Source organism: Cervus elaphus, chromosome 22, assembly GCF_910594005.1.
Source record: "Cervus elaphus chromosome 22, mCerEla1.1, whole genome shotgun sequence".
Taxonomy (NCBI): Eukaryota; Metazoa; Chordata; class Mammalia; order Artiodactyla; family Cervidae; genus Cervus; species Cervus elaphus.
Genome location: NC_057836.1, coordinates 9,191,637 through 9,331,846, shown reverse-complemented (window position 1 = coordinate 9,331,846; position 140,210 = coordinate 9,191,637). Strand labels below are relative to the sequence as shown.

The following is a 140,210-nucleotide window of genomic DNA, read 5'->3' as shown; positions in this document are numbered from 1 at the left end:
GCATTTTGGGATTGCAGGCAGACAGAGAGGAGGGGGGCTTGGAGTGGGCACCTGCCTCCCTAAAAATGCTGCTGTCGACCCAGTGACCTGCATCCTCCTATGCTTGACGCGCATCACCTCTTGCTAGCTGTGTGACCTCAGGCTGCTTCTTCACCCTCTCTGGGCCCCAGTTTTCAACTCTGTAAAATGAGGTCAATAATATCTACCTCCCTGGTGGAACTAAGGAACAAATGAGGTTTTAAAGAACTATACGGAGAAGAGAGCGTGTGTTGGGGGAGGGGATAACGATGACTCATCGCCTGGATAGAGGGTATTTAAGGATGGCTACACACTTTTAGCTCCACGCCTTCCCAAGGAGCCTGCCCTCCAGCTGGGACTGGCTGCGTCCCTGGTTCTCTGTCCCCGGCTCCCACCTTTGAGGGGCCATCACCATCACCCTTAGTCTTACCTAGGCTCCTTCTCCCACGGGATAAGCTCTCGAACTCGCCTCCAGAATGGGACCGGGTCAAATTCAGGTCCAATTCAGCCCCGTCTTCATCTGTAAGAGGAGGTCAGCCACACTGAAAACTGCCGGCCGGACCAAGGCCGGGATCTGATGGGGATTCCAGGACAGGTGGGAGGATTGCTCCCCTCCCCCACGCCCACTGGACCACCACCACTCCAGAGAACAGTGTCCCCTTCTGGCTCCCCGTACACTCCAGGGTCCTAGCTCTGAGGAGGGGGCCCCCCCAGGCAAACAAACTCCAGGGAAGACGCAGGGCTCAGAGGGTGGCGGGGGGCCCTTGACTGCATCGCCAAGGGATCGTCAGCCCCACTCCCGGCCCTTCCACCACATATTTGGACAGAACCCATGTCAATGGAGTTAAAAATAACCCATCCCCTTTGCTACTGTAAGAGAACCCTCTTGGTCTCCAGGGCAGGGTGAGGACCCAGAGCTCTGAAGGCCAGTTTCCAGTGCCCCTCCACCCAGAGTTCCCACAGGAAGTGCTGAATGGAGAAATTCCCAGCATCCCCAGGGGGGACCAGCGTGCCCTGGACGCAGCCCCTCCGGAGCCCCGGACAATGGCGCAGTTGGGCGGGAGAGAGAGAGGGAAGGCGAGGGGTGGGGGGTGGGGGCCGGAGACGGAGAGAAGGGTGGAGAGCTAGGTCTGCTGGGGTAGGGGCACCCTTGCCCTGCCCCCTTTCGGGCAGGAGTCTCTCTCCAGCCCCCAGTCTCTCCCTCTAACCTTGTGCCCCATGTCTGCCCTCAGCTGTCCATTTTCTCCTAAAGTCACAAACCACAGCTCCCTTCTCGAGCCTGGGCGGCCCTCACCTCGGCGTCATCGGCACGCCTTGAAGGCATCTCTCTCTGTAGCAATGGCAGCCGGAAGCCGCTGCAGGAAGTGAGCTGCAGGGGACTCAGAGGTCCATGCAGAATCGTGGGCAGCCCCTTCTATCTCTCTGATGGCTCAAGGGTCAGCACATAAACCACGGGGATGCGGAGGACGAGCTCCTCCCGCTTCACACAGCACCTCACCTCTTTTCCTCTGTCTCCCCAGCCCGCTGGCCCTGCCCAAGACAAAGCTCCCTGCTCATCCGTGCAGGCTCCCGGGGGGTCCTGTTCGGAGGAGACCATGCCCTAACTGGTGCCTTTCCGTCTAATCTGCTGCTCCTGCGTCAGCGCGTCTGTCTGTCCTTCTCACTCCCTTCCTTTCTCTCTACCGTCTCTGGAATGTCCCTGGTCAGGAGGAGATGGGGAAAAGATGTGCTTTGTGGAAAGGTTAAGTTGATTAGGAAAAAAATAGCCACATGGTTGCCTTGAAACAGGCCCACTATTGAAAGGTTCATCTCGGAGATCCTGACCCCCACCCGGGGTAAGTAGGGGCTGCCCGAGGGTGGGGGCCAAGGGCCTTGGAAAGAAACAGCAGAAAGGCTAAATTTGGCAGTTGCCCCATTGTGTTGACCAGGGCTGGCCAGTCGGGCATGGGGTGAGGGGTGTGGGAGACGTGGGGTGGGGGGCCTGGTGAACAATAGGTGGGCCCAGCTGGGTCCCCCTCCCGCCTGCCTCGCCAGCCCCCGGCACAGGCGGGTTTGAAAGGGCCCGAGAATGCTTTTGAGAGGGAGCCAGGGGCCCAACGGGGAGAGGAAACAAAGGCAGGAAATGCTGTCCCCCGTAGATAGCAGTCTGGGCAAGGATTACAAAGTGACAAAGAGACAAAACCCCAGAGGGAAGGGGAGCTGGGGGTGCAGGGGGGGGTGCCGACCAGGGCTCCAGGGAACAGGCCAGAGGTTAGAATAGAAAGGAATTTGCTCTGAAGACAGCGTTTATAAATACATTCCCGACCCAGCCCGTCAGCCGCGCCACGTGTGTGCCACCAAGCACGTGCCCATGCGCTGGGCGCGCTCTTGGGCATGGGTAGGGCTGCCCACTGGTCCAGGCCAGGTGTCCCTGGGAGACCTTGGAGACTGGGCTCTCGGCCAGAAGGGCAGGGAGATGGCTTCTCCTGCCCCACCCTCCCTGGCTGAGTCCACACCTGGATAGACATTCAGCAGATGCCCTGGGCACCTTCTCCCCGCCCCCTCCTCTCGGGACCCCGCCCTCTGCACCCCGCCTGAGCCACATGTGGGAGCTTCGCTCGCCACGCCCCACGTCCCAGGTAGCAACCCGCCAGCCTACTCAGCCCTGCCTTGGACAGGTGTGGCCAAGCCCTCCCAGGCAGCCACAGGCCTCTGGTCCTCTGGATGTTAAGGAAGAAGGTCTGTCCTTGCCCGGCCCCTCGTGGCTCCCTAGGACTCAGTGAAGGGCCAGAGCTCTGGGTGAGGATTCAATTTACCTACGGAGTCTCCGTGCAGCAGGCGCTGGAGGTCATCAAAGGAACGGATGGAGTGGTCACTCAGCATCTCGTAGAGCTCCTCGGGAATGGGGTCTCCCTGCCAAGCAAAGATGGGGGGCCAAGTGAGCTGAGAGCAAGGGCTTTCCAGCCATGGCCCTCTTCTCCCCAGCACACACACACACTCCCTCCCATGGGAAGTTCCCACAGGGCCCCTTGGCCAAGGGCAAGTGGACAGCCAGGATGAAGGCGTGTGGGGGTGGGGTGAGGGCAGGCTGGACAACCAGGAGCACAGGAACCTGGGACCAAGTCTCTAAGACCCAGCTCAGATCTGTGTCTCTCACCCAAACAGAACCCCAGCTTGCTTTAAAGTGAGATTTGACCGTATGTATCTGTCTCCCCTGGAAACCCATATTCTTGCTTGGAAAATTCCATAGACAGAGAAGCCAGGCAGACTAGAGTCCATGGGGTCGCAAAGAGTCAGACATGATTGAGTGACTAACACACACACACACACACACACACTTGTCTCCCCATCACACTACAGGTTCCGGAAGCTCCAACAATTTGATTTCTCTCTGCTTCCCCTCCATACCTGACAGCTAAAGGCAGACAGCATTTGTCATGGGAGATTGAATTATCCCCATTTGACAGATGGAAAAACCATCACAGTATATAAAGTACTTATCCTCTAATTAATTTTAAAACAAAACTAAAAAAAAAAAAGAAAGACGCTCAAAAAGGCGACATCCTTTGTCAGAGTCCTACAGCCGATTATCAGCAGCAGCTGTGTTCAAATCCATGTCTTTCTGATGGCAGAGCCCATACTCCCGGCCTCCTGGGTACACAAGGTGTTTAATAAGCGCTTGAAGAGTTGGATGGTCTCAGGAGGCCGCATGTACTTGCCTTATCTGTTTAGCCTCTCACTCAGAAGAGGAGAGAAGGGAATCCTCAGATATGGCCAGGAAACCTGAAAGTTCACCCGTGCCCCATGCCCAACCAAACCCTATTTTTAGAGCCCCTCTGGCCTGCCACCAAAAACACTTGAAACTTAATAAGCACTTTAACAGGCCCTGTTCGAAGCTGGGCTTCCTCCAGGGAAATCTCAGGTCCCACGATAACATGACAGCAGCCCTCATCGGAAAGTCATGGCCACGTCCCCCACGGTCCAGGGAGACCAGAGGGGCTGATGGCAAAGGTCTTAAGAAAGAGGTGAGGGCAGAACAGAGGTTGAAAAGCAGGTTCTGACCATCAGTGTCTCTGGGCAAAGAAAATGTGCAAGATCGGCTGCAGGTCCGAACTCACATCCCTACAGACACACGCACGTGCACACGCAAACACGCAGAAGGGTCCTGTCTTGTGGGAGGAGCCCCGGGGGGGTGGGTATCTGCAGACAGGATTTACCACTGCCTGACCTTAGGTAACACAATTCCCGCCTCAGTTTCCCCAGATTTAGATGAGAGGCGCTCTTGCTCCAGCTAGTTCTCTCTACATTCTGAGGACTGGAGTGCTAAGAGGCTCTGCACAGGCTGCCTTGAGAAACTGCTGCCTTCTCCCTGCCTGACAGGTGAAGGAGATCATCCTGCCTTGTGGCCAGTCCCAGGGATGCTCCCAGAAAGGTTGGTGAGGAGCCTGGTGATTGATGAGGTTTTAGCCTCCCCCAAAGCTCCATTTCCTCATCTAAGGGTCCAGGCTGCGCTTGCAGCCCTGGCCACTGGAGTCAGCCCTGGAACCAGAAGACCCAGGGTGGAGCGCGACCATGCTTTTAAAGCAAATTCCTTAAGAGCCTTGAGTCCTTCATTTGAACTTGGAGCTTATAATCCTGCCTGGTGCCTAGGGCTGTCGGGAGAGAAGGATGAGGGTCTAGCAGTTAGGCCTGGCTGGAAGCTGGGGTCCACGACTGCACAGCCGGGAAACCAGATGATGCGTGTGTGAGATGGGAAGGATGTCAAGTTGGTTGGCCTGCACTTGCCTTTCCCATCTCCAGCCTGCCCTGCCTCCTCCCACCCAGAGAGACCATGCCTTTGTTGGTCTCCAGATGTGAACACAGGACCCAGTTCGTGCAAGGGAAAGCAGGGCTGGTCTCCAGTGAAGCCCAAAGCAGGCCATGCCCCCTGAGGGTTCTATCTGTCTCAGAGCGGGTAGTCCAAAGAGCTGGATTCCCCCTCCACTGCTACTGACCGTCCCGTGAACTCAGGTTGGCCACCGCCCCTCTCTGGTCCTGGCTCTCAGCTATGAATAGAAGGGGTTGAAGACACTTGATTCAATTCTCATCCTGCCTGGGGGTGGCTAGAGAAGCAGGAGAGGAAAGCCAAGGGTGGGGTACCCAGCCAGGTCTCCCTGGCTTCTTGTGGAGTAATGATTCAATTAATTTCCCAGGAGAGGGGCCCAATGGCCCAGGACCGAATGGCACATAGCACTCATGCCAAGACCTCCTTGCCCCCTAGAGCACTGGCTGCAGCTGCCAGCAATGGCAGAACAGGCAGGTCCCTAAACCAGCCTAGCAGATGCTCCTGACTTGGCCAATGAGGCCAAGAAGATGCCATCTCATGGAAGCAAACCCAGAATCTCCCAGCCTGAGAAGGGAAGAGTCTGGGAGAGAGACTGGGAAAGTGGGAGAAGCACACAGTAGGTGCTCAATAAATGCTAGTAAAATGCATGAAGGACTCTACCCTTCTCTCTGGGGTTCCCTTCTGTATGATTCTCCCACCCCCTCCACCAGGAGGACCACTCCCCAAGCACCCTGCCTCCTAAAGAGTCCACTGTTTTTCTAAGCAGAGAGGTGATTCGTGCATGTGCTTTCTGTAATTTGGCCACTTGATGCCCAGAATGCCCTGAGAGCTCCTGCATTTGATACTAACACCACAGCTAATGACTATGAAGTGCTAACTACAAGGCAGGCACTGAGCTAAATGCTGTACCAATGACCAATCCCAAGAGGCTGGTGCTGCTTTTCTTTCCATCTTCCAGATGAGGAAACTGAGGCTCAGAAAAATTAAGTAAACAGCTACAAGTCTGCAGAGCTCCTAAGAGGCAGAGCAGACCCCCTTCTCCCAGCGCCATGGAGGTGCTCCTCAGTTGTCGGCTCCCCATCCTGTGTGTGTCATGAGCAGCGGTTCTCAACCAGGGGCTAGTGGGCCTCCAGGGGACACTGGCCATGTCTGGAAGCATTTTTGGTGGTTACAAATAGAGGAATGCTGGTGGTATCAAGTAGGTGGAGGCCAGTGAGGCTGCTAAATGTCCTTCTATGCACAGAACAGCCTCCACAATATAGGATTCTCCGGCCCCAAACATGCACAGTGCAGAGATGGAGAAGCTCTGTACTAGACAAAAAAAAGCAAAGGCTTCAGCTGTCATGGAAACCTGGGTTCTTGGAGTAAGTATTTTATTTATTTATTTGTTGTCCTTGCGGCATGCTGGATCTTAGTTCCCCCACCAGGGTTCAAACCCATGCCCCTTGCAGTGGAAGAACAGAGTCTTAACCACTGGATCACCAGGGAAGCCCGGGAGTTAAGTCTTTTAACAACCTAAAACCTCAGCTTCTTTATCTTTTAAATGGGGCTCACAATACCTCGCCGGGGTTATTGGGAGGTGGAATCAGACCTAGCCGAGCAGCCAACAGATTGATGGGTAGTTAACGAGCCCCCGCTGTGGTCTGCATCCACTCCTTCTGTGTGGCTCCTTGAGGGCAGCAGTGAGCAGCACGCATGCGTGGGGCCAGCAGTGTAGGACATTTTTGAGGCTAACAGTGAGTGGGTGGAAAGCTGCCCACCCAGGGGAGATATGTGGCTGTGTGGACCACAGGAAATGACACCTGAACCTCACACTGGCACTTGCCGGGGGCCCTGTAGGCTGGTGGGTGGGTCCCTTCCGGGGCTGGGGGTGGTTGAGAGGTGGGGACATTTCGCCTTGTGGTCAGCTCCAGGATGCGATGCCCTGGGGGGGACTCAAGGCACCTGCCGGGGTCAGAGTCTCCTCGTGGCATGGGAGGGTGAGCAGCCCAGAGCCCGGGTTTCCTGGGCACAGGTCCTAGAAGCCTCCTTAAGGTGGGCAGCTCCCCCTCAGAAATGGGAAAGGAGGCCTGGCACCCTGATAAAGCTGTCCCAGATCTCAGGCCTGGGGTTCCTGGCAGGGCGAGGGCGTGGCGAGAGAAGGCAGCTGGGGCACAGCCAGCCTCAGGAGCCAAAGCAAACAGCCTCCTCCCCACCCCACCCCACCCCACCCCCAACGCCAGCTGCAGAGGTAGGAAGGGCACAAGCTGGCTGAGGCCAGGTGAATTACCTGCTCCCAGCCAGGCTGGCAGACTAAAGGGGCTTGGACCCCACCCTCTGCCTGGGCCCCAGCGCGCACACAGATACACACTCCCCAAGCTGCCTGCAGTTCCTCTGTGGGAGACGACAAGGGCTTGGCCCAAGCAACCAGGGGCGTTGTCCATGGCTGGCAGAGAAAGAAGGCCTCGGAGCACTCGCCTGCCTGAGAGTCTCAGGCCTGATTTAGATTTGATGCCAAAGCCAAGCCCTTTGAAGAAGCCTTTTCTGGGCAGACCATAGAAGCCTTTTAGAATCAGCCTTTCCCACCTAGCATTTCCCTGCCCTATTGCTCCTGGGACCCTCCCACTCCCCCATCCCTATTATTTAGCCCAGCTCCCCCATCCCTATTATTTAGCCCAGCTCCCCCAGTGGGCTCCCTCCTCTCCTTCCAGCAGAAAAACTGTTAGACTGGGAAGAGAGAGGCCAGAGCAGCAATTACAATCCTGGCAGTCCACCGCAATCACTGTCCCCAGCCACCACCACCACCACCCTGGTACCAACTCCCAGCAACCAGTGGGGCCCAGGAATCTGCATTTTCAAGAAGCCAAGTAATTCTGCTGCTCTTGGGGAACTCTGAGCTAATCTAGTCTTCCCTCCCTCTCTCACTTTTAGATGGTGGAAACTGAGGCCCAGCTCAAAACACCCAGAACTGTTTGTGATCTCATTTTCCTTCTGTTTCTTCCCCTCTGTCTGGTCCAATCTTGGCAGTCCAAGTCCCGAGACACGAAAAAGAAAGACATGCTTGTCCTTCAATACTGGGGGATGGTGCAGGGGGGACTCAAATGTAAGATGTCTGCTGGAGAGCAAGAGAGCTGTACTGGGCTGCCCTGGGTGAGGACGGAATGAGGCCGTGTTTATAAAGCACTCAGCAAGCCCGAGACACATGTCCGGTCCTTCCCTCCCCCTTTCAAGGATTCACTGTCCTCTCCACAAATATTTACAGATTATCCATCATGGCCAGGCACCATTCTAAGCAGGGGAGACAGTGGTGACCAAGACAAAAGCTCTCTAGTGGAGTTTACACTCCAGTGAGGAAAAACGGGTAAGAAACAACTAAATAAATCAGAAAATGAAGATAATTGCACTAGAAGGGGTATTTCAATGGAGAAGGGGGGGTGAGGGAAGATTCTGAGAGGGTCTTAGGAGGCCCATGGCAAGTATTTCTTTACTACTTCTGCTGAATCAATCTCTCTCTCTCTCTATCTCTCTCTCTCTCTCTCACACACACTGTTCGTAGGTCTTGCACCAGAGCCTTCAAATTCTGTTTGATCCTAATCTTGCAGACACTTCTAGGGTTGGGAGATTCCAGCAAGTCAGTCTCCCACTAAGTAAGGCCATTAGCAAATAAGAAAGAAGCTGGGTGATGAAGGTCTGTGGGCCCTTTACTTCTTCTTGGCAGAAGGGTGCCGAGGCCAGAAGCATCACATGACAGTGAGTGTCACCCTCCCGGAAGCCAGCTCAGCTAATGGAGACGAGACCTTATGGACTTCAGCCGACCCTCAACCAGGCCCCACCTCAGAGCTCCCTACCCTTCCTTCCCAACTGCTGGCATGCAGGGGACATGACCAACCCCAAGGCCACCTCCACCAGGAAGCCCTCCTGGGTTGGCTTCCGTGTCGCTGGGTTTTCCCTTTTCCCTTTGGGTCTCCTCCCTCAGAGCCTCCTGAGGCTTACTCAGGCTCTGCAGGAAAGTGCTTCATAAACTGCAAAGCACGACACAACCGTGAGTTCCTGAAGACCACGTTCAAGGATGCTGTGATTCAAGTGAGGGGAGAGGCACCAGCTTCCTGGCCACAGCCTCCCACCAGGCACACCCCCCCCCCCATGGAGTCGTGGAACAGAAGGAGGAGGTGCTGGATGAAGCTAGAAATGGAAAGGGCAGGCCGGGAGAGGCCTTCTCCAGCTGTCACCCAGCCTCCCCAGAGCCGGCTGTGGAGGGGAAAGACGACTGAGCTGTCAGGGGTGGGAAACCCCCTCAGCGGTTCAGGGCCCTCAGTCTTGGCTGGACGTTCAAAGCCGGGCTTATCTGCAGAGAGAAGTGCTCTGGACATCACAGCGCCCCCAGTCACACCAACATCTTTTTCAGCCACCTGAGGATGGTTTGAAAAAGCAACCACAGAGGGGTCATGCTTGAGGGGCGTCGGGCTGACCTGACCAGGCAAAAACCAGCGCGTGCTGTGGAGCCGGGACCTGACGGGAGGGTTCCTGTTTCCATTCCCTCATCGGACCCAGGAAGGAAATGGGGTGGCTGCAGAGGTGACCAGGTTCCAGGGCCACCTGTTGCGCGGGGGTGGGCACCTGGTACACGGCGGATATACGGGCCCTGCGTGCCTGTGTGCGTGCGTGGGTGTGCGCGCACGTGTGCTGAAGCTGCGTGTTCAGAGGCCGTGCGTACGTGTGTATGCGGTGCGCGCGCGTGTGCCCCGCGTGTGCACGGGCGTGGTGGCGGCGGCGGGCGCGCGACCCGGCCGCGGTAGTGCGTGCCCGTCGCTCTGCGCACCCGCCCGCCCGCCGGAGCGCAGCATCGCCTCCGGCCAAGAGTGTGCATGCGTGGGGTGAGTGAGCGCGAGTCGGGGGGCCGGGCGGGGTGGGCTGCGGAGAGCAGAGGCGGGGGCGCTGCCGCCGTTCCCAGGACGCCCTGGCACCGGGCCCAGCCCCCCAGGCCCGGCGGCGAGGCAAGGCGGCAGCTGGGGCCGGCCGGCGCCCCCCTCCCCAACAGCTGGCCGCGGCCCGGGGGGCTGCGGGAGCGGAGAGGAGGGGACGTCGGGAGGGGCTTGCAGGCGGTCGGGCCGAGCCCCGCGTCCTCCCTCTCGGGTGCTGGCCGCCGGGGGTGGCGGGGGGGCGGGTGGCCGCGGAAGGGCGGGGCCCCAGGGCGGGCGGCCGGCGGCCCTCGAGGAGCCCCGAGAACAAAAGGAGACGGCGACGGCTCCTCCGTGGTCAAAACAACCTGCGCTGGCGGCGGCCCAAGGCCCGGCCGCGGCCTCGGAGCTCTTCACCTTAACCCCTTCGCCGCCGCCGCCTCCTTCCTGCGCCTCGTCGGAGGCAGAGAGCGGCCGGTCCTCCCCCCGGGAGCGGGCGAGGTGCGGGCTCCAGGCCGCGGCCGAGCGTTGGCGGGACGGGACCCAGGCGCGGCGCGCGGCCCGCCGCCCTCTCCTCCCCGGCACCTCGCGCCTCCTACCTGCCCCGCCCCCTTTCCCACCTGGATTCCGGGTAGACTTGCCAACTCACTGCTACGTGAGGCTGGGAGGGGTGCGGGGGACCCGTACGATCTGATAGCTCCCGCAGACGTCTCCCTATCCCAGCTTCCTTGCTGCGGGGCTTTTCGAGGCGGCGCGCTCCGCACCCTGCGAGCGGGGGAAGAGAGGTGCGTCCTCTCGCAGGGTGCGGGCGCAGGTGTGGCGCGGCCTCAGGCACACACCACCACCGGGGCAGGATTCCCTACGAGCCCCTACCCCGCCCCTCAGCCCAGGTGCCCCAAACCTCTCTCTGCACCCACCGCGCCCAAGACTGCAAGCGGCTCTGGCACTGCACTCTGGGGCCGGGCAAGACCTGCACGGCCCGATGGGCACAAGCCCCGACCGGGAGCAGGAGCCGGGGTAGTTCGCAGACCCCCGCGGAAGCTTGGTGTGGCTGCCGCCGGTGCGCGAGCTTGCACCTCCGGGGCAAGCCGGGTCCTGGGTAGGACCTAAGCTTAACCGAAGTGGGCTCGCGAGGACGCGCTGCCTGCTGCCTAGGCAGCACCCCACCCCTCTCGCTTGTGCTAGGAAGGGGCTTATTCTCGGGTTCCTGGAGGGGTGGGGGACAGGACCACACACACCTCCTCCCCTGACGCTTTAAAAGATCGGAGATCTGAGATCCCCCCTGGGAAAAGAAAGCCACGTCTGCCCCCTCCCCTTAGAGCCTAGCACCCCCTGGACCTCGCTTCGCAGCCCTCGGAGGTCACCTCACGCCCGCCGCCAAGCCCCACGGGTCCAAAGTTCACTGCAGCGAAAGGAGGGGGCGATCGGGAGGCAGGGATGGGGGTAATGAATGAAGCGAAGCAGCCCCAGCCGCCGTCGCAACTCACCTCGGCGCTGACCAGACGCAGGTAGCAGCAGAGAGACAGGAAGAGCGCCCAGCAGCGATTCATGCCGACTCCGGGCCCGGCCCCGCGGGGCCCCGGACGCGTGGACCGAGCGCGCCGCCCCCGCGGCCAGGGTGGGGGGCGGGGGTTGGGGAGGGAGGTGGGCTCTGCTCGGGTCTGCGGCGATCAGGCGCTCAGGCCGCTGCAGCCGCCGCCACGGCTTACCCGCATGGCCCCCGGGCGCCGCCGCCCCCAGCCCGGGCTCCGTCGTTGGGGGGTTGGGGAGGGCCTGGGCGCGGGACCAGGGTCCGAGGCCGCTACCTGGGCGGATCCCGAGCCCGAGCGAGCATCCACGGCCGGGGGGCTGCGTCGCGAACCAGCCGAGGCGTCTAGCCGTGTGGGGGCGCCCAGGGGACTCCAACCTCCAAGAGGAAAAAGAACACGGCAGTCGATGGTTCGTCTTCACTCGCCGGCTAAAGGCGTTTTCCTCTGCCCGCCGGCTTAGCTTTTTTGCAACATTTTCTGGAAAGGTCCCTGAAGTCGGAAAGCGCAGAGCTGGGCACCTCAAAGCCAAAGTCTCCCCCAAAAAACTTTTTCCAAAGTTGGTTCTGCAGCGGCGGCTCGAGTACCCGGGCAGGGAGAGGTGCAAACTCCCGCCCGGGCCGGGTGGGGGGGGCCGGAGCGTGTGCGCCCTGGCGCGGGGCCCGGGCGGCGGGCACGGCTGCTCCGCGCGCGCGGCGTGTCCGCTGCGCCCTGGGCCGCGCCCGGCAGACAGGTGGACGCGGCGCGAGTCTGTCGGTTCGTCTGCCCGCCCTCTCGCCGCTCTGGACGTCCTCTGCGGGCTGCGAGCTGCGGCTGCTCCGGCTTTCTCTTTGCAACGAGGCTGGAGGGTGGGTTGTCTTTTTTTTTTTTTTTCCCCCTTTTGCGCGTGTGTGTCTGTGTGTGCGCGCAAAATAGCTCTATCTGGGGAATGAAAGATGGGCGCTGGCGGCCAGAGGGGAGCCCTCGGGGAGGCAGCGGGGGAGGCTGCGGGCGCACGGGGAGGCAGGAGGAGAAGTTGCCACCCTTTCAGCTGTTCCGGCCTTTATAAAGGAGACGGGAGAGTGCGAGAGGTGGGTGGAGACAGCTTTTCCTCTTCTGGCCGAGAGTCAGTACCGGGAGGGTGGGGAGAGCTCCAGGAGGGCCTGAGGCGAGGAGGGGGCGCTTAGGGGTCTCCGAAAGCCCCGCCGCCCCTCTGCCCAGGAATCTGGTCCCTGGCAAGGGAGAACTAGGGACCATCAAACGCTGGGCCCCTCAGCAGTGTCTGTGGCCTGGTTTCTAGCCCACGTGGTTGGGGGCCAGGGTGTCTCCCAAGCCGCTGGCTTGCAGGATTCTAAGGCAGCACCTCCAAGACCGGAGGTTTGCAGCCCTAGACCAGGCGTGGTCCTGAAGGACTCAGGCTCTGCAATCCTGCCTGGTGCTGAGTAGCTGGGTCACCTTGGGCAAGTCACTTCCTCTCTGTGCTCCTCCATCTCGCCTCAAAGTGGGGTGGGCGGACTGTGAGGACTTAATGCCTGGAAAGGGCAAAAAGCACCCAGCCCCAAACCAGCCACAACGTGATCACACAAACCCTGCATCCCCGTACCATGCAGCCAAAAGCCTGATGCGCTCGTCTCCTCCTAGCCGGTTGCCTGGCACACAACAGGCGCTGCCGGCATTGGCTGAATTTGAATTTGTTGAACTGCAAAGTCACACAAATCCCACAACCCTGCAGCATCCTTGTAGGGCCGCCATCATGCTCCTCCAATCACCCTGATGTTTACTACCTCCCTCAGCCCCCAGGTTGGAGGCCCCGGCCCCCCCCCAACCCACCCACACCAGCATTCATACAGTTAACACCTTCTGCCCCCCAGCTCCAGGAGCTGCTATGTCCCTGCCTTCAGCAGTCACACGGTCACAGTCACAGAGTCACACGCTCACATGCGGAGCCCAGCACCCACCATGAGGCCCACAGGCTCACCGCATTGCCCCGCTCCTGGTTTGAGGACACCTTTATCTGGTCTCCTTGTGCTGTCTTTGTCGTCTGCCCTTTGTACCCAAACATCCCTACGGGGTGGCAGCCTGTTCCTCACATGTGCACACACCCTTCTGAGAGACGCACCCACCGTCTCTTCCTAGATTGTCTTCTTGGACCTGAGCAGGGGCGGTGAGGAGGGACAACCTCCCAGGGGGGCGTCTCTACAGACCGCCACACGCTCCCACCCTCTTCCCATTACCGCCAAGGCAGCTTGGCCGGGGACGGGTCATCTTGGTTCAAATACTGGCGTGGTCACTTGCTGACCAAGTGTCTCTGGGAAGTCTAACTTCTGTCCCTCGATTTCCTTCCCTATCTCGAAACTGGAGAGAAATCTACAATTGGAGGGAGGGAGGGATTTCCAAGAAGCATGGGACATTTTTGGGGGGGGGGGGAAGGGTGGAAACATTTGTTGTCTTGGCTGGGGGTGATGAATTCACAAGTATTCACATATATCCAGACTGATAAGTGCTTTATTGGAGCTCAAGACAGTTGTAGAAGAATTGTTATCTACTTCATAGAGTGGTCTGGAAGCACAGATAAGATAATCCATGTGGAAGCACAGAGCAGGGTGCCTGGTACTTGGAATGCATAATTCCTTCAACACAGTCCCCCAGTGGCCAGGCACCGTCCAGGCACTGGGGAGACAGCTTGCTGCTGGTACTGCTCTGAAAGAGCCCCCATGTGGAAGGACAGACAGGGGCACAAACAGATAAGTTAGAAGACAGGGTGACAAGGGAGACGGGGTGGGGAAGATGGGAAGATAATCCCCAAACCCAAGATTTGAAGTCTGGAGACTTAGAGATAAAACCCTGCTCCACTGGACAGCTAGGTGACCTTGACCTTGACCTTTTGTATCCTTCTTTATAATTGACAATAGCTACCGTTAGGACCGAGGTGTCCTTATGGCTGGTAATGTTCTTCTTACTCTGCATATGATCTTCAATGCTCCAGTGAGATAGGTTCGCTCCTGTCTTGTAAATGGAGTCAGTGAAGCAAGGTCACATAGCCACAGAGTTCGAGGTCACATAGCGGTGGAGTCAGGACTTGAATTCAGGTCATCCAGCTGCTGCGCTCACACACTTGCTTAAACCACCAGGCTGTGCTGCGTCCTGGCAGGTGATGGCGATGACCGCGATGACACTCCTTACCCAGGGCTTTGATGAGCTTCAAACACACAAACACCGAACAAAACACGCCAAATCAAACACACAAACCCCTGCAAAAGCACCTTGCCAGCTGAGAGTGCTGCACCAAGATGAGTTCTGACTAAAGTCCAAAGTCCTGTAGGAGCACAAAGGGAGAGCACACAGCTCAGCCTCAGAAGCGGGATGCGATGGGGGAAGGCTCCTGGGAGCAGCATCATTGAGCACCTACTGCATGCAGGCCCTGTGTGAAACACTGGGAAACGGAATGAGGAAGGAGAGCCAGTCCTGGCAATCTGGGACCGCCAGGCTCTTGAGTTAGGGAGGCTTAAATCATTCCAATCTAAGATGGCTTTGCACACTGGTTAGAAGTGGCAAGACAGGGACGACAGCAGAGGCAGCAAGGACCACATGGCACATGGGCCTGAATGCCATGCTGAGCAGAGCCCTTTTCCTGCAGCAAGCACCATATCAATGTGGGCGTGGCAGGGAGGGGGAAGAACACCTACTTTTTCTCTTGACAGGCTGGTTTAACCGACACCTCCTCCACGAAGCCCCTAGGCTTGGTGCCTACTCTGGGTTCCCAAAGCATGTCCCCCATAGTATTGAAAGTGGACGTGTTAGTCACTCAGTTGTGTCTGACTCTTTGCGATCCCACGGACTGTAGCCCACCAGTCTCCTCTGTCCATGGGATTCTCCAGGCAAGAATGCTGGAGTGGGTAGCCATTTCCTTCTCTAGGGGATCTTCCCATCCCAGGGATTGAACCCGGGTTTCCTGCGTTGCAGACAGACTCTTTACCATCTGAGCCGCCAGGGAACCCCCCCATGGTATTGTCATTGCCCTTTTATCAGTCTAGCACTAGACTGACACCCATTTCAGCTCCTGCTGTACAGTAGCTGCTCAATAAATATCTGTTGAAGAAACAAATAAATGAGTCAACATCTTACCTGTTTCTTCCTGACCTGTTGGTTCCATCTGAAGGGTGGAAAAAGTTGGGGAGGGAGCTTGGAACATAAGCTTCTAAACTGAGATGCACAAGATATCTGAGGGGCACCCCCTTGCAGAACCCAGCTCATCATTGGCACTGGGACGTCTGAGGAATCAGGCTTTCAAGGAGGGCTGGGAGTGGATTATGATGGGTGGAGGTCACACTCCCATAATTCTCATCCTCCCTCACCCCAAATAGGTCTCACCCACGTGGAAAACTGAGTGGCTGAAGTCCTCAAATAGGTGCTAGAGGGGGCCTGCCCAAAGCTGGGGGCTTTGGGGACTGTGTTTAGAGCAAGCTAAACTCTCATCCATTGAAAGCATCTCATACCATGGGAGTGGGGACCAGGGGCTGAGGAAGGAGTTGGATTCAAGCCCACCCTCAGGTACCCTCAAGTCCAGAAGGGTGGGAACGATGTGTTCTGGGCATTCCTGCTCTGCAGAGGGAGCCCTGGAAGTCCCCCTGCCAGGCAAGTTAGCTTTTCCCAGCTTGATGGAAGAGGAACTGGAGCGTCAAGCTGGGGATGGTCCTGGACCAGGCCACAAATGGCCTGAGACCCCAGCCCGGGCTGAGTGATGGCCAAGTGCGTCCTCTGCCCCTGCACCCAGCAGCTGCCATCGGCTCCCCCAGACCCCCTCACTGGCCAGTCCCCTGCCTCCCTGATGGCAAGGCCTTTGCCTTTGCCTTGCCCTCACGGTCACCTTGGGAGGGAAGTGTTACATCATATGTGCTCATCTTACAGGTCAGGAAACTGAGACTTAGCAAGGGCAGCGGACAAGGCTTCCCAGCAAAGACTGCCTGGGTTTAAAGCCCCGCTTTACCATGTATTAGCTCGTGACCTTCAACAAGTCATCCCACCTTTCTGAGCCTTGGTTTCCTCATCTGTAAAAAGTGAATGACAGTCGTAATCACCTCACAGAGTCAAATGAGTTAATACATCTTAAGTGTTGAGAGCAGGAGCAGGCAGTCCAGCAGTGTCATCGGTTGTCCCTGTGTGCATTATTATCACTCAGCTGCACACGTGTGCACGCACACACCCACCTGTGAACTCCAGAGGCGGGGCTAGGAGCCCACAGCTGCCAAAGCCACAGCATGTGACCTGGGTGGGGGGGACTTGTCCTCATATAGTGCCCTCATCAGTCCTGTTAGACACCTCCCACCCTGGTTGAGACTCAGGCCATTGAGGCCGTGAGGGAGACAGGAGGGACCCCAAGAAGGCAGAGACAGACACCCGCCCCCGCTCCTGCCCCCGCAGGCCGAGGGAAGCCTGGAGCAGCCCACCACACTGCCTTTGCGGCCTTGGGGCTTGTGTCCTGGAGACAAAGGCAAGGGAAGCGTCGTGTTTGTTTTCCCAGGGCCAAGGCAATGCATTTTTAGCTCCTCCAGTCTCCAGACAAGGAAGAGGATGTTTGGACGGGCAGCTCTGATGTACCTGTCCTGGAAGCTGGCTGGAAATGGAGTAAAGCCCCCCAGGGTGAGGGGAGCCAGGCCAGACAGCCTGGAGACAACCCCCGCCTGGCACCTGGCCCGTTCTCACCACGCATGTTGCCGCTCACCTGCTGGTCCTGGAGCGCCCTGATCACTGAGACAGCCTCACTTCCGGAGCGTTTGCCCTGAGCCAGAGCTTCACCTAAACTGACAGCGCTGAAAGAAGTACAGCGAAGATCACCCTTCCAGCAGCAAATGAACACGACTGGCAGAGTCCTTACCCACTTCCCAGAGGGCTAGTGCTCTTATCATAGTGTTCATACCTGGAGGAGAGGGCAGTGAAGGTCAGAGAGAGATGCTAGCTTGTCCGGTGTCACCCAGCAAGGAAGTCACCGTGCCAGAATTTGAATCTGGAGCTGTCATGCCAAAGCCCATACTTTTGCCATCGCCCTGATACATGATGCCTCCCTGTGTGGCCCGGATCACAGCTGCCCAGCTTTTCATGTCATTTTACACATAGAAAAGTAAACAAATTACACAAGCCAGTTGAAGGAGGCTGGGCAGGGCCGGGGGACAGTGGGCCCCCAGGACCCGCCCACCACCCCAGGGTGGGAAGCCGCCTTCTATCTCTGGGTTAGCCAGCCCTTTCCAAACCAGGGTGTCCTGGCCACTGGATGCCGAAGATTTGACTAGGAATTCTGGAAAGGATGGGACAGGCAGGTAGCAGACAGTCCTCTGGGTGGGGGTACAACTCCAACAGCTCACAAGCCCTCCCCAGCTTTCCAGGGGAATGTATTTGTCACTGCAGGAAACATAATGGACCTGTCAAGGGGAAGCCAGCTGCAGTGTAAAAGTCAGAGATTTTTCATCAACATTCATGAGAACAAATGTATACGTGGCACTCACTTCCTTGGCAGCTTGCTCCAAGCCCTTCAGGTGTATTGACTCAGTTAAGCCCCAAGAGAGGAGCCATGATCACCTCATTTTACAGATGGGAACACCAATATCTGGTGCATTTCCACCAGGGCAGGGATGAGGAAGGGCGGGGCTGGGATTTGAACCTGGGCAGCCGGGGCCAGCGTCACTCTCTGGATGTCTACACCCATCTGCCAGGTCAGGCAAAGAGGAAGACATGTAAGTGCCCAGTCCACCTGGGCCCCGCCCTCACTCACCCACAGATTTTGGCCCGGCTCCACGGCTCTCTAGGGAGGGCCGTCTGGTGGGCATTGGTCTGGACCCCTGGCTAAAGAAACCTCACACTGTCATGAACTGGGCAGTGGACCCTAGAGGCTTCGAGAAAGGAAATGCACATGGGAGGTATACATGTTCCAGTCCTGGTCTTCCTCTCTCTCTGCCTCAGCTTACCCACCCACACCCCCGTCTCCCCCCACCGCTATTAGGAAGTGCCCCTTTGGGAGAAGATCTGACGTGGCTTCAATATCCAAGATTGATGGAGAAGGACCCTGCTGGGTAAGCCCTGCAGGTCTGCCTTTGAGACCCTGCAGGTGTCAGTTACTAACTGTGTGTCCTTGGGCAGGGCATTGGCCTTTCTGAGCCTCACTTTCCTCATCTGGACACGGATAGCCACACTTGCCTTGCAGGGCTGCTCTGAGGATTGGACGGGAGAAACAGTGTGAAAGAGCCTGGCACCACATACTTGCTCAGTTTGCATCGAGGTCTAGGTCTCCACCATTACTTCCCGAAGTGTGGCCCACCCCACCGACCAGCAGCCATATCCTCAGAAGCTTGTTAGAAATGCACAGTGCCAGGCCAACCCTGGACCTACTGAGTGAGAATCTGCATTTTGGAAAGACTCTGGTGAGCCATGTGCATAGTCTGAGGAGCCCTGCTCTAAAGCGTGGTCCTGAAGGGTCCGACATTGTGATTTCATGGCTCAACCCCTGAACCACCCGACAATCCAGGGAGAGCAAGGTGTATTATCCCCATTCTACAGACAAGAAAACTGAGTCCTGGAGAGATCACGTGACTTCCCTAATTCACATGATTGGGAGGCACCCAAGTCGGATGTCATCCAGTGCATTGGGCTTCAGGGCTGGACCTGCTGGGGTGGCCGTCCTGGGCCAGTCTGGCGCTGGGCTTGGAGGAGAGCATTGCAAGATCTCAGCGTGTTCATTTGTTGAGTGGGGTCCCAATACAACCTGATGGTGGGGAGTGTGTGCAGACGTGGCCTGTGTGGTGCCCCGAAGTTGTCCTCATAGAGAATGGGGTGTTGCATTGTCAGCTCACCTCTGGAGCCCCCTGCCCTTGAGGGGCTTACAGGCTGAGGCAGGCAGGTGGAAGACAGAAAGACCGAGACAACTGTGCAAACACCCTCAGGTGGTGCTTATATAAGTCAATAAGCAAACAAGGCAGCCCGGCGGGAGTGACTAATCGTCTTAATAGTAACCACCACGCAGCGGGCATAAGGCTGCCTGTCACCGGGCACATCCCTGCTGTAGCCACAGGGTTGTCATTGATGGACCCAGTGGGAACGTGAGACCCAAGGAAGCTGGGCCACCTTGCTCTTCTTACTCTCCCCCTTCCCCCTCCTCCCCACCCCCTCCTCCTTCTCCCCCTTCCCCTTCTCCCCCTCCCCCTTCTCCCCTCTCCCCACTCCTCCCCCCTTCCCGTCCTCTTTGGGGTGCTCCTTCATTTTCCCTGGATATGAACCATGCTGAGGAACCCAGAGTTCACAACCAACCTCCACCATATCCCAGCCGAGTGACCCTCAGGTGGTCCCTGCCTTCTCGGCCATAGATGAGGGTGATTCTGGAACATACCTTGTTTGGTCTGGGGGGTTAATCTAGTGACTGGATGTAGGTGCTTAGCACAGAAAGCTCGCTGGGTAAACGGGGGCTGTGGTTATCAGTCCCCTGACTTGGAAAACTCAGTCCCAGCAATTTGCCCCAGAGGGAAGCACCACGGAGAAGACCATACCCTCATTACAGATGAGAAAACTGAGGCTCAGAGAGGGAAATTGACTTCCCTTAGATCTCCCTGCCCCTTGGAGTTGGAGCGAAGCCAGATCCGGCTGAAGTCACAGGACTTCCAGGGCAGCTCTCAAGGGGAGGGAAAAATAAAGTTCAGAAAGGCAGACCCCTCCCCAAGTCCCATCGACCCAGAGGAAGACCTTTTCTCCCGTGGGATTTGGAGCGGATTTCGGGGATGGGCATGTGACTCAGGTGTGAGAGGGGACCAGGGGGACATGAGTCTTGTGCATATCAGCAGCTGTGTACTAGGCCCATGAAGGCACATGGGCCTAGGGGTCAGAGAGGACAATGCCTAGGGCAGCCAGGGATGCCCACACGGGGGACACGCGGTGCCAGTCCTAGTGCCCCGGGGCCCTCCCCTCCCAGAAGACCACCACAGGCTGGAGGGTGCATCTCGGCCTCCACCCTTCATCTCTCCGTCCATCCCCCACCTCTCCCAGCTCCTTCCTGTTTTGATGGAAGGAAAAAATTTCAGCTTTTTCCTTCTTTATTTTTCCAGACGGGTGACTCGCTCGGGAAAGGAATTCCCCCCTCCCCAAACCATCATAATACCTATAAATCGATGCCATAGATCCAGGCCCATCCTGTTGTGCTGGGACAGGCACAGCTATTTTTGGGCGCTCTATGGGGGTGGTACCCTAAGGGAGGGGATATGGTGGGGGGAGGGGGACCTCAGCTGCCTTTTCCCAGTCCACATCCCCCTCCCAGGTTCCTCCCCACCCCCACTCGTCCTCCCAGCCTGGGTTCTGGGAGGAGGGAAGGAAGCCTGCTTAGCCAGGGTATAAATAACTCAGGTGGTTACTCAGCTCCTGAGAACATGATAACATGAGTCATGATGTGAAATCAAGAGAAGCGGTGAACAGCCTTGGGCCGCCGCTCCGGGCAGGGCAGTGTGCCTGCCGGCAGAGAGCTGGGGCCTGGAGACCCGCAGTGGGCAGAGCTTAGGAGGATGGGGGAAGCTGCTCTCCCCTGCATGGTCTCAGACAAGCCTCCTCCTAGCTCAGACACTCAGCTCACCCATTTGGAACGTGGGGCAGGGTGGGCTGGGTGGACTTCATTCCCGGGGTCCTCCCTGAGCTGGGAAGAGGATGGAGGGCAGGGGCCATTCTGAGCATTGAAGCCCGGGGTCCTCTCCCTTCGCCTGTCCCAGTCATCCGGAAGAGCAGGTCTGCTGGAACTTCTGGTACCCCTCCCCCCATCTCCAAGGCAGGTGGCCCAAGGAGTTCCCTGGGGCCTCCAGGGGACGTGCAGCGTGGGCGATGGGGGCTTAGACGGGAGCCCAAAGCTCCTGGACACTTGGCCTACTGAACCTTCCCCCACCAGGGTGGCCCAGAACCAAGGACAGTCCCTGTCCTCCTCCTCTGGCTGCCTGACCTCGGGGTGGACATGAGGCGTGGGTGCAGAAACAGGACACCCTCCAGGATCCCGGCTTAGCCAGGGTGATCAGCCCGGGGCAGCCTGGCCCGAGTTCTGGCAGATGGGGGTCAGAAGGCAGCCCTAGCTGTGGCCACCCCCCACCCCCAACACACACCTGCTCACCCAAGGAAGTCCTCAGCTTCAGGCTCCTCTCCAGAGCAGGGCAGGCCTGGACCCCATGTTGCCATGGCAACAGGTTCTGGAGCCTGCGCAGGCGGAGCCCTGTGACTGCCTGGCCCCCTGGGGAGAGGGCCACGCTGGAACGAAGGCACACAGTACTTGTCCTGGTGGGAGGGTGCGGGCTGAGGCACAGCTGATCGCGGTGGGTCCAGGATGGGAGTCAGGACCCCGGCCCTCTGCTTGGCGGTCAGCAACTCACGCCTTAGATCTGAGCCCCACCCCTGACTAGAAAATGGCAGAGCTGCGGGGAGGACTGACGGTGTCTTGGCTGGGAAGAGCAGCGCACAGCTGAACGGCTGTGATCAGGGCCGCCCAGAGCCCCGTCTTCTCATCTGGGAGGCCTCCCCCTTCTCACCTTTGGCCTTAATCCCAAGGGTAGCACCCCCAGTGTCTGCACCCCCATCACCGCCACCCCCCACCCCGGCTCTGCCCTGCTGACCCTTGGCCCGGCTTCTCCTCCAGCAGGCCGGGGGCCACCCCATCACCGCCCCCAACCCCTGCAGGCCCAGACAGCTTGGCATGGCTCAGACCCAGCCATTCAGTGGACCGCCTGCCCTCTGGCCCGTCACAAACAATGGGGACTCCAGGAATATTGTCCTGCTCGGGCTGAATCAAACACTCTAAATTTAGCCCATCTGATGCGTCCTCTGCTTCCTGCCCCTGCTGCCCTCCTTTCAAGGGGATGAGGTCACCCCGGAACCACTTGCCCCAGCAGCCAGACCCGGGGGTTTCCAGGCTTGGGGCTGTGCTCTCGCTGTTGGGGAATGAGATGCCTTGAGACCAGGGGTCATAAGTCCTTCCTCCCTCCTTCTCTTCCTCCCTCCCTCCTTCCCTCTCTCCCTCCCCTCTTCCCCCTCAGGCTGCTTTGCCCAGAGCTGAGTCTCCAGGAACTTTACCACCAGCCTGAGTTGGGGAAGTCCACCATGGAGGGAGAGAGCAGGGTGCAGTGAGCACCCAGGGAAGAGGCTCCCATTGACGACCCAGAGGCCTGGACATATTGGAAGAAACAGAGTTTCATCGTCATCCATTCAAAAAAGATGTATTGGTGGGGCTTCCCTGGTGGTCCAGTGGTTAAGACTCTGAGATTGCAAGGCAGGGGGCACGTGTTCAATCCCTGGTCCAGGAACTAAGATCCACCATGCTGTGGGTCATGGCCAAAAAAATAAAAAATAAAAGAGTATATTGAGTGCATGCTCTGTGCTGGGCACAGTGTGGGAGAGAAGGTAACCCTGCCCTCCTGGAGTAGACAGATAAGAGGAAGAAAGAGAATCAACGGAATAAATAATCAACGGAATAAATCAACGGAATAAAATAAATAAATGACCAAGATCCTTTCTGTCATGACATATGTTATGAAGGAAAAGAAATCAAAGAGATGGGCTCATGAAATGTGAGCGGAGGGCCCTGGTTCAGAGAAAGGGGTCAGGGAAGGCCTCTGGAGAGGTGACGTTTGAGCTGAGTCTTGGATGACCAGAAAGAACTATTCGAAGATCTGAGTGGGGCCGAGCCCCCCAGGCCAGAGGAGAGGCAAGGGTGGCAGATGGCCTGGAGAGAAGAAACTGGTCAGGTTGTCAGGTTGAGGCTGTCAGGAGGCCAGGAGACCATCCCAGGAGGAATGGGGTGGGGAGGGGGTGGGATCAGGAGGCAGCAGGGGCTATGTGAGGAAGAAGTGGGGTGACACTCCACGTGCGAGAGGCGGTCCCCTGCCCCTGGGTGATGAGCAAGGGAGTCACGTGCCTGACTCGAAGATTTAAGAGAATCTGTTGGTTGCTGTGTAGAGGTGGGACAGCAGAGAGACCAGAGAGGATGCTGAAGCCGTAGCATCTTGGCATAATAAAAACCATTTGCTAGAGGGCATCTTCAAGATTCACCTGCTTCAGTCATCGTGAGTCTCTGAGGCCCAGAAAGGGGATGTGTCTTGCCCAAGTTCACACAGCAAGTTGGCGCTCTGCCCGGAAAACCTTTGATAGGAGTTAGTAAGAGGGACTTTGACCCCTGGAAAGAGCATCATGTCTGAGACGCTGCCCTCAGCCTGGCCCTCCCAGTCTGTAGGCTGAGCCGTGGGCCCTACCCAGGATCCAGTTGGGGTAGAGGTGAGCCAACTGGAGATGTACGGTCCCTGGGGGATGGCCAGGCCCCTCCCACCACAACCCTCTCCCCTCCCAAAAGCCCCCGCTCTCCTGCTCTGCCAAGAATCTGGGGTTGGCAGGGAGTTGTGGGGGGGCCTCTGGAATGTCGCTTTCTGGTGCCAGCAACAGCGTGCCAACCTCGGCGGGGGCCTCGGGGGCGGATGGGGGATCACCGGATCTTGTCTGGAATGGGGAGCTGTCCAACGGGAGCCAGGGGAGGGCTGGGCCCTGCCTGCTGCTTCCCAGGTGGGGTCATCCCATGTTGGAGCTGCCCCCCACCCCCCAGCTTCCATGAGCTGCTGACCCGCTGATTCTCTACTCACCATCCCTCCAGGAGCAAGGAAGCCGGTTCCCTAGGAATAGTGCCCCCATCCCACTCTTCCCTCCAAGCCCACATCCTCTAGCTTTACCCTGGATCCTAGCTGGGGGTGAGGGGAGACCGTGCTCTGTGAGAGTCCTATTGTACCAGGATCGAGGAACAGCACTTTGGACAGAAGCTGATTTGGGTTCAAATCTTATCTTGACAGTGGTGGACTTTCTGGGCCTCGGTTTCCTCATCTGCAAAATAGACATGATCCCCCTGCACAAGGACTTGGTGTGAGAATGTAGTAAGGAACCCCCCCCCCCACTCCTGGACTTCCCTTGTGGCTCAGCTGGTAAAGAATTTGCCTGCAAAGCGGGAGACCTGGGTTCGATCCCTGGGTGGGGAAGATCCCCTGGAGAAGGGAAAGGCTACCCACTTCAGTGTCCTGGCCTGCAGAATTCCGTGGACTATACAGTCCATGGGGTTGCAAAGAGTCAGACGCGACTGAGTGACTTTTATTTCACCCCACTCCCAGGGTCTGGCACCCTCCAGCGCTCCTTGTCTGTTGGTTTCCCCCTCCTCTCCCCACTCCTGATCAGTTTCCCTATCCCCACACCCCCTGGCCACCGTGCGGAACTCAGAAGCTTCTCTGCTGTGACGGGACCAGAGACCAGAAGAGGTGGAGCTCAGGAGCGGCAAGGGGCAGTGCGGTATCTGGTTGGAGTCCTGGCTCAGGAGTCAGACAGAACTCAGTTGAGCCCTTGCTCCTCCACTGACCAACTGTGTGGCCTTTTCCAAGTTACTAAACCTCTCTGAGCCTTGATTGCCTTACTTATCCAATGGTAATAAATAATAATAGTGCCTTCCCCCACCAGGTTAGCAAGATATGGTTGTCACTGTTATCAGCTGGTAGGGGAAAGAGAGTGTTGGGGAATCTCGTGTACCCCAGGGGCCTGAGGTTGTTGGAAGCCTCTGGCGAAGGTCAGAGACAGACTTGAGTGGCTGGAGTGAGAGGGCAGCCAGCACCCAGACCCCCACCCACACTCCTGTGCCTCTCGTGGCACGAGAAGCCGAGGGGCCAGAGACTCTCTGGGGACCCCCACGTGCCCAGCTTTGCTGGTGGTGGAACTGGGTGAGGCTCCTTTTCCAGCCAGATGCCCTTCAGGCCTGGGCCAGGGCTGCCCCCTCCTCCCCTCTGCCAGCAGGGCCCAGGCCAAGATGCCTTTATTTTTATACCCACAAACAATGCCTGGCTGGGCACGGCCTCCTGCAGAGGACAGAGAGCAAGGATGGGCTGGAAGCCACACTTCCTGGGCCAGCACTCCTCACCCCCAGACAGGTGCCAAGAGGACACAGCCCTCCCACCCGGGGGCAGAGGACCTGCTCGGATTCCTCTCGCCCCTGGCCTTGACCCTGCTCTCCCTTGGGGGTCCAGATTCCAGAGTCCTTCATAGTCCCTGTTCCCCACCCCGGCTGGGATGAGCCACCCCCACCAGACAGGCCTGGATGAGGCACACCTGCTGTGCTTGGGTTTCCCCCAGGGTCCAGTCCCTGGAGTCCCTGTGGAACCCAGGACATCTGGCTCCTCATGAGGGGACTGGCTCAGATCCCCGCCCCACCCCAGAGCCCTCTCTGCGTCCTCAGAAAGGCTCCCCTTCCTGCCCCATGCCCTTGACCCACTACTGCCCCCTCACCCTACCCTCTGCTCCCAGCTCTCCAGAAAATTCCCAAGTCCCAAAATTCAGCAGGAGGACGGTGAACTGGGCAGTGACTGGCAGCAACACTCCCAGAGGGCAGGGCAAGATCAATGGATCAGAAGTCAGGGACGTGGGGTCTGGTCACTCCATTAACCCCCAGGTGACCTTGAGAGAGACCCAGAACCACCAGAGAAACCAATGGTTTCTCCCTCGGTTTCCTCTTCTGCAAAACGAGGATAATTAACCGACCCTCCTCCCTTCTCAGTCTGGGAGACATTTGTGAGCTGCTGCAGACACGTGGGTCTCAGGGCCTCTGGATGGGCAGGAGACACTGGAAACAGTTGTCCCCAGTGCTCACTGGTCTGGGGGAAGAGCCACAGACGCCAAACCCCAGAGCCAAACAGCCTGGCTTCAGGTCCCTGCTCTCCGTGATCAGGTTCAGACTTTAGGTGGGGCAACTACCCACTTAGTCCCCATCTGTAAAATGGAATCAAGACAGTACATGTCTCAGAGTTCTTGGGAAGATTGAGATAAAAATATAGAGAGGACGTGCTTGATTCACATCAGCTCTAACCGCATGTGTGGCAGAGTTGAGAGGTACACATGTGTCCATGTGTCCAGGTATGTCCACACGTCTCCTCCCTCTGGCATCTCCTCCTACTGGAACCCCACTCCCACAGTCTAGCCCCCCCCCGGTCACTGGGGAGCAGCCTCAAAGGGCGATGTCTGGGAAAGGGTGCTGGAGAGGGGGACAGGTCACTGAAGTCCTCGACATGGGCTGTCTGTCTTATCCCCCAGGCTGCTTTGACGTTCCCCGTAGCAGCTCTGCCTGGTATAGCCCCCGTAGTTGCTTTATCTGCCTTCTGCCTGGACCCGTGTGTGTGTGTGTGCTCAGTCGTGTCTGACTCTTTGCGACCCCATGGACTGTAGCTCCCCAGGCTCCTCTGTCCATGGGAATTTTCAGGCAAGAATACTGGAGTGGGTTGCCATCTCCTCCTCCAGGGGATCTTCCCCACCCAGGGATTGAACTTGCACCTCCTTCATTGCAAGCGGATTCTTGACCTACTGAGCTGCCAGGGAAGACCGAGATTTTGTCTGTTTTGTCTGCTGCCTCAGTGCCTAGACCAGTGCCAGACACACAGTAGGTGCTCAACAAGCACGTGGATGGATGGTTTTGTTGTCAGCTCTACTGAGGTGTCATGCACAGACAATGGAAGTCGCCAGCTGTCAAACTCAAGCGTATACAGTGGTGTACGCACCACCTCCATCAGGACCGAGATTACTTCCTCATCCTAAAGGTTCCTTCAGCCCCTCCTTAGTGACTTTCACCCCTGGCCCCAGGCAAGCACTGGCCTGCCTTCTAGTATGATAATGTTGAACTTTCCAGAATGCTGCATAAGGTGTGTGTCATGATCACGCCTGCCTTGGAGGAGATGACACCAGCTGTTGTGTGGGTCCTGGCAAGGAGGGCCGAGGAGGGTGGAGGGACCCGGCAGGATGGAGGTGAAGGATGGAGGGAAGGTGGAGGGCTCGAGAGGAACCCTCAGGGCCAGGTGAGCATCCGGCTGTAGCAGCAGAGGCACGGCTTCCTGCTGGAGCAGCTGACCGGAGGGCGAGGGGGCCATCATGAAGCAGGAGTTCAGGGGGTGTTGCTGGCTTGCCTGGAGAGAGAAAGATGCTCACAGGCACCTGAGTCCGTGGGTGTGCACGTAAGCACACCTGTGCACACACAAGGAGGAGGGCAGCCCAAACAGATGGCACTGAGTTACAGCCGCAGAGAGGCACAGTCACTCCAAGCCTCGCTGTTTGCATCTTCTCTGCAGAGAGGTTCTTCTCTCCAGGCTGCACAGAGTGGAGCCAACATGTTTGGTGAGAAGGAGGAAGGGAAGGTCTTAGTCCCTGGGCCCAGCGCTGTGAGAGGCGTGGTGCATGTGGAAGGAATCCCAACCCTAGGATGTAGCCGGTATCCGATGCTCCCTCTAACATATGAGGATGTGGAGGTGTGAAGAGGCTGAGCGATTTGGTCTTGTTACAGTGACAGCACGCAAATACAGTTTCTTCAATTTGTGACATGCTTTCCTTACAGCACAACCTCGACCTTCCCCCCATGGAGACACATCCTCCTGTGTTCCCCCTCCTCCAATCTAGAGAGCCTTGGAATTTGCAGACACAAAGCTCTGTGGTTTCTGAGTGAGGTCAGAAAATGCGATGTAGCTTCCACTTGGTTCTTCTAGAACACTCACCTCTGGAGCGCTGAGCCACCGCCATGCTGGGAGGAAGCCCAACCAGCCCACGTAGACCAAGTAGAAGGGCCCAGAGAGAACAGGAGGAGGAGAGAGATGCCCAGCCAGCCGACTGCAGCCACTGGGTGCAGCTGCATGAGGGACCCCAAGCCAGACCACCTGGCCAAGCCCATTCCAAATTCATGACCCATAGAAACTATGAAAAACAGTAAGATGATTCTTGTTGTTTTAAGCCGTGTAAAGTGTGGGGTTGGTTGGTTATGTGGCTAATTAAAACACAACCCTCATGTTGATGGATGGCAGAAATGGAACCAATTTTGCAAAGCAATTATCCTTCAATTAAAAAAAAATAAACACAACCCATTGCAAATCTTGTGGGACTCATGATTCAAAATAATATAGAATCCAGCTGCTTCTCACCTCTCCACCCACACCACTCTAATCTGCCCCCCCCCTCCCCGCTGTTGCCTCTTGCCCGGACCACTCAGCAGCCTCCTGACCGGTCTCCCTGCTTCTGCCCTCGACCCTGCAGTCTGTGGTCTGCCCAGCAGCCAGAGTGAACCTATGGAGCCAAGACACCTGCTCAGAGCCCTCCCATGGCTCCCATCTCCCTCAAGTCTTCACAGCGACCCACAGGCTCTACGTGACCTGCCTCCACGACCTCTCTGACCTCAACCCTCCCAACTCTCCCCTCCTTTACTCCAGTCCAGCTGTTTCCCCAAACTCATCAAGCTCAGCCCTTCCCCAGAGCCACTGCCCGTGTGATTCCTTCCGCCTAGGATTACTTTTCCTCCTGAGGTCTGCCTAGCTCACTCCCCACCCCTTCAGCTCTCACCCGCAATGCCACCTACTCAGTGAGGCCCCCTGACTGCCATGTGCCCCCCAAACTCCCACTCCTCTCCCTGCCTCACTTTTCTCCGTTGACTTTCTTCCTCCTAATGATGATGATAACTTATGTCTCCATTTTTTGCCGTGTGCCTTCATTGTCACACCCGCTCCCTGCCAAGAGCAACTTTGTTTTTTGTTGTTGTTTTCTTCTATTTTTTTTTTTTAATGTTTGGCTGCACCGGGTCTTCATTGCTGGGCTCAGGCTTTCTCTAGTTGTGGCAGGTGGAGACTACTCTTCCTTGCAGTGTGCAAGCCTCTCATTACGGTGGCTTCTCTCTTGTGGTGGATGGGTTCTAGGGCATTCCGGCTCAGTAGTTGTGGCTCATGGGCTTAGTGGCTCCATAGCATGTGAAATCTTCCCAGACCAGGGATCGAACCTACATCCGCTGCATTGGTATTGGATTCTTAACCTCTGAACCACCAGGGAAGCCCAAGATCAACTTTTTTTTCACTGCTTTGTCCTCACTGACTAGTTCAGGGCCTGACATGGAGAGTTTTGATGTCTAATGAATGAACCAAAGAATGGATGAGTGAATGAATGACTCCAGAATCCTTCCACTCACTAAAATCCCTGATAGTTAAGAGGATAAGAGAAGAGGCATTGAGCTGCCCTCCTGCCCATCCGGGGTACATCCTCATAGTCCAGATGAGGAGACTGAGGCCTGAGAAGGTAAATCATTTGTTGAAAGTTAGCCAGTCATCTATGTGATCAACAAATGTAAAACCTTTAAAGCATCGAAACCTTCTGGAGTCTTCAAATCCAAACTTCCTGAGTTCAAATCCCAGGGCTTCCCCTTGCAAGCCTAGGGGCGAGTTACTTCATCTCCATGCCTCAGTGTCCTCGAATCTAATATAGGAATAATCTTCTACCCCAGAGGCAGCACATTTGCCCTGTGACAAATGAGCTTTAAGCCCCAGCACCCCTCAGCTGCACAGCCCTATCCAAGGTAACATTTCTATTTCCTGTTCTGTTTTAAAAAAAAACTTTTTTTTACTTTATATTGGAGTAGAGTTGATTAACTATGTTGTGTTAGTTTCAGGTGTATAGCAAAGTAATTCAGTTGTACATGCATGTGTATCTATTCTTTTTCAAAGTCTTTTCCCGTTTAGGTTGTTACATAGTATTGAGCAGAGTTCCCTGTACTAAGCAGTAGGTCCTTGTTGGTTATCCATTTTAGTTTTTTAATAAATTAACTTACTTTTACTGGCAGATAATTGCTTTACAAAGTTGTGTTAGCTTCTGCTGTAGGATGGAGTGAATTGGCTTTATGTACACATATGTCCCCTCCCTCTTGGACCTCCCTCCTACCCCCACATCCATTTTAAATACAGCAGTGTGTACATGGCAATCCCAAACTCCCTAACTCTCCCTCCCCCGATCCACCCTTCCCCCGCTGGTAACCATAAATTCAATCCCTAAGTCTGTGAGTCTTGTTTTGCAAATAAGTTCATTTGTACCATTTTTTTTTTTTAAGATTCTGCACGTAAGGGATATCACCTATTTCATGTTCTTAATCACATTTTCCTTAAAGATCTCAAGAACAATTCAGCTTCAGGCCCCACCAATCCAGGATTGGCCCACCGCCCATGGCATGTTCAGAATTAAATGAGTTACTGCCCATGGGATGGTGCCTGGCATATAGTGAATGCCCAGTGCTATGTTGTTGAGGGCCCACTGTGTGCCAGGCACTGTGCTTGGAGCTGGAAATTCAGTGATGAGCAGAAAAGACCAAGATCCTGTCCTTACAGAGATTATGTCCTGAGAGGAAGAACAAACAATGAACAAGTGGGCACAAGGTGGTTAAATGGCAGGCAATAACGTACAATCAAGTGGTGCTGCAAGGGGGAAGGAGGTTGGGGAGGGGGCAGGGCAGTGCAGAGAGGTCAAGCAGGTGATATTTAAGAGGTGAATGAATGAGAGAACAGAGTCATTTCAGGCAGAAAGAACAGCGGGTGCAAAAGCCCTGAGGTAGGAAGGAGTGGGATGCGTTGGAGAAACAGCAACAAGGCCAGTGGGACGTGAGTGGGGAAGCGGCGGCAGGAGATGCCGTCAGAGGAGCCCCGGTGCTGGGTCCACTTCCCTCTCCCCTTCCGGCCTCTGACGGAGTAGCGCTTGCAGAACTGCCCACCCGAGCTAGGGTGCTGCTCCACCACCGCCCCTCCTGCCTTGTGACCTCAGCTGCAGCCCAGCCCCAGCCCAGCCCCCACTTCCCCTTCCAGCGATGACCCGGGAAGGCAGGAACCGCATCCTTTCCTAAACTTCGTCTTCCCTGCCTCACCCCCTCTCAGACTTCCAGAGAGGACGGCAGAGGTCGGAGCAGCTGACCCACCCCAGGTCATCGGCTGACTGCCTTCTCACCCCTCCCCCACCCACTGACCACCCCTCCAGTGGGGTCAGACCCTGGCAGCCTGCTCTCCTTCCCTTTCAGCAACCCTCCCAGACACCATGGGGGTTCCCCAAAAGCATCAGCCATTCCTTGGGCTCAGAACACCCTTTCTTCCCTCCTCACATCTCAGCTGTTACCACCTCCTGGAAGTCCCTGGGTTGTGAGCAGAAGAGGGGTCTTGCTCATCTCTATACCTTAGGGCCAGGCGTAGGCCCTGGCATCAAAAAGGATCTTAGTGGACAGACAGATAAATGAATGAACAAACAGGGAAGTTATCCGGGTCCACTTGGCACATTAGCCACTGGCCTGTGTGCTGAGCATCGTGCTGGCCACGGAAGTCAAAGATGACTATGACAGACAGATCCTCTCGAGTTCAAGAGTGAAGACCCCACCCCCCAAAGCCAGAGGTCTGGAGCAGGTCTGGGCTTTGCACATGTGTACTGTGTGACCTTGGAAGCCACTGACCTGTGCTGAGCTTCTCATTTGCCAAAGCCGCAGCTGGAAGAGGCTAAGTGGTCTCGAAGCATCATGATCACGAGTGTGGACTCAAGCCAGGTGGCCTGGGGTCAAATCCTGGCCCTGTGCCCGTGCCAACTGTGTGACCATGGGCAAGTTTCTTAACCCCTCTGATTCTCCAGTCCCCCATCTATAGGTACTAAAGAGCTTCAGGGCCTGTCTCATGGAACGGGTCTGAAGATTCACAACGATGGTTCCTGTGGAAAGCATGGGACATGCATTAACCATCAGGTTAGTTAGACCATAATCAGGGCCAAGGTCCTTGATCTGCCCCTACTAGGGAGTGACAGGTTTGTTGGACATCTCAGCTGTGTGTCAGAGCAAGAGGCTGGGAGTGTCCAGGACTGAGGTTCTGGGGTCCCTCGTGGCACCAGGAATGGGGTGACTATCACCCCCGACTGAGAACTGGTGCACACCACTTGTATGTTCTGGCTGTGCATACAGAGATGTTCTTTCCCATGTACCCACCGCTGGCCCTAAAGCAGCCTCTGCCCTTCTGCCCCTGCTGGACCCTCTGAGGGGTCAAATGTGACAGTAGGCACTGAGGGAAACTGAGGGTAATCCCACCCCACGGACTGAGCTTCAAGACACTCTCTGGGATATGTCCCCCCAAACCACCCACCCACCCCCACACTCTCCCGGGGAATGGTGGGCCAGAAATGAGGTCACAGGCCACACACGGGAGGTTCCGGGGATCCCAACCACTAAGGGGCTGCCTCTCAGAGTCCTGCGTCCCTGCCCCTAAGGGCTGAGGTGAGAGGGCCTCAGGTGAACAGAGTTTAGGGGTCTTAGTGACCCCTGTGTCCAGAGCCTGTGGCAAGGGGGAGCTGAGGCCAGGAAGGCTGAGTGACTCGCCCAAGGTCACACAGCAGTGGAGGAAGAACTGGGAAAAGAACCCAGGACTCTAAGCCCCTGGCCCTGTTCCTCCTCCACACAGTGATGCATTTCTGGAAATTACCCTGGTCGACTTTCCAAAATGAGTCAGGAACATCTGTACCTTGGGGGGGCCAAAAATACTCCCAAGGACTCCAAACAAAGATGCTGACATCTTCCCAAGGTGACTGAAAGCAGAACTGGCCTTCCCAGCAACTGCTAATAAGGGTTCCATTGGGTTCATTCAGTCGGAGTTTTGGAAGGCATGAGAAAGCCATGCTCTTGTCCTGTTCTTGCTACTGTAAACTGAGGGACCCATTTGACAGGGGACATCGCTGAAACCCAAAGGGATGGAACGATTTGCCCAGGGTCACACACACACACACACACACACACATCCCTGGTTCTGAACTTGGGTTGCCAATCCCAAGCCCAGAACATTCTCTGATTCCCTAGAGGAGACTGTGACCTTCCCTCTCAGAGACCTGGGTAGACTTTAGACTGCATCGACTCCCACTTCCCAATTCACATTCTTTTTCATTTTTAATGAAGCAACAATACATGTTCATTTATGAAAACCTGAAAAATGCACAAAAGTCAAAATAAGGAAGAAAAATCACCACCCACAGCCCCACCACCCAGGACAATCATTGTTAAGGTTTGATGGATTTCCTTCTATAGTTTTTTGTTTGGAACCTTTTTTTAAACCTGGCTGAGGTCATACTGTATATTAAAAGAAAAAAAACAAAACGGTGGTATCCTGCTTTTTTGATTTGCCATTATATCACGGGCACGTTTTTGGTTATTTCACTCCCTGTAACCCCGTTTCTTTTTCCTCTTCTCTGAACCTCATTTTTATTGGCTGCCTAATAGTTTGTCCAGTGGAAGTTCCATAGTTTATCTAGCCATTCCCTTATTGTCGGACATCTCCGTTATTTCCAGTTTTTCGATGTTATAAATAATGTATTTTGGTAGATCTTTGTACATAAAGCTTTCCTTTTTCCATATTTAGGGATATCTCCTTGGCTGGAATGGAATTACTGGGTCAGTGAGTCATATAGATTTCTGGCACACACTGGGTCGAATTGCTTTCCAAAGGCCTTAAGCACCATCCATTCTACAGAAGAGCAAAGAGAGGCCCCAGGAGGTGATGTGAACTGTCCACAGTCACTCAGCCAATCAGCTATGCCCACCAGATTTCCTCGGTACCTCACCTCATTCCACCATCAGGCGTTCCTCTAATCATTTAGCAGAAGAGGTGCACCTCCTATATGCCAGGAACAGGCCTAGGTCCTCGCAATACTGCAGTGAGCAAAACAGACAAAACCCTGGCCCTCAAGACATTTCCATCCCAAAGGCATGGAGGGAAAGAGCTAACAGGAAGACTGCCCTGGCATTTAGCTCTGTGCCAACGACAAAAGGTGCTCATTGGCCTGTCAGAATCGGAGCAGCGCTGAGGAGGCAGAGGGTGACATGGGGCAGCCCCGAGGGCAGAATCCAGCCCAGTTTTTCTCGACCCCAAACTGTTTTCTAAAATTTGGCCTTCCCTTTAAAATTGGGAGAGTTCTTGGACTGCTGGCATCTCCTGAATACTCTGCAGACCTGGCCAGGGAGGGCTGGGTTCCCAGATGGTCCCTGGGGACCGCTGCGGCCCAGACCCCGCCCCCAGCCACCTGGCCCCACACTGCACATGTGCAGTCCACGGGCCTTTGGTGATGTGAGCTGGGCTGGAGGGACTAAGAACAATAACAATCGTAAATAACGCTGAGACAGGTGACGGAGCTACAAGCGAGAGGCAGGGTCTAAATGGGGTGGTCGGGCTCCTGAGTTCAGGCTCCACCACACCTGGCTGACAGAAGCTATCAGGTACCAGAAGGACCCCCAGGTGGACAAATAGCCATGCCCCGGCCAGGGGGAGCTCACAGGGGTCCCCAGGCCAAGAAGCAGTGCTGAGAAAATGGGCCAGGGGTGGAGGGGAGGGGAGTTGACAAGGCAGGTTGGAGATTTCCTGTTTCTCTGAACCTGGGCTTCTCCCTTCCTTTGGCTGCTTAATGCTTACTCTTGCTCAGCTGAGATGCCACCTTCTCCAGGAAGCCCTCCTTGATCCCGGGGGAAGTTTGCAGCTGGCTCCTGAACCCTGGTCCATCCCAGAGAAAGCACAGGGCCTGGCAGGGTAGGAGTTACTGGAGCACCAGCAGCATCTGGGTTCTTAAGTTCCCACAGGCCAGACCCTCTGACGCTTACTCTTCAACCCCCAAATCCTGATCCAGCTCCCACCCTCAGTGCAGGTTAGACAGAAAGGAAGTGGTGACCACAGGACAGAGGGTATGGCTGGTGGCCTCTGATGGCCCAAGAAGTCTGAGTCCTGGGTGCATATCCCGGCTTTAAGCTCCCCAAATGGATGACCTTGGGCACTCCTTAACCTCTCTGCACTTCAATTTCCTCACTTCTTCTTTTTTTTGCCATGCCGCATAGGATATGGGGCTTCCCTGGTATCTCAGATGGTAAAGAGTCTGCCTGCAATGCAGGAGACCTGGGTTTGATCCCTGGGTCAGGAAGATTCCCCTGGAGAAGGAAATGGCAACCCACTCCAGGTTCTTGCCTGGAAAATTCCATGAATGGAGGAGCCTGGCAGGCTTGGCAGGCTACAGCCCGTGGGGTTGCAAAGAATCAGACCCAACTAAGCAACTAACACTTTGACTTTCACAGCATATGGGATCTTAGTTGCCAGCCAGGGATGGAACCCCCCACGGCCCAAGGCAGTGAGAGCACTGAGTCCTAAACCCTAGACTGCCAGGGAATTCCCTCCTCACGTCTAAAACAAACGGTAAGGCTTCCCTGGTGGCTCAGTGGTAAAGAATCCGCCTGCCGGTGCAGGAGACGCAGGTTCGATCCCTGATCCGGGAAGATCCCACATGCCACTGAGCAACTAAGCCTGTGCCCCACAGCTACTGAGCCTGTGCTCTAGAGCCCTGGAGCCGCAGGGACTGCAGCCCACACTCCCTGGGCCTGTGATCCTCAGCAAGAGAGGCCACCACAGTGAGAAGACGCACACCTCAACTAGAGAGTAGCCAACACTCGGCACAACTTGAGAAAAACCCATGCAGCAGTGAAGACCCAGCACAGCCAAAAAATAAACATAAATATTAATAAACAAAAATTATTTAAAAAGTAAAAAACTGTAATGGTATGCTTCGCTCCCAGCCGCTGTGAGATTTAACTGGAAAAGACATGGTGTGAGTGCCCCAATAGGCGCTCACTCTGCTTTGTGAATGAACAGGAAGCAGGCACCCATGGGGTCACGGGCTCTGAGGATGCCAGGGGCTTACAGAGCCCCAGCCCCTCTCTCCCATTTTACAGCTGAGAAAACTGAGTTCAGAGAAGGAGGAGGCCCTGCCTTAAACAATAGCCTCTTCTCCCCTCCCCCAGTTGCTGTCAGCAGCTGCCCTTGGTCCTAGGTCCACCCAGCTAGAAAAGGTTAAGAGACTCAGTGACCCCCGGCCTGGCCCTTAAAGGACCAGCGTAGGCCTTCTGTCCTGGGCCCAGCCAGGGCCTGCTCCTGGAGCATTCACCTCTCTGGGAAGGAACTCTTCCCCCCAGAGACTGCCTCCCCTGGCCATCAAGGAGGGGGTGGCTTCCTGACCTGAACAATAGGGCCGGGATGTCCCTCTCTGGCATGCAGGGGTGTGGGGACATTTAACGAGGATGCCATTCCCATTCAGGGAGCACAGGGAATGTGGAGAAGGGGGCAGGAAGGGGCTCTAAGGCCCCAGTTGGAAGCGGCAGCGTCTTTGGGAAACGCTGCCCAGCCTTGTCCTTGTGACTCGGGCAAGGGGCTCCATCTCAGTGGGCCTGTGTCCTCACCTGTAAAACAGAGTGACGAAAACATCTACTCCATAGGATGGTTGTGAAATTAGTCAAATTCTTTCAAAGGTCTCAACATGGACCAGAATTCACACACAGAGTGAAGCCAGGCAGTGAGGGCAGTAGCTACATGCATACACTCAGCTGCCATCTGCCCGGGGTAGAAGCCCACTCTGTTGTCCCAGCTGTGTGACCTTGGACAAGTTACTTAACTTCTTTGTGCCTTAGCTGCCTCATCTGTATAGTGGGGATACCATAACAGTCCCTCTACTGAGGAGTGTTTGACAACTAACTCAGTTTACACATGTAAAGTGCTTCAAGAACCGTGCTGGGCCCTTCCTAAGTGTTCATTATTGTGGTGTCATTATTATCTATCCTTACCCTCGGTATCAGCTTCCTATGGCTGCTGTAACAAATGACCACTAATGTGATGACTTAAAACAACATAAATTTTCAATCTTACAGTTTTGGAAGAAAAGCTGTTACAAACCTAGACAGTGCATTAAAAAGCAGAGAAATCACTTTGCTGACAAAGATTCGTATAGTCAAAGCTTTGGTTTTTCCAGTAGTCATGTATGGATATGAGAGTTGGACCATAAAGAATTGGGGCTTTTGAATTGTGGTGCTAGAGAAGACTCTTGAGAGTCCCTTGGACCACAAGGAAATCAAAACCAGTCAATCCGAAAGAAACTCAACCCTGAATATGCATTGGAAAGATTGATGCTCTGATGCTGAAGCTGAAGCTCCAATACTTTGGCCACCTGGTGTAAAGAGCTGACTCACTGGAAAAGACCCTGATGCTGGAAAAGCTTGAGGGCAGGAGGAGAATAGGGCGACAGAGGATGAGATGGTTAATGTATTTACAGCCCTGTAAACTGCAGACTTTATTCAGATGTCACCAGCTTCACCACCAATGCACTTTCCCTGTTCCAGAATCTGTCCAGGATCCCATGTAATATTCTGTCACCTCCATCCCTCCTGTCTGTGATGTTCCTCAGTCTTTCCTGATCTCGACATTTTTAAGGAGTGCTGCTTCAGTATTTTGTCCCTCCATTTGGTTTTTTAAAAACAGCTTTATTGAGATGTAATTCACATACCATATGATTCACCCATTTAAAGTAGACAGTTCCAAGGGAATTCCCCGGCGGTCCAGTGGTTAGGACTCTGCACTTCCACGGCAGGGGCCACAGGTTCACTCCCTGGTTGGGGAAGTAAGATGCCGCCAGCCCCGCCGCCGCCCCATGTGGTCAAATTAAGTAAATAAATAAAGTATACAATTCCGTGACTTGGGGTTTACTACATTATTACTTTTCTAGAATTGCAGTAAAATAGATCTAACGTAACAATTGTCATTTTAACCACTTTTAAGTGCGCAGTTCAGCTTGTCTCTTTCTGACAAAGACCCTGGTGATTCCACTGGGCCCTGCTGGATGATCCAGGCTAATCTCCCATCTCGTGATCACATCTGGAGAATTCCTTTAGCTCCAAAGGCAAAATTCCAAGGATTAGGATTTGGCTATCCTGGGCAGTGGGGCGGGGGTGGGAGTGGGGGGTGTGGGGGCAGTTACTCTGTCTGCCACGCCTCCCTTGGAGCCATCAGCCACCTTTTACCTGCAATTACCTGTCTGCCCACTGGCCTTAGGCTCTTGAATACAGGGTCTGGCCGTCCTGGCTCATCTCTGTGCCTCCAGTACCTGGAACAAGGCCTGAGAAACCTGAATTCCTACATTCACCAGCACTCACAACCGCCTGAGCACAGGAAATGGCTGTTTTTGTCAAAAATGGTCAAATAGAAATTTCCAGTCGGCTGCCCTAGTTTGCGCCAGCACCACTTGCAGCCACCGGCTCAGGGGACCTTGCTTCCGCCTCAGTTGTGCAGAATGAGCCATTCTCAGGTCACTTTACAGATGAGCAGACATCATCCCCTTGTGTCTCTGCCCTGGGCTCCTCACCTCGACACCGTATAGGCTGGGGAGTCACTGGGATCTTCCAGGTTGCTAAAATCCTAAAATACACCCAAATCCACCGGTAACCAGCCTCGGATCCAGGTCTCCAAATGCCCCCCGGCACTGCCCAGACCCCCGCCTCCAGCCCTCAGGCTTCCTCATGAGCTAGTAACTAGCGCTAGTAACTAACTCACCTGTCCTAGAAGGGGGTCCTCAGACCTGCTGCCTCAGACCACACCCCTGGGTGTGAGCGCTTATCAGTCTCGCCCCTGCCCTGCACATAGTAGGTGCTCAGTGAGCATGAAACCCCTCGCGGCCCCTTGCTCCCCGCCCGGTGCTCAGTCCACTTGGCCTCACTTCTGGCCCCCCACCACAGCCTCAGTGCTGCCGGGGAGCCCCCCACCACCCCACCCTCACTTCCCGCGAGACTGCTGAGTGTGAAGGGGGCATAACAAGAGGGCTTTGAGGCAGCCCTATCTCCGGAGGGAAGTGGAGGAGATAAACACAGCTTCTCACTTTCCCAGCCTGTCCCAGACCAGAGATAACCCAGGGGAGTCGGGGTGCCCGGAGCCCTATTCGCAGCGGGGCCACCCACCTGCCCTCTGGGTCTCGCACATCCCCACTATCACAGACTTGGGGCTGAAACCCGAGGAGCCGCTCGGAAGAGCCGCCCGAGACAGGCAGGCGATAAGCCAGCCAGAGCTCCTGGGCAGGAGGGGGCGGCCAGTCTCCAGTGTCCCCTGGAAAATGACCTGAGGGCCGCAGCCACCCTTCTCAAAGCCTGGCTCCACCCATACCTTCCCCCCGGGAGCCCGCTCTGACCCGCCCCACATACTCTCCAAAGCTGCCCTGAGACACAGCCCTGCCAACGGGCCTGCAGAAGCCCCCGATCCAGCCCTCTGGCTGACCAGTGAAGAAGCGGAAACCAGAGAGGTTGGGAGGCTTGCCCAAGTCACACAGCATCTTGCCAGTGGAGGAAGGGCTTAAACCCAGATACCTCTTTTCTCTTCAGCACACAAGCCTTGGAGGCCAGGGCTCAGGGCTGGCTGAATGTCTGACGAATGAATAAATGAATGAATGATGGGACTTCCCTGGTGGACCAGTGGTTAAGACACTGCCTTCGAAGGCCAGGGGCATGGGTGCGATCCTGGGTTGGAGAGCTAAGATCCCATATGCTTTGAGGTGCAGCCAAAATAAAATAAAGTTTAAAAAAATAATAAATAAATAAATAAATAAATGGACGAGTGAATGAGTCACTCTTGGGTTTCTTACCAGAGGAGGGCCTCTCGGCCTCGTTTGCTCACCAACCTGACCCCAGCCCTGCCCCCTTTCGAGTTTCCTGCCTCACCCCCACACCCAGGTGGAAAGAGCAGGTGGACAGCAAGGAGGAGGTGGCGCTCACCCAGGGACAAACGTGCTGCTTCCCACAGACCAGCAGCCCAGGCTGCCTGCCTGCCCTCCACCCACCACCAGCCCGAGCAAGGCTTTCCCTGTAGCCCAGAATCTCCCAGCATTTGGGCCCCAGGAATGCAGGCTGGCCCAAGACCCAGAATAGAGACCCCAGACCTCTTGGCCCCAGCAGGCCAGTGACTCAAGGGTGAGCCAACTGGGGGTCTGGAAGCTCCCCACCATCTTGCTTTCAAGGAGTTCACTTGTAGCAGCAAATCTGATGCTCGTGGCAGAATAGATGGTAGATGGGGAAACTGAGGCTGAGGCAGATGTTGTCCAAGGCCCCAGAATGAGACAGAGGAAGACAGAAGGAGGACTACAGGCTCGTTTGATTTTTTTTTTTTTTTTGACCGCACCCACAGCATGTAGCATCTTGGTTCCCAGAGCAGGGGTTGAACGTGTGCCCCCTGTAGTGCAAACGCGGAGTCCTAACCCCTGGACCACCAGGGACATCCCAGGGCTCATTTCCTTGAGCCTGCAGCCCCAGGGGGGCTCCTCAGGCCTCGTTATTGCCCTCATCGTCTGTACCCTCCATTCCCATGACTCTGAGCTGCACAAGTCTCTCCTCCCCAGACGTGGTGTCCCAGCATAGGGGCCCAGGGCACCTGCCAGCCCTGTCCCTGCCATCTCTCATGAGTTCCTCTGAACCCCAATTTTCCTCTGACGTCAAGGAGATGACGATAATAGTACAGATCTCATGACATTTTTGTGAGGGTTAAATGAGATGCTGTCATTTGAATAGACATTTCTCCCCAAAACATATCTGAATAAGCACATGAAAAGATGACCATGATTAGTGGTTAAGGAAATAAAAATTAAAATGTCACTCCCATAAGGATGGCTATAATCGAAGGCAGATGGGGAAAAAGTGTTGGTGAAGATGTAGAGAAATGAAGCCCTCATACACTGCTGGTGGGAGTGTAAAATGATTCAGCCACTTTGGAAACAGTTGAACAGCCCTTTGAAATGTTGAACTAAGAGTTACCATTTGAGGCCGCAACTCCCCACTTCAGCATATACCCAAGAGAAATGAAAACATGTCTTTCTCATAGCCAAAAAGTGGGAACACCCTAAATGTCCATCCACGAATGAATGGATAAACCAAAAGTAACACATCCATACCATGGAATACTACTCAGCTATAGAAAAGAATGAAGTTCTGATACATGCTAACAACATGATGCTAAGTGAGAGAACTCAGTCACAAAAGACCGCATGTTGTATGATTTCATGTGTATGAAGCGTGCAGAGTAGGCAAATCCATAGAGACCAGAGTGGTGGTTCTGGGGCTGGAGCAAAGGGTATGGGGAGTGACTGCTGATGGGTATCAGTTTGCTCTGCGGGGCAATCCTAAAATTAGATGATGGTGATGTTTGTACAACTATGTAAATATACTAGAAACCGCTGAACCACACACTTTAAATGGGTGAACTTTATGGTATGTACATTGTATCTCAATAAAGCTATTTAACAAATGAGAGATACTCAAGCTTGCCTGTCCAGCATCTGGTTAGACTCACAGGTGGTAGCAGCTGGGATTGGCAGCCTTTTACTTGCACTCTCATCTCTTTTGCTCTTTACAACCCCATGAGGCAGGCACTTGGTGGACATTTGTGTGTATGTGTGTGTGTGTGTATGCTGGGAAGACATTGTCAGGGCAGCCTTTCCAGGGAAGGTGGGTTAGGGCATCATTAGCTACATTTTCATGTGCCTGGCTCTGTAGTGGACTTTGGGGAAAAGGGGGAGAGCAAGGGCTCCCCGGGCTCTGGCCCTCCCACCTTTCCCCACTCCAGGCCTCTGTTTTCTCGTCTGTCTATAGGGCTCTACCAGTGGCTCTCAAACGGTGTTCCAAGGTACCCTGCGGCCAAGAAGAGATCTCAACCGCCCCCGGGGAAAGGATGCCCCCAAGGTCCCCCTGAGACTCCACCCTCGTCCTTGCCTCCCCTTCAGGCCTAGCCCACCCCTACAGGATGTGACTGCCAAATGTAGGTGGGGAAGAGGAAGGCGTGGGAGATTGTACGCAGGAACCCACATCCTGGGGACCAGGAGATGGGAACTCCAGGTGCCCGTAGCCTAGCTTCCGGCTCCAGCCTAAGGAAGAAGCCTCAGCTGCCGCCTCCCAGGACATAGCCGCCTGGCTCGGAGCCTGGAGCCCATCCCAGACAGACGTGGTGCCGGCGCTTCCGCTTCCCTTCTGGTAGGGAAGACGCCCTGGAGCCTCCCGCCCAAGGCCTGGGTCCTCAGGCCTGGATTGCTCACGGCTCTGGCTACCAAGTCCCAGACAGCCCGAGAAGCTGGCAAGAGGTAAAGCTGGAGCCCATGCTGGGCACTGAGGGCCATGCCCTCGGGGAGCTCACAAAGCCCCTACTATGTTTGTGGGACTCTAACCCCAATATCACAAACCTGCTTGTGGAGCAGGCAGAAATGTCAGTGAGCCATGCGGGCTAGGGGACTGCTGCTACTTGACTATAGGCAGCCTTTGCCAGACGTTTTGTTTTTCAAGAGAAGCCAGATATCTGTGTTTTAATGTGAAATCTCTAGATCTGGGCAAAACTGGGGGGGGGGGGGGGGCAGAAGAGTCCATAAACAGATACAGCCTGTGGGCCTCTAGTTAGCGATGCTGTCTCACCAGTGGAAGCAACCACCCCTTGATAGGGGAGAAAACTGAGGCTGAAGGAGGGGAAGTGAGATGGATGAGACCCCCTGAGGGATGCGAATCGGAGTCCACGCTCAAACCCACGTCTCCCGGCCCTGATTCCCAAAGGAAAACACTTCCATTCCACTGTCCCCTTGCTGAGAGAGAGAGAGAGAGAGAAGGGAGGGAGGGAAAAAAGACAGGAAGAAAGAGAGAAAGGAAGGAGGAAAGAAAGAAAGAGAGGAGGAAAGAGAGAAAGGGAAAGCAGACCAGCTTCTGTCTGTGGTCTGGTTGAACAAGTGCTAGAACACCCGTAGGCAGGGCCGCAAGCAAAGAACGAGGAAGCTCCGCAAGGGGCCGATGGGGCCACTCTCCAAGGTGCAGGAGAGGAAGAGCCATGCTGCTGACAGGCATGTGTTTAAGGCGGAGGAAAGCATGTGAACATTTCTTGATGTGTGTCTGCCTAGGTCATCCTGGAGGACTCCAGAAACTGGACTGGGGAATGGAGTGGGAGCTGTTCACTCCACTCCTGTGATGTTTTTTAATTGTTGGACACGTGAGCATCAACCTTCAGCAAATGAATCATTTTTTATTTGTTTCCATTGTCCCCTCTTCTTCCCCTCCTGTCACTCTCTGAACCTAGGACATGGAGGGGGATTTGCAGCTGTCCTGGGGTCGGGGGCAAGCTCCCTGGGAGCTAGAGAGGATGGAAAAGGAGAGCTACCCCCGTCAGTCTTGCTATATGTGTCCAGGCCCTGAGCATGCAAGCCGTTCGTCCTCACAAAAACTCTGGGAGGTCAGGCTATTATGACCCCATTTTACAGGTGAGGAAACTGAGCCGCAGGACCAGAAGTTATGGAAGGTGGCTCAGAGTTCAGGGCCCAGGTTCCCACGGTGTCCCTGCTCCTCCCTTTCCCTTTGTCCACTGAAGATCCACCGTCTGAGGTCTGTCTTGACCCAACCCAGGCCTCAGACCCCTGGCGCCTTCTTCAGACTCCTTCCTGAAAGTTACGAGGGCAGTTCCGGGCCCCCAGCCACACCCTCATGCTCCTGCCCATCAAGTTGGGCTCAGAGTGGCTGGTTTCCTTCCGGGAATGGCTCAACCCCAGGTCTGGAAACCATCTGGATTCCAACCAGTAGCATTTCCACCCCTGAACCTCCGGTCTAGCTGGGGGCTACACGGACCCCAGTGGAGCCTGTGTCTGGGACCCCCCAGTGCAGCCTGTCCAGGGTGGGATTTGCAGGCAGGATACCTCAAGAATTCATAGTGTCCCCTTAGACAACACAGCATCATCAAGAGGCTAGAGTCCCACTGATTCTCTGATAAGGAGACCAGAAGGGTTGTGCCATCAGCCTAAAGTCACACAGCAAATGGGGACTTTGGACTGGTCACATCCTTGCCAGGGCTCAGCTTCCTCCCCTGTGGAGGAGGATAGGATGACACGTCCTAGGCTATGAAGGGAAGAAGTGGGGGCCCCTGTAGGAACACAGATGGAAAAGAGGCTTCCTGGGCCTTCGAAGCTCAGGCTCCAGAGACGAATAAACAGGCTTGACTCTGAGAGTGAGGAACTCAGAGAGAAGGAGCTGGGAGCCCAGGGGATGCCCGAGGCCAGCCTGGGGGTCAATAAGGACTTCCAGAGAAAGGGGCATATGGAAGGCCCTGGGACAGAGCAGTTAAACTGGGAAGCGTCCTTCTGCAGGGTGAGTGTAAGCCCTCAGGAGATCCAGGGTATGACCAGACGAGAGCAGGAAGCCCCTGAGTGGGGCTTTCTGGGCGGAAGTGGAGGTGGGGTTCCTCAAGGTGGAGAATGAGGTCAGGGCTTGGCCAACACCAGCAGGTGACTCCTTCTAGCCAGTTCCTGCCTTGTCCAGGGAGGCGAGCCCACCCCAGGGGGCCTTCCCTGTCGCCAGCCAGTGGTCAGGCCTGGGCTTCCCAGTGCCCCCTGTGCTGACTCATATCCGCCCGGCTGGCCTTGGCTGAGGGAGGGCGGACCCCACGCCACGCTTGACCTTATCAGGCCTTGCCTGCGTCCAGCGCCTGGATGTGGGCAGGGCCTCTGCACCTCCCCACCCCCTCACTGGCCTGGCCGCGCAGGGCATGCCTGAGCTCATGGGAGTCCGAGGCGGGGACCGGCAGGCGGGGCAGTGGCCCAAGAAGCGGGGAGGGCAGTAGCCTGGCTAGGGTGCCGGGTGGGGCTGCCCGTCGCCCCCAGCCCGCTGGGACAGGGCTTGGCCCGGGCTATTTTTAGTTCCCAAATGAGGAATGGTGAGACCCGGATGTAGCAGCTGCTACAGAGAGGGTTTTCACTGCCGCAGCCTGCCCCCGGGGAGCACGCACCCGCACACACACACGGACACACCCGTGTACTTGGCACTCATGCCCCTCCATGGGCACATGTACACAAACATGCTTGTACACAGAGGCGTGCACACAGGACACAAGCACTGAGACATACCCACACCACGTCTACCTACAGACACGTGTACACGAATCCTCGCGAGCACAGCCCGGCCGAAACACTCAGAGGCCTTGCACGCAAGACTCACCCAAGGGCACACTCAGGGTGCACAGGCTGGCTGAGGGTCACACAGCCACAGCAAGCAGCCCCAGGGCCCCACCTGTGTGCACACATACCCTGTCCTCCCGTGGGACTCTTCAGCCCCTTACCAGCCCTTCTGTTGATGCCCTTGAGGAGCTCCCAGCCTGGCAGCTGTAAACAGGCCATGACCACACCGTGGGACCCACGTCACGGCAGGGAGAAAACAGGAGGCTGTAGGTGCACAAAGGTGTTAGCAGCTCAGCCTGAGATGGTCAGAGAAGGCTTCCTGGAGGAGGCCCCTGAAGGAATGATCAGTGAAGGATCTGACTATTTTAATGAAGCCTGGAGTGGGTCATTTTCTACTGCCTACGAAAATAACAGTAATGGGCAACAGCATAGAAGCTGCCATGCACCGTGGCTCACACTCTGCCAGCCCCTCCACCCCTCATCTCATTCCACCCTCTCCGCGCCTCTCAAGTCAAGTGCTATTACAACCACTATTTGCAGAGGCAGAAACAGAGGCCGAGAGAGGTCTTGGGGTAAGACTGGTGGGACTGACCCCAAAGCCTGTGTTCAGGCACTGGTGGTGATTTTCTTGGCTGTGGGGGTGTCTCAGGCAGCTGTCACTGTGTAACAAATGACCTCCAAATTTGATGGCTTGAAACAAGAGCAAGCAGATCTGCAAGTTCAGCAGAGCTCATCAGGGAAGGCACAGTTTTGCACCAGGAGGCTTCAGCTGGGCCAGCTCGACGGGGGACTGGAGGATCCGTTAGCTCTGCGGGGATGGGGGCCTCTGTTCCCTTCACGTGGCTCTTCCATGGAGCTGGTGGGCTTTGTCACAGCGTGGTGGTTGAGTTCCAAGCATGAGCAACCTGGGTTATGGGTGGTGTGAGCTGCCATTTCTTACAGCCTGGGTCTGACAGCATCACCTCCACCATTTTGCCCAAGCATCCCCAGAACTCAGATTTAAGGGAAAGGAACACAGACACCTCCCCCCACCTCTCTGTAAGAAGACTGTCAGATACCAAGGGGCAGGGCATCTTCTAAAACCACCAAATTGAAGACAGAGGTGACCCCAAGGCGGGCAACTACTGTCTATCCCAGACCCCCCGAACCCTGCCCCTGTGCCCTCCAGCCACAGCTAGAGCAGATGGTCCCGTTTGCCCTGTCCCCACCCTGCCCTCCTTTCACGTCTCCTTCAGTGCCACACACGGAGGGACCAGTGTGCGTGGCCACTGAGACCCAGCTGGCCCAGCACCCCGGCTGGAAGGGGGCAGCCTCAGTGGGGCAGAGGAGCCGGGTGCCCAGGTTGGGGAGGTGCTTCGCTCCTGCCAGTGCTCCTCCAGGGCCCATCCCACCCCCGGTCCTATCTCCTCTGCTTTCTCCTTGCTCACCCCATGGCGACTCAGAGTGGTCACTCCTGAGTCTCCCCAAGTGAGACTCCAGCATAGGTGTCCTTTCCAAGGATCCTTCTCCCTCTCTCCCTCATGATTCTGGGGTTGGAAGTATCCAATACAATAAACCCCAAAAGTCTATCTCCATTGCTTCTTTTCTTCTCAGGTATCTAAGTTTCTAACAGATTTTTTTTTTTTAATAAAAAGTTTTATTGGAGAAAAATAGAACCACCACGTACACAGGGAAAAGAGCACAAAAATTCAACTGATACAGAACTGAAAGTCACAACTACCCAATGTTGCTTGCGATTACCTTTCAATTTCTTAAATGGCTTCCCTCAATTTTTTAAATAGCCTTGCCAATTTTCAGCTGAAATAGAATCAAGTTTTCAAAAAATTAAGAGCCTCAGCGAAGGGACCAGCTTTTAAGATAACAAAGATGACACCAAGAGTCTCCTAATAGGACCAATTCTACTGAAAAATTTCTGAAACACATAACTACTGAGTCTGGTAGAACAGTAGCTCAGAGACCATCAGGGATTAGTTAGAACACTGACTCAGACAGTCCAGTATGCAGAGAGGGCAAACAAAAAAGCTTCATTTCCCTGTCAGATGAGTTCACGTAAGACAACCAAGGAGGTGCTAAGAAAATACAGGCAATGGCTGCTCAAAATAATTAAGAAGGCATTTTAAATACCACATATTATTAGACAACAGTGTGTAAAGTGATGCAATTAGAAAACAGGCAACTTAAAAAAAATATGGTCACAGGTCTTTGAGAACTCAAGAAAACAATAGCAAACACAAGAGCTGAAAGTCTTCTCAGCTGAGGGGTGAAAGTGAAAGTGAAAGTGAAGTCGCTCAGTCACAGCCAACTCTTTGCGACCCCGACCCCATGGACTGTAGCCCACCAGGCTCCTCCGTCCTTGGGATTCTCCAGGCAAGAATACTGGACTGGGTTGCCATTTCCTTCTCCAGTTTCTAACAGACTTTAACTCCGTTTGACAAAACCAATAGAATTGTACATAGGTTTACCCTTTGATTCAGGAATGTTCCTTCTGAAGGATCTTCTGTGCCCCGGAAATCATCAGACACACACAAAAGAGATAGTGCAAAGATGCCCATGGTGGCACTGTATGCACTGAGAAAAGATGGACGCTACCTGCACATCCACCCCCAAGGGCTCGTTAAAGGAGGGGTGTAGAACCACAGGGCAGACAGACTATCTGCAGACACTAGAAGGGATGACGTCAGCTGTAGGAGTAAGAAGCCGGAGCCCTCCCCAGACACCGTGGACAGAGGTGACCGCCATTTACAGGACATGATGTGGGGTGTGTGTCTATCTGAAAAGCACAGTCTCTTGTGTACAAGTTAGTTCTGCGTGGGGAGCAGAGAGAAGCTGTGGAGGGACAGATAGGGAACTGGGAAGGGCTCTGGGATGAATCTGTATTGGTTTCCTGGAACTGCTGTAACAAACAACCACAAACCGAGTGGCTAAAAGCAAGAGACATTTATGCTCGTAGTTCCAGAGGCGAGAAGTCCGAAAGCAAGGTGTCACGAGAGCCAGGCTCCCTCCGAAGTCTTAGGGCGGAATCCTTCTTGCCCTCCCGCAGCTGCTGGTGGCTCCCGCCACCCTGGACTTGTGACCACGTCCCTCCCCTCTCTGCTCCGTCTCCCTCTGTCCCTGTTTCCTCTCTCTATGTTTCCGTTTTCAAATCCCTCTCCTCTCTCTTATAAGGACATTGTCCTTGGATTTAGGACCTGCCCAATTCCACGATGATCTTATTTTGAGATCCTTATTCTAATAGCGTCTAAAAAAAAAAGAAAAGAAAAACCACCTTATTCCAAATAAGGTCACAATTTGAGGTTCTGGGTAGACATGAATCTGGGGGACACTATTCAACCCCTGCAGGGGGGCAGGCGAATGTCCCTTCCTACACGGAAGGTGTCTTTGTGGACTTTGATTTTACTTGTATTATTGCATTTTAATTTTTTTTCATTTTTTGGCCCTGCCATGCAGCTTGTGGGGTCTTAGTTTCCCGATTAATGATCGAACCTGTGCCACCTGCAGTCAAAGTGTGGCGTTGTAACCACCGGACTGCCAGGGAAGTCCCATATTTCATTTTCATTTTAAAAAACTCTAAAATCCCAGAAGACCGTATGTATTCCAAGATCTCTTGCCTCCCAGGGTCAGCATCTCAGGTTTCCTGGGAGGCCCAGTCTCCCCGGTGATGAGGTAAAAATTGTCACCGTGGGCAGGATTGAGCTCTACCACATGGGCCCTGGCTGACTAAGCTGAGAGTCGCCAGGGTCCTCAGATGACCGGATCAGGAGCCTCCCGTGTTACTGGAGAGATGGTTGCTGGTGTTCACAGCCCAGCACCTTCCCGGGAGGTTGAGCTGAGTACCCAGTACATGGCGGGGGCAGGGAGGGGAGTAGTGGGCTTGGGGCTCCACATAGCACCAACAACCCATTCATTCACCCATTAAAAGTCCCTCCAAGGTCCTGGGCATTCACTGATGCGACCCCTCATTTTATACATGGGGAAACCGAGGCTGGAAAAGGAGAAAGGATTAGACCAAGGTCAGCCCTTGAATTAGCAGTCATGTGTCCCATCCCATCTCGGCAAGGACCTGCCCCCCACTCTCTACACCCACCAACTGTAGCCCCCAACGTTTCCACTGGGCAGTCATTCTTCCCAGGTGACCCTATGAGGCAAGCTGGGAAGTGAGGTAGGTGAGGGAAACTGAGGCTCAGCCCAGCGAAGGGCCAGAGGGGGTCAGAACCCAGCTGGGCCTGTCCCATCCAGTTGGCAGACCCTGACTGGGCTCAGAGGGCCCTCAGAGCTGGCGCAGAGGTGGGCACCTATGACATCCAGGTCCTACGGCATGCCGGGCGGTCAACAGGCCCATGAAACAGGAGCCAGGACGGGGCCCAGCAGCCCTCCTCACCCTGCCTGGCCTCTTGGTTCTGTCCTCCCTCCGACAGCCCCTGCCCTGCCCCCCTGCCGACCGCTGGCTGTGCGGGATCCACGGCCCAGGACCGAGCAGGGCTCCCGACAGCAGTGAGAGTGACGCCCCCAACTGTCTCTGGGACTCCAGCGGGCCTTGCCTGCATGTGCCCCTGCTCACCCTTGGGGGCTGGGGGTACAGGGGCTGAGAGAGGGCTCCCAGGTCACAGGCACCCAGTGCACTAGAACGAGCCCCTCTGAGTCTCGGTAATTAATTAACCATCAGGCTGTTTAAAGGTTAACGACAGCAGAACAGACGAGGAGGAGGAGCTCAGCCCTTCCCAAGTGACCCCTGGACCCGGTGACGGGGGTGGGGGTGCAAAAAGGAGGCTGGCTCTGAACCCCCTCCCGGCCTCTGCCCCTCCCGGCCTTACCTGGGGCAAGAGGGTTCCTCCAAGGACAAGACCCCTGGGCTTAGGGACTTCTTGGTTGGGGAACTAAGAGCCTGTCCACACCCCTTGCATGCCCTGCAGTACAACCATCACCCCCCAAAAAACCCTGGAATCTTGCACTTAGGTCAGACCTCCTCCACCCATAGTCACTTAGCTGGGCAATGTGACCTTAGGTGAGTCACTCCCCCCAACCCCAGAGCCTCACTTTCTTCACCTGCCAAAATGAGGACATGGCCAGCAGGCTGGTTTGCCGATTCTCTGAAATAATGTCTGCCAAACAGATGCCACAAGCCAGGCGCTTAGTAGGTGCCGGTGACATTCTCCTAGTGGTCTGACACCCTAAGTCCTGGCTCTGAGTCCTCCCCCCATCCCGCATGGCAGAGTCACTGTCTTTATAAAACAGTCAAGTTCAAGTTCAATTCCAACCCCCAGGGAAGAGAAAGTGGCCCTTTCTCCAGGGCCAGATGGGGAAGGTGAATCAGCTTCCTCACCTGGGCTGATTCACACCTGTGCAGAGTACAGGCCAGGAGGCAAGCAGGCAGACAGACAGACAGGGACATATTCCTTCCTTTGCACTGGGGCAACTGCATCCACAGTCCTTAAGTGGCCGATTCCGGCCAGCCTGCGCTGGAAGGTGGGATTCTAGATGAACCCCCTGAGGGGATGGTGTGATGCACGAGAGGCAACACCCCTGGTCCAGAGGCGGGCCCCCACCTCCTTTCCCCCATCTCGCCCTGCACCGTTAGGTAATAGAGCCCCACCCTGTCCGCCAGCCGCCTCCTTTCCTCCAAAGGTGCCCAGGGGCCAGTGAGTTAGGTGTGGGTGACTCAGGGGTGGGAAAGGCCCATGAAGTCATCCAACAGCCTCAGCCACCTCCGGAGTGCAGGAGCCTGTCTGGTCCTTGGACTCACCAGCCGGGGAGTTCCCCTGGGAGGGGACTGTCTGCACCCCTTGCCCGTCCCGCCCGGGCTACAGGTTGGACATGGCCCTGCTGGAGGAAGCGCCCAGCCCTGGACTCTGCTGGCCCTGACTGCAAGCCTCCTGGCCCACAGCTCCTTTCCTCACCCCTGCCAGGGAGAAGAGAGAAGAGTGAATGGGCAGTGAGCCAGGGACTGCAGGCTGGGCTGGGTTAAGAGTCAGGGAACTTGACTGTTTCTTTTGTTACTTGCTGGCCAGTCCAGCTGAGTATTCCGAGCTTTTACTACCATGATCATCTAAAAAGCTGACAATAACGTGTTGCCTAGGACCAAAGTCCTCAGACGCTGGAGTAACAAAGACCGGGGTTCAAATCCTGGCATTCTCTGGCCACAAGGCTCGGGGTCATTCAGAAACCCTCTCTGGGCCTCAGTTTTCTCGTCTTAAAATGGGGATCATGAAGCTACCTGGCCTGGTGGCTGGGAGGATAAAGCAAGTGAACGTGTCAAGCTCCTGGCAGAAAACAGAGATAGGGGCTTTGGGAGAGGAAATCTTGGGGAAGGGACCCCTCTGAGCTATGGGCAGATGAGATGTGAAGCCCCTGGAAAAGTGTCCGAGGAGCTGTAAGCTTCGCCAAAGCTGAGGAGGGACAGGAGGCCTGAGGGTCTGCAAGCCGGTGAGAGGGGAGGCAGGGTGCAGGCCACACACAGAGGGGCTACAGCTGTGGCGGGCCCAGCTGCGACCAAGGAGGGGAGCAGGGGACAAATATCCCTCCTCCATCCTCCCACCCGCCCAGCCACCAGTACCTCCCACTGGCTGAAACCCACTGGAATCTGTTGAGCCAGAAACCCACTGCCCCAAGAACCCACGGGATGGGGCAGCTGAAAGGCAGGACGAGCAGAGAAAGGGCCTGGGGGCAACAAGCTGAGAATAATCCAAATGATATGAACGTGGCTTCATTCAGCAAACATTTCCTGAGCACAGCCACAGCCAGGCTTTGTTCTGGGCCTGGGGACAGTGGTGACCCAGACAGACCAAGTCCCCACTCCACGGAGCAGAGTGAGGCAGAGTGATTCTCATGGTTGGGCCACGAGAAATGTTTTAACCCAAGGAAATCCCTACAGGGCCATCAGAGACCATCTACACCAACAGGTAAACGAGGCTGGAGGGAGGCAAGGGCTTGTCCAAGGTCACCCAGCAAGTCAGTGGCACAGGGAAGCTCCCCCCCTTCCCCTCGCCATCACTCTTCCAATGCCCAGGAGGTTGGCTTGCAGGAGATGCGGACCCAGGAATTCCTAGCCTGCCTCCCTTGGCCTTCTGCTCCCTTGGCCATTCTGGGCTACACACCAAGTGTCGCAGGGTGGGAGCCCCCATCGGGGAGCAGGCCATGCGGGGAGCAACATGCTTGCATTCCCAGACAGGCTGGCACATTCCTGCTGGGGAGCCACTGTGCCACCAGCCCGGCCCCGCCCACTCCCCTGCACACAGAGCCATTGTCTGCCCCAGACACTTTGAGCAGCCGCTGCCCCCAGCCGCCAACACCACCCCACGTCCGCCCATTGCCAGGTGGGCCTCCACGAGCGGAACACCCCTGTCCCAGTCCCCAGCCCCAGAGGGCAGCCACGCCACCTATCTTGGAGCCAAGCAGGGATCAGAGAGGGGAGATGACTTGCCCCGAGTCACACAGGCCAAAATCCAAACCACTGAACTCCCTAGTTAATTACTGTTTCTTAAGAATGCCCCCTTTCCTTTACGCCTGCACTCCTGGGCTGCTGGACACCCCTCCAGTGGGCCAGCCTGGACTGGCCCTTGACGACCCCTGCCCGGGTGGGAATATCCCCATTTTACAGGCCAGGAAGCCAACTGGAGAGGCAGGAGTTTGCCAAGGCCACCCAGGGAGGAGCAACAGTGATGAGATCTAGCCCGGGTCTTGAGTCCCAGCCCACACCCTCCTCTTCCTGAGAGAACAGCTCTGAGCTGCACCCAGCGGGGGAAATGTCCAAACAAATCCTCACAGCGAGGATGTGAGCCTGATACACAAAGGCCAGGCAGCCTGTCAGAGACTGTTCACTCACCTGGCGCACGTGTCCCCAGCCCACGCCCAATGGAGGCAAAGCTGGAAGCTTCGATGTAGGTTGAGGACTCAGGGCAACCCTGGCCCAGGAGAGATGGGAACCTCTTTTCCCACCTTAACCCAGGTGCAGATGGGGTCAGATAAGAGGTGCTCTTCGGGACTTCCCTGGTGGTTCAGTGGCTAAGACTCCGTGCTCCCAATGCAGGGGGCCCCGGTTCCATCCCTGGTGGAACCGGGTCTCACGTGCCACTACTAAGAGTTCACATGCAAAATCTGAAGATGCTGCATGCGAAAGAAAGATTGAAGATTCTAAGTGCTGGAACTAAGACGCAGCATAGCCAAAAAAATTTAAAAAATTTTTTAAAAACCAAGTAGGAACTTCCCTGGGGGTCCACTGGTTAAGACTCCATGCTTCCATTGCAGGGAGCTCAGATTCCATCCCTGATCGGGGCACTAAGATCCCGTATGCTATGTGGCACGATCAAAATACATAGAGAGAAATCTCCCTGATGGTCCAGGGCTTACAAGTCTGCCTTGCAATGCAGGGGACGTGGGTTCAACCCCTGGTTGAGGAACTAAGATCCCAGTGAAGCAATCAAGCCCATGCGCTGCAACTAGAGAGCTCGTGTCCCACAGAAAAAAGATCCCACATGACGCAACTGGGACCCGAGGCAGTCAAATAAATAAATAAACATTTAATTTAAATGTTTAAATGTTGTTGTGCGTGCATGCTCAGTCATGTCCAGCTCTTTGCAACCCCACGGACTGTAGCCTGCCCGGCTCCTGTCCACAAAATTTTTCAGGCAAGAATACTAGGGTAGGTTGTCGTTTCCTACTGCAGGGGATCTTCCTGACCCAGGGATCAAACCCGCGTCTCTTGCATCTCTTGCACTGGCAGACAGATCCTTTACCACTGCACCACCTGAGAAGATATATATATATATATGTATATATCAGTCCCTAAAATGACAGCCTCCAAGGCCCCTCTCCTCACAGCAACCCCTTCCTACCCCTGCAGCGACCTCTTCTAACCCCTGGATCAGGACCCTGTCCTTATCTCTCTCCTGAGGACCTTTGCTCGCGCTGCCCTTCCAGGCCCCTTTCCTAACTTCCTAGGGTCTCATCTCCCTGATCCTTCATCTGTGCCATCCTAACTCTTCCAGCGCTGATTTGTCATACGTTTCTTGTTTTTCTGGGTTAATGGCTGCCTGCCCCTGCCCCTGCTAGATGGGAAGGTATATGAGAGGTGGGATCTTACCTCCTGCTGCACGAAGTAGGTGGCACTAGTGGTAAAGAACGCAGCTGCCAACTCAGAAGATGTAAGAGATGAGGTTTGATCCCTGGGTCAGGAAGATCCCTTGGAAATGGGAATGGCAAACCACCCACTCCAGTATTCTTGCCTGGAGAATCCCATGGACAGAGGGGCCTGGAGGGCTACAGTCCATGGGGTCGCAAAGAGTTGGACACGACTGAAGTGACTTAGCATGCATGCGTTCATTCATGAAGTAAAATCAAAACTGATAATTAGATTTTTTTTTTTAACTCAACCTACCCACAAAACCGGCTTCAAGATCAAGACAAGATCTCTGCCGGCCTCCAGAAGCATCCTCGTTCTGTCTCCGGTCGGCACCCCGTCCCTGCCCGAAGGGAAACATCTGCCTGCTCTTGATTTTCACACACGTGAAGCCACAGCCCATGCTCCTTCCATGCCCCGGCTTATTGCCCGCCGAGTGAGATTCGCATGTGTAACAGTCTGTGGGCAGTAAGGGGGACCAGTGGGTTTTAGCTTAAGCAACTGGGTGGGCATGGTGCATTTACTGAGCTGAAGACCGCCAGGGAGGAGCAGACTGGGGGGCTAGAGCTCTGTTTCGGGCTTTGGGAGGGGAGCAGACAGCCCAGCACGGGACTGGGTTAGACTTCGGCTTGGCTCGGCGATGCCGTTAAAGCCTAAGAGTAGGGAATGTTCGAGATGCCCCTGCTACCAAGGGAACCATCCCTTTCTGCCACTCATTCAGGGCCACCTGCTCTGGGTCAGGCTTCTCACCTGCTCCTCACTGGAAGGGCCTTGAAGGACCCAGTTTGGAAACTGACTCCTGTTTCAGGAGAGGAGTGGAGGCCCAGCAAGGAACAGTGACTGGCCCAAGAGCACACAGCCCCTTAGAGTTGCACAGACTCCTCACTCCGCTCCAGAGACCCCTGCCCAGCCCTCTAGGCATGCCAGAAGGACTTAAGAGCGGCTTGACTGATACCCAGATGGGGGTCTAGCCCACAGTGAGGGTCTGGATTAGCTGAGAAGTGTTTAAAATAGCAGAGTAACCCACGAAGGCCCCCTGTAGGAAGCAGGCCTGGTGCTGGGCCAGAGGAGCCTGAGGCAGGGTAACCCCCACCTGAGGTCACCATCTCCCCAGCAGTGACATCACTGCTCTGGGCCTCACAGCTGGAGGACCAGGCAAGCTGAAGCGGGGCCAGGCAGGCAGTTGGAAATACATCACCAGCCCTGAGGCCAACCTCCCCAGCAGCCGAAGGCCCCTGGAAGATGACTGGCTCCCATGTGCCTTAGATACCTAAGTGAGAAGCCATCGGGGTGGAGGAGGTAGGCCCATCACGGATGGTCCCAGTGTCTCATTTTACAGATAGGTAAACTGAGGCCTGGAGAGGGCCACACCTCTCCCAAGGTTCCATAGGAGTGAGGGGCAGATGTTTTCTGGGCCAGCATGCTCAGCCAAGGGCCACAGTCCCCGGCACCCTGTTGGGTTAGGGTGGTAGGGGAGGCATGAGTGCTGGAAGAGGGCTGAGCTCAGAACGATCCAGAGGCTTCAAGGTGGGATGGTCCTGACCCCTAGGAATTCACAGTCTGGGGAGCAGGTGTTGAGGCAGTACAACTCAGATGTGTCTGCCTTCATCGTCTGTCTGCTCCCAGAGTATAAGTCCCCTGTGGGCAGGTTTTTACTCACAGGTGTAGCCCAGCACCTAGTGCAACGCCTGGCACACAGTAGGTGCTCATTAAAGACTTGAATCAGTGAATCCATAGAAGTGTATGTTGTTGCTGTTACTGCTCAGCTGCTCAGTCGTGTCCAACTCTTTGCGACCCCGTGGACTGCAGCACACCAGGCCTCCCTGTCCTTCACTATCTCCTGGAGTTCACTCAAACTCATGTCCATCGAGTCGGTGACGCCATCCAACCATCTCATCCTCTGTCGCCCCCTTCTCCTCCTGCCCTCAGTCTTTCCCAGCACCAGAGAAGGGCATAGCAGGACTCTAAAGCCATCCTCATCTGTACATGATGGCACTGGAGACAAGGGCTGTGGGACGTGGTCAGAACCCACTTCCCCTTCTTCTTCTTCCTCTCGTAGGCCTGTCCTGCCTTGGGTGTCTCCAGACCATGGCTCCCTCCCAACCAACCCCCACTCAGTCCTGACTTCTAGCCTGTTCCCTGCCCCTTCCCACCACTCCTCCTTCCCTGGGGGCTTGTTGGGAGCAAGCTGGAGGAATTCCTGGCCCGAGTCAGGGGAGGTGCCCCAGCAGGCGGGAGGCAGCACGCACACGCCAGGGACCGCTCCAAATTCCAGCTCCCACGAGCCTGCTGGGAGGCAGCCAAGTGGGGCCGTGGAGCAGGGTGGGGAGGCCCTCCCCACGGAAGCCAGGAGGGCACAGGGGAGTCTGGGGAAGGGCCAGGGGTGCCGAAGAAGCAGACAGTCGGAGCAGATGTGGGGGCCCCAGGGGTACACAGCGCACCTCCTCCAGGACCCAGGTGGGAAGATTGAGGGCCCCTGGGTATCAAACTCTAAGCTCCGGACCCGGGATGTTGTGGGGGTGACCGTCTATGACCAGACACCAAATGTCTCAGGAAGAAGAGGGGTGTTTGAGGGGATGGATAATGTAAGACCACATGGAAAGAGCCCTGAATTGGCAGGGGGAAGCTGGGGACAGGTCTTGGACTGTCCCTGTCCTCAGTGGGAGCAGGCTGCGCCCAGAGTCCCCCACTTGTTCATGGGGGGCGGGGGGTTTCCCCCAGTGGGCCAGCACTCTCGGCCACTGTGAGTTCAGCGGGCAACAGGAGTAGGGTCCCAGGGAAGGAAGGAGGTGGCGGAGTGTTTGGAAGGCTCTCAGCCTGGCCTCTTCTGGGTCCCCCCCGCCAGTCCTGGGTCAGGGCCAGGTGCCATGAGCTCAGACAGCAGCCCCTGGCCAGCTGTCGGCAGGAGCTGCCGCCAACACCCACACCAGCGCACCTGGCCTGCCACCGTGCCACCCCACCGCCGCCCCCTCCCCAGGGCTCCTCCTGCCCCACCACCAGCTCCTGGGGCATCCTCAACACAAGGTGTGGCCAGGGAAATACAGGCAACTGGATCCAGATGTCCAGAACCACAGCGTCTGGGAATTAGAACTTTCTAGAACCGTGGGTTCTCACAACCAAAAAATTCCAGGACTATCAGATATTGGAATATTTTTATTCCAGGCCCCCAAGACTCTTCGAACCAAATAATTTCAGAAATGCAATCTCTTGCAACCAAAGCTCAGGACCACAGGAACTTGGATTTCCATGGTTTGGAGTTCTGGGATCAAGAGCTCTTTGTTTTCGTTGTTGTTTAATTGTGTCCATCTCTTTTGCGATGCCCTGGACTGTTGCTCGCCAGGCTCCTCTGTCCGTGGGATTTCCCAGGCAAGAATACTGGAGTGGGTTGCCACTCTTTTCTCCAGGAGATCTTCCCAATGCAGAGATCAATCTGGAGTCTCCTGCATTGGCAGGCGGATTAAGCAGAAAATCCCCAAACAACAAATGCGTTATCCCAGAGGACACGAGTCGGGGAATCTTCCCACCACCCAGGCTAACAGACAGCCAGGAGCAGGCCGAGCCAGTCCTTCGCGGGTCATTCCACTGGCCCCTGCTTTGGGCAGGTTTCTCTGCTCCTGGAACTGCAAAGGCAGGAAGGGACAGGGGGCGCTTCTGAGCAAATCGAAGGAGCCGAGGGCCTCGCCTCCACGCCCTGGGCGGCTTCCTTTTGCCAACAGGGAGGAGAAGAGAAAGAAGGCCCTTGATGCCACAGGTTCGGGCGGTGGGTGTGTGGTCACAGGGGTGGCAGGGTCTACCCCCTCCCTGGCTGGAGGAGCTTGGAATTTTCTCCTGGCAGGAAGGGCCCACCCTCCTAGGAATGGAAAACAATCCCTGGCATCTGGCCCCCGAGGCGTACAAGGTTTTGACAATCAAGCATTATTATTCTCCCTGCCTCGCCCTAGCCCGATGCAGAGGGGAAACCGAGGCAGGCGGTCTCTCTGTCTAAACCAAGAATCTGCCCCTGGCAGATTCCAGTCATCCCCTTCCCAGACCGCGGAATGTCAGAGCCGAGACAGCCACAGAGGAGGGGCCTCGGTCGAGCCTGGCAGGGCACCTGGAATCTGAGACCAGAGAGGGCAGCCGTTCACCCAAAGTCACCCAGCTCACTGCAGCAGTCTCTCATGGCTTCCAGTAAGGCTCACTTCCAGGGTGTCTTCCTCCAGGAAGCCTTCCCAGATCATGTTCCCCTGGACTTCTCTGCCCACTTAAGACTTCACTCCTCCACTAAGCTGCATGCTGTAATTACTCAGCCATTGCTGTCTCAGTACTGTGTACAAAAAATGTCTCATCTTCTCAGCCTATGCTGGGATGGCACCTCCTCATCAGCCTGGAAGAAAGAAGCCTTGGGCTTCCCTGGTGGCTCAGACAGTAAAGAATCTGCCTGCAATGCAGGAGACCCAGGGTTCGATCTCTGGGTCGGGAAGATCTCCTGGAGGAGGGCATGGCAACCCACTCCAGTATTCTTGCCTGGGAAATCCCATGGACAGAGGAGCCTGGTGGGCAACAGTCCATGGGGTCGCAAAGAGTCGGGCACGACTGATTGACTAACACTTGCAGTTTCTTCAGAAACCTCGGGCAGAGGCCTCCACACCCCTGTTCAAACCCCTCCAGGGTTCACACTGCCCAGGGACAAGGTCTAGTCAGCTTAGGGCTTTGTGGCTGCACTCCAGCCTCATCCCTTGATCCCACAGGCGTGGGTCTCACGGAGTTCCTGGTGGCCTATGCCAGGCCATTTCTTTCCCTGCAGCCTCCTTGACTCCCCCATCCTTCTCCGGCCAGAGCATCCTCATCTCCGAGGCCTCAGTGAGACCTCCTGCCTGGGGCCAGTGTCTCCTCTGGACCACCTTGGGCTTCCCCTCTGCAGCCCCACTGCCCTGCCAGTGGCGGCCTCTGCCTGCACACCCACTCCCCGAGGCTGGGCTGGGTCTTAGACTAATATGGACTATGGGTCTTTACAGAGGCCGCACCCCTGGTCCTGGCCCCTCACAGGCCTTCGCTCATCAGATCCCAGCAGCAAACCTAGGAACGGATTCTGGCGTGATCACGTCCATTTTATAGATGATGAGACCAAGCCCAGTGTGGCTGAATGGCTTCCTCAAAGTCACACAGTCAGCAGCAGAGCTGAGATGGGGGCCCCGAGAACCCGGCTCCAGAGCCCACGTGTTGTCCCTGTTAGGTCACATCGCCCTGGGCAGGCGAAGAACAGAAGCACTGAGCCCGCAGCACTGGGGAGTCTTGAGACCACTTAGCTCAACCCCTACAGCCCACAGAGGGCAGAGCGTTTGTTTCAGGATCCCCTCTGCCCACCACCCACGTACCTGTGTGCAGAGAAACACACACACAGAGCAACAGTCACACACATGCACACTCGGACTTGGACACTAGCCCCCAGCCCCTGGGACCGCCTGCAGGAAACCCTCAGCTGCCCAAGCCTTTTTCACTTCAGCTTTTTCCTAAATTTGCTTTGGGGAAGTTGCTGGCCTCTTGGAGTTCTCCTCTCTCTCACGCGCTCCAGACCACATCCCTTTCCACGCACTCCCAACTTCTCTGGAAACCTGGAGAACAGAAGATGGGACCACAAACAGTAAATATGATGAATAAGTCCATTCTACAGATGGTAGTGGAACCATGGAACTTAGTTTGGGACCTGAACCCGCAATCTTTTCACCGAAACCACACTCTTGGAGTCAGAACTTCATGAAGCTCAGGTTCTTGATGTCTTGTCACAGAAAGAATTCAATAAGAGGCAAAGTGATAGGTAAGAAGCAGATTTATCTGACCACCACCAGGGCATGGGGGTTGTCAGGTTTTATATGGGCTAATAAGTGGGAGGAGTGTTCCAGCTATTTGGGGAAAGGGGTGGGGAATTTCCAGGAATTGGGTCGCCCTCACTTTTTGACCTTTATGGTCGGCCTTGGGACTGTCATGGTGCCTGTGGGTGTGTATTTAACTTGCTGATGTGTTACAATGAGCAAGTTCTGAGGCTCAAGGTCTAGCGGAAGTCGGCTCATCTGCCATCTCGAACATATTTGGTTCTAATCCGTTTATGTTGTGTCCTCGGGCTATGTCATTCTTTTAAAGGTTGTGCCCTGCCCCTTTCCCTCTGGTTTCAGTATCAGGGGACAGGCTGCAGAAGAGAGAAAAGTGTGGAGGGGAGGCCAGCTCAAGAGTGCTGGGGAAGCAGGTTCTAGCAGCAGTAGATAGGGTGATGTCTGCAGTGAGAAAGCAGTATCTCTCCCTGGGTCAGAAAGATCCCCTGGAGAAGCGAATGGCAACCCACTCCAATATTCTTGCCTGGAGAATTCCAAGGACAGACCATGGGATCACAAAGAGTCGCATACGACTGAACAACTAACACACTGCAGACTTCTAGGGAGAGGCCTTCTAGGAAGAGGAAAGAGCCAGTGCAAAGGTCCTGAGGCAGGAGTGAGCCTGCCATGTTAGAGGAACAGAGAGGTCAGTGTGGCCGTGGATGAGCATGAGTTCAGGGAGAGTGAGAGAGGTGAGGTCAGGGTGGTAGGGTGTCTAAGGTGACCTAGGCTTTTCCTCCAGTGACTGGGCATTGATGGGAACTATGCAGGGTTCTGAGCAGAGGAAGGATGCCGTGTATGTGTTAAAATACAAGTAAGATGAAATATACCACCTTAACCATTTTTAGGTGCACAGTTCAGTGTATGAAATACATTCACAGGACTTCCCTGGTGGTCCAGCGGCTAAGACTCCACCCTTCCAATGCATGGGGCCAGGGTTCAATCCCTGGTCAGGGAACTAGATCCCACGTGCCGCAACTAAAACCCAGAGCAGCTGAAGACATAAATAAATACTGGTATATATTCACGCAGTTGGCAGTCACCACCCATCCCTGTCCCTCATTTCATCTTGTAAGGGAACAGAGGAACCCCAGTGGTCAAGCCCGGATTCCTAGTCTGTAAACTGGCTGTCCTCTCTGTGCCGGCTGCCCCTCTAGATGTGATGAGTAACTGAGCCAATGCAGGGAATTCCCTGGGGGTCCAGTGGTTAAGAATCCACCTTCCAAGGCAGGGGACTCGGGTTCCATCCTGGTGGTGGAGCTAAAAATCCCACATGCCACAGGGCAACTAAGCCCGTGCCCCGTGATTACTGAGGCCACATGCCACAAGCTCCGTATGGAGGGAGGCAACCTGACTTGAGTTCTAACAGGTCACTCCGGCTGCTGGGTGGACCCTCCACAAGGACATCCAGACAGAAGCAGGAAAACCAGATAGAAAGCAAGAGGCAGGAGCCCTAGGTTCCCCCCGGGCTTTGCTCCCCTGACTACCTGGATGACCTTGGACAAACCATTTTGTTCATTCTTAAGTTTGTTTATTCATGCCTTCGGTCAGCTGGTCTTTCAAGAAATATCTGTCGAAGACCTGCTATGTGCTCGGCCCTGCGCTGTGTACAGAGGGCACAAAATGAGCAGGAGAGACCTGGCCTCTGACTCGGGGAGGTGCCGTGTGGCCGGGAAGACAGACACCGAGCAAAAAGCAGCAAAAATAATGGAGTGATAATGCTGGTGCGGATGGTGCAGGAGAAGCAGAGAGAGCGGCAGAGGGAGAACTTTCTGGCAGAGGGGAGAGCCTAGCAGGAGCTCTGAGGGGTGGGCCTTCTGCTTCCATGAAAAATTTCCTCTCCCTTCCCTCCTCTAGATAAAAGGAAACAGAGGAACCCCAGTGGTCAAGCCCAGATTCCTAGTCTGTGAACTGGCTGTCCTCTCTGTGCCGGCTGCCCCTCTAGATGTGATGAGTAACTGAGCCAATGCAGGGAATTCCCTGGGGGTCCAGTGGTTAAGAATCCACCTTCCAAGGCAGGGGACTCGGGTTCCATCCTGGTGGTGGAGCTAAAAATCCCACATGCCACGGGGCAACTAAGCCCGTGCCCCGTGATTACTGAAGGCACATGCCGCATGCCACAACTAGAGAGAAGCCCGAACACCACAGTGCAGATCCCGTACCACAACTAAAACCCGATGCAGCCAACAAAAAAATAAATAAATATTTTTTCTAAAAAGAGAGAGAGGGGACTTCCCTGGTGGCCCCGTGGTTAGGAATCTGCCTTCCAATGCAGGGGACAGAGGTTTGATCCCTGGTTGGGGAACTAAGATCCCACATGCTGCAGGGCAACTAAAGTCCTAGAGAAGCCTGTGCACCACCAAAAATAAAAAATAAAATGTAAGAGAGAGAGGCAATGTGTGACAAGCTCCAGATATACAAGGCCACGAGGCCCCACCCCCACCCATCCCAACCTGGCCTGCAGAAGTGGGCTCCCTGCGATGAGGTGCAACGACAGTCTCAGGGGAGACCTCCCGCCAGCCACTCCCAAATCTCTCTTGACTTGGTTCCTGCTGTGCCTGAAATCCCTGTTACAAACTCATTCCTTTGCACTGTGCTTTCCCACCCTTCCAGAACCATCCGTTCCTATTCAGGTTAGCCCTGGGCTGGGTGTCGCTCAGCTTTCAGAGTTCAACTCAAGCCTCCCTCTTTCAGGAAGCCTTCCCTGACTGTTGCTGCCCATGGAATTTCTCTTTCCCTCCCTTTTTCTCTCTCTTTTCTTGCTCTGTGCTGCCCTTGGGCTTTCATTGTCTCAGCCTTGGGGCTGAAAATGCCCTGAGAAATCCAAGCCAGGCTTCCCTGAGCCCCCATTCTTTCAGATGAGGAAACTGAGGCCCAGATACTGAGTTCTCATGGCAAATGGTCTGGTCATCTGTGAACAGAAGTAAAATCCTGCCTCCTTGGGGCGCTGTCCACACATTCGGTATTTACCAATAGGGAGTATGGACTGGACATTGAGTGAAGACTTAGGTCAGCGGCATGTCCCACACAGGACCCGCGGAATCCTCACTGCAGTTTCAGGGGGCTGTCATGGTGCTGGGAGGGGCTGAGCCGGGATCCAGCCTGACTCACCTCATGGGGTCATCACGGCACAGCTGGAAGGCCTGGGCAGGATGACTGGTGGTCCCACATGACCAGGGCACACCAGCCTGTGATGAGCTGGTGGGTTGACTGGGGCTAAATGGTGATGCATTTTGAATGCCGCACCAAGGTGCCTGATGCATTGCTGTTGTTGTTCAGTTGCTGTCATGTCCGACTCTTTGCGACCCCATGGACTGCAAAACGCCAGGCTTCCCTGTCCTTCACCATCTCCCGGAGTTTGCTCAAACTCATGTCAGTTGAGCCAGTGATGCCATCCAACCATCTCATCCTCTGTCAGCCCCGTCTCCTCCTGCCCTCAATCTTTCTCAGCATCAGGGTCTCTTCTAGTGAGTCGGCTCTTCGCCTCAGGTGGCCAAAGTATTGGAGCTTCAGCTTCAGCATCAGTCCTTCCAGTGAATATTCAGGGCTGATTTCCTTTAGGATGGACGGGTTTGATCTCCTTGCCATCCAAGGGGCCCTCAAGAGTCTTCTCCAACACCACAGTTCAGAAGCACTAATTCTTCGGCGCTCAGCCGGATGCACAGAATGTGCTTAATACACATTTTTGCTGTATGTACAAAGAAATGTGTCACGGAGAGTCATGGAAAGCTCTCGAGTAGGGGAGGGCCCTGCCTTTGATGGAACACGTCTTGGAGTGCTCAGGTGAGCGGCTGGCCCTGAGGAAGCAAAGGGCATGCTGTCTCCATGGGCCGTGGTGGCGCCGTGATGGTGTGTTCACACGGGTGGAACCTGACTGTGTCAGGGTGGAGGTGTGCTCGTGGGCACTGGGGCGTGAATAGGCTGCTGTGTCCCAGGGAGCTGCTGCCCCCTTCTGCTCAGGCTCCCCGCAGAGAACACGGGGGTGATAAAAATGCTCCCCTCCTGTCAGCTTGGGGGGCGGGGGGCGGGGACTTTGAGAACGGACAAGTCACATCCCTGCCTGGCCTAGTGCCTGGATAGTGGGGAGCCTTCACGTTAGGACCACGGCCTGGGTCCCTCTGTGGTGCTGCAGGCTCTGGGGAGCGGCCGCTGTGGGGCTGGGGCCTGCTTGGAGGAGCCCGTGGAGGGGGACAAGGCTGTGGCCAGGGAGATGGGGAAGTTGGCCAGTCAGCTATCTTTAGCGCCTTCTCTCACAGCCCTTTTCCTCTGCCTGGCTGCGAGGGGCTGGGGCGGGGAGCGGCGGGAAGAGGTCACTTCTCCATAGTCACATGAAGCCCGGTGACCCGGAGGCCAGCTGTGGGGCTCGGGCAGGAGGAGGGGGCCAACTGTGGTACCTGGCACCCCCGTCAGTGTGCTGGCCGTCCTGAGGGTAGCACCCCCTGGTGCCCACCACCCCGCCACCTCTCAAGGATGCAGAGGCCAGAGTCGTGCATCTACGAGGGGTGGTGGGTGCCGTGGGGGCTGCTGGGATGTGGCAGCTCTCTCGCTCCTTGCCGGGAGCCTCCAGGCCCCTAGACAATGAGGGCAGTGTAGTGCAGTGGTTAGAACCAAGCTCCTGGTGCCCAGACTTGGCTCTCTGCGTCAGCACTGCTGAGAGTCCGGTCTGAGTGAGGGGCTCTGCCTTAATCTCCCAGGTCTCAATGTCCTCACTGTGAAAACAGGAGTGACGCCAGGAACCTCGACACACCACTCAGAGGACTGTCATGATCACCCAGGGAGACAGCATCTAAGATGCCTGGCAGGGAACATTCTAACTCTCTGACCTGGAAAGAGTCTCTGAATCTCTGGGCCCCCATTTTCCCCATCTGTGAAATGGGAATAGTGGTTGCAAGGATTAAATAAAGTAGCTTTGAAAGGGTCTAACATAAGGTGTAGCACTCTATAGGTACTGAACAAATACGCCTCCTTGGGCACTTTTCTGGCAATCCACAGGTTAGGACTGCATGCCTCCCACTGCAGGGGATAGGGGTCTATCCCTGGTCAGGGAACTGAGATCTCTCATGCTGCACGGCAATGCCCAAACAAACAAACAAAAACCAAATAAGCACCAACTCCTTCTCCTTTGAGCCAAAATATGATTTGCAGACCCCTAGTACATAGGATCAGGGTCAAGAGCTGCCCGGGTTGAAATCCCACCCTATCAGTTATACACTGTGTACCCTTGGGCAAGTTGCTCACTCTCTCTGAGCCTCAGTTTCTTATTTATAAATTGGGGTAATAATGGGAGCTGCCTCAAAGGCTGATCCTGAATATTGTTCAGTTCAGTTCAGTTGCTCAGTCGTGTCTGACTCTTTGTCACCCCAGGGACTGCAGCACACCAGGTTTCCCTGTTCATCACCACCTCCTGGAGCTTGCTCAAACTCATGTCCATCGAGTCGGTGATGCCATCCAACCATCTCATCCTCTGTCGTCCCCTTCTCCTCCTGCCTTCAATCTTTCTCAGCATCAGGGTCTTTTCCAATGGGTCAGTTCTTCTCATCAGGTGACCAAAGTATTGGAGCTTCAGCTTCAGCGTCAGTCCTTCCAATGAATATTCAAGACCAATTTCCTTTAGGATTGACTGGCTTGATCTCCTTGCAGTTCAAGGGACTCTCAAGAGTCTTCTCCAGCACCACAGTTCAAAAGCATCAATTCTTTAGTGCTCAGCCTTCTTTGTGGTCCAACTCTCACATCCATACATGACTACTGGAAAAACCATAGCTTTGATTAGATGGACCTTTGCCTGTAAAGTAATGTCTCTGCTTTTTAATTTGCTGTCTAGGTTGGTCATCGCTTTTCTTCCAAGGAACAAGCATCTTTAAATTTCATGGCTGCAGTCACCATCTGCAGTGATTTTGGAATCCAAGAAAATAAAGTCTGTTACTGTTTCCATTGTTTCCCCATCTATTTACCATGAAGTGATGGGACCGGATGCCGTGATCTTCATTTGTGGAATGTTGAGTTTTAATCCAACTTTTTCACTCTCCTCTTTCACTTTCATCAAGAGGCTCTTTAGTTCCTCTTTGCTTTCTGCTATAAGGGTGGTGTCATCTGCATGTCTGATATTTCTCCCTGCAATCTTGACTCCAGTTTGTGCTTCACCCATTCTGGCATTTTGCATGATATACTCTGCATATAAGTTAAATAAGCAAGGTGACAATATACAGCCTTGATGTTCTCCTTTCCCAATTTCCTTCTTGACCTGCATACAGATTTCTCAGGAGACAAGTAAGGTGGTCTGATATTCCCATCTCTTTAAGAATTTTCCACAGTTTATTGTGATTCACACTGTCAAAGTCTTTAGTGTAGTCAATGAAGCAGAAGTAGATGTTTTTCTAGAATCCTCTTGCTTTTCCTTTGATCCAATGGATGTTGGCAATTTGATCTCTGGTTCCTCTGCCTTTTCTAAATCCAGCTTGAACATCTGGAATTTCTCAGTTCATGTACTTTTGAAGCCTAACTTGGAGAATTTTGAACATTACTTTGCTAGCGTGTGAGATGAGTGCACTTGTGGGGTAATTTGAACATTTCTTTGGCGTTGCATTTCTTTGGGATTGGAATGAAAACTGACCTCTTCCAGGCCTGCAGCCACTGCTGAGTTTCCCAAATTTGCTGGCATATTGAGTGCAGCACTTTCACAGTGTCATCTTTTAGGATTTGAAATAGCCCAGCTGGAATTCCATCACCTCCTTTAGCTTTGTTCATAGTGATGCTTCCTAAGGCCCACTTGACTTCACACTCCAGGATGTCTGGCTCTAGGCGAGTGATCACACCATCGTGGTTATCTGGGTCATGAAGATCTTTTATGTACAGTTCTTCTGTATTTTCTTGCCACCTCTTCTTAATATCTTCTGCTTCTTTTAGGTCCATACCATTTCTGTCCTTTATTGTGCCCATCTTTGCATGATATGTTCCCTTGGTATCTCTAATTTTCTTGAAGAGATCTCTAGTCTTTCCCATTTCTATTGTTGACCTCTATTTCTTTGCACTGATCACTTAGGAAGGCTTTCTTATCTCTCCTTTGGAACTCTGCATTCAGATGGATGTATCTTTCCTTTTCTCCTTTGCCTGAGTATTGAGTTTACATATATGAAGTATATAGGACAGTGCCTATGTACTATAATAGGTATAAATTATTCATAATTACTACCACCTGCTAACCCAGGCACCACTCTCTGGAGGCCTTCAAAGTCAACGTGAGCACTGGTTATCAAAGGCAAGGAGCTGGTGAAGTTGAGCCCTAGCAGCACTGTGGGTCCAGGGGGCTGATGGGTGCCAAGGGCAGTCATTCAACATTTAATAGTTCTGATGTCCATAGGGGCTTCCCTGGTAGCTCAGGGGTAAAGAATCTGCATGCCATGCCGGAGATGTGAGTTCAATCCCTGAGTCGGGAAGATCCCTGGAGAAGGAAACGGCAACCCACTCCAGTATTCTTTCCTGGGAAATCCCATGGATAAGGATCCTGGCAGACAACAGTTCATGGGGTCACAGAAGGGTCAGACACAATTTAGCCACTGAAGAACAATGTGTTAATAGGCCTGGAAGTGTCCTGGATGCCCCCTCCCTAATTCCTGGGCTCTTAGATGTTGCTTTCTTGCCTCCTACAGAGTTGCAGGCAGCCCCCTCTCCTCTCCTGGCAGGGGTCCAGCTCCGGCTTCAGATCCTTTGCTAGAAGGACAGGGAGAGCTCTTGGGGTTCCTGGGAGCAGCCAGGAGTCTGGATCCCAGGAGGCATAGGATGCTGGAGGGGCCAGCAGGCCCTGAGTGCCAGCCTAGCAGCAGAATGTCGTAAGGAGGGCGGGGGACCCACAGAAGCTTCAGACAAGCCGCTGCGTGCTGAGAGCCAATGGGAGAAGGGTGAGGTTGCTGGAAGCCAAGGCCAGGCACCTGGGGGGCAGGGACAGGGCTGCGGGTGATGGGGGGTGAGGACTGAAGGATGAGGATTGGGGAAGAGCACCTCCACCCCCAAGCCCGTCTCCAGGTGAGCTCCACGAAGTCGCTGGCTCTGCCTTTTAAGGCGATGGTGGCTTCTGCCACCTCCGTGTTCTCACTTGCTCAGAAATTCCCAGCAAGTATTTTCTTTATTCTTTTTTTCAGGAGGAATGGAATGAGGCTCCTTGTTTTGTCACCGCAGGATTCCAGAGAGGCCTGTATGGGGGTTCTGGTGACAGGAAACACAGACCTCCAGGCACTTGGAGACCGCTCTCCGTGACACGCACAGACACGGATCTCAGGAGGCCCGGACCGCTGTCCCGCCCAGTGCGGGCCCACGGAAACGCCTGGGGACCCCCATGTGGGACACCCAGAAGAACCCAAGCACTGATGAGTCCCAGAAATGCAGGGAACGTTTATTGAGCACCTACTATATGCCCACTCACTCAGACTTTCCCCTGGAGAGTTGCTTCCTTTGGGGCTTGATCTGAGTTCTTATTCTCAGATCTTGTTCCCACCTCAGGGCCTTTGTGCCCACTGGTCTCTTTGAGCGGGGCATGTTCACCCCTTAGAGCTCCACCAGGTTGGATCCGATACACCCTCAGGTTTCAGAAAGGCCTCCCCTGTCCCATCTCTCTCAGTCCCTGTTTTATTTCTTCACAGCATTTAGCACTTCTTCTTTTTTCTAAATTAATTTATTTAATTGGAGGCTAATTACTTTATAACATTGTAGTGGTTTTTGCCATACACTGACATGAATCAGCCATGTGTGTACATGTGTCCCCCATCGTGAACCCCCCTCCTTCCTCTTCTTTTAAAAGTGCATTTAGGGGAGTCCCCTGTAGCAGGCCAATGGTTAGGATTCCATGCTTTCACTGCCGAGAGCTGTGTTCAATCCCTAGTCAGAGAACTAAGATCCAATAAGCTACACAGCACAGCCAAAAAGCATATACTATGAAAGTAGGGTTTTCAATCAATGTCTATAATATAGAGCCCTTTCACTATGCAGTGTGTGTGTGTGTGTGTGTGTGCACGTGCACATGTGTTTATAGCGCTTCAGTCATGTCTGACTCTTTGCGACCCTATGGACTCCTCCATCCATGGGATTCTCCAGGCAAGAATACTGGAGCGGGTTGCCATGCCCTCCTCCAGGGGAATCTTCCCGACCCAGGGATCGAACCTGTATCTCTCTAAGTCTCTAGCATTGGCAGACAGGTTCTTTACCACTAGTGCCACTTGGGAAGGCCCTCACAATCCAATAATCAACTCAAAAAGTTTTACAACCCAATAATAAATATGAGTTTCCAATCTGAATGAAGAGTAAAATATACCAGTCAAGGCCCTGACTGTACAAAAGGATAATATTCAAAGGAAGCTCACAATTTAGAGGGGCTTCCCAGGTGGGGCCAGTGGTAAAGAACCCACCTGCCAATACAGGAGAAACAAGAGACAGAGATTTGATCCCTGGGTTGGAGAGAACTCCTGGAGGAGGAAATGGCAATCCACTCCAGTATTCTTGCCTGGAGAATCCCATGGACTGCAGCTACATAGCACGCACAGTTCAGAATCATCCTACTGTTTTTAGATCCACAGCAATTCTTTTTGTAGTAATTGGATTTAACAGTATCATAATTCTAATGAACAAGTTAAATCGTGTGTATGCTCAGTTCTGTCTGCCTCTTTGTGACCCCATGAACTGTAGCCCATCAGGCTCCTCTGTCCATGGGATTTTCCAAGCAAGAATACTGGAGTGGGTTGCCATTTCTTCCTCCAGGGGATCCTCCCAACCCAGGGATTGAACCCATGTCTCCTGTATTGGGAGGCAGGTTCTTTACCACTGAGCTACCTGGGAAGTCCCAAGTTATATCAAGGATCTCTAAATTCTGAAATCAACTAACAAATGCATTAATCAACTATGAATAGGGATTACCCCATACTTATCACCAGTGACTCAGATGTCTCTTTCGAATCATTTGACTATTTTATTTTCAAAGTTCTGAAAAGGCCAACAGACCGTACAAAATTTCTTTAGGCTCTTGCTTAATACTAACAGCTTCCACAAACTGCTGGCCTTGATTCAGGGCCAAAGCATCCATTGCTTCTATTATATGAATATAAATTATTTAAATTATTATAAATTATATAAATCATTATATAAATAATAAAACTTAGCAGATCAATGCTTTTTTTTTTTTTTTTTACCTTTTTAGGCTGCAAGACACGTAGTATCTTATTTCCCTGACCAGGGACAGAATCTGTACCCCGTGCAGTGGAAGCTCAGAGTCTTAGCCACTGGACCACCAGGGAAGTCCCTCGTCACTTCTAAGACTGTCCTGTTTGCCAGTGTTTACTGTCTGCCCTCCACAACTAGATGATAAGCTCAAGAGCTGGGCCTCTGAGTTCAGCACGGCTTCCCCAGCACCTGTGTGCCTGGCAGGCACTCAGGGTTTCTTAAGACCGAAGCTGATCCCACACACGTGGGTGGGCTTTCTGCTGCCCCTGAGAAGCCCAAATTCTCATTCTGACCACAGCTCCAGCCATTCTGTGAGCCCACTGAAACCATCTTCTGCACTAGGTCCCACAGCCACCACTGCCAAAGTGTCAGTCTCCAACCAGCTGAGGTTGAGGTTCAGATCTGTGATCCGGGAGGTGCCCAAGATCACTCCCTGGCCAAGGGCAGGGCAGAAACAAAGAGGATGGGGATGTGGGGAAATGGGGATGGCTGGCAGACAGGGGCTCAGTCAAGCAAGCCTGCCCTTGAAAAGTCTCTCTGTGCACACATGTGGGGCCGGGAGGGTGTGGTCTGTCTCTGCTGTTGGGAGCATGCGTGCAGGCCGGCAGCCTGTTCTCTGGACCCCACATCCCCAGGCATCCTGTACAACTGGACAGATTCCTAAAAGGGAGTAAGGCCCAGCCAGGACATCTCAAACCATCAAAGCCCTTCCTACCTGGGCTGGATGGGCAGCTAGGGTCCGGGGAGGCCCATGGGTTCAGAGGCCAAGGGCAACTGGGGTGGGTGAGGGGACGAGGTGGGGCCTCAACCATCTCAGCACCTTCCCCAGAATGCGATTGGAGAGAAGCTTCTGGTGACAAGGCCAGGAACCCAGCTCCCACGCTTGGTTCTGCCACAGCTACCTGGTGGCCTTGGGGCAGGTCCTGGGCCCCTCTGGTTGTGGGCTTGACTCCCGGGACTATGGGGCATCTGAAGAGGCCCTGATTGGGGAGAGAACTGAGCCCCCTGCGAAGTTGAGTCCTCTTGCAAGGCTGTCCCAACTGGGTGCTGCCCACTCTCGCCCCCTGGTGGCGCCAGCCTTGAGTGCAGCTCCCGCCAGTCAGGGCCCGGGTCCTGGGAAGACGGGTGCTGCAAGGATAGCAAAGTGGCAGAGGTTGGCTTTGAGGCCCATTGCTCCACTCAGCCCAGAAGGGACTCCAGGAAAGCTGGGCTAACATAGATGCTGGGGAGGGGTCCCAGACTGAAGGGTTCTTGCTCAGCCTCCTCTACCACAGAACCCACCCATGTGGAGGGGGCAGGGGTGGGGGTGGGGGGCATGTCCATTCGGAACCAGAGGCTCAACTCAGGCCACGTCCAGTAATCTTGACACAGAACCCACAGGGCCTTGGGTTAGATTCCTGGGTCAGGGAGATCCCATGAAGGAAATGGCAACCCACTCCCGGATTCTTGCCTGGGAAATGCCACAGGGGAGCCTGGCATGCTACATACAGTCCATTGGGTCAGCCGACACAATTGAGCACACATGCTGGCTGGGTCAATCTTCCCATTACTAATCCTTTTGAATAGAAAACTAAGGCTCAGAAGATACCAGCACCCAGGTGATTAATAATTGGTGGGCAACTAGCTGGCTGCAAAGATGCTGGGCAGGGATGTCAGAAGTGCTGGGGCTGTGATCTCTGCCCTGCTTAGGTGGGGCCAAGGCAAAACATGCCACATAGGCAGATGACATGGGCAGCTGGGATTGGAAAGATGCTGGGATTCACTCCACCAGTCAAGGGTGGGCAAGACCCCAGAAACCCCAGTGCAGGGGTCCAGGAACCAAGCTGCTCACCAGTCTGCTTGCTGTTCAGTCACTGTGTCTGACTCTGCAACCCGACGTACTGCAGCACGCCAGGCTTCCCTCTCCATCTCTCAGGAGTTTGCTGACTGGCCTACAAGATGCCAGCTGCTCAACATGGTCAGCACAACACAGCGGCCAGACAGAGACCAGAATGCAAACAGGGTTTCAGTAACATGACCAGCCAGGTGAGCCAGGTCAAGGCACTCAACCCCCACCAACCTATATTCTCATTCTAATAAAGTCAATTTTAATCACCAGGGCCTTCCACAAAGCAAACTCATGTTCTAAGCCGCAAGGGACATGCAGGTCCTTCTGCTTGACATCCATCCACGCCCACAGCCAGAACTTGGCTGATGGCTACTAAAGAACCTCAACAAGCCCTAACCGGATCCCCTCCAGTGATCAGTGACTAAACCATGTAGCTGGACCCTCAGAACCAGGGTCTGCCCTGCCAGTGAGTGACAAGGACTTCAGGTCCTCGCTGCCTCGTGTACTGCCACACAAGCGACCCAGACGCCTTGCCCAATGATGAACATTTCACACTCCTTAGGCTGACTGGCTCTCAGCTTGCTTCATCTTCACCAGGCATGGGGCCACCGTGGTAGGGCAAAGAGCTGGGGGACCAAGGGAGCATGAAGGCCCAAGGGAAGCAGCCAGAACTGAGAAAGCAAAGAAAGTCAGAGGCAGATGTCACTGGAAAATAATTTTATTGAGATTCTACCAGCTGTACAATCTGTTCTATTAGGCCCCTTCTTCCTTGGCAATTCGGTCCTTCTTAAGTGGTCCCTGAGGAGAGAAAAGCAGCAAGGTGAGAGGTAGAAGGCACAACTCCCCCAACCCCAGCGGGTCAGACTCTGGACTGGTCTCCCCTACCCTGGCACAAAATAACAAAGCAGCACCATCTGTATCAGCACCACATGGGCAGGCCGACAGGTGACAGCAGCTGGAAGCCACCCCCACCCCAGCCTGGGGGCAGCAAGCTAAGTAAGTACTTACCATAAAGGCTTTCTTCTCCTCCACAGTCTGGAAGCGACCGTGACCAAATTTGGAAGTGGTGTCAATAAATTTGAGGTCAATCTTCTCCAGGGCCCGGCGTTTGGTCTGCACCAGCAAGGACTGTGGGCCAAGAGGAGAAGGTTAAGAGTGCCAAGCCTTTCCCTGCACCACCTTAGCTCACAGCCCTTCATCTTAGAGGGAAGAGGCGAGGATATAGGTGAGGATATATGCAAGCAACAAACGCTGGGCCAGGCCAGACAGGGGGTTTCCTCCTCCCAAGACGTCAGGCAGGCGCAGCAATTCCTCCCTGCTTTTCTTCCCAACCAACTCCCCTATCAGAGCTCGGCATTCCCCTCCCAGCCTCACCTTGCGCAGAGTGAGCACTCGCTTCTTGGTTCCCACCACACAGCCTTTGAGCATGACGAAGTCATTGGTCACCTCACCGTAGTGGACAAAGCCGCCCTGGGAAGCAGCAAGGTCATCAGGTCAGCACAGATCAAGCATGAGGCTGTAGCCAGCTCTGACCACACACACCCTGACTCCCAGGTCCTGGTGGGCCCAGGACAGCCACCTGACCAGAGCTGTTCTCAGAAGGAAGGCAGCGAGGAATACTTCCGCAGTCTGACTCGGGCGCTGTGCCCAGCGCTCATTCCAGGGTCTCATCACTGAACAGCTGGCCCTACCCCACAACCGAACAGTCCCCACCGCGGCTGGATGCTGCCCAGGGGACCAGAGAACTGTGGGTAAAAACTGATCCTGACCCCGCAGGGGAGGCCTGGGACTCGGGGAAATCCCCCAGCAGACCAGACAGGATTTGCAAGGACAGCTCCCATTACTCACCAGAGGGTTGATGCTCTTGTCAGACAGATCGTAATCAGTAGAGGCATTGTTCTTGATCAGTTTGCCGTCCTTGATGAGGTAGCCCTGACCAATCTTGTAGATCTGAAGGAAAAAATGAGCATAAATATTTGATTAACAAGAAAACAAGGCGGGGACTCAAGTTGACTAGAGGCAAGGACTGCCATTAGGGACAAAAGATCTCCCAACTTGGAGGGGGGGTAGCCTGCAAAGGACTCTGGGAAAGCAGTTATGACCTTGACCATCATGATGGGGCGTTCCCAGGCTCGGAGCACAGAAAAGCTGCCTGGGCCTGAACAATACCATCCAGGGATATAAGGGATGGGGCCTCTCCAACACCATGGGACAGAAGAGGATAAACGAGGCTCCTATCCTCATCATTTTCAAAGATGGCGCTTTACAAACCACAACATTGATGAGTCGCAACTGTGCCACCAGGCGTGAGCAACCAAGTCTATGTGATGCTCCACCAAGTGGACTGATGGTGACAAGGACTAGAACCCCACACAATTCCCAACGATGGAGCCACTCTGCTCCCCTAGGGCTGAAGTCTCCACAGGAGCCCCACGTGCACCTCACCTTCTTGTTGATCTCAGTGCGGTGATGGTAGCCTTTTTGCCCAGCCCGAGCCACAGAGAAGGCCACCCGGGCGGGATGCCAAGCCCCAATACAGGCAACCTTGCGCAGCCCTCGGTGGGTCTTACGGGGTAGCTTCTTGGTGTGCCAACGGCTGGTGACCCCTAGAAGAGACACAGGCTGTTAACATGATGCCTGGCACCATGCCACTAGCCCTTTCGTGCTACAAATGCCCAACTTTAGTTCGTGGGACTTTGTCCAAAGAAATACAACACCTGACTACCATATCCTCTCCCTTATTATACCTCCATCCATCCAAGGTGATTATCAGCTTAGACATAACAACAAGATCAGGCCTTACACAATCATCCCTGTACAGGAGTATCATGTGGACCCAAGAGCATTCACGAAGCCCCCAGCCCAGTGGTCATCCCCAATCCCACATACTGACCCAACAACTTGACCAGAGCTATTCTCAGAAGGAAGGCAGCGAGGAATACTTCCGCAGTCTGACTTGGGCGCTGTGCTCAGCGCTTATTCCAGGGCCTCATCACTGAACAGCGGGCCCGACATCAACTCTCCCATGGTAACCACAACAACTTGGGCCACTGCAAAGCTCACCTTTGTAGCCTTTGCCCTTGGTCACCCCAATGACATCAATCATCTCATCCTGGCCAAATACTTGGTTGACAGGGACCTGCTGCTCAAGCCTCTCGCGGGCCCAGTCCAGTTTCTCAGCCACAGTGCCTCCGTTCACCTGGATCTCCATGAGGTGGGCCTTCTTCTGGCGCAGAGGAAGCAGGCGCATCTAGAAAGGCACAGGTAATTCAGTGTGAAAGGACTCCAAGCTGGGCAGAACACCAAGAACCTTCCACCAACCAGCTCCCTGTTCTTTATCGGGCCTTTTGGCCAGCGCCTTTGGGGTCCCTGCTCTGGTTTACCCTAGCCATCTAGCATGCTGTTAGCTATCAATAAAGCCACTTTTTAAAAGAGCAGTATAGAGCTGCAAATACAAGCTGTGAGGAACAAAATCTAAACAAAGCTTTTTAAAAGCTGGCCAGCGCTATCCTACTGAGCTACCTTCAGTGGACACACCACAAATCTGTGGTAATGTGGTCACCACTAACCACACAAGACTACTCTTCACTTAGAAATGACAGGTGTACACAAAGACCCAGATTGTACCCAGTCTAACCCAGAAAACTAAAAGCTAAAGCTAATTCAACTCAAGTCAAGTCTGAAGTGCAAAGACCAGCCTCTCAACACTATTTTCAGTTAGGTGCTAGACTACATATGTTATGACTCACCAATTCCTTCAACCAGTTTTCCTAAAAACAGGGCATGGTTTTATCTAATTAAGAACCACTGGGGACACAGTGCCCTCTGCTGGCAACAAAAAACCCTATGTGGAGCCATTGGATGCCTTCTCAAGCCACCCTGTGTCCTTATGCTCTGGCCCCAGGAACCCAGGTCTCAAGGCAGGGCCTTGGCTGGACTGTTGCTTTTAACACCCTCGTCCACCAGGAAAATACATTTAAGGACCGAAAATCTTACTATCCCTAAAATCATGAAGTCTGGCACAAAACCAGTCTGAGCACAGGATCAATCCAGAAGATAACAGAGTCCCCCCAAAGCCACCGGTGACCATGCAGGCCATCGCCCTCAGACAGGCAGCAGCGGGTTGTCAGCCCCCTCTCGGCCCTGGCCAGCACGTACCTGGGTGTGGGCAATGACACGGATGACCTGACAATACTTCTTCATGCTGCTGAAGTCCCTCTCCAGTTGCTTCTTGCCATCTACGTCCTGCCACTTCTTGCAGTATTTGGTGAAGGCCTTCTTCTTAGATTTATGCCTTCAGGAGCAGAGCAGAGTTGGGGAGGGGGCCCAGGTGCCAGCCTTCATCACCCCTCCAACGGGTGAGGGGGAGGCACACAGGCACCGTGTGGGGACGGGGCTCATTGCCGGCTTCTAAGGAGCCTTTTCCACCGGCAAGCGGAGCCTGGATGGAGCTCATCGGGCAGAGCCGAGCGGAGCTGAGCAGAGGTCCACAAGGTTAATGATGAAACACAACATTCAGATACACAAATTCTTGCTCCAAGTTAGCCATTAACCAGACCACACACCCGGGGAGGGCTGGGGGCGTTAGTTACTGCTCTGTTTCTAAGCAGATCCCCAATACCTTCAGCAACCAAGAGGATACTACTGAACCGAGGCAGCACCCAAGGTCAACACCAAAGGAAATGTGTCGGGACGCTGCTCCCACTGTCCCTGAGAACTGTTCTGCCCAAGAGGCAACTAAGCCTGACACCAAAGCAGCTGCCCTGCCGCCGGCTATGGAACGGAGACCCTACACAGCAGACTGCCCTTCCCCTAGCCCGACCCAGGCTGAGCGCAGCCTCGGCTCCCTCACCAGTTCTTGTAGAAGCGTCTTTTGCACTCGTCGCTGATATGCTCAGCAAAGATGGTCTTAAAGGTCCGGAGGCCTCGGGGTGTTTCCACGTAGCCCACGATGCCCACAATCACCATGGGCGGAGTCTCCACGATGGTCACAGCCTCCACAACTTCCTTCTTGTTCACCTCTGCAAATAAAGTAGGTAGTCAAAGCTGAGTGGACTAGCAAGCCCCTACACATGCCCTTCCAGGCCAGCAATCTGCTTCACAGGACAGGAGTTTGCAGCAGTCTGCACCTCTCAGGACTGTCCTCACTGCAGACTGCTCAGCTGGCGCGAAGATATTTTCAACTCAACCAAAACCATCTGGACCCTATTCAGCCATTTAACAGTCTGGCTCCAGTTCTGGTCTGTTATAACCATCTCTAAACACAAATTCCTCATTGCTTTCAGAATACAAGAAAACTAAGTATAGTAAGGTAGTTAACACCAGAGCCTAGAAACCACTTTAACTGTCTAACGCTAACTGTTTCAGTAATCAGTGCTACGTGTTCTACTTAGTGACTTTTCTACTTCGACTTCCCAGGGAAAAAATACTGCAATGTGCTGCCATTTCCTTCTCCAGGGATCTTCCCGACCCAGGGATCTCCTGCTTGCCAGGCAGGTTCTTTTACCACTGAGCCAGTGGGGGAACCCTTCTATCCTTCGGCTCTTAACAAATTTACTCACCATGCCCCTTGACTTCATTACACCCGTCTGCCTAAAACAACGCCAGTCACCTGAACCCTGGGGCACTTATCAATCCTAAAATATACTTCCGTTCTGAAGTCCAGAAGTTCTGTTGATCTCCCCAAGGCCTGCTCCCTTCTGATTGTTTCGCCCCATCTAGTCAGTTCCCACCAACTCCAGCTCTCCCATCAGCTAAGAAAATGCAGCATGTACTTACTGGACCCTGGCCTATCGACCTCCCTCACAATGTGGGTCATGCCAGCCTTGTAGCCGAGGAAGGCGGTGAGGTGCACGGGCTTGGAAGAGTCATCCTTGGGGAAGCTCTTCACCTTCCCGCGGTGCCGGCTGCTGCGCTTCCGAGGCAGGAAGCCCAGGGACCCGTGCCTGGGAGCGGAGAACTTTCTGTGAGACTAAGAAAAATAGATGAACATTAGCACCTTCTGAGGAGCTTCCTTCCCAGAGGCCTAGGTTTTAAGAGGATTTCAAGCAATGATGAATCCACGCCAGCAACCCAGGTAAAAGGTTTACGTTCAAAATTAAGTTTTATTCTTTGTAATCACACATCCAGAAGGCATTATTCAGCCAAACTTGAACGTTTACCTCAACCCCTCACCTTGTATTTAAAAAGGAACCATCCCCCTTCTCCTCTTTAAGACAAAGACACACCAGAGAGTCGCATTAAGAATCGCTTAACAAACTTTACACTCAAGATTCTGATTATCGTTATTGCCATTTTGCCCAGGGACTCCTGGTCAAAGGGCTGGGTGGTGGACACTGCTCCCGAAGGGTTCCTCATGCTCCCAACGGGAGCCAAACTGGAACGGAGGCCACTAGAACTCGACAGAGCCAAATCAGAACATGACAATCAGCACAGTGTCTCTGTCCGCCCGTCAGTGAGTTCATCATCTCTGGTTTCTGAGAACTCTAGAGGCCAAAGCTGTTGTACCAAACTTCCCAGACGTTTCAGAATGAGACCGCAACAACCCCTGCCCCGAATACCCTTTCCAGCCTGCCGGTCTAGATTTCTGAACCTCTTTAACATTAGAGCCAAACAAGGTCCTCCTGCCAAAGGGCTCACGACTTGGATCTCGAATATTGAGATCGAAATCCAGGAACAGTCCACGGTTTGAAAACTGTCTGGCCCAGGCCCCACAACCCAAGGCCTCTCACCAGCCGACAGGCAGGCCCCAAACCATCCTCAATTCCCGGATATTTTCAGGAAATAGACCTGACCGCGGGTTCCGCTGAGTGCCCGGTGCTACTACAGCAGAACCCCGGCGCCGGGTGAGCCGAGATGGCGGGGATGTGCGCGGATTCAGCCATGCCACCACGACAAAGAGGAAGCCGCCATGACACTACATACCATCCTGCCGTCGGAAGCTGCCGGTAGAGGTCGGCCGGCGGGCCGCGCGAGATATATAAATCCTAGCCTGGCTCCGCCCCTTCCGGCGTACGAGCGCGCACCCGCGGCAGACGTCGGGTCGCGGGGCGGGCACGAGACTCCATTTCCGCGCATGCTCGTTCTCGCCTTGCTAGCGTTCTGACCGGGACGTCAGTTTGGTAGGCGGGGTTTAGAGGTCCTACGGCGAGCGGCTGGGTTTACACTTAGTGAAAATTCTCGGACGCGCGGGCGGAAAATCAAAATACCAACACCCTACGGCGTTGGACAGCAGCCAACTTTTGAGGAAACGTTGAAACGCGCTGTTAAGGTGAAAGAAAATGGTCAGTCACCTCTGGAATTGAATAACCCTATTGGGGCTTCAGTTCCAAAGCGTTTTCACACGTGGTGTATCATTTCCGTCCACCACGCTTGATCATCGATGTTGCCATTTTGCAGGCATGTTGACGTGGAATCAGTTGCACCGCTCCCACCAGCTCAAAGTTGGAGAGAAAAGACTGAACTCCTGGTTTTCCTGGCTCCCGACTCAAAGGCGCTTCCTGACACCAGCTTGCCTTTAATGCGTGCTGATTTGGGGTTTCCCCTCCCTCTAGCTCCATGTCGGCCATTCCTCCCAGTATTGGGCTGCGGGGACTGGCGCTTGATACTGAAGGTCTGAGGCGGCGAAACCACCTCACCAGCTGCCGAGCGTCACGAAGCCTGACTCTCCCCGCCTCCCAGATCCTCTGCATGAAGGACCCTCGCTGATCTCTGCCTGGGCTCGGGGTCACCTAGGAGTCTCCTAGTTGCTCTCTCTGCCGCCAGGCTTGTCCCCACCAAATCTAAGAATCATATCTAATGGTTACTTCCCGTGCCCTTCCCCACCTCTACTCCTAGTTATTTCCTCTGGTTTAAGGCTTAACTCCTGAGCCTGTAAGCCAAGAATCTGCCCTAATTAGCTGCTCCAGCCTCTTCTCTGTGGGTGAACACACACACACACTTTTCCACCTTCCACCTCCATCCCACCTCGTTCTGTTCTTTGATTCTGGGCCTGGCCATTGTTCACACCGTTATTAAAAAAACGTTCTCATTTAACGTTCACTCCATCCCCCCGTGGCAGTGTTGAGAGTCCTCAGCCCCTTATTGGAAATCTTTGGGGCCAGATCTGTTTCCAAATTCAGCATTTTTCATGTTTTAGATAATATGCAATATGGTGCACATACTGTATATTATGTAATCCTCCCTAAGCTCTTTAATGAAACATGTTAATTCTGTAAAGAGACATGAATATTCACATGGAGTGGAATAAATAGCCCCACAGTTCAAGGCTAACTTAGCTGCCTAAAAAATTCAGATTAGTTTCATTTTTGCCACCAAATGACTTAAAGTTTTTTCATAATTCAATTTACAGCAATATGGATGGACCTAGAGAGTATCATACTCAGTGAAGACAGAAAAAGACAAATACTGCAATATCACTCATGTGAAATCTAAAATATGATACGAATGAACTTATTTACCAAACAGAAGCAGGCTCACGTGGAAAACAAAGGTATGGTTACCAAACAGGAAAAGGGTTAGGGAAGGAATGATTTGGGAGATTGGGATTAGATACAAATTGCTGTATATAAAATAGAGAAACAAGGTCCTACTGTATGCCACAGGGAACTATATTCAATATCCTATAATAAACCATAATGGAAAAGAATATGAAAAAGAATATATAACCAAATCACTTTCCTTTACACCAGAAACTTAACATTATAAATCAAAACTTTTTATTATAGAATGGCAGACAAGGAATTATGGCCCACATTGTCCCCTTTTACAGAGAAAACAAAGTTCAGTCCAAAAAGGAATAATTTGGCAAAAGTCATACAATTAAGAAAGGACAGAGCTCAAGTCTAGATTAGGTTTTCATGATGTCAGACTCAGGGTTCAGTCGCCTCTTCACTGGAAAAGGAGCTCTGAGGTCATGAGTCACTCATTCGCTCAATAAGAAATTCTTCCTGAAGTCTTGCTCCATTTCAGATGCTGCACCAGGCTGTGGGAATGGCACAAAAGGGAAGGGGGCAGGGCACAACCTTTGAAAGAATGACAAATCCCGAGGACACCACGTACTGATTAGAACCAAATAGGTCCAAGATAACAGACTAGTCCACTTCCACTAGACCTTGAGCCCCAGTATATACTCACTGGAACACATCAGCAAGCTACGTGATGCACTCACCAGCGCCATGACAGTTCCAAGGCTGACCATCAAAGATGAAAAAGTGGGGCATTGGCCCAATTCCATCCTGGCCTTTTGCATGATGTACTCTGCATATAAGTTAAATTTACATTGTGACAATATACAGTCTTGTCGTACTCCTTTCCCAATTTTGAACCAGTCTGTTGTTTCCTGTCCGGTTCTAACTGTTGCTTCTTTTCTTTTTTCTAACTGTTGCTCCTTGATCTACATACAGGTTTTTCAGGAGAGACAAGTAAGGTGGTCTGGTATTCCCATCTTTTAAGAATTTTCCGGTTTGTTTCGATCCAGTCAAAGGCTTCAGCATAGTCACTGAAGCAGAAGCAGATGTTTTTCTGGAATTCCCTTGCTTTTTCTGTGATCCAACAGATGTTGGCAATTTGATTTCTGGTTCCTCTGCCTTTTCTAAATCCAGCTTGTACATCTGAAAGTTCTCGGTTCATGTACTGTTGAAGCTTAGCTTGAAGGATTTTGAGCGTGACCTAGTTAGTATGTGAAATGAGCACAATTGTACAGTAATTTGAACATTGTTTGGCATTGCCTTTCTTTGGGATTGGAATGAAAATTGACCTTTTCAAGTTTTGTGGTCTCTGCTGAGTTTTCCAAATTTGCTGACATATCGAGTGCAGCACTTTAACAGCATCGTCTTTTCCAGTTCTGTGGCCTCTGCTGAGTTTTCTAAATTTGCTGGCATACTGAGTACAGCACTTTAACAGCATCATCTTTTAGAATTTTAAATAGCTCTGCTTGAATTCCATCACCTCCACTAGCTTTGTTCGTAGTAATGCTTCCTAAGGCCCACTTGACTTCACACCCCAGGGTGTCTGACTCTAGGTGAGTGACCACACCGTCATGGTTATCAGAATCATTAAGAACTGTTTTGTATAGTCCGTCTGTGTATTCCTGCCACCTCTTCTTAATCTCTTCTGCTTCTGTTAGGTCCTTGCCATTTCTGTCCTTTATTGTGCTCATCTTTGCATGAAATGTTCCTTCAGTAACTCCAATTTTTTTGAAGAAATCTCTAGTCTTTCCCATTCTATTGTTTTCCTCTAGAGATATTGTCTCGGGCCTCAGCTTTCCCATCTGTCAAATGAAGGATTCATTCATTCAGCAAATGTGTACTGAGCCTACTGTGCCTAAGAATAACAAAGGGTCAACTAAAGATGGGGATCAAATTGCCAACATACACTGGATCATCGAAAAAGCAAGAGAGTTCCAGAAAAACATCTACTTCTGCTTTATTGATTATGCCAAAACTTTTGACTGTGTGGATCACAACAAACTGTGGAAAATTCAAGAGATGGGAATACCAGACCACCTGACCTGCCTCCTGAGGAATCTGTATGCAGGTCAAGAAGCAAAAGTTAGAACTATACATGGAACAGCAGACTGGTTCCAAATCAGGAAAGGAGTACATCAAGGCTGTATGTTGTCACCCTGCTTATTTAACTTATATGCAGAGTACATCTTGAGAAATGCCAGGCTGGGAGAACCACAAGCTAGAATCAAGATTTCCAGGAGAAATATCAATAACCTCAGATATGCAGATGACACCACCTTTATGGCAGAAAGCAAAGAAGAACTAAAGAGTCTCTTGATGAAAGTGAAAGAGGAGAGTGAAAAAGTTGGCTTAAAATTCAACATTCAGAAAACAAAGATCATGGCATCCAGTTCCATCATTTCATGGCAAATAGATGGGGAAACAGTGCAAACAGTGAGAGACTTTATTTTCTTGGGCTCCAAAATCACTGCAGATGGTGACTGTAGCCATGAAATTAAAAGATGCTTGCTCCTTGGAAGAAAAACTATGACCAACCTAGATACCACATTAAAAAGCAGAGACATTACTTTGCCAACAAAGGTCCGTCTACTCAAAGCTATGATTTTTCCAGTAGTCATGTATGGATGTGAGAGTTGGACTATAAAGAAGCTAAGTGCTGAAGAAGTGATGCTTTTGAACTGTGGTGTTGGAGAAGACTCTTGAGAGTCCCTTGGACTGCAAGGAGATCCGACCAGTCAATCCTCAAGGAAATCAGTCCTGAATATTCATTGGAAGGACTGATGCTGAAACTAAAACTCCAATACTTTGGCCACCTGATGTGAAAAACTGACTCATTTGAAAAGACCCTGATGCTGGGAAAGATTGAGGGCGGGAGGAGAAGGGGACGACAGAGGGTGATGAGATCGTTGGGTGGCATCACTGACTCGATTAGTATGAGTTTGAGTAAGCTCTGGGAGTCGGTAATAGACAGGGAAGTCTGACGTGCTGCAGTCCATGGTATCGCAAAGAGTCAGACATGACTGAGCAACTGAACTGAACTGAAAGATGGGGATAAGGTAGAAGGGCTTTCACTATTCCTTGCAAGCCATCAGGTGGGTGACCAGGAAAAGGACCCTGAGAGTCGACATGAACGATCAGAATCAGATCTTTAGGATCCATTGGATTTGGAGACTATTTGTATGAGTCACTGTGAGGGGCCTGGGAGAGCAAGCAGAGATAGCAGGAGTTAAGATAACCATTCTGGAATATTGGATAGATAGTGTTACTTTTGGGGCTTCCCTGGTGGCTCAGCTGGTAAAGAATCCACCTGCAATGCCGGAGACCCTTGTTTGATTCCTGAGTTGGGAAGGTCCCCTGGAGAAGGGATAGGCTACCCACTCCAGGATTCTTGGGCTTCCCTGGTGGCTCAGATGGTACAGAATCTGCCTGCATTGCAGGAGACCTGGGTTCAATCCCTGAATTGGGAAGATCCCCTGGAGGAGGGCATGGCAACCCACTCCAGTATTCTTGCCTGGAGAATCTCCAAGGACAGAGGAGTCTGGCGGGCTATAGGCCATGGGGTTGTAAAGAGTCTGAGCGACTAAGCACAGCACAGTGTTACTTTTACAAAGGATAGATTAACTTCTGTATATAGGTTTAGAATCATTTATGGGGTTAACTGTATCATCTTTTCTTCCAAGAACAAGTCTAAGGCTACACAGCAAGATGTATGCAAATCAACAGGAAGAAACTAAGGATGTGAGAGAAGGGAAATAAGATGAAGCCAGAGAGGGACTGATGCCAAAAGCTCAGCCTCTCTGTATATACCAGTGCAGAATAGAATCACGCAGAGGGTTTTGGCTGAAGCAGGAAAGAACAGCTTTATTGCTTTGCCAGGCAAAGGGCTTGGGAGTTTGGCGAGGAGTTTTATGGCAACAGATCATGGTGAGGTTGCTGATAAGATTGAGGCTGTGTGTAGTCTCTGATGAGCTTCTCTGATCCCTTTAATCTTTCTTTTTCTTTTAATGTTTATTTATTTAGCTGCCTTGAATCTTCGTTACGGCACATGGGATCTTTCACTGCAACAAAAACTTTCTAGTTGCGGCGCATGGCTCCAGAGCTTGTGGGCTCAGTAGTGAGCGTGGAGGCTTAGTTACTTTGTGGCAGGTGAGATCCTAGGTCCTGGGCCAGGAATTGAACCTGCATCTCCTGCATTTCGAGGCAGATTCATAACCACTGGACAGTCTCTTTAATCTTTCCTCAGCCAAGGTTTCTTGGCTGTACCTCCCTTGATTAGCAACTATTGGAACCGGCCTTTTGGAACTCGGGAAAGGTCATGGAGGCTGGAGTGTTGCCTACAAGAATCAGGGGACAAAAAGGCCTCCATGACCGGGAACCCAACAGGGCACCACTCAGTTTCAGGATCACACCCAAAACACACATTATAGACCACTCTTCATGCCTGAGTAGCCCTTCCATTTGGCTTCAAGCCTCTTCCAGCCAAATACAAAAGATAAATATGATTAGTACCATGATTCACAACATCCACATGATAAAAACAAACAATGGCCAAAGGAATCCACTGTGCCTGGAATAAGGCTTGAAAGAAATTTCTCAGGGAGATGGGGTTCTACTAAAGGGATCAAAATGGGATGCAGCTAATGACGCCCTGAACATCACCCCACAATGAATACACAGTTAAGCACATTTGTCCAGACCAGTGAAATCTGGGTGACACACTGAGCCCGTCTGGGCAAGCTGTTTACAAGAGGTCAGAACAAAGGAATTGGGTTACTTGATCCCCGATTACTGATTTAATCCAAAGAAAAAATCCAGAGTCTGGAAAGAAATGAACTGACTTTGTTCATAAGTGATCCTCTGTCAACAGTGTTTTTCAAAATGGAGCTCCTAGTAAGGAATGGAAAAGGGCCCATGTTTTGCTCAAACCATTGAAGGGCAGTTGTTCCCTGCTGCTAGGTAAAACCCAAGGTGTGGACCAACCGCGGCAGCAGGTTAGGGGGACCAGAAAAGCAGAATGGAGAAGCACAGGGGAATTCCTTGGCGGTCTGGTGGTTAGGACACAGCTCTCTCACTTCTGGGGCCCCAGGTTCAATCCCTGGTTGGGGAACTAGGATCCTGTAAGCCATGCTGCATGGCGGAGAAAAAAAATGGAGAAGTATGAGGGCAAGAGAGAGGAGAGGAAAAGGAGAGAGAGGAGAGGACTTGAGTGAGGCAGTTTTGTCATGAGTGTATTTCAATGTCCATCTCTCTTGTTGTTGTTCAGTCACTAAGTCGTGTCTGACTCTTTGTGACCCCATGGACTGCAGAACACCAGGGTTCCCTGTCCTTCACTATCTCTCTGACTCAAACTCATGTCCATTGAGTCAGTGATGTCACCCAACTGTCTCATCCTCCCTGCCCCCTTCTCCTTTTGCACTCAATCTTTCCCAGCATCAGGGTATTTTCCAATGAGTCGGCTCTTCGCATCAGGTGGCCACAGTATTGGAGCTTCAGCTTCAGCATCACTCTTTCCAGTGAATATTCAGGGTTGATTTCCTTTAGGTTTGATCTCCTTGCAGTCCAAGAGACTCTCAAGAGTCTTCTCCAACACCACAATTTAAAAGCATCAATTCTTTGGCGCTCAGCGTTCTTTATGGTCCAACTCTCACATCCATACGTGACTACTGGAAAAACCAGCCTTGACTATATGGACCTTTGTCAGCAAAGTGATGACTCTGCTGTTTAAAACACTGTCTAGGTTTGTCATCTCACTTGCCAGACCACAAGCTTCACGGTGGCTGAGATTGCAGGGCCTAGCTCCGAGAAGGCTCAAGCTGACATTTGTCAGATGTGGGCATGAACACAGCGGGCCCCACCTAAACTTCATAGCTTCAAAGGCTGCCTCCCTTACCCATTGAGGCAATAATGCTCCCTCTTTGACAAGAGCTCACATCCTGATCTTTTGTGCTGTCACTGATTGTTGCACAACCACTTGGCTCAGCTGACAGGGCGTTCGGGCCAAAGGGCCAGTTAGTATGAGCTTGTGGCATGAGTGCATCCCCATGCCCCCGGAATGGGAGCCTGGGCACAGAGCCTCTGGATCATGACGGCCCCTCTCCCGGCTCCTCCACCACCATCTGCCAAGGTGATGCCCCGCAGAATGGGAGTGGGCTGGCCCGAGGCGCCTGGCAGCTCCTGCTCCCGTGTGGGCCCGGCCTGGTGAAGTTCTACCGGCCGCTGCTGGGGCTGCAGGCAGCCATGGCAAACATGGCTTCCCACTGCCTGCCTGTCTACGTGCTGGGCTTCTGCGTCCTCTGGGGCAGAAGTCTGCAGGTGACGGAGGCGCTCTTCCTGGCCCGGAAGCTGTGCATGGAGGTGCTGCTGCCCGTTCAGCAGACCTGGTGGCGGCTGCTGACCATCACGCGGGGCTGGGGCCTTCAGCTGCTGGCCACCCTGCTGCACAGAGCCTGTCGCTGCGTCCCGTGGCTCCAGCGGCACTTGCGATGGGAGGCCCACCTCGCTCTGCTGTCCGTGGCCCAGTGTGCCTACTACAGCCTGGTCGACTTCCACCACGAGCACAGCAAGGCCTTGGAGCTGCTGCCACAGGCTGTGCTGCAGCAGACGGCCGTGTCCCTGCTGCTCCGCTGCCTCGACGGGCTGTGGGTGGCCATGGGACAGGTGGCCAGGGCCATGTGGGGCGGTGGCCTGCGGTCCCTGGGATGGGCCAGGCTGTGCAAGGCACCCTCCAAAGATCTGGATGCAGTCACCACCGTCCTTCCAGTGACCACCATTCCTTTTAGCCAGCGCTTCCCTGGGCCTGACCCGGCCACCCTGAGTGGGCTCAGGCCAGCCTCCATCAGCCTGCGCCTAGTGGTTGAGGACAAGGACGCCAGCGAGGGAGAAGGAGGCTGCGGTCTGGGGGCCAGCAAGGTGCCCATTAGTACCAGGTTCCACAGCAGTAGCACAAGCAAGATGAACTTCAGATCTTCATCCAGGCAGGCCCTCGCACAACAAGTCAAGGCGACCTGTATTCTTATTATTCTTCTGTATATCTACGCCGCGTGTCTCTTTGTGCAGGTCTTAAAATAAATGACCACGTGAGAGCCAGCCTCCGATCTGTCCATGGTTTACCTTTGTCAATGAGAGATTGATTGGCACCAGATCTGTTCATCCAAGCGTTTGCTGAACCGGGGGCAAGGGTGGGTGGTACTCAGTATGCAAGACACATTATGTGCCAGGGCCTGTGTTAGGGGGCCTGGTTTCAGCTCTGTCACTTCTGTGTGTCCTTGGGAAAGTTCCTTGACCCTTCTGGGCCTCAGTTTCCTCTTCTGTAAAATGTGGACAAAAAAGCTCCAGGGAGAGGGGATGTATAAAAATAAGCCATTTGTAAGTTGTAGAATGTTCTTCCCCCTCAATTATCCTAACAGAGCATACAAGGCCTTCTTGGAGAACACTTAGATTCTATTAAAGGACATAAAAAGAAGACCAGAATAAAAAGGGACGTAGTTCATGGTTGGACTGACCTGATGTCTTAAAGGAGTCAATTTTCTCCAAATTACCAAGTCGTTAAGATTGCAACCAAAATCCCAAGGCATTTGGGGCAGTGAGGAAGCACTCATAAACTGACCCTAAGATGTATATGGAAAATCAAGGTCCTTAAAATTTTAAGGCATTTTTAAAAAAGCAGAGCCAAGGTGGGAGACTTGCTGTACCAAATATTAAGACATATTACAAAATCACAGTAATTAAAACAATGTGGCAGAAAAAGCAGGCAGACAAATAGAATAGAATGCAGAGTCCAGACATAAGCTGGCTACAAATATTAAGACATATTACAAAATCACAGTAATTAAAACAATGCGGCAGAAAAAGCAGGCAGACAAATAAAATAGAATGCAGAGTCCAGACATAAGCTGGCTACAAACGGGAACTTGGTACAAATGGGCACTTGGTATATTGAACAGGTGATACCACAAATGAATGGGGAGGGACTTCCTTGGTGGTCCAGTGACCGAGGGTCTCACTGCCAAGGTGGTTGTCAGTTTTCAGTGGCTAATTTGCATCTGACTCTTTGCGACCCTGTGGACTACAGCACATCAGGCTCCTCTGTCCTTCACTGCCTCCCAGAGTTTGCTCAAACTCATGTCCCCTGAGTCATTGATGCTATCTAACCATCTCATCCTCTGCCACCCCTTCTCCTCTTGCCTTTAGTCTTTCCCAGCATTGGGGTCTTTTTCAATGAATCAGGTCTTCACCACTGCCGAGGGCCTGGGTTCCATCTCTGGTTGGGGAACAAAGATCCCACAAGTCCTGCAGCATGGACAAAACAAAAAAACAAAACAGTAGGGAGAGCAGGGATTATTTAGCAGATAGAGTTGGAGAAATTGGTTCACTATATGAAAAAATAAATTAACATGGGTTTTTCTAGTTTGTTCAATAGTGGTCTCCCAAAGACAACAGTTCAACAATTCAGTCGCTCAGTCGTGTCCGACTCTGCGACCCCACGGACTGCAGCACGCCAAGCCTCCCTGTCCATCACCAAATCCCGGAGTTTACTCAAACTCATGTCCATTGAGTCGGTGATGCCATCCAACCATCTCATCCCTAAGACGTACCCATCTAAAACCTGTGAATGTGGCCTTATTTGGAGAAAGGGTCTTTGCTGAGGATACTTTGAACAAAGGATCTTGAGATTAGGTCATCCTGAATTAGGATGGGGCCTAACCCTAATGACAGGCATCTTTATGAGAGAAGCTAAGGGAGGGGAAACAGAAGAGAAGGCCAGGAGAAGAGGGAAACAGATTAGCCAAGGATGCTGATGCCGCCTGTAGCCAACAGAAGCCAGGAGAGAGGCATGGAACAGTCAGCTTCTTCCTCAGAGGCTCCGGAAGAAGCCAGCCCTGCCGACATCTGACATCTGCTTTCAGACTTCCTGTCTCCAGAACTGCAGTAGAGTTTCTGTTCTTCAAGTCACCAGTTTTTGATGATTTGTTACAGCGGCCACAGGAAACAATAGATCTTGTCTTGTATCTCAGCTCTAAAGAAGGTTCAAAAACATAGCACTATACCAATGCAAAGGTTAGTTTAATGTGCTTGAGGCATTCATTAGTCTTTGAAATAAAATTGGCTGCCACTTATTGAGGGCGGAATAGTTTTTTATTTCATTGGATTGTTCAATCAACCCACTCTTTTATCATCTCCATTTTAAAAGTTTTCTCAAAAGAAGTAACTTCCTGGAACTTCCCTGGTGGTCCAGGGGCTAACACTCTGTGTTCCCAATACAAGGGGCCTGGCTTCAATCCCTGGTCAGGGAACTAGATCCCATATGCCGAAACTAAGAGTTCGAATGCCACAACTAAGGATCCTGCATACCACAACAAAGATCAAAAGTCCTGAGTGCAGCAATTAAGACCTGGGGCAGATGATAAATTATATATATATATATATATATATATATATATATATATAAAATTTATATATAGGATATAATATATACATTATATAATAATTATATTGATATATACATATATATTTTATATATGTATATAATTTAACATCTGCCCCAGGTCTTTACATATATATATATATCTATATACACACACACACATATATATATATATGTGTGTATATATATTTGGGCTTCCTTGGTGGCCCAATGAAAAAGAAACTGCTTGCCAGGGCAGGAGACGTGGGCTTGATCCCTGGGTTGGGAAGATCCCCAGGAGGAGGAAATGCCAACATACTCCAGTATTCTTGCCTGGGAAATCTCATGGACAGAAGAACCTGGCGGGCTACGTCCATGGAAGCACAAAAGAGTCGGACATGACTTGGCGACTAAACAGCGATAATATATATATTTATTTTTTAAAAAAGAATTGGGTAACTGCCTGAGATCATCCAGTGGCGCTCTCTCCTTCAGCCACAAACCTTCCCCTCCCGCTCAGGGTTTCTGTGGCGCCACTTTCACGCCCGGCACTGGCACACTGGTGTGGTGAACGCGAGCTCAGCTGAGTTCCCTCTGCGTTCCCAGACCTAGAGCGTTTACCCTGTGAATGAAATTAGATGTGGTGTCCCGTTGTAGACTTTCACCTGTGCCATCCCCATTTATTTGTGGTTCAGCAGATATTGCTGCCTCCTCAACCCTCAACCCACTAAGGCCAGACCACGGTTCCTTCCCACCTGGGTTGCTGAACCCGTCCCCACATGCATCCTCGTGGTCTCCCTCCTGCCCCTTCCATCCATGGTTTCTCCACCCAGCTGCTAGGTGGCTCTTACACCAAGAATCAGACCATTAAACCACAGATTAACACCCTCCAGGGACACCCTGGTGGTCCAGTGGCTAAGACTGTGCTCCCAATGCAGGGGTCCCGGGTTCGATCTCTGGTCCAGGAACTAGATCCCACAGGCCATAATAAAGACTTCACAAGCTGTAATTAAAGATCCTGTGTGATGCAACTAAGACCTGGCACAGCCAAATAAATAAATAATGTTTTTTTTTTTTTAAAAAAAAGACCCTCCATGGACTTCCCTGGTGGCACAGTGGATAAGAATCCACCTACCAATTCAGGGGACGCAGGTTCGATCCTGGTCTGGGAAGATTCCACATGCCCCAGAGCAACTAAGCCTGTGTGCCACAACATCTGAGCCTGTGCTCTAGAGACTGCGAGCCACAACTACTGACCCTGTGTGCCGCAACTACTGAAGTTCGTGTGCCTAGAGCCTGTGCTCTTTAAGAAGAGAAGCCACCACAATGAGAAGCCTGCATACCGCAAGGAAGAATAGCCCCTGCTTGCTGCAATTAGAGAAAGCCCGTGTCACAACAAAGACCCAAAGCAATCAAAATTAAGTAAATAAATAAAAATAAAAAAATATCTTCCAGTGGCTTCCTATGTGAGACCTGCAGGACTGCCATCTGGGACCCACCACATCCCATGTTCCTCAGGTCGCCCCTCACACTGACCTCCCCGCTTCCACCTGAGACCTCACCCAAAGCAAAGCCTTGGGATCTGCTTCTCTTCCTGCCTGGAACACAGGCTGACTTCTATTCTTGTTAAAGCATAAATTGTAAAAGATGATAAAATCACGACACTTGCACAGATATAAAATGAACATATGTCAAAGATTTTTATTTAGCTCATTAATTAACGAGAGAACCAGGCAGATGCCACAAACAGTTCAGAGTAGAACACAGAATCACGTAGTTATATGGAGTCAAGAAATGTTTAAATGAATTTACAAATAGACATAAAACTGGCGTTTTCTGCGGGGCTGGGAGGTGTCATTCCTCTGGACAGGGTTTATTTGCGTGTGTACAGATAAGGCTTATTTGCATTGCTATCCTTTGTCTACAACATACAGAGATGCAAAATAGTTTAAGGGTAAAGAAGAACCTTTAAACTACAAAGAACTAATCTCTAAGACTCTAGCTTGTAATTAAAAGGATAGCCAGGGATCTCTCTGTTTTTTACAAAAAATAATTATTTATTTGGCTGCGTCAGGTCTTACTTGTGTCATGTGGGGTCTTTCGTTGTGGTGCAGGGACTGTCTAATGGGGAGCACGGCCCCGGAGCCCTCAGGCTCAGTAGTGGTGTTTCACAGGCTTAGTTGCCCCGAGGCACATGAGATCTTAATTCCCCTACCAGGGATCGAACCTGCATCCTCTGCATTGCAAGGTAGATTCGTAACCACTGGACCACCAGGGAAGTCCCAGTGATCTCTTTTGCTTATTCTTAAATATTCCTGTACTCCTCAGATTGTATCTTCTCTATAATCTCTTCGGGAGCCTTCCCCAGTCACTTGATCTTGTAAGCCAGTCTCTCTCCCCTCCTCAGACCTTATCCACACTGTGGATTTTAACTTAGCTTCTTCAGTGCTAGTGCTAATGCTTAGTCACTGATGTCCAACTCTTTGCAATCCCATGGACTATAGCCCGCTAGGCTCCTCTGTCCATGGGGATTCTCCAGGCAAGAATACTGGAGTGGGTTGCCATACCCTCCTCCAGGCAATCTTTCCAACCCAGGGGTTGAACTCAGGTCTCCCGCATTGCAGGCGGATTCTTTACTGCCTGAGCCATTAGGGAAGCCCAAGAATACTGGAGTGGGTCGCCTATCCCTTCTCCAGGGGATCTTTCCAACCCAGGAATCAAACCAGGGTCTCCTGCGTTGTAGGTGGATTCTTTACCAGCTGAAGACCAGGCTTTTCAGAGATGAAACTATTTTTTTGTTTGTCCAGCACCAAACACATAGGCAGGCTTCATAAATATTTGTGGACAAATGGAAGGGTGAACCTTCCATTTTAGGGTATGTTTGTTTTAGCGTATACATAGTTGGACCTCCTGGGTCTCTCTAACAAAAATACATTTCTCTTCTCTGGGGAATATGAGGATAAGGAGCCCTTTCTCTCAGAATATCCAAAAGTGCAGTGTGTGTCCTGGCCTTCAAGTCTCTGGAACCTTCCTTTTTTGCCATCCCCCAGATGGTTGGATGACATCACTGACTCGATGGACATGAGTTTGAGTAAGCTCTAGGAGTTGGTGATGGACAGGGAAGCCTGGCATGCTGCAGTCCATGAAGTTGCAGAGTCAGACAGGACTGAGGGACTGAACTGAACTGAAACATCAAGCCCATCGCCCCCAGCATTTTATGAGTTTAACGGGCTCTCCTAGTAGCCAACGGAGCCATTGTTTCCTCAGGTGTAAAATGGGAAAAGTGAAAGCAAGTAAAGTCGCTCAGTGGTGTCCAACTCTTTGCGACCCCATGGTCTGTAGCCTACCACGCTCCTCCGTCCATGGGATTTTCCAGGCAAGATTACTGGAGCAGGTTGCCATTTCCTTCTCTAGAGGATCTTCCCAACCCAGGGATCAAACCCGGGTCTCCCGCATTGTAGGCAGACACTTTAGCATCTGAGACACCAGGGAAGATAAAATGGGAAAAATCACGTCTAAATCAAGGAGTCCCTCATTTATTCATTCAGTGAATACATGATGAGTGACTGTTACCAGATGCTGTTAGACTCATTATATGTAATTCATTATACAATTATAATATTTACTATCTCAGTCAATCTTCAAAATCTCCTGAAATTTTAGTATGCAAACAATTCACCAGGCAGCTTGTTGGAATGTGGATTCCAGTTCAGGAGGACAAGGGTGCCAAAGCTACAGGTTCATGGAACACAGTATTTTTTTCTTTTTGGTTGTGCTGAGTTTTGGTTTCAGGGTGCGAGCTTCTCTTGTTGCAGAGCACAGGCTCTAGTGCACGTGGGCTTCAGTAGTTGTGGCGTACCGGCTTAGTTGATCTTCAGTTAGGATCAAACCCGAGTTCCCTGCATTAGAAGGCAGATTCTTAACTGCTGGACCACCAGGGAAGTCCCAGAACACATTTTAAATAGAAAGGCCCTAAGTACATCTTATTACTTATACCCATTTTATAGCCCAGATCACTGAGGCTCAGAGTTGTTGAGGGGCCCACAGCTGGCAAAGGTGGAGAGGAGTTTCAGGGACAGAGTACTTCAGACTTGGCTGTACATTAGAATCATCCATGGAGATTTTTTTCACCACACATCGAGGCATGTAGGCTCTTAGTTCCCTGATTAGGGATCAAACCCATGCACCCTGCAGTGCAAGTGTAAAGTCTTAGTCTTAACCACTGAAGAACAACCAGGGAAGTCCCTTGACCACATTTGGGATTGACAAGATTTTAGCTTGTGATTCATCCAGCCCAGCATTTCACATACTGTACTCTGCATATAAGTTAAATAAGCAGGGTGACAATATATAGCCTTGTACTCCTTTCCCAATTTTAAGCCAGTCAGTTGTTCCATGTCTGAATCTGTTCCTTCTTGACCTGTGTATTAACATTTATACCACATATACGCACGGGAGAAACCCATGAGTAACTCAAAAGGGTGGCTCAACCGCAGGCTTATTTTGCATCTGCAACAAAGGACAATCGAGTTGTAGAGAAATGACGAGATGAAGGAATGGCTTTAAGCTTCCAAGGTGGCAAACAGTGGAGAAGCAAATATTGGGTTAGTCCAAAAATTCATTTGGATTTGTCTGTAAGATGCTATGGAAAAAGCTGAATGAACTTTTTGACCCACCCAATATATGGGGGGAAATGAATGGAATAGTTTCTTTTCAGATTCCTCCGGTGCTGTCTCTGGGCTAGGAGTCTAGAGTTGTCTCCAGAAAAGGAAAATTTATACCCTAGAAGAGGGGAGGGTAAAGAGAGATTTTTCTGTATTTGCTACTTCTTAATTATCTTAAGTCTTCCCCAGTGGCTCAGACAGTAAAGAATCTACCTGCAGTACAGGAGACCTGGGTTCAGTCCTTGGGTTGGGAAGATCCCCTGGAGAAGGAAAATGCAACCCACTCCAGTATTCTTGCCTGGAGAATCCCATGGACGGAGGAGCCCAGTGGGCTACAGTCCACGGGGTCGCAAAGAGTTGGACATGACTGAGTGACTAACACACACACACACACACACACACACACACACACACACACAATTGTCTTATAAGTTCAAAAGGATTCTTATGTCAATGAGACGTGTTTCGGAGTGACATATTCTGGTTTCCTTCAATGATATTTCTGTATAGTGAAACAGTTTGCAGCCTGTTGACTAGGATTAGGTAGATCTATAAATAGTGACGTGAGAAATACGTCAGTAAGTAAAACAAGCAATTCATGGAATAGTGCAAATGCCATAATCCTACTTATTTAAAAACTAGATGCATGTCCATGCACCATATAGTGAATAAATTAATAGAAAAATGACCAGAAGGTAACTTATCAAACTGGATATATTTGAGCAGTGTCATGGGCATAAGTGATGGGGTGCAGGTGACTTTCCCAGATAGTTTTGTGTGCCAGGCTTTATTCTTCACAAAAAATGTACTTGATAATTATTTATACAATTTTAAAAATAAAAACCAAAGTAAACTTCTGAGAAGAAACAAAACAAGAGTCATCTGGGCTTCTTCAAAATATAGATACCACCCCCGGGGCCTGCTGAGTCAGGAGCTGGGGGAAGGGGAAACACAGCTCCGTGGTAAAGGAACCCCAGGTGATTTTGATGGGCATACCTCATTAAGCACCACTCAGCTAGGGAAAGTATGAGCAAATCATTTAAGCTTAAAATCCAAGTAACTGTATACGTATACATATTTTGCTGTATTACAGGAAGCTCCTGTAGGACATTGCAAAGCTCATGTTGGAAGCCTTTGTTGTTTAGTCCCTAAAGGGAAACAAGAGAAGTCGCTCAGTCATGTCCCCATGGTCTGTAGCCTACCAGACTCCTCCGTCCATGGAATTTTCCTGGCAAAAGTACTGGAGTGGGTTGCCATTTCTTTCTCCAGTTTAGTCCCTAAGTTGTGACCAACTCTTTGTGACCCCACGGACTGTAGCTCACCAGGCTCCTCTGTCCATGGGATTTCCCAGGCAAAGACACTGGAGTGGGTTGCCATTCCCTTTTCCAGGAGATCTTCCTGACCCCGGGAGCTAACCCCTGTCTCTTGCACTGTAGGCGGATTCTTTGCCACTGAGCCACCAGGCAAGCCCCAAGAAGGAGCCTTAGAACAAATTCCTTTCTGTCTCTGGAAAATGACACAGTTGAACCAGAATCTCTTTCCTGGATAATCCCAGGCCCCTTCCACTTACATTTAGGATTCTAGATGGGCTGTGTTTCTAATCCAACCAATCAAAACCTACCACTGTGCTATTAAGAACAAAACACCAGATAACAGCTCTCTTAATAAATACAGAAAAAAAATAGAAAAATCACCCCTTGGTAATCCCTAATTGAATTAGGCAAGTATCGTCAAGAGACCTTAAAACCATTTGGATGAAACACAGCTGAAAAACAGTCTAGTCATGCAAAGTATCAGCTACAGATTGCTTATTAATCAGCAAGGAAAAGTGCACTTCAACATCAAGGAGAGACTGACGATCACACTTTAAGCCAACAGCAGATAGTGGGACTGCCTGGCATTGTGTCTCTCCCAACGGGATGCACGCTGAAGTGCATGACATCATGTGTGAACTACTAAAGTCCAAATGTTTCAAATACATGTTGTCATGAGGAAACAGTGGAGAAGAAAATGGCAAAACACTCCAGTATTCTTGCCTGGAGAATCCCAGGCAAGAATGGACAGAGGAGCCTGGCAGGCTACAGTCCATGGGGGCGCAAAGAGTCACACACGACTGAAGTGACTGAGCACACACGCGTGCACGCATGAGGAAACAGACAAACCGTGCCTCTCTGGCTTCCACTTTCACCCGGCCCCTTCTCAAGCTCTCCCCTTCAGGCCCTCTAAATTTATTGCAACTCCCACAGATGAGGTTTGCAGTGTATGCAGAGGTGACACATATGACAACTACAACAGAAAGCAGGAAGAAAGTGAAAGTCGCTCAGTTTTCTGTTTTTACTCTTTGCGACCCCATGGACTATACAGTCCATGGAATTCTCCAGGCCAGAATACTGGAGTGGGTAGCCTTTCCCTTCTCCAAGGGATCTTCTCCACCCAGGGATCAAACCCAGGTCTCCCACATTGCAGGCGGCTTCTTTACCAGTTGAACCACAAGAGATTTTTTTTTCTTTTGACTACACTGTGTCTTCGTTGCTGCAAGATGGCTTTCTCTAGTTGCAGTGAAGGGGGATGTGGCATCCTGGAATATGAAGTCAAGTTGGCCTTAGGAAGCACCACTATGAACAAAGCTGGTGGAGGTGATGGAATTCCAGTTGAGCTATTTAAAATCCTAAAAGATGATGCTGTGAAAGTGTTTCACTCAATATGGCAGCAAATTTGGAAAAGTCAGTAGTGGCCACGGGACTGGAAAAGGTCAGTTTTCATTCCAATCCCAAAGAAAGGCAATACCAAAGAATGCTCAAACTACCGCACAATTGCACTCATCTCACACGCTAGCAAAGTAATGCTCGAAATTCTCCAAGCCAGGCTTCAGCAACACATGAACCATGAACTTCCAGATGTTCAAGCTGAATTTAGAAAAGGCAGAGGAACCAGAGATCAAATTACCAACATCCACTGGATCTTCAAAAAAGCAAGAGAGTTCCAGAAAAACATCCATTTCTGCTTTATTGACTATGCCAAAGCCTTTAACTGTGCGTATCACAATAAACTGTGGAGAATTCTGAAAGAGACGGGAGTACCAGACCACCTGACCTGGCTCTTGAGAAATCTGTATTCAAGTCAGGAAGCAACAGGTAGAACTGGACATGGAACAGACTGGTTCCAAATAGGGAAAGGAGTATGTCAAGGCTGTATGTTGTCACCTTGATTATTTAACTTATATGCAGAGTACATCATGAGAAACGCTGGGCTGGAGGAAGCACAAGCTGGAATCAAGATTGCCGGGAGGAATATCAATAACCTCAGATATGCAGATGACACCACCCTTATGGCAGAAAGTGAAGAAGAACTAAAGGGCCTCTTGATGAAAGTAAAAGAGGAGAGTGAAAAAGTTGGCTTAAAGCTCAACATTCAGAAAACTAAGATCATGGCATCCGGCCCCATCACTTCATGGCAAATAGATGGGAAAACAGTGAAAACAGTGGCTGACTTTACTTTTGGGGGCTCCAAAATCACTGCAGATGGTGACTGCAGCCATGAAATTAAAAGACTCTTATTCCTTGGAAGGGAAATTATGACCAACCTAGACAGCATATTAAAAAGCAGAGACATTACTTTGCCAACAAAGGTCCATCTAGTCAAGGCTATGGTTTTTCCAGTAGTCATGTATGGATGTGAGAGTTGGACTATAAAGAAAGCTGAGCACTGAAGAATTGATGCATTTGAACTGTGGTGTTGGAGAAAACTCTCAAGAGTCCCTTGGACTGCAAGGAGATCCAACCAGTCCATCCTAAAGATCAGTCCTGGGTGTTCACTGGAAGGACTGATGTTGAAGCTGAAGCTCCAATACTTTGGCCACCTGATGTGAAGAGCTGACTCATTTGAAAAGACCCTGATGCTGGGAATGATGGAAGCGGGAGGAGAAGGGGAATGACAGAGGATGAGACGGTGGGATGGCATCACCGACTCGTTGGACATGAGTTTGGGTAAACTCCAGGAGTTGGTGATGGACAGGGAGGCCTGGTGTGCTGCAGTCCATGGGGTTGCAAAGAGTGGGACACGACTGAGCGACTGAACTGAACTGAACTGAGTGAACGGAGGTTACTCTCTAGTTGCGCTGCACAGGCTTCTCATTGCAGCGGCTTCTCTTGCTGTGGAGCACGGGCTCTAGGACTTGTGGGCCTCAGCAGTTGCAGCACGTGGGGTCAGTAGTTGTGACACAGAGGCTTAGTTGCTTCAAGGCATGTGGAATCTTCCCAGACCAGGCATGGAACCCTCGTCCCCTGCATTGGCAGGCATATTCTTAACCACCAGGGAAGTCCTCGGGTGGTGAGGTTTTTACATTGCACTTGTATTAGTCAAGGTCCTCCAGAGAAACAGAACCAACAGAACCAATAAAAATATATGTACGATTTATTTATTTTAAGGAATTAGTTCGGAGAGGGAGGCGGGAGGGGGGATCGGAATGGGGAACACATGTAAATCCATGGCTGATTCATGTCAATGTATGGCAAAAACCACTACAATATTATAAAGTAATTAGCCTCCAACGAATAAAAATAAATCAGAAAAAAAAAAAAAGGAATCAGTTCATGTGGTTGTAAGGGTTGGCAAGTCTAAAACCTGTAGGGCCAGCCAACAGACTGGAAATTCAGAAAGGGGCTGATGTAATCTGAATTCCTTCCACTCTGAGAAGCCTAAAGGCTTTCACCTGGTGAGATGAGAGGCCCACCCACATTATTGAGGGTAATCTCCTTTACTTAGTAAAATGAGTGTATGTTGATCACATCTACAAAATACTTTCACAGCATCCTCTAGACCAGTGTTTGACCAAATAACTGGGCACCCTAGGCATTTAGTGAAACTACACCAGGGCATTTAATCACTCTGACCAGTTTCATCACTAATTCATTCCTCAGATGCATTCATGCTATTTTCTCTACCTACTGTGTTCTTTATGTCAATGTTTATATTTTTCATTCAATACTTCAAAGGAGTTCCCTGGCGGCCTAGTGGTTAGGATTCTGGGCTTTCACTGCTGTGACCTCGGTTCAATCCCCGGTTGGGGAACTGAGATCCCACAAGCCGAGTGGCCAAAAAACACAAAGATTCTGTTTGATTCACTTTCTTTCTTTTTTTTGGCTGTGCCAGGTCTTAGTTAGGGCATGTGCGATCTAGTTCTCTGACTAGGGATGGAACCCAGGTCCCCTGCACTGGGAGCGTGGAGTCTTAGCCACAGGACCACCAAGGAAATCCCACCCCCCTGCCCACCCCCCTCCAACCGCAGCCTGTGTTTCCACTCTGTGGTATTCAGCTGGTACACGAGTCAGTCTGGAGGGTTCAGGACAGTGGTGGTGGTGGCTGGCAAAGTGCTGAGTCCTGACCACTGGACTACCAGGGAATTCCCGCAGCTGGGATTCTTGACCCGAGTGTGAACATGATGTCTCAGTGGTGTCAACACCAACTCAGGGCTGAGTGTTCCCAGAAGGGGAATGTGAAAGCTGTTTTTTTCTTAAGCCCTAGGCCAGGAAATGGCACGATAGCATCCTATTGATCAACAAATCTCAAACCCATGTTCAAGGGCAGGAGAACTGGACTCTACTTCTCTGTAGGAGGAGCATCAAAGAGGCCATTCTTCAGTGACCTGGTGCACAGTGGTGTTCCATATATATGAAACAAATGACTCTGAATGTGCAACCGAGGCCTGGAGCTAACTAGATCTGTGTGCACCTCCTACCTCCCCTCCTTGGAAAAAGAAAGGAATTGCTATATCAAAAGCCATCCTTTTTTGTTTGCTTTAAATAAACTTTTTATCTTGTACTGGAGTATAGCCAATTAACAATGTTGTGATAGTTTCAGGTAAACGGTGAAGGGACTCAGCCATACATATACATGTATCCATTCTCCCCCAAACTCTCCTCCCATCCAGGCTGTCATATAACATTGAGCAGAGTTCCTTGTGCTATACAGTAGGTCCTTGTTGGTCATCCATTTGAAATATAGCAGTGTGTACATGTCCATCCCAAACTCCCTATCTCTTCCCTCCATTCTCCAGACCCCTCTCACCCTGCAACCTCAACCATAGGTTCCTTCTCTAAGCCTGTGAGTCTGTTTTGTAAATAAAAGGCACATTTTTTCTTTTTTATTCAGTTGAAAGACACTGCCAAACAGCTCTCCAGAAAGGTACCTTTGGCAAATTTTTAACATTATCATTAGGCTTTGGTTCATCCACTCATATACAATGAATGCATTTTTTGCCCAGGCAACTCCACGCTCAGAGAAAACAGACCTAACACCTACAAAACTAAAGTGGCCTCCAGGGGGCAGGAGAGAAGGAGCAAAGGCAGGTTACAGCTCGGTCTGGGCTGGGAACTCAAAGGTCCGGACAGAACAAGGCAGCTCTGGGTTTGCAAAAGCTTGACCTACAAAGGACAACCTGACTTCCTCCTTTGGCTTTGCTGCTAATGCAGAACACATAAATACAGACAGTAGAAGAGGAAGCTGTTTCTATGACCTGCGACGATAGGTAAAAAGTAGAGGTTCCTAGGTAAGTCAGGAAGCTACCCCCATTTAGGGCTTTGTTTAAGAAAATACGTACCTACCCTGTCGTACACACCTACCTTGAAGACCAACGGGGCTTGGGAGGCTAAAAGCCTTGGTGTCAGGCACTATTCTAAGCACATTTTGTGCATTCTCTCATTTAATCCTGTCGGTAATCCTCAGGGATAGGCACTAGGCTTATTTCCAGTTTTCAGATGAGGAAACAGGCACAGAGAGTTGAAGCCATTTGTCCAAGGTCACACAGTGAGTGGAGGGTCTGGGGAGCCAGGATGCCCACCCAAGAATATCTCAGTCTGAAGCTCAGGTTCCTAAATACTACCCTTTTTGAGATTTTTTTCATTAGTGTGATCAAACCTTACTGCTGGAAGGTCTCGGGACAGTCTCTAAACTCTTCACGCTTATGGCCCTATGCCTAGCACAAAGCCTGGTGCAAGGTGGGCTTCAAATAAATATTTACTGAATAAATAAATAAATGAGCATGGCTCACTGATCTGAATATTATTCACAGATTCAGACCATCAACCTTGCTCACTTTTCTCCCCATAAAAAAATATAGGAATAACTTAAACACATGGAAAATCACCCTTTTTATGGACATTTTTGCAAAATTTGACAAACATATATGGTCAATTGTGTAACCATCACCCCAGACAAGATATAGAATGATTCCATCATCCTCCCAAATTTCCCTGTGCTTCTTAGTAGTAAACCACCCCCCCCACACACACACCCAACCTCACTCCCAGCCCCTGTCAACCACTGGTCTGTTTTTTGTTCCTATAGTTTTGCTTTCCCAAGAATGTCACACGAAGGAAGTCACACAGCCTATAGTCTCTTGTGGTTGAGTGTATCGATTGTTCATTCCGTTTATTCCCGAGTAATATTCCATTGTATGACTGTTCCACAATTTGTTTATACAATCTACAGTTGAGGAGCATTCAGGTCGTTGCTGGGTTTCTGCTATTTCCAATGAAACTGCCATAAACATTCCTGTACAGGGTTTTGTGTGAACGTAGCTTCTCATTCCTCTAGGATCAATATCTAGGAGAGGAATTGCAAGGTTATATGGCAAATGTGTAGTTACTTACATAAGAAGCTGCTAGATTGTTTCCCTAAGTGGCTGCACTATTTTGTATTTTCACCAGAAATGTACAAACGTTCCAGTTGTTCTAAATCCTCATTAGCACTCAAAATTGTCAAATTTGAAAAATGTTAGCTATTTTAATAGGTGTGTGAAAGTACAGTATCTCATTCTGGTTTTAATCTGTATTTCCCTAATGACTAATGATGTTGAACATCTTTTCCTGTGCTTATTTGCCATCTGTATATCTTTTTTGGTGAAGTGTGTCTGTTAAAATCCTTTGCCCATTTTTTTTAAAGGATTGTTTTCTTACGATTGACTTTTTAGAGTCCTTTATATATTTAGGACACAAAAGTTTTGTCATAAATATGCTTTGCAAATATATTCTCCCAGACTGTGGTTTGCCTTTTCATTCATTCTTTGAACAAGGTCTTTTGATAAGTGTTCTTAATTTTGACGAAATCTAACCCATTGATTGATTTCTTTTATGGATTATGCATTAGGTAATACATCTAAGAACTCTTTGACTAACCCAAAGTCACAAAAAATTTTCTGTTTTCTCTTAGAAGTTTCGTATAACCATAGAATACGATTGCTGTTTTAAATGAGATAACATATGCAAAGCCCTTAGCTCAGGGCCTGCTGCTTAGTTAACATAAGAATCAATAAACAGAGTCTAAGATGGATATTTGTGTATGAAATGTTTATAAGAGGTGCCCTCACACCCACCACATTTCCTCTGCACAGATCTGGTGTCCTGTCATCACAAAATTCAAGATATTCTGTCATCACTGCGACAACAAAGGCCTCTGCAGATAGACACCCTTATCCAACCACCTCCTGGAACCGGTGGGGACATGGAGGCCCTGGGGACTACAAGTCATCCTAAGAGCCAGACTTGGAAGATCATCATTCTCACTGCAGTGAACAGTCTTTCATCCAGCCTCTGTTTCCATGATACCTGGAGCTCTAGGCCAAGCAGTGATGGGGTGATGGGGACTAGGGTCTGTTTACTGAGCACGTACTGTCACAACAGTACTGAACTTCCCTGGTGGCTCAGACGGTAAAGCATCTGCCTACAATGCGGGAGACCCAGGTTCGATCCCTGGGTTGGGAAGATCCTCTGGAGAAGGAAATGACAACCCACTCCAGTACTCTTGCCTGGAAAATCCCCTGGACAGAGGAGCGCTGTAGGCTACATTCCATGGGGTCGCAAAGAGTCAGACACAACTGAGCGACTTCACTTTCACTGTCACAACGAACTGTGGAAAATGTTGAAAGAGATGGGAATACTAGACCACCTTACCTGCCTCCTAAGAAATCTGTATGTAGGTCAAGAAGCAACAGTTAGAACTGGACATGGCACAACAGACTTGTTCCAAATCAGGAAAGGAGTACATCAAGGCTGTATATTGTCACCCTGCTTATTTAACTTATATCCAGAGTACATCATGCGAAATGCCAGGCTGGATGAAGCACAAGCTGAAATCAAGATTGCCGGTTATTGAAATATCAATAACCTCAGATAGGCAGATGACACCACCCTTATGGCAGAAAGTGAAGAAGAACTAAAGAGTCTCTTGATGAAAGTGAAAGAGGAGAGTGAAAAAGTTGGCTTAAAATTCAACATTCAGAAAACTAATATCATGGCATCCAGCTTCATCACTTCATGGCAAGTAGATGGGGAAACAATGGAAACAGTGACAGACCTTATTTTCTTGGGGTTCAAAAATCATTGCAGATGGTGACTGCAGCTGTGAAATTAAAAGATGCTTGCTCCTTGGAAGAAAAGCAGTGACCAACCTAGACAGCATATTAAAAAGCAGAGACATTACATTGCCAACAAAGGGCTGTCTAGTCAAAGCTATGGTTTTCCCAGTAGTCATGTATGGATGTGAGAATTGGACTATAAAGAAAGCTGAGTGCTGAAGAATTGATGCATTTGAACTGTGGTGTTGGGGGAAGGCTCTTGAGAGTCCCTTGGACTACAAGGAGATCAAATCAGTCAATCCTAAAGGAAATCAATCCTGAATATTCATTGGAAGAACTGATGCTGAAGCTGAAACTCCAATACTTTGGCCACCTGATGCGAAGAATTGACTCCTTGGAAAAGACCCTGATGCTGGGAAAGATTGAAGGCAGCATGAGAAGAGGACGTCAGAGGATGAGATGGTTGGATGGCATCACCGATGCGATGGACAAGAGTTTGAGCAGGCTCCGGGAGTTGGTGATGGACAGGGAGGCCTGGTGTGCTGCAGTCCATGGGGTCACAAGGAGTCAGACAGGACTGAGTGACTGAACTGAACTGTGTGCCAGGACCTGGGTTATAACAGTGAACAAAGTAGACAAAATCCACAGACTAGCAGAGGAAGACAATGAACAAATAATAATAATTACCGGGTGCATAGTATGACAGTGGGTGGAGTTCCTGCGTGCCCAGTTCTGTCCAACACTTTGCAACCCCATGGGCTATAGACCGCCAGGCTCCTCCATCCATGGAATTTTCCAGGAAAGAATACTGAAACGAGTTGCCTTTCCTCCTCTAGCGGATCTTCCTGGCCCAGGGATTGAACCTTCATCTCCTCAATTGCCAGGCAGATAGTTTACCACTGAGCTACCTGGGAAGCCTGCTGGTGGGTTGGGGGGTAGGTGGGTCCTCTCCAAAAGAATTTATTGCCCTTCTTCCGCCTTTGCTTCTGAGCCAAGTATCGCTGACCCCTCCAGGCTGGGAGTGGAGGACACACAGGACGTGAACAGTGAGTGTAAAAGCAAGGTGGAAGGCTGGGAGGTGGGGGGGGGGGGGGGGGGCTGTGCTTCAGAAGGCTCTCGAGAAAAGGGTTATTCATTCGCGATTCATTCATTCAAAAGTCTTCCTGCGACACCTCCTGTGTCCCAAGCACCCCATAAGGAGAACAAAGGCAGTCCCTCCTCGCTCATTATATTGGGGGCAAGACAGATCGCCAGGAAACCAGCAAACAAGTAACGAAGGAGGTTTCATCCCAGAGCCGCGTAGGCTCGGAGGGCAGTGATGGACGCAGGGCGGCCCGGTCCTGGGGGGCGGGGACAAGTCCTGCATTTGCTGCACACACACAGGCCCTCCTCGTCCCCCCGCCCCCTCTACTTAGCAAAGAGGTCGCCAAGGCGGCGACGAGCGCGCCCTCCGCCGGGACCGCAGCACCCGCGCCCCCGAGATCGAGGGAGCGCGCGGCCCACCCCCGCGCCCGCCCGGCGCCCTCCGCGCACAGCGCCCCCTCGCGGGAGCCCTAGACCACGCCGGTGGCGCGAGCAGGGGAGGGGGCGGGGGCCCCGCGCACGCGCACGGGCCGGCGGCGCGCGCCGAACGGGGGGCACCGCGCGGGTGCAGCCACGATGGAAGGGGGTGCGTATGGAGCTGGCAAAGCCGGGGGCGCCTTCGACCCCTACACCCTGGTCCGGCAGCCTCACACCATCCTGCGCGTCGTGTCCTGGGTAAGGACGGCCGGGTGGCCCGGCCGGACTCGGGGTGGGGGGCCGGGGTCGGGGGTGCGGGCAAGGGCCGAGCGCCCGGACGGGCGCCAACTCCCCCGCGGGCCGCGGGGGACCCGGGCGCGGCCTCTGGTAGTGGGCCGTCTGGCAGGGGTCCTGGCGCTCGCCCCCTCTTCCTTCCCGAGCCGCCTGGACGGGGGTGCCCAGCGCTCGCTGAGGCTTCCTGCTCCCCCACCCCTGGCTTCCCGGTGACCCCACTTCTTACTCTCCCCCCCATCGCGGTGACCTCCAGGCCGCGACCAGGCACCTCACGGTTCGGGCTGCGTGCGGCCGCTTGGGTGGACTGGCGACCGTGGGGACCAAACCCTGGTTTCAGGTGGCTTTTTTTTTGAGGGGGGGTGTGTGTCTGTGAATCACCAGCTGGCCTTGTTTTTGAGAGTAGGGGGGTGAATCAGGGCGTGGATCGTCTCGCGGGGGTGCACGCGCGCTTGCCATGGACGTTCAAGGAGAGGGCAGGAAACCGGGTTTTTGTGGCTTCACCTGGACAGTGTGGAGCGACGCGGCGGGAGCCGGATTCCTGGCTTCCACCGCGAACTGCCTTTCCGCAGCGTGACCTTGGGCTGGAAGCCACCCGAGAAATGTTCATGGGAAACGAGTAGTTAAATTCCGAGGTGGGCAGCGTCACCTCCTCTGGCTTGCCTCAGTTTCCCTATTTGTGGCGAGATGGGAGGAGCCTCCTTGAGAACTCCTTGGGCTGGGGTATTACCTGAATACAACCGGATGCCCGAGGAGGAGCGGGGTAGAAGGACCCCTGCCCACAGAGAAGGGCAGAGAGGCCCGATCTGGACCTCCAGCCTGGTGAGGGCCGAACACCCCAGTGCAGAGAGCTGAGTGGGGGGTCCCTGTTCAAACCTGGGGTCGAGGAGAGGATGGGACAGAGCCAGCACACAGGGAAGGGGGTCACAGGGGGTCCCCCCCAGGGAAAGGAGGTCTGCCCCTCTCTGGAGAGGGCTATCTGGGGCTCCCTCGGGTTGCCCAGGCCCACTCACTGGAGGGTCTTGCCTCTGCAGGCCTGGGGCCCCTGCCTGTGGGCCTAGGTTAGAAGTGCCTGGATTGGGGACCCTGGGCAGGGGCCCTGCCAGCCACCCCAGGGGGCTACACCTAAAGCCAGCTGTGGCCAAGGCATGCTCAAGCTCCCTCACTTCCTGGATTTTCAGGGCCGTATTAGCTTGCAATGGGTGGGACTGCTTGGGTATTTATCTCTGGCCTCCCAGAGGAAAAGGGAGCTATTTACCTTTGCTTTGTCTAAAAACGTTCAACCCTCCCTCTGGTGCCACAGGAAGCGTCGTGGCCACATTTACACTCCAGGCTTCTCAAGTGCCCCCCAGATGGGGAGCTCTCTGAGGGCAGGGAAGCCTGGTGCTGGCACATGGCCAGGCACCCCAGGGGTACATCTTGGAGGGTTTGTGGTGCTGAGTTCATTCATCCGTGTCGTCTCCAGCTCCCCAGAGACCCTGGCAAATCCTCAGCAACAGTGCAGCTCTGGGGGACACCTGCCTGATCAGGTGGGCCGGCTCTGTGCTCTGCTTCCCTCACCTGGCCTCTGGGCTGCTGGCCTGGGTGGGTGAAGTCACTGGCTTTGTGAGGCGGTGTGGGCGTTTTGTCTGCCTGGGTCACTTCTGCTGGTGATGGCTTCATTTAGCGAAGCTTTATTGAGTCGGCTAGGCCCGGAGGGAAGGCGGCATGACTCAGACACAGCCCTTTAGTGCCAGGGAGCCTCCGGTCCTGCCGGGGAGTGAGCCAGGCACCCCCAGGCAGAGAGGCTGGGAGAGCTCAGGGAGGAATCAGAGAAGCTTCCTGGAGAAGGTAATGTCAAACTGGGCCTGGAAGGACGAGGAGGGCTGACAGGCGTGCACATTCAAGCGCAGGGAGGACTTCCAAGCAGAAGAGAGAAAAGGTCACTGAGCACCTACTGTGTGCAGGGCTGCATTTACGATTGCCCACCTATTTCCCCCGGAAACGCACATGAGGCATCCGAGGTTCAGAGAGGCCCAGTGGCAAATGGAGAGGATTTGAACCCAAATCTTCCTGTTTCCAAAGCACGGTGCTTCCCTTGGATCAGAAAGCGTTTGGAATCCTGGGATCTCAGATTGGGACAGAATAAGGGTCATCTGGGTCCACCCCCCATCCAATACCCCAAAGGCCCCCACAACCTCCCAGCCCTGCTCCCTGCCTTTGTGTGAGCGGAGGCGTCTGATACAGGCTGATTGACAGTTTAAAAAATGTATATAGATTTCATCCCTGATCATTTAGAAGTAATACCTGCTGATAAACGGAGAACACAAGTCACTTGTGATGATTGTACAATGATATATATGTACTTCGCACCACTGATCTGTATACTTAAAAATGGTTAAGGTGGTTAATTTTATGTTATGTGTGTGTGTGCTCAGTCATGTCCGACTCTTCGTGACCCCATGGGCTGCAGTCCACCATGCTTCTCTGTCTGTAGGGTTTTCCAGGCAAGGTTACTGGAGTTGTCATTTTCTACTCCAATATTGTATGTATCTTACCACAAAAAAAGGAAGAAAAAGCCCATGTGATCCCACCTCACAGGAAAGGCTCTGTCTCCTTCCAGTCTTTCTCAAAAACACGTGATGTCCTGAGACATTTTAACACGTTGGGGTCATGTCATGGACACACATGCCGACCTGCCCTTTGCCCTCCTGAGTCTGGCAGGTCTTGAGCTTCACCTTCGAGCTAATGGAATCTGAGCATCCATCACCGATTTGCCCTCGTTTGCCAGAACTTTCCTGGCTTCTACATGGGAAGTCCCATATCCTGGGAGCAGCCCTGTCCCAGACAGACAAGACGGCCGGTCAACCTGTCCAGGATTCCTGTGCCCCCCAGACCCTTCTCGCAGCCTTGGAGGGGCCCTAGCATTGAGAGCACGTGGGCTCCTGATTTTGTAAAAATCTGTAAAAGAAAGATCTTTGTTATTTCTGTTATTTATTTGAAAGTGGTCCCCCAAAGCATGTAAGCTTCGGGGAGTCACCAAACCTGGACCTACCCTAGAATTTGAGCCCCCAAGCCCGCAGGACCCCCTGATCTCTTGACTGAGGCTTTCTCAACTCCTCTCCACCCCCGTTCGTCCTACACTCCCCTAGCCCGGCCCCTCCCGACAAGTGAGGTTGATTACTCACCTCTGGGATTGAGAAATTGACCCTGAGGGTTAAGGTACAGAGGGAGCTGATGAGTCCTCTGGTAGATTCCAACTTGGACCCTTTCTGATCTGGGCAAGGTGAAGTTCAGGTGGAGCAGGTAGAGCTCAGAGCTGCCTCCTCTTTGCTGGCTGGGGGAACAGGAGGTCTGGCGCTAGCCGTGGCTACCCCAAGTGCCTCTGTTTCCCCATCAGAGGTGCCCGATCTGGCTCTGATCCTGCAGCCTGTCAGTGACCCCTTTCTTTGTCCAGAGCCAGGTGAGAACAAAGAAGTTTTAGCAGGGAGCTAGCTGATGGGCTGCTGTCTATGGGGTCGTACAGAGTCGGATACGACTGAAACGACTTAGCAGCAGCAGCAGCTGATTTCATGTGAAGGCCCTCCTATTTGAAATTTACATCTTTACTTTTAGAGCATTGAAATGACCCATGGGAAAAAAATAGTGGCGCTGATGAATAAGAGGTTTTCTTTTTCTTTCTGGATTAATGCTCTGTTTCGGCACAAATTAAACAATAAACTGTTTGAGGTATTGCTGTTTTCACAATTGATCTCTTAAGGGCTTTGGCTTATAACACTCAGGATGCTGTAAGTAGAGTGGGACATCTTTTCCCCCATGACAGAAGTAAGGGGCAGGCTGGAGGTGACTTGTCTGCTGGCTGGAGACAGAGCCTGGGCCTGGGACTGTCAGAGCCCCAGTTTCAACCCGGCCCACTCGGGTCCACATTCAGTGTACCGCCCGTGGCTTACCTGAGTTGCGGTGGTGTTAAGGAGTGGCTTGAGGAAGCAGTTTTACACCCTCATTTTTATTAGATTCCCTCAATCACTGCAAGCAAACACTGAGTATAAAAGCTGAGTTGGCAGGATATCCCTGGAGGTCCAGTGGTTAAGACTTGGTGCTTCCACTGCAGGGAGTGCAGATTCGATTCCTGGTTGGGGAACAGAGATCCTACATGCCATGGTCATGGCCAAAAAAAAGCTGAGTTTGCTTTGCGAAGGCAGCACCTTCAAAATGAGACCCCCTTGTCTCTATTCCCAACCATTTGCTCTTGCTGTCCTGCCTGGAAATTCTGGAGCCTGCAGTGGCAGTGGGTAAAACGGGTCCAGGGTGGTGACGGAGCCTGTGGCCAGCTCTGGCGTTCATTCATTCCACAAACACCAACCCCCTGCTGGATGCCTGCCTATGTGTCCCACCAGCGATCCTCCCGGTCCAGTGAGAACAGAATTGAATGGACCGGAACCATCCAGAAGGCTTGGAATGTAACAAGAGGGAGAGCCAATGCGGAGTGGCTACCTCTCTGCCTGAGGGCATGACTCCTGAGCTGATCCTGATAAAGAAGGTGGGGGAAGTGTATATTCCAGGTGGGAGGAACAGCAGGTCTGAGTGGGTTTCAGGAGCCATGCTGAGCTCTTGGGGACCCTGGGTGTGTGAGTGAGAGTGAGAAGTCGGTCCAGAGGCGTGGGGGCAGGCAGGTGGGCAGCCCAGGGCAAGCCTTGGATGCCAGTTTCACAAGCTGAGCCTCATCTGAGAGCCATGGAGAGCCTCAGAGCGGGAGTTCAAGCTGAGAAAAGGAGGCGTGTTTTGGGAGCTTCCCTGCAGTGCCGGGTGGAGGTGTGACTTGGGGAGGGTGCTAGGGGAGGGAGGCCCAGCAGGAAATGTGTGGAATGGTCCAGCCTGTCCTCTCCCAGCACCAGGCAAGGCCCTGTCCCTTACGTAGGGAGCTGGGTCCAGTGCTCCTTCGGCATTTATTGCTGAAGGTCTTGAAATCTTCCTCGCCTGTGGCTGACCTGTGACTGGCTGGTCCCATCACTCTCAGGCCTAGGAGGGGGTCAGGAGAGGGCTGGTAGGTTTCTGCATGTGTCTTGGGCGTCTCGTGTCCTGGGATGGTTCAGGAGCTTGAGGAGTCTTGGGTTTGGCATCAACGCAGGGCCGCCAGAGGGGGACCTTGGAAGGTCCCAGCCTCATCAGTAGCATGGGATTGAGGTGCCCGGGCCCCAGGGAGTACCGTACTGACTTGGTTTGTGAAAATGGACATATAAAGGGCCTGCCACCCAATCCGCTCCTCTAGGCACGTGACATCCCTGTCCAGTGGGTTTCGTTCCCCCACCCCCACCCCCCGCCACTTTGAGTGAGATTTCAGCCTGAACCTGACTTTCAGGACATGGCCCCTGCTTCCTGCTCTGGGGAGTCCCCAGCCACATGGGGAGTCCCACACGGCCACTTGTGCAGAGCCGTCAGGCGGGCCTGAGCCTGGGGAGAAAGAACGAAGCCTGGGCGAGGGAGAGCGAAGAGGACAAGCCAGGAGGAGGGGGTGGGGAAGGGAGAGGGCAGATGGCAGAACTGGCACGGGAGCCGCTTTGGCACCTCCACCGGAAGAACCAGCTGTCCGGTGGGAGGGGAGGCCGGGCCGGGTGTCAGGAGTGCCTGGGGCCCAAGGCCTGAGGCTGTGTCCTGCACCCACTCCGACCGTGACGGGTGGTGTGACTTGAGTAACAGGTCAAGGTGTGGCCTCAGTTCCCCCATCTGTCAGATGGGAACAGGAGACTCAGGTTGGGCTGGTGAGTTCCCAGCCTCTCCACCCTCAAAGAACCCTCCTCTTGCTCCTAGTGCATTGCAGGTGGCGAACTTCGAGACTATAGTCAGTGTTTAAAGAAGTGATGGCAACCTCCCCACGCCCCCCACCAATGCTTTGTGGGGGTCTGCAGAGTGGGCCTGGCCCTAGGGACAGAGCCGTGGGAGCCGGGCAGTGTCAGCTGGAGCTGGCTGGGTGGCCCATGCCCTCCCTGTGTTTCTGGGGAAGCCCTCCCACCCAGGAGGGAATCATGCTCACGCCCCCTCTGCTGGGGAAGATGGCATGGGGGAGGGGCACTGCGGGGAAGGGGTGGCCTTTTGGCTGGGACAGACCCAGGCTTTCAGGCCCAGGCTGTTTAGAAAGTGAGCATCCAGGAGCCCCAACCTTCCTGGGCTCCCCAAACAGCTCAGGGTCCAGGGGTCAAGAGGACACGGTCTGTTCCCCAGATCTCCGGCCCTCCTCTGAACACCCCTTGACCCCTTCCTTAAAATTGCAGGGTAACTGGTCCCGCCCCAGCCCTGCTTCCCCCAGCACAGGCCGCCTTCTCTGTGGGGACTAATCTTTGCTTCGTGCCCTCCCTCCAGTCGAGCCTGGAGATGGGGCAGAGTCCTCCTGGCTCCTGAGGCTGCTTCCAGACCATTCTCCCCCAGCTTGGAATCTCAGGCCAGCTCCGGACCAGCCACTGCCCTCACTGTGGCCCAGCCCCCGGTCACTTCCTGTCCCTCAAAAATGCAGAGACTCCGTGCCGCGCCTGCCCACCCCAGCAACGTCTTGCCTGCCTTCCTGGTCTCTGCAGCACCCCGCTTCTGTGGCCCTTCTCTCCGGCTGGCCTCCTTCCTCTCTGCCTCAGCCACTCTCACTGGGCATACCCTGGTTCTGGCTGTCATTCCTGGCGAGGACTCAGGTGTCCGCCCCTCCCCACCCCGCCTGTCTTTCCAGCTCTCTCCCTTGTCGTCCTTGACCCGGGACCCTCCCGCGGTGCCCCGGCCCTCACCCCATCCTGTGCCTCTCCAGCACGGGCTCCCGGGTGGTCTCACCCACCTGCTCTGGGCTCCAGCCTTCCTACGTCGCTGCTGCGCTCACCTGGCAGAGTCCTGCTGGCATCCACCCTCAGCCTCCGCACGCCCGCCCTCCCCCAGGCTCCCTCCTGTTCTGGCGGCCAGGCCAGCCTCACAGGGTCCACCGGATCCGCCCTGTCACCTGCTCAAGGACTCGAGTTCCCTCTCTTCCCCCTTCCCTCCTTCCCTCCACTCTCGCCTCCATCCTGCACGCTGGCTCTCTCCCGTCGGCTTACAAACATGTGTTCTTTCCACCCCCTCGCCCAGTCCTCTGGTTCTCCAGAAGGTTTGGCTGTGGTCGCTGTCCCCGGTGTTCCTGTCCGGCTTTCTCCCACACGCGCGCCCCGTTCAGGCCCTTGCCCTCACGCCTCCACCTTGTCAAGATCACCTGTGACCTTCACGTGGGCAGATCCCACGGCCGATCGTCATTAATGGCTCTCTCAGCCGCATCTGGCCCGCCGAGGGGTTCGTACATCCTCCCGGTGGTTCCAGCAGCCGCGGGACTCTGGCCTCCTCTTTAATGTGCCCAGTCTGTGCGAGGCTCACAGTCTAGCGGAGGGAAATGCGGCGGAGAAACCACCTAAGATCCGGAGGTGAGCGCAAGACCTAGAGTGAGGGGACGAGGGGACACTCACTCAGGCCCAGGACGGGCTGGAGCGATGGGGCCAGCCAGGCAGAGGGGAGCTGTTCCAGGCAGAAGGAATGGGAGGGGTGGAGGTCGAGGCCAAGAGGTACCACACAGTGATGTAAGATCTGGGGGCCAGGGACCGTGTCTATCAGGTCACAGTCACATCCCCCAGTGCTAGACGGCGCCTGGATCCCATCGGGGCTCACATGTGGGTGAATGAGGCTGGGAACTGCCCTGCCCCACTCTCCTTCCACGCACGTTCTCCATTCAAGTCTCCAGTCTTCAGGGTGAGTGGGTCTCAGTTTCCCCATGTCTAAGGGGGCTTCCCGCCCCACTGCGGTTATGCAGCCAGAGGAAGGGGGAGACGGGACGCCTTCGGATCAGCAGGCTGAGTCTCAGCGCCTCGGGGACAGGGCCCCTGCCCAGCAAGGCCACTCCCACCCCCACTGGAGAGAGCACACACGGGAACAGCTTGCAGGAAGATTACAGCCTAATCCGCCGCAGGTCGCTTCCAAGGCTGCAGAGGTGGTGGCCGGGCCAGGGAGGAGAGAAGGGGGCCTGCCCGCCCCGCCTCGGCCCCGCGGCTCTGCACGAGGCTCCTGAGGAAGCCAAGTGCCCGCCCGGTGCCCGTCACGCGCCGCTGTGCTGGCTTAGGCCCTTCCCCTCACATGACTCCGGGGGAGGCAGGGCCCATTTCCAGGAAGGGAGCCCTCGCAGCCTGACTCGTCCCTCAGATGCCCGGCTGCCCCTTTCTTCGTCCACCCTCCCCTGGGGCCCAGGAGGCAGAGACTTCACAGGGACACTGGCAGGAGGGTGGTTCTGCTCTTGCTGAGGGAGAGGACTTGGCAGCCTGTTGTTAGGGAGTGAGCCCCCTGTGGTCAGAGGTGTGTAAGCCAAGGTGCTGAGGAGAGAATACTCTTTCAACTCTGGTGCTGCCTGCAGCTCTGCCTATTGTTCAGGCTTTCTGTTCACTCCCAACCCTCCCTCTGGGTCTGAGGTAGAGACACACACCCAACAGTGGAACCGGTACACGAGAAAAAAGTATATGTAATGATGTTATCAAGAAAATAAATGGGGTTATTGGCAAATATTGGAAGTCAGGTCTGGAGGGCTTCTCTGAGGAGGTGGCTTGCATTGAGATTTGGATATTGAGAAGGAACCAGCAGGAGCCAACTTGGAAAACCTGGGGGACTCTAGGCATCCCAGACAAAGGAAACAGCTGTGCAAAGGACCTGAGGCAGGAATGAGCTTAGGAGGGAGCAAGAGGAGAATGGCAGGAAAGGAGGCTGAGCGGAAGGCAGGAACCCTAGGGGTTGTAGTGGGGACGGGGCTCTCACCATGGAGGTGTGGGATGCAGCAGGGCGTGACGTAATCTGACTTAGGTCTAAAGAGATCTTTACAGCTGCGGTGAAGTGGATGGGGCAGGGGGGCAGGAGTGGTACACAGGGCCTGGGAAGCTGTTGTCATCGCCTGGCGACAGGGGACGGTGGCCTGGACTGTGTGGGGTGTGGAGGAAACAGAGTTGTCTGGGGAAGGCTGAAGAAATAGGCCCAGGAGCCAGGTTGGATGGGGTTTGAGGACACGCCCACTCTGGGGTCTGAGCAGCTGAGTGGGGGTCGGTGTGCAGACGGATAAGGGGCTGGAGGTCACTGGAGCCTGGGAGAGACCAGAGATGAGACCAGAGGCCCAAAAAGGGGAGCCTTGGGAATCCATCTTAGGGACTGGACTTTTTGCTCAGCCCAGGAGGGACTGAAGGCTTTCCTGGTAGTTCGGTTGGTAAAGAATCCGCCTGCAATGCAGGAGACCCCGGTTCGATTGCTGGGTCCCGAAGATCCCCTGGAGGAGGGCGTGTCAGTCCACTCCAGTGTTCTTGCCTGGAGAATCCCCTGAACAGAGGAGCCTGGCGGACTAAGTCCGTAGGGTCACACAGAGTTGGACACGACAGAGCGACTAAGCAGAGCACCGGAGGGACTGATGAGACCTGGGGATGGTGAGTGCCCCCTGGTGGCCGTCTGGAGCCGGCGCGGAGGAGGCGGTCCTGGGTCAGGCAGCAACATTGCGGCCTGGGGGTGCAACATTGCGGCCTGGGGGCGGACAGCAGCCCAGACCGCCAAGTGGAGAGCCAGCGAGCAGGTCAGCTGGCTGCCTTGCAGCGTGAGGCTGGGACCAGGGACTCCTCCCAGACGCCCGGTTTGGGAGCAGACGTCCCTGTACAGGGTGAGGCAGAAGATGCCAGCCGGAAATAGCAAGACTGGTGGGCAGTGGAGGCTCCTGACCTCATCTCTCCTTAGCTTATGGAGGAAGACTCAGCAGGTGCCCAAAGGTGTTTAAAGCCAGGCCTCTGGGAAGTTCCTGGCAAACAGCAGGGACCTCTGCCCCCCACCTCCCCCCCGCTACCCCCAGTTTCCCCCGCCACCCCCACCCCCACCCCCCACCAGCTGGGCCAACTCTCCCTGGAGCCCGAGTTAGCCTGGTGCCCGGCAGTGGTCCAGGCCCAGGCTGCCAGTTCCATGTACAGACGTGGAGGAAAGTGGGCCAGGCCCCTCCTGCACTGTGGGTGGAGACAGGCTCGGGACAGCAGCTGTCGCTCCTGGGGCTCACCTGCTCCCAGAGTTTGGGATCTGGAATTCACTTCTTCATGGGGAGGCAGCTGAAGGTTAAGGGTTGGCTCGCGTTCTGGAATGGGGCTGGCTGGGGTCGCTGGGCCTGGGAGACCTGGCACCACAATTAACCTGCTCCAGGTGGGCTGGCCATGGGCAGGTCAAAGTCTAGATAAGCTTCAACTTCCCTCTCTGTGAAATGGGCTAAGTAAACCTGCTCTGTGGGGGTGTTTTCTTGCTGTTTGTTTATTGACATATAGTTGATTTACAACGTTGTGTTAGTTTCTGGTGTATGGCAGAGTGATTCCGTTTTACATATATGTTTATGTATTTTTTCAGATTCTTTTCCATTATAGGTTATTACAAGATATTGAATGTAGTTCCCTGTGCTATCCTGTAGAACTTGATCTATTTTATATACCGTGGTGTGCATCTCCTAACGTGTAGGGGGGTGTTTGTAGGTTTGTTTTTTTCCTTAGAGGTTTTGATGGGGATTAAAGGAGATGATTTTTGTCAAGCACTCCCAGTGGTTGCAGGGCCCCTGTGGAGGCTGTGGGCTGGCTCAGGGTCTCAGCAGGGGACAAACCCATAGATGACTCCCAAGCAGGAGTAAGTGCAGGGTCAGGTGAGGGAGGGTGACTAGGAAAGAGGGTGTCCCAGAGGGCGGCTGCAGGTTGCCACCTCCCAGCAGGGTCTTGAAAGGTGCAAAGGAGTTCGTTCCTATCTGAAAGATGGAAAAGGTGGGGAAGTGCGTTCTGGGAGGTGGGAGCAGCTGGGGCAAAATGATCAAATAGCCTGTGACTTTGCCCACACTAACCCTCTGGGATGGCTGAATTGTGGGGTGGGAGAGGAAGAGATGTGAGACCAGGCAGGGTCTGGCAGTTCTGGAGTCTCTGTCTCTATGTGTCTGAATCCAGGAGCCTGAGATGCTGAGGTCCCTGCCCATTTATTTTTCTGAGTTTGGCATAGCTCTGCTCTAAATGCCATCTGGAATCTGGGTTTTCTTTTTTTTTAGACACAGGATTGGATTATAAAGATGGTGAAAAAAAAAAAACAACATCTTGGCCCGGTTTACTTTGGTGCTTTTTTTAAAAAAACATTTTCTCTAGTGCAAGGGAAAGATGTTGTTTTTCCTGTGCCTGCCAGTAACCAGGGGCCCCCCGAGGCCCCCACCCTCATTTTCTCTTGTTTCTCAGCTGCTGGTTCTGCCTCTGCAGACCTGTCTCCATTCCCTGCAGCAGATCTGCTCGTTGGGGTGAGCGTCTCCCTCCCATGCCTTTGCGGCTGTGGCCGGCATCAAATTTCATTTGGGTTTCATTTCCGGTTCTCCAGTGGCTGCTCTGTGTACACTTTGCCGTCCCCGTAGATCCGGCCTCAGCAGGTCACCCCAGAGGCCGCCCGACACAGGGCACCAGCCTTGGATTCAGAGAGACCCAGGTTTGAGTCTGCATCCACCCCAACCAGCCATGTGACCTGGGCAGGCCCCCCGCCAGACACAGGTAGAATGAGAATAAGGACAGGGACCTCGAGGAGTCAAGAGTGTGTGCTTCAGTCCCATCTTGGGCCTGGAGGAGTCCCCGTTCCTCCTCCCTCTGACTGTGGAACAGAAACCTGAGGCTGGGGCCTGCTCTCGGCGGGGGCTGCCTCCCACCGTCCCCCACCCTGACCCTGCACATACTCCTGCTTTGGATTCATCTATGGGCCTGTCCCCCACTGAGACCCTGAGCAGCCCACTGAGTCGGCGGGGGCGGTGGGCGGGGGAGACTGTGGCTAAACAGAGGCGTTCACCTCTGCTCAGAAGGTCCATAGGGAGCATGGGCAGACTGCAGGGGCCTGCTTGTGTGTTCTTAGCAGCACTTCTTCCCTTCCTGGAGCCTCAGTTTCTCGACCAGCACACTCTCAGCCTGGCCCGGGGAGGCTCTCAGTCCTGGCCCAGCCCTGCAGCTGGGGGACCTGGCATGACCCTCGACGCCCCCCTCCCCTCCCAGCAGCGGGCCTCTGTCTGCAGGTTCTGGTGACTTCCCCTCCACAGGACAGTCCCCTCCCACCCCTTCACCCCATCCCTTGACCCACACCAGCGGCCCCCCCCAATCCCTCAGCTGGGTGCTGCGTGGTCCCACTGGTCCCCCTGCTTTTACCTTTGCCCCACAGTCTTTTCTCCACCTCACCGGGGTGATTCTTTTAAAACCTAAGTCAGATCAAGTCACTCACCTTCTAAACTCCGCCTTCGCCTAGAATCCCTGGGTGACTTCCCCGTGCTCTCTCCCTTCAGCCACACTCTGTGCTTCTTCAACCACGAGGCTCATTCCTGCCCCAGGGCCTTTGCACTTGTGGCCACTTCTCCATGGAACGTCTCTCCCGGATATCTCCATGGCCCTACATCCCTGCAGACAGGAGTCTGCTCAAAGGTCACTACATCAGCGACCCCCGTTCACCCAGTCTGTCTCTTCCTGTCCTGCCTGATGCTCCTTTAGGCTCCTTCTTGACGCAGCTCAGAAATCACTGCTCAGGGTTCCCTCCCTGATCGCTGCCACCTCCCTCCCATGGGTCATGGCCTACATTATCTACTCCGCTCGTTTAGGGTCTGTCTGGCACCTTTGGATGCTCCAGGTCACAGGTCACTCCAGGTCACCGGCTGATCCCTGCATGCAGGACCTCACTCATTCCTCACGAAACATCAGTGGTTTAGGTGCTGTTATCTAAAAGTGCAGAGTAGGGCGCCACTGCAGACTTGGAAACTGAGACTCAGAGAGGTTAAGTCACCGGTCCGAGGCCACCCACTAGACAAGGGGCCAGGCACAGGTTCAGCATCCAGGCTAACGTAACGCAGGCTCTTGCCCCCCTTGCTCTTGTCCCTCCAGAGCTGGTCAGCTCCCGATAGCTGTGTCTCCACGGAGGTGGTCATCCCAGGACACCCCCTCTCAGCCCAATGTGAGGCACCAGAAGCCTGTGACCTGTGATGAATGCCTGCCCAAGGCTGTGTCTGTGGAGAGGAGGGCGGGGAGCTCTGATGGACAGGCTGCTGGGAGCTGGCCCGAGGCCCCCTCCTTCCGCTCTGCCTGTGGCTTCTCCAGGCCCCTCGGAGGCTGTTTTGATCTTGCTTTGTCCCCTCTTGGGGACATGTCCTCTCCAGCACTTTCCTCTGGCTTCCCTGAGGACTCCCTGCTCCTCTCCCCCAAGAGGGCTTGTCTTAATGGTTCCTCCTCTGTGGTCCCCAAAGCCCGGACTTCCGCCCACCTACTCCCCTCCCCCTACAACCTCATTGCAGCCTGCTTTGGGGAGGGGGGACCCACCCTTGTTCCAGCCCCCAGGGAGCATGTCTGTCAGGAAGTGTCCAGAGGGCTTCCTGGCGCTCTGCCTTTTCTCTCCAGGGCCTCTGGAGAAGGCAGTTAACCCTTATGAAGTCCTGGCCGCTCTGCTCTGGGTACTCGCTGATGTCATTCTCCCATCCGCCCTGGAGGGAAGGTTAATTTTTACAGAGGACCAAGCTGAGGCACAGAGAGGTAAAGTCATTTGCTGGAGGCCACACAGCATGAGCAGCAGGCTTGGGATTTAAATCCATCCGGTCTGCGTGACTCCTCGTGTCTGAAGTCTCTCTCTAATCAAGAGGCTTTTAAGACCCCGGTTCGATTCCTGGGTTGGGAAGATCCGCTGGAGAAGGGATAGGCTACCCACTCCAGTGTTCTCTGGCTTCTCCTGTGGCTCAGCTGGTAAGGAATCCGCCTGCAATGCAGGAGACCTGGGTTCGATCCTTGGGTTGGGAAGACCCCTGGCGAAGAAAACAGCTACCCACTCCGGTATTCTGGCCTAGAGAATTCCATGGACTGTATAGTCTGTGGGGTCACAAAGAGTCAGACACGACTGAGCGACTTTCACTGTCTTTCCATTTTGCTGGATCAGTGGCGTCTAGTGACCGAACCTGAAGACAGAGCCTCAGATTCCCGACCTGGCGGCTTTCTGGTAGGAGTCTTAGACTGGTCTGGTCACAGTCCAAGGGGCTGTGTGAGCGGTGGACCCTGGAGCTGTGCAGGGCATGGCCCAGGCAGCCGGCTGTCAGAGCCCGCCTTCACCCCGCGCTGGCATCTGCCTCGCTCCTCTGGGCCGTGTCAGTAGCCCAGGGATCCGTCTGACGACTGCTTTGAAGCCAGGACTTCCTGCTTCTCCCCTCCTGTGACCCCGAACGCCAGACCTGCCATTCCGGCCCCACGGCCTGCTTTCCTGCTGATCCCCTGGGTCTCTGGAAATAAAGGGTCACCCCTCCTTTAGGGTCTGCCTCCTGAGGCCGAGCCAGCTCGGTCAGGTGGAAGAGCACGTGGGGCTGAGATTGAGGAGAAGTGGGCTCAGATTCAGCCTGTGCTCCTGACAGTGAGCTCCTTCTCTTTCGGAGCCTCGGTTTTCCTGCTGTGTCAGTTGGGGGCAGTAGGGATCACCCTCACTGTTCCATGGGGTGATTGTGAATACCGGAGCCTGTGACTGGGCAGAGCTGTGAGCCCGGAGGCCTCCAGAGGCCTGGGGCTGTGGTGACATGTACGTTCCCAAGTCAGGATTGGCAGACGTGTGGCTCACGGGCCGCCACTGCCCACTTCGGTGCCCATGACTGAACCAGGACACAGCCTGTCAATCCTTTCTTTTTTTTGAATTGCAGAAAAAAAATTCACATTACCCACAATAAGCCATTTCTAAGTATACAGTTCAGTGACATTTAGTGCATTCACAGTGTTGTACAACTGTCAGCTGTCTAGTTTCGAAACTTTTTCATTACCCCCATAAATACCCCCCATACCCATTAAGTAGTCACTCCCCATTCTCCACTTCCCCAGCCACTGGTGATCTCTAGTCTGTTTTCTATGTTTTGCCTATTATGGGTATAGTACATAAAAGAAATCATAATACTGACCTTTCATGTCTGGCTTCTTGCACTTCTTTCTTCATCAGTTTCAAGGTTCCTCCAGTTGTATCAGAACTCTGCCCCTTTTCGTGGCCGAATAATATTCCATTGTATGGCTGTGCCACAGCTTACTTCTCCGCTTGTCTGCTGGTGGATGTTTGGGCCAGAATCCTTAACACACAGTGTCATGAACCAGTGATCTCCAAACTTTAGATCATGCACTCCTTTAGGAAAAAAATTTTGAGTCAGTCCTCCCATGAAGTGTGAATTTGAAACCCATGCACTTACGGTCAGTTAGTCTATGACAAAGGAGGCAAGAATATACAATGGAGAAAAAGTAGTCTCTTCAATAAGTGGTGCTGGGGAAACTGGACAGCTACATATAAATGAATGAAATCAGAGCATTCTTTCATACCATATACAAAAACAGACTCACAATAGGTTGAAGACCTAAATGTGAGGTAAAACCCATAGAGGAAAATATAAGCAGAACACTCTTTGACATAAATTCTAGCAATATTTTGGGGGAATTTATCTCCTAAAGCAAAGGAAATAAAAGCAAAAATAAACAAATGAGACCTAATTAAACTTGAAAGCTTTTGCACACCAAAGTGAAAGTAGCTCAGTTGAGTCCGACTCTTTGCGATCCCATGGACTATACAGTCCGTGGAATTATACACGAAACAAAAAGACAGCTCCACTGAATGAGAGAAAATATTTGCAATTGATATGGCTGATAAGGGGTTAATATCCAGCATATGTAAACAGCTCATACAACTCAACACACACACACACACACACCACACACACACACACACACACACACACACACACACACACAAACCCTGTAAAAAAAAAGAAACAAAAAACACTGATTAAAAAATGGGCAGAAGATCTGAATAGACATTTCCCCAAAGAGGACATGCAGATGGCCAACAGGCACATAAGAAGATGCTTAGCATCACTAATCACCAGGGAAATGCAAATCCAAACCACAATGAGATATCACCTCACATCAGTCAGAATACTTATCATCAAAAAGAACACAAATAGCAAATGTTGATGAGGATGTGAAGAAAAGGGAATCCTCATACACCTTTGATGGAAATGTAAATTGGTGCAGCTACTGTGGAAAACAGTATGGAGGTGTCTCAAAAAACTAAAAACAGAACTACCGTGTGACCCAGCAGTTCCACTCCTGGGCATTTATCTGAGAAAAACAAAAACACTGACTTGAAAAGATGCATGCACCCCAGTGTTCATAGCAGCATCATTTACAGTTGCCAAGAAATGGAAGCAACCTGAGTGTCCATCAACAGATGAATGGATAGGAACTTCCCTGGTGGTCCAGTGGTTAATTCTGTACTCCCAGTGTAGGGGACCGGGGTTCAATCCCTGGTCATGGAACTGGAACTGGATCTCACATGCTGCACTAAGAGTTTGCATGCCACAATGAAGATCCCATGTGCCACAACTAAGACCCCCATGCAGCCAAATAAATAAATAAAAATAAATATTAAAAAAGAAAAACAGATGAATGGATAAAGAAGATGTGGTATATATATGCAATGGAATACTCAGTTCAGTTCAGTCGCTCAGTTGTGTCTGACTTTGTGACCCCATGGATTACAGCACAACAGGCTTCCCTGTCCATCACCAACTCCTGGAGCTTGCTCAAACTCATGTCCATAAAGTCAGTGATGCCATCCAACCATCTCATCCTCTGTCGTCCCCTTCTCATGCTGCCTTCAATCTTTCCCAGTATCGGAGTCTTTTCCGAGGAGTCAGTTCTTTGCATCAGGTGGCCAAAGTATTGGAGTTCAGCATCAGTCCTTCCAATGAATACTCAGGACTGATTTCCTTTAGGATGGACTGGTTGGATCTTCTTGGTGTCCAAGGGACTCTCAAGAGTCTTCTCCAACACCACAGTTCAAAAGCATCAATTCTTTGGCGCTCAGCTTTCTTTACAGTCCAACTCTCACATCTGTACATGACTACTGGAAAAACCATAGGGCTTCCCTGGTAGCTCAGATGGTAAAGCGTCTGTCTACAATGCGGGAGACCTGGGTTCGATCCCTGGCTCAGGAAGATCCCCTGGAGAAGGAAATGGCAGCGCACTCCAGTATTCTTGCCTGGAAAATCCCATGGACTGAGGAGCCTGGTAGGCTACAGTCCATGGGGTCGCAAAGAATCGGACACAGCTGAGCGACTTCACTCACTGGAAAAACCATAGCTTTGACTACACAGACCTTTGTTAGAAAAGTAATGTCTCTGCTTTTTAATTTGCTGTCTAGGTTGGTCATAGCTTTTCTTCCAACGAGCAAGCGTCTTTTAATTTCATGGCTGCAGTCACCATCTGCAATGATTTTGGAGCCCGAAAAAATAAAGTCTCTCACTGTTTCCATTGTTTCCTCATCTATTTGCCATGAAGTGATGGGACCAGATGCCATGATCTTAGTTTTCTGATTGTTGAGTTTTAGGCCAGCTTTTTCACTCTTCTCTTTCACTTTCATAAAGAGTTCTTTAGTTCTTCCTTTTCTGCCATAAGGGTGGTGTCATCTGCATATCTGAGGTTATTGATATTTCTCCTGGCAATCTTGATGCGTTTTTGCTTCATCCAGCCTGGCATTTCACATGATGTACTCTGCATATAAGTTAAATAAGCAGGGTGACAATATACAGCCTTGATGTACTCCTTTCCCAATTTGGAACCAGTCTGTTGTTCCATGTCCAGTTCTAATTGTTGCTTCTTGATCTGCATACAGATTTCTTAGGAGGCAGGTAAGGTGGTCTGGTATTCCTGTCTCTTTAAGAATTTTCTGCAGTTTGTTGTGATCCACACAGTCAAAGGCTTTGGTGTAGTCAATAAAGCAGAAGTAGGTATTTTTCTGGAATTCTCTTGCTTTTTCGATGATCCAGCGGACGTTGGCAATTTGATATCTGGTTCCTCTGCCTTTTCTAAATCCGTCTTGGAATGGAATACTACTCAGTCATAAAAAAGAAGGACAATTTGTGATTTGCAGCAACATGAATAGCCTTGGAGGGTACTATGCTAAGTGAAATAAGTCAGACAGAGACAAATACTGTACATCAGTTATATATGGAGTCTAAAAAGTCAACAAACTAGTAAATACAACAAAAAAGAAGCAGATTTACAGATACAGAGAATAAACTTGTGGTTACCAGCAGGGAGGGGCAATACAGGGGTTGGGGATTAAGAGGTACAAACTGTTACGTATAAAGTAAGCTACAAGGATTTACTGTACATCATGGAGACTATAGCCAATATTTTATAATAACTATAAATCGAGTATAAGCTTTAAAAACTGAATCACAAGTATATATTATATACTTGTATAATATACAATTATACTTCAATAAAAATGTAGATTTGTTTTATATATATATTACTACTATACTGACGTATCTAGTATGTTATAAAATCCATGTGTAGACATCTTAAAGATACAACTAGAAAAATGATGCTTCTCATATTTTTTCTCACACCTGCCATGGAGTCTCTACCCATCCAAGGTGTTAGCCAAGGGCAAAAATGTATCTGGTTCACAGTGAAATTATAGTTCCTTATTGTGGAAAAATTGGCAGGCAAAGTGGGAAATGGGCAATTAAAATCCTTTGCATTAAAATGGATAACCAACAAAGACTGTATAGCACAGGAGCTCTGGTACGTGACCGCCTGGATGGGAGGGGAGTTTGGGAGAGGGTGGATACATGTGTATGTGTGGCGGAGTCCCTCTGCTGTCCGCCTGAAACTGTTACAACCTTGTTAACACAACCTTGTTAATCAGCTATGTGCTCAGTCCTGTCTGACTCTTTGCAACCCCATGGACTGTACCCTGCCAGGCTCCTCTGTCCATGGGATTCTCCAGGCAAGAATACTGGAGTGGGTTGCCATTTCCTACTCTAGAGGATCTTCACAACCCAGGGATCAAACCTACGTCTCCTGTGTCTCCTACGTCTCTCTGCATCACAGGCAGATTCTTTACCCAGTGAACCATCGGGGAAGCCCCTAATCAGCTATACTTCAATATGAAATAAAGTTAAAAAAAAAAAAGTCCTATACAGCTGCACCTCAAGCTCACTGCAGGCCACATCTGAGGCTCTGTCTTCCTGTCTGTGTGTTTGTCCATTGACTGTGGGTGGGCCTCTTCATCCTCAGAGTTTCAGGGGAGGTGAGAGGCAGAAGGAAGAAGCTTGGAGTTCAGAATCAGGTCGCTGGGTTTGAAGCCAGCTCTGCCACGTCCCATCTATGTGACTCTGGGCACATAAACTAACACCACCTTCCCTGTCTCATCTGCAAAACACCAGTGATACTGATTGTGTTCGTCAGCTGCTGCTGCATCACAGTGAAAGGTTGTTGCTGAACCATGAAAAGACGCCGGGATTCTTGGCCTCCGGAGGAGAAGAATTCAGTCCGGGGCCAGAGATGAGACTTGATCGCTCAGAGCTTTGTGTAACTAGAGCTCCAAGCATCCTTACCTTGTCCTGAAGAATCCTGGACGAGCCCCCAAGATGAAAGGTTGTTGCTGAACCATGCAAAGACGCCGAGATTCTTGACCTCCGGAGGAGAAGAATTCAATCCAGGGCCAGAGACGAGGCTTGATTGCTCAGAGCTTTTGTGTAATAAAGTTTTACTAAAGTATAAAGGAGATAGAGAAAGCTTCTGACATAGGCATCAGAAGAAGGCAGAAAGAGTATCCCCTTGCTAGTGTTAGCCATGGAGTTATATACTCTCTAATTAGTTATTACAGTGAATCAAAAGAATGTCCCGAGGTTGTAAAGACCTCACTAGACCTACTCCCATAATTTACACCTTAAGATAACAAGATTAGCCAGAAGGTTTTTTCCAGAGACTGTCCTCAAGCAGGATACATTATTGTTATATAATCCTAAGGAATGTAGAGGAACAAAAAAAGTTTGTCCTTTCTTCCTCCTTGAGAATTCCAGACCCCTCTCTTCTTGGGGACCCCTGGACTTCTTATCAGTCTGCCTAGGAATTGACTGTCTCAACAGCACACCCCCAAATGTAATGACTTAAAACAAGCAATGTTCGGGGACTTCCCCGGTGGTCCAGTGGTTAAGACTCCGCCTTCCAATGCAGAGGACGCTGGTTCAGTCTCTGGTTAGGAAACTGAGATCCCACATGCAGTGCAGCCATTAAGCCTGCCCACCAAAACTAGAGAGAATCCTGCACGCAGTAACCAAGATCCTGCATGCCGCAACTAAGACTTGATGCAGCCAAATAAATCAAGCACATGTAAACAACAACAACAAAAGCGCTTGTATCCTCACAGTTTCCGTGACCAGGAACCTGCGTAGTGAGGTGCCACTGCCTCGCACATCGTGGTGTTGGCCAGGGCTGTGGTCTCATCTGAAGGCTGAGGGTAGCTCTGTCGTCACGCTCACTTACACGGTGCTGGCAGGACTGACTCCCTGTGGGCTGAGTTCCCTGTTGGCTATTGCCTGGGGACCTCCCTCAGTTCCACGTCCGTGTGTTTCTCCATAAGCAGCTCAAAACCTGGCGGCCACTTCCCTCAGAGCGGGCAAGGAGGGGCCGGAGAGGATGAGCTTGACCGAGGCTGGGTCTTTGTAATCTCCTCACACAAGTGACATCCCGTCTCTTCTTGTCATACTCTGTTCTGTTTAGAAGCAACTCACTAGGCTCAGCCCACAGTCAAGGAGAAGGAGATAGCACAAGGATGTAGATACCAGGAGGTAGGGTCAGGAGGGACCACCCCCTGCTGGCGGTCAACTCAGCTGAAATAGACCTGGCTTGGAGGTTGTTGGGGGCGTTAAAGGAGGTAACATCTGTTACACTTGGGGTCCTGCAGGTTGCCCTGTAATTGACAGGGTTGTAACTGGTGTATTTGTTCATTTGTCATTCTTTCTGCTTGTCAGCGCCTGGGCATCAGGGAAGGATGGGACCAAGGACAGGGCCTGAGATCCCAGAACACCCTGTTGTTCCACAGAACCCATGATGGCGCTGGCTCATGCCAGAATCAGCCAGGGGCTTGTGGGCTTGGCAGTTCACCACCTGGAAGGTTGAGACGGCTTCTTCTGGGAGGCCGGGTCCAGTCCTAGAGGAACCTTGGTGTCAGGGCCCAGGAAGGCCTCTTAGCACCTGGCTGGAAGGGGGGTGGGGCCACATCGATTCTGATGGGGGGGATCCTCAGTGCCTCCAGCTGAAGAAGGAAGTGATTGACCCCACCTGTGCTGTGTGACCTCAAGCAAGTTTCCCTCCCTCTCTGGGCCTCCCCCTCTGACCTGCCTGCCTCACCCCAGCCCTGTTACTGTTTGGGGTGAAGAGGGCTCACAGAGGGGCAGGCAGCCGGCGTGGGGGTTGGTAGCCCTCCCCCACCCCCCCTGGCTGGTCCTTGGAGGGGCCTCCCCGGGTCTCACGGCCACCCCCGCCCCTCCCCTGTCACTGCAGGTCTTCTCCATTGTGGTGTTCGGCTCCATCGTGAATGAGGGCTACCTCAACAGCCCCTTGGAAAGCGAGGAGTTCTGCATCTACAACCGCAACCCCAATGCCTGCGGCTATGGTGTGACTGTGGGCGTGCTCGCCTTCCTCACCTGCCTGCTCTACCTGGCCCTGGACGTGTACTTCCCCCAGATAAGCAGCGTCAAGGACCGGAAGAAGGCCGTCCTGTCCGACATCGGCGTCTCGGGTGAGCCCCACCCCGGTGGGCACTGCCCCCCCCCTCCCCCCACCAGCAGCACAGAGTCTGCAGGGGGCTATCCCGGCTGTGGTCCTGCTCAGCCTCACACACACCTGGGAGGTGGCTGCCACTCTTCTGCCCATTTTCCAGATGGGGAAACTGAGGTGCAGACACTTGTAAAGGGACAGATTTGGGGTCACAAGGCTGGCAGCAGGGTCGTGTAGGACCAGGGCGGGGCCCGAGACCCCAAGACAGCCCACAGCTCACGGCAGAGTAGGAACACAATGTCCAGAGGGGTTTCCTCTGCTTTCACTGGCCTCCTCTGGCCCCTCTCCCTGGTGGAGCCCCTTGAGAACTAAGCCGGGTGATGGCCAAAGGCCCGGCACACAGTAGGTGCCCTGGGAGGGTCAGGACTGGAGCTGGGGTGCGGCCCTTGCCCTTCAGAAGCGGCTTTGGCAGAGGTACCCTGGCCTCTGTCCCCGTGAATCCGAGAGACTGATAGGAGGAAGCCGGGCTCGGTGTCCCTGGCCTGGGGCTCTCAGGTCTCTGTCTGGGGTCCCTCCAGCCGCTTCCAGGGCTCTCAGGATGTGTCTGGTCTGCAGGCAGTGAGGCCTGGGGCCTCTCAGACTTGAAGGTACAAATATGCCGCGAGTGGTTCTCAAACTGTGCTCCACAGAGCCCCAGGGTTCCTTGGCAGTGCCTCTGGGAAGGGCTGGGCTCTAGGCGCCACCCCTTGGGCACACACGCTCTTCATCCAGGGCAGCTCTGGACTTCTCTAGGTAGACTGTGGGCATCCAGAGAAGAACTTGTCCCCACAAGCCTCCCACTCCTAAAACTCCCAGACCTGGGCTCTCTAAGGAACCCTCAGTCACCTCCAGGCTCCGTGGGACTGCAAACAGACGTGTCCCCTCGTCCTGCTCGGTCTAGTTCTCTGGGAGGCTGCAGCCAGGTTGTGGGGGGTGTTTCAGGTGGCCGCCCCTCACAGAAGAGCTGCAGGCCTCAGGCTGGACCACGGGTCAGTCAGGGATTCAGCCGGGAAGCCTGTGCTGGCTGATTAGAGCAGCGCAGCCCAGGCTCACTGACTTTTCTCTGTCTCTCCGTCTCCCCGTCCCTCCCTCTCTCCCCGCCTGCCCCTCCCTGCCTCTGCTCCGGTCCTGGCCGCCTCCTTCCCGGGGTCTCTCTCTCTCCTGCTCCGGGTGTGGCCGGCCTCTCTGTTCCCGCCTGTGCCTCCCCCCTGCTTCCTGCGCTCTGACCCCCCACCTCCTCTCCCTCTGTGGGTGGGGAGCGTGGGAGACACACCCTCGAACCTCCCCGGTTCCTCGGTTTCCCGTCTCCTCCCCCCCGCCCTCCCCCGACGTGGGCTGCCTGGCCCTGCGCCCACCCCAGCCTTCTGGGCCTTCCTCTGGTTCGTGGCCTTCTGCTTCCTGGCCAACCAGTGGCAGGTCTCCGAGCCCAAGGACAACCCGCTGAACGAGGGGACAGACGCGGCCCGGGCCGCCATCGCCTTCTCCTTCTTCTCCATCTTCACGTGGGTGAGTACACCGTCCAGCCAGCCCACACCAGCCCGCCCCAGCCGGGCTCCCGGGCGGGGGGCCTTTGAACACCAGCCAGGGTCTCTGTGCTGCTTCCCGCCTCAATGCACACGGCGGGGCTGCTCCCTGAGGAGGGAGACCGCTGCCCTTTGCCAGCCAGGATGGTCGGGGGTGATGGCAGACCCTGGCTCTGGTGCAGGGCACTCTTCCTGTGGGAACGGATTCCCCTCCTAACCACTCTGGTCATTGGGAGGTAGTTATTTACTGTTCCCTTTTACAGACGAGAAGGCTGAGGCCTCGAAGGGAAGATAAGGCTTTGAGATTCAAGGCTGAGAAGGAGCAGAGACTGAGTGTCAGGAGTCCTGGGTTGAATCTTGGGGTTTCCCCTAGTGTTCTGGGCCTCTGTCTTCCTGTCTGTAAAATGGGGAGATTGGGTTTGCAGTGGGATGGGTCACAAACACAGGTGCCCATCTGGCAGGCAGAATGAGAGAAGGAGTGCGTGGACCGGGCGGCAGGTGTAAAACATCCTGAAAGGGCACCCTCTACCTGGCCCCTGTGCTGAGCAGGACTAGGGACCCACAGAGGCCAGGGCTTCTGGTTTTCCCAGGGAGGCCAGGAATCTGAACTTCTCTGTGGATTCTGATCTTTGTGTGTTAAAAACCCATATATATATGTGACCTCCACATACATATGTAGGTCAAAAAAGGCATGTCTCTGGGCCCCCCTGGCCAGAGGTCACCCCTTTGTGGACTTTGGATCTGGTGGTCTCCAGCACCAGGCAGCATGACAGCGTGACTGGCTCCTCCTTCCCACTGATTCCATGTCCTCTCAACATTTTTTTTTCTCCCATCTCCCTTCTGCAGATGTCTAGGGTCATATGGGCTCTGTTCCCCTGTCCCAAGGGGTCTCCCTTCCCCTCCCACAACCCCCTCCCGTCCATGCCTTTGAGCTGTCCTCGGCCTTCTTCAAGGAGAAGCCCTCCGGCGCTGTATATAGGCACCAGCGCTGGCCACTCCTGTGAGACCGTGCTGCAGCCAGCCTCCCCTGTCCCCCTCCTGCGCCCATCCTGGCCAAATTTCTTCCTCTTTTTGTGGACACCGAGACATCCATTTTCCCCTGGGGCGGGGCTTGCAGAGGAGGAGTGAGTGATTGGTCACCGGGACTTCCAGGGGCGGAGTCTGAATGGCTGACTGACAGGTGCCGACCGGCTCCCTGAAGCCAGCCTCCCTGATGGCGCCTCTGCCTGCCCCTTCTTCTTCCCCGCCGGCCTCACCCCTGCTCTCTCCTGGCAGAGCCTGACCGCAGCCTTGGCCGTGCGGAGATTCAAGGACCTTACCTTCCAGGAGGAATACAACACGCTGTTTCCCGCCTCGGCACAGCCGTAGGCCTGCACAGCTTCCAGAAGCAGGAAGCCCTAAGTATATGCCCAGTGGCAAGGTTGAAGGGCGGCCCACTGCCTGGACCAGCCGAGATGCCAGGGCGTGCAGGGTAGTGGAAGGCTGGCTAGAGGGGCCAGTTAAGGCTCACCACTTCCTCATCACCTCCTTTGTTGATTCTTCATGTGTCTGTTCATTCAGTAAACATTTATTGAGCAACTGTTCTGTGCCTAGTGATGAATCAGAGGTGGTTCCTGGCCCCGGGAGCCCACAGGCTGGGGATGGGAAGAGAGACAAACCGAAATCTCTCTCAAACGCGCTGCCACAGGCCGGAGGTGGCTCCGTAAGAGCTGCCAGGGTGCCCAGCTGTGGGCTGAGAGCTCCTCCTACAGCTGCAATGTGAAGGCCGATTTTACAGTACCCGTGGAGGCTGGCTGCCGAGAGGGGCCTGGCCCGGCACAGCAGAGGACTCCTGGTCCGGCTCTGCTGTTGTGTGCTGTGGGACCCTGGGCAGAGCCACGCACCACTCTGTGCCTCAGTCTGCCTCCCTGGACTGAGGAGTGGTCATGAACCAACCTCTCAGCGCTGTTGTGCAGATGAAACGAAGGTTGGCACAGGGCTTGGCACAGAGATGCTCAATAAATGTCAGTTCTTCTGTTCATTCATTCATTCTCTTCAAGGAGTCAGGGACACCTTCATAACCTCTCCTTTGGGAGTGATTCCTGTGTGGTGAATCCCTGATCTTCCAAAGGACCCTGGTCTCCAGTCCTACACAGGTTCCCTCCCCGGGGCCCTCGGCTGCCCTGGAACACAGACTGGCCCCTGGGGCAAAGCCCTGCGCAGTGGAGATGCCGCAGAGAGTGCGCCTGCTCTGAAGAAGCAGAGCCAGGTGGACCACTAGGTCCCTGGGCTCTGAGCGGAACTCCCAGCCTCACCTCTGCACCCAGGCCCAGCAGGGGCCCACACCCCCTCCACAGCTCCTGTCTGTGGCTCTTTGAACTGGATGGCTCAGAGAAGCCTTGACTCAGCGGGGATGAAGAAGTGACCACAGAGATAGCGCTAGCTGCCTGTAGCCAGAGCCCCGCCCAGGAAGGATCTGCAGAGGTCATCGGCTCTAGCCCTCTGCCTCTGTGCAGGACAGCAGTGGAGCCAGGGAGCTCGGGAGGACCGTGTCTGCAGAAATTCCTCTTAGGAACTCATTCATCCATTCCCTTTGTGCTCTTATGGACTCACTGATGGCTCAAGGGTGCTAAGACGTGGCCTCTACCCTGGGTGGGGGAGGGGCTTTCCACCTCCCTTCCCCAGGCTCTTGCATCTGGGCGCCCTGTAGCCAGGACCTCATACCAACATCATGGAAAGTATAAGAGGGCCACTGCTGATTTCCTCAGCCTACCTCCTGAGGCCTGGTCTGCCTTTCCCAGGCCCCTGGCACTTCTGCCCCTGCCTCTCACCTGCTGGCCCTCTCAGGTTCCTGGTTGAATTAGTGCCTTGTCAGCCGGCCGATCAAAAGGAAGGAGATGGGGAGGGCCCTGGCCTAAAGGGGCAGGACCTCCATGTTCAGATCTGGATTTTGGCACTGACTCTTCCATGAGGCCCCCCTTTTCTAGGCCTCAGTCTTCTTGGCCCCCAAACAGAAGTATGTAGAACATAAGCATCTTCCCATCACAGGCAGATGATCTGGGTTGGAAAGACCTCTGGAGAAGGCTTTCAGCATAAGCCTGTAAACATTGTCTTTTAATGACAGATTTAATTTATTCCCTAGCTTGGTGTGATCAGTTTCATTGTCTTTAATGATAATGTAATTGCTTTTACTTAAAAAGGGTTTCCCACCTATGCGTATATGCTATAGACAAGTCTTTCCCAACTAAGTTCTATGTAAAAAGGACTTCAGTAGTCAGATAAGTGGTTGCTTGCTTGGGGATCCCAGCATACATGAAACATTCAAAGTTCTGATGACTCCTGTGGTCCTCTGTTTAACTCAGTTTCCCAAACTTATTTGATTAAACATTTCAGTTAGAATTAGATTCAGCAGCAAATGACAGAAATCACAAATGCAGTGGTCTAAAAAAAAGTGTTAAGTCTGGAAAGACAGTCCAGGGCTGGCATAAGTGACTCCAGAAGTCTTTAGTGACTGAGGCCTCTTCCATCCCTACAGTTTGGCTCATGGACCTAATTGTCCAATATGACAGCTAGAGCACCAGCTCTCACATCTGCATTCCAGTCATCAAGTCAAAGGGTGAGACAGGGAACTTGGGGCTGACCCATTGGCTATAGCTTAGTCATATGGCTATGCCTAGCTGCAAGAGGGACCAAATAACTTTTAAGAGAGGCCAACATTTCTCTGTCCCACCAAGAAATTTTTTTCTCCATCCCATCTAACATCCTAAGAACACAGTTGGAGAAGAATATTATGGGGCTTAGGCCATTTTAACACTCCAGAGTGGATACTCTAGAATTTTTTTTGACCCTCATTAGCCTTTGGCTTTAGGGTCATCAGGCAGGTGATCTCCAAAGTTCTTATTGGCTGGACAGTGTAGTTCGGGGTTGGCTTGTGAGGACAGCTTTCCTCTGACCCCTTCAAGCGTGTTTTGAGGATATTTAACCCTCTACTGTCTGTGTCCTGTGGACTAACCTCTACTAACCCAGTGCTCTTGTCTGTCTCTCCCCTAACCGCCCCCTCCCGCCTGTCCTTGTCCCTGCCAACCCCCATCCCCAGGCGGGCCAGGCTGTGCTGGCCTTCCAGAGGTACCAGATTGGCGCCGACTCGGCCCTCTTCTCCCAGGACTACATGGACCCCAGCCAGGACTCCAGCATGCCTTACGCCCCCTACGTGGAGCCCAGCACCGGGCCAGAGCCCACGAGCATGGGCGGCACCTACCAGCAGCCGGCCAGCGCCTTCGAGCCCGAGCCCCAGGGCTACCAGTCGCAGGGCTACTGAGCCACAGGGACCACCTGCCCCCCGCCTGCCCCTGAGCCGCCCCAGCTGCCCCCTGCCCCCTCCCTCCACACCCAGCCCCCCTGCTCCCTCCCCGGCTGCCCTGCCCGGCACCTCCAGGTGGTTCCACTGAGGTCCAGGGCCGCTCGGGTGGGCGGGGGCAGTGAGGTGTTGGGGGTGTCCACATGTGTGTGCAGCGTTCGTTCCTTATGTCTGCGAGCCTTCGTCGAGCACCTACTGTATGTCAGGCCTGTGCTTGACACGAGTGCTAAGACAGATGGTCCCCGGAGACGAGGAAGAGGGGATGTGGAGGAGGCCCTGCTCTTAACCAGAGGTAGGAATGGAGAGAATGTTCCACCGGGAGGATGCTGGGAAGGTTTGACTGCAGGGTGTGAGTACCCGCAGGACAGTGGGGGCTGTCACCTGCTAGGAGTGACACCCCCGCCCTGCTCGGAGTGTTGGGCCGTCTCCATTTTATGGTTGAGGAAACTGAGTCCTGGCGAGGTCAGGGTCACTCAGGCAGCCAGTGATAGAGGTGGGGCCACCACCTGCTGCCCCCCAGGGTCTCCACCTTCCCCCATCCCCGAGCCCAGGGCTGTGCCGCTTAGTGCTACACCCCCCCGGGAGGCCTTGGGGACCTCAGCCCGTGAGACACCCTGATTCTGCTGCAAGCCAGGGGCCTGCTCTGCCCCGGCTGTTCCGCCCAGTGGGACAGCCCTGCCTCCAGGCCCCTCTCCCCACATCCCGCCGGCCTCTGCCCTGGCCGCCTTCCCGGGCGAGAGAGCCGAGCGGGCCGGCCTGGCTCCCCTGTACCGCTCCGAGCTGTGTGCATCCTCCCAGGAGCTCCAGCAGGCCTTCACGGCCTCCCGACAGAACGACCACTGTCCCTGCCTCTAGGAGTGGCGCGCTAAGTCCCTGCCTGGGGCTGGGTGGACAAGGAGGCCTGGAGGGGGAGTGCCTGGCCCAGGATCACAGGGAGTGAGTGGCAGAGCTGGGCTTGCTACCTGGGCTGCTTCATCCAGCCACCCAGAAGGTGCCCCCTTCCCTGCCCCTGTGACCTCCCAGGAAACAGAACTGATCTGGGACACTGTGTCATCTTTTCCTCATCCGGGATCAGCTGGGGGCCGAGGGGCGGGGACGGCCAAGCCAAGGCCTTCCAGAAGGCCTGCCAAGTGACTGGGCTCCCTGTGGGAAGACAGGGCTCTAGACCCAGCACGGCCTCCACCTGGAAGCTGCTGCTGTGGGACAGACTGTCCCCAAGATGAGTGGTGAGAGCCCCTCAGGCATGGAAGTCTGGGGGAGGCCACAGGCTAGGGGAGAGGGTGGCAGGTGTCCCCGGAGGCACGGGGAGTGTGAGGAGGGACTCTTGTATAATGCAGGCTCCCCACTGAGCCTTATAGGATGGGGAGGCCTTGAAGCGGGGAGACAGTTTGGGGACAGTGTCCACCTGCCAGTGCCTTGGGGAGCAGGGCAATGGGATTGTGGGTTGGCACAGTGCTAGGTGTTCCCACCACCAGCCCCCACGAGAACCCTAAGAGGCAGGTCATATCCACTCACTTGCTTGTTGATGCAGCAGTGATGGGGCATTTGTGGCAGGAACACAGAGGGTGGGGTCCCTGCCCTCAAGGAGCTGACTGTCCTCAGAGATGAGCGTTAAACTGACCGCTGGACCCAGGGTCCCTCACCGGGGCCAGGTGTTGTGTGAGTATGGCTGTATGGACTGCAGGTCCCCACGGAGGGGCCTGGATGATGGGTCGGTGTTAGCGTGGCAGTGAGGGAAGGAGCGGGAATTCTCTTGGCAGAGAAGCAGCATCATTGCCCCCGCTTAACAGAAGGAGAAACTGAGGCTCAGTGCGTGAGTGAGTTAGCAGTGGAGCGTGGATCAGGTCTGATCAAATCCTCCCAAGGGGCAGCAGTGTTGGGAGAGGACCCCAGACAGCCGGGTAACAGTTGCTTTTTGGGGACTTCAAATTTCCACATCTGGGAAAGGGGCTCCCCTAGGGTGGCCCAGGTTGGGACAGGATGGGACTCTGGTATCTTCCACGTTGAGCAGTGGAGCCTGCACTAGACCAGAGGTTTGCAAAGCAGGTCAGGGTGCAGGTGGACGTGGTGTGTTTCTGGTAGAGAGAAGTTCGGTGCCCATGCAGGATGCTATGAGAAGTCCTCCCCCTTGCCCCCTCCCTACCAAAACCCTCTCTTGCTGATGGGTACCAGGAGACCCCATGGTGCTGCCCATCTGTTCCCCTGGGCACCGACCAGCTGCTGGTGATGCTGGGTGAGAGAGCAAGGTACTGGGTATTTATTACAGAATCTCCTTGCCACCCCAGAATGGGAAGGTTTACCAGACCCCCTGCCAGAAATGGGGGTGCTGAATCATTTCACTCAGCCTTCCCCACTAGTCTGGGGGTGCCACCCAGGCAGGACCCCATCCGTGGTCAGGCTGTGCCCTGGTGGGTGAGAAAGAGGACCAGAGATGTGGAGCGAAGGATTTGACTGAGACCCAGGGCTCCTGACTCCCCTTCTGAGTGGTCGGTGGGGAAGTCTTGCTGCTTCTGTTGGCTGAGGACAATCCCCTGGAGGCCTCAAGCCTGGAGCCAGTGCTGACAGGTCAGTGGTACCCCCTCTCCCTCCCTGCTGTCTCCCCCCTGCTTCCAAGCCCTTCCTTGGAGAAGGGCACCCCTGCAGTCTGACCTTGCTGAGTTTGGACCCCCTCCTCCCATCGCATACAAGAGAGGGCCAAGGAAAACTGGGTTCCACACGAGTTTAGAGCTGCAAGGACCCTTACAGGGGCGAAGTCTGGGCCAGGAAGACAGTGATTTGTCCACGGTTAAGCACAGAGCTAGAGGTTCCGGATCCAGGTCTCCGGCCTCTGATTGTGCAGTCACAGGTCATCTGCCTGGGTGTGACTCCTACCACACCTGGGGGTGCAACTGTTGGGGCTAGCTCCGAGGGTCCCAGCATCTTCTCCCCACTCCAACCTTCCCAGGTTCCCAGGTGATTCTTGATCTTCAAAGACTGTTGGGGGTCCCAGGCTTTCCCCATGTAGCCAAGACCCCCCCCCCAGTACTACCCCTCGGGAGCCCCTAATCTTGGCCCAAGACCCCTTTGATTCTCTACGGAGCACAAAGGGGGAGCACCCCTCCCAACAAGAGTTTGTGGGAGGATGGATGTGTCCACCCATCTCCTGGCGCTGCCCCTCAATGTGACACTCCCCATCCCCAGGTGCCCACAGCCCTTGTCTGGCTGCCCCTGCCCTACCCGCAGCGTTACTGCCTGTGTATAGTATAAATATATATATTTTCTATATATAAGATGTATAATATAAGGCTCCACAAATATATCTGTGTGTGTGTGCGTGTGCGCAGTGAATGGCGGTCCCCATCCTGGACCCCCACTCTGGACTCCCCCACCACCTGGTTAAGTCTCTCAAGAGTGAATCCTGGCCCCGTGGCACCCTCCTCTATGCCATCCGTCCATTTGTGGTGAACCAAGTGAAGGTGGTGACTTCTGGTGACATAGTAATAAAGAGAAGACTCGAAACCCACCAGCGGACTGCAGAGTGTCACGGTGTTGCTTTGTTCTTCGCGAGTGTGGCTTGGTGTTTCCCCGTCGCCTCTGTCTCCCCTGACCTAGAACATGCTTTATTGTTCATTATTGCTTAGTTAAAAAGTAAAATCATTACAGTTGTACCCCCCAACTTGACTTGTGTACACGCACACACACCCCATCGCCACTCCGTAGCCTGGTCCATTCTAGAGGCAGCCAAGATTAGGAGCATGACCTCATTCCTTCCAGACCATTCCCGTGCTCTTATGTACACACATGTTTGCAGGACACTGTTTTTAAAGTTAGCTGCCCTGAGCTGTTTTAATACTTAAACAGATCCTATAAAGTGCCAGACTCTGTACTGGCCTTAGGAGCTCAACACTGAACCAGGTACAGTCCCTGCCCTCACAGAGGTGGTCTTCTGGCAGGGGAGATAGATGTTAAACCAACATGCAAGCAAAAATTTCAACTGCATCAAGTGCTGAGTGTCAGAAGATGCAGTTTAGACCTGGGCCCCTCTGAGCAGATGACCCTTAACTTGAAGCAGATCCCTAAGACACAGGGGGCCTGAGCTCCAATCCTTTGGGTTTGGCTAGGCCCTGGGCCTCACTGTAACAGCCTCTCCCCTCATTCTTCAAGAAGATTTATAAAAGATGAGATGGTTGGATAGCCTCACCGACTCAATGGACATGAGTTTGAGCAAACTGGGAGATGTGAAGGTCAGGGAAGCCTGGCGGGCTGCAGCCCACGGGGTCGCAGAGTCGGGCACAACTGAGCAACTCAACAGCAGCAGCCCCACTGTTCTCCGTTCGCACTTTCTGTCCGTGAGTCTTTATTCAAGTGTTCCCTCCTCTCTACAGTGGCCAGAGCACTTACCGCATATGTTACCTGCCAAACGACTTCGAAAATGGACAACGAAGGACTCAGATCTGCCCTCTGGGGTGGGTGTGGGCGAGTGATTCAAAAGACTTAAGTCTTGGGTCAAGAAGATGGGTCCCCAAAAGGGCTGAACGGGACATCCCAGTGGAGACTGCCAGCCTTCCAAGATGACAAGCCCTCCACACTGATGTGGGTTCTCAAAAAGTCATCATATGATGGCCGTTCACTGGACTGGAGGGAAGTCTGTAAAAGCCTGAAAGGCTTGTCACAGAGTCAGGACAAATGGGGAAAATGCAAAAATGCTTTAAAAAAATATTACTAGTTTTGAGAATCAGGGCCACTATTTTCAAAGCCCAGTTCAAAATTAAATGCACAGCCTCTTTGAAAAGTAATAAAAGGGACTTCCCTGGTGGTCCAGTGGCTAAGACTGCACTCCCAATGCAGGGGGGCCAGGTTCAATCCCCGGTCAGGGAACTAGATCCCACATGCTGCAACTAAGACCTGGCACAGCCAAAAAAAAAGCAATAAAAAACCAGTACAGTTAAAGGTACTAAAATATAAAGATTTTTCCTTTCAAAATATTTTATTACTTCTAAGTAAGGGGTAATAGTGATATGTGAGTAACGCTATAAACCTAAAATTGCAAGACAAATTTTCATTGTCATAAATTTATATAATACAATAAATAATACTTTGTTAATATGATACCCTATTTTTAAACTTTTTTGACTCACTTTTTTGCAAATTCATTTACCAAAACACATACTTTTTGCTAGTATCATTTCAAATGAAATAATGGAAAGCTATGACAATCATTCCTGGCTAATTCAAGATCACAGTTTTTTTTAATTTTTAGTTTTGAGAAGGATCTTTCTGCTGCTGCAGCTGTTGCTGGAGTTGTTAAGAATATTTCATAGGCTGTCACATTGGGAGAAATTTCAAATAAACTTTCAAAATATAAACTGAAGTACATCTACACATAATGGTTCTTGTGGAACCATTTTCTAAAAAGATTTAACTCCATGCAAATCAATTTCATGTAAATCTGACTTGTAATTTTAAATGTAAATTTATACAGCGACATGTTCATGTTTTCCCCAACGTTTTCTGTAACTTATGGCAGTTGTATAAGACACTGAGAATGACTTCATGATTTGTATATAATTTTAATAACCTGTTTATACATTTGCTTGCTCTAGCTTCAGTTACAAGGAAAAATTAATTTTGAACATGCCTTCCTCACTAATGCAACTTCACATGAAAATGGAATTCCTTTCTATAGAAGATGGTCTGTAAATTTAATTTGTATTTCTAAGCCTGTGAATACTTGCTTTGCAATGCTGCAGCAGTTTTCAAAATGAGAGGTTCTAGCTCTGAAGAATTCTAATGACTCCCTGACATGCTTCATAGCAACATCCATGTGTATGCTTTGGTTTTGTAATAATTTACTGACAGTTTACCGCGAGAGTCCTGGCAGTTCTTTCGCAGACTTGGGCTGCAGCATTTATATTTCTGTAGATGCTACAGGATCCACTTCCATGTGGGGTCCCTTCTCATCACAGCCTTGATGGACTGCAGCCATCTTCTCCTGTTGCCAGTCTGGGCACAAATCCTGGCCCCTTGCAGCCCCCCAGTGTCTCAGATTGCCCAGCCATGTGGGTGCACGCCCGGTGGCCAGGCCAACTGCTCCTCACCCAGACTGCCCACTGCCCGCCGTTCTTGGCCAGAACCTGCTTGATGCCACCTGCTGTATCTTCTCTGCTCACACACATGCTTCGTCGTCCTGTTGGATTTCTCTTACAAAAGAAGCTCAAGGAGAAAATTGTTAAGGATTGCAAGATGCCACGTGCAGACAGTAAACCGAAAACTGGATCCCTTCTGAGAGCAGGACCCTGTGTGACTGCACTGGTCACATGCCCATGAGTTCAGCCCCCTCTCTATTTCCCCTTTATTCAATTCTGAATCTTTTAATGTATGATTTTTTAAAAAATCATTTTATTTATTTACTTAGTGATTTGGGGCTGTGCTGGGTCTTTGTTGCTGTGCACAGGCTTTCTCTGGCTGTGGCAAGCAAGGGTTACCCTTCGTTGCGGTGTGCTGGCTTCCCGTTGTGGAGGCTTCTCTTGTTGCAGAGCACAGGGTCTAGGGCCCTTGGGCTTCAGTAGTTGCAGCTCCTGGACAGCACAGGCTCAATAGCTGTGGTGCACAGGCATAGTTGCTCCACGGCATATGGAATCTTCCCAGATCAGGGATCAAACCTGTGTCCCTTGAGTTGGCAGGCGGATTCTTATCCACTGCACCACCAGGGAAATCCAATTCTGAATCTTTTTTTTTCTCCTCCTTTTAGTCTCCTTGTCAAGTAGACAGCTACACTTGACTGGCCTATATAGTAATACTGTGCTATAATAAGAAACATATACTTAGTCTTCATCCAATCTGAGTTCCTGGCACAGAGCTCCTAAAATCCTTGGAATTTCTGAGTCATCTGGGTAAGAGAATTGTCTTTTATGTTCATAATAAGTCCCTTTTAACCATACCTGAACAGATGTTCATGAGGTGACTAGGAAAACCCCTAAGGATGGGTGATTGTTTCCAGCGGTACCAATCCTGTGATTAAAGGGTTGAAACGTCTAGCCCTAGCCCCTGACTTCTGGAGAGAGGGGAGGGGCTGCAGATTGAGTTCAATCACCAATGGCCGATGATTTAATCAATCATGCCTATGTAATGACACTCCATAAAAACCCTAGCCAAAAGGGCTTCCGAGAGCTTCCAGGTCAGTGCTGGGTAGATGGCAGACCCAGAGAGGGTGTGGAAATCCTGCAACCCCTTCCACATGCCTTGCTT

At 53.0% G+C, this 140,210-nt stretch overlaps 3 protein-coding genes, 1 long non-coding RNA gene and 6 other non-coding genes across 14 annotated transcripts in view; 2 read left to right on the top strand and 8 right to left on the bottom strand.

Annotated features, from left to right (window-relative positions):
* Window positions 1-12,984, bottom strand: part of PDGFB (platelet derived growth factor subunit B) — a 21,728-nt gene extending 8,744 nt beyond the window's left edge. Inside the window, exons 1-3 of one of the 3 annotated variants that reach the window (XM_043881483.1) lie at window positions 11,187-12,984; window positions 2,814-2,910; window positions 449-538 (exon numbers count right to left, since the gene is read on the bottom strand). In XM_043881483.1, the coding sequence (XP_043737418.1) occupies window positions 449-538; window positions 2,814-2,910; window positions 11,187-11,249 (250 nt within the window). In that variant the 5' untranslated portion in view covers window positions 11,250-12,984. The remainder of the gene's footprint in view (window positions 1-448; window positions 539-2,813; window positions 2,911-11,186) is intronic. The other 2 variants (XM_043881482.1, XM_043881484.1) reach the window with 2 other exon arrangements.
* A 56,722-nt stretch (window positions 12,985-69,706) lies between these two features.
* Window positions 69,707-69,840, bottom strand: LOC122680908. Its single transcript, XR_006336824.1, has one exon. It is a non-coding gene; the product is annotated as a small nucleolar RNA SNORA2/SNORA34 family (small nucleolar RNA).
* Window positions 69,841-72,516: 2,676 nt separating this feature from the next.
* RPL3 (ribosomal protein L3) lies at window positions 72,517-78,862 on the bottom strand. Its single transcript, XM_043881728.1, has 10 exons — window positions 78,739-78,862; window positions 77,593-77,785; window positions 76,667-76,835; window positions 75,973-76,108; window positions 74,878-75,064; window positions 74,260-74,420; window positions 73,663-73,764; window positions 73,189-73,284; window positions 72,823-72,942; window positions 72,517-72,612 (listed from the first exon to the last, which is right to left on the bottom strand). The coding sequence occupies exons 1-10, from the start codon at window positions 78,739-78,741 to the stop codon at window positions 72,568-72,570; spliced, it is 1,212 nt and encodes a 403-aa protein (XP_043737663.1). The 5' UTR covers window positions 78,742-78,862; the 3' UTR covers window positions 72,517-72,567.
* On the bottom strand, window positions 73,403-73,496 carry LOC122680916. Its single transcript, XR_006336830.1, has one exon. It is a non-coding gene; the product is annotated as a small nucleolar RNA U83B (small nucleolar RNA).
* LOC122680918 lies at window positions 74,725-74,818 on the bottom strand. The gene has a single exon (XR_006336832.1). It is a non-coding gene; the product is annotated as a small nucleolar RNA U83B (small nucleolar RNA).
* LOC122680921 lies at window positions 76,109-76,164 on the bottom strand. The gene has a single exon (XR_006336833.1). It is a non-coding gene; the product is annotated as a small nucleolar RNA U82P (small nucleolar RNA).
* Window positions 78,223-78,286, bottom strand: LOC122680905. The gene has a single exon (XR_006336821.1). It is a non-coding gene; the product is annotated as a small nucleolar RNA SNORD43 (small nucleolar RNA).
* Window positions 78,863-103,036: 24,174 nt separating the features above from the next.
* On the top strand, window positions 103,037-103,108 carry TRNAC-ACA. Its single transcript has one exon. It is a non-coding gene; the product is annotated as a tRNA-Cys (tRNA).
* A 2,013-nt stretch (window positions 103,109-105,121) lies between these two features.
* SYNGR1 (synaptogyrin 1) lies at window positions 105,122-136,485 on the top strand. Of its 3 annotated transcripts, none has more exons than XM_043880905.1 (4): window positions 105,122-105,459; window positions 126,870-127,107; window positions 128,485-128,630; window positions 132,723-136,485. In XM_043880905.1, exons 1-4 carry the CDS (start codon window positions 105,361-105,363, stop codon window positions 132,942-132,944), a joined length of 705 nt encoding a protein of 234 aa, XP_043736840.1. In that variant the 5' UTR covers window positions 105,122-105,360; the 3' UTR covers window positions 132,945-136,485. The 3 variants fall into 3 exon arrangements, with proteins under 3 accessions (XP_043736840.1, XP_043736841.1, XP_043736842.1); XM_043880906.1 differs by having other exon boundaries at window positions 105,123-105,459; window positions 132,789-136,485; XM_043880907.1 differs by lacking the exon at window positions 132,723-136,485 and adding an exon at window positions 129,923-130,226 and having other exon boundaries at window positions 105,134-105,459.
* LOC122680058 lies at window positions 108,294-112,341 on the bottom strand. The gene is made up of 4 exons (XR_006336596.1): window positions 112,286-112,341; window positions 109,422-109,600; window positions 108,660-108,808; window positions 108,294-108,432 (listed from the first exon to the last, which is right to left on the bottom strand). It is a non-coding gene; the product is annotated as an uncharacterized LOC122680058 (long non-coding RNA).
* Window positions 136,486-140,210: the final 3,725 nt, after the last annotated feature.

Bases quoted from the DNA above. Each gene is read 5' to 3' on its own strand.
- SYNGR1 (XM_043880905.1), top strand. From the start codon at position 105,361: ATGGAAGGGGGTGCGTATGGAGCTGGCAAAGCCGGGGGCGCCTTCGAC. The intron at 105,460-126,869 runs GTAAGGACGGCC...CTGTCACTGCAG, and splicing joins TCCTGCGCGTCGTGTCCTGG to GTCTTCTCCATTGTGGTGTT. The intron at 128,631-132,722 runs GTGAGTACACCG...CCCCATCCCCAG, and splicing joins TCTTCTCCATCTTCACGTGG to GCGGGCCAGGCTGTGCTGGC.
- RPL3 (XM_043881728.1), bottom strand. The intron at 74,421-74,877 runs GTGAGCTTTGCA...TGTCTCTTCTAG, and splicing joins CAAGGGCAAAGGCTACAAAG to GGGTCACCAGCCGTTGGCAC. The intron at 72,943-73,188 runs GTGAGGCTGGGA...CTTGGCCCACAG, and splicing joins GAGTGCTCACTCTGCGCAAG to TCCTTGCTGGTGCAGACCAA.